General features: G+C 35.7%; 14 protein-coding genes, 1 long non-coding RNA gene and 1 other non-coding gene across 23 annotated transcripts in view; 8 read left to right on the forward strand and 8 right to left on the reverse strand.

Moving 5' to 3' along the window:
- LOC147539979 (Galactosyltransferase family protein) overlaps nt 1-1,382 on the forward strand; it is a 5,127-nt gene extending 3,745 nt beyond the window's left edge. For all 3 annotated transcript variants that reach the window (XM_086639484.1, XM_086639485.1, XM_086639483.1), the window contains 5 exons: nt 1-136; nt 283-370; nt 481-606; nt 821-930; nt 1,021-1,382. The exon at nt 1-136 is cut by the window's left edge and continues 122 nt beyond it. In XM_086639484.1, the coding sequence (XP_086495610.1) occupies nt 1-136; nt 283-370; nt 481-606; nt 821-930; nt 1,021-1,172 (612 nt within the window). In that variant the 3' untranslated portion in view covers nt 1,173-1,382. The remainder of the gene's footprint in view (nt 137-282; nt 371-480; nt 607-820; nt 931-1,020) is intronic.
- A 2,215-nt stretch (nt 1,383-3,597) lies between these two features.
- On the forward strand, nt 3,598-6,071 carry LOC147539980 (uncharacterized). Its single transcript, XM_086643187.1, has 4 exons — nt 3,598-4,342; nt 4,613-5,015; nt 5,236-5,582; nt 6,004-6,071. The coding sequence occupies exons 1-4, from the start codon at nt 3,598-3,600 to the stop codon at nt 6,069-6,071; spliced, it is 1,563 nt and encodes a 520-aa protein (XP_086499313.1).
- Nucleotides 6,072-15,530: 9,459 nt separating this feature from the next.
- On the reverse strand, nt 15,531-22,290 carry LOC147539981 (uncharacterized). 2 transcript variants are annotated; one of them, XR_015224972.1, is made up of 4 exons: nt 21,861-22,290; nt 19,688-19,800; nt 19,426-19,487; nt 15,531-16,693 (listed from the first exon to the last, which is right to left on the reverse strand). It is a non-coding gene; the product is annotated as an uncharacterized LOC147539981 (long non-coding RNA). The 2 variants fall into 2 exon arrangements; XR_015224971.1 differs by lacking the exon at nt 15,531-16,693 and adding an exon at nt 17,529-19,108.
- On the forward strand, nt 15,716-19,398 carry LOC147539982 (RING/FYVE/PHD zinc finger superfamily protein). The gene is made up of 5 exons (XM_086639480.1): nt 15,716-16,507; nt 17,052-17,181; nt 17,298-17,513; nt 17,677-18,285; nt 18,369-19,398. Exons 1-5 carry the CDS (start codon nt 16,177-16,179, stop codon nt 19,240-19,242), a joined length of 2,160 nt encoding a protein of 719 aa, XP_086495606.1. The 5' UTR covers nt 15,716-16,176; the 3' UTR covers nt 19,243-19,398.
- Nucleotides 22,291-24,500: 2,210 nt separating the features above from the next.
- Nucleotides 24,501-27,950, forward strand: LOC147539983 (Tetratricopeptide repeat (TPR)-like superfamily protein). The gene is made up of 2 exons (XM_086639482.1): nt 24,501-27,214; nt 27,252-27,950. The coding sequence occupies exon 1, from the start codon at nt 24,643-24,645 to the stop codon at nt 26,836-26,838; it is 2,196 nt and encodes a 731-aa protein (XP_086495608.1). The 5' UTR covers nt 24,501-24,642; the 3' UTR covers nt 26,839-27,214; nt 27,252-27,950.
- Nucleotides 27,951-28,277: 327 nt separating this feature from the next.
- Nucleotides 28,278-34,671, reverse strand: LOC147539984 (ATP-dependent Clp protease). The gene is made up of 15 exons (XM_086639481.1): nt 33,472-34,671; nt 33,224-33,285; nt 32,904-33,004; nt 32,654-32,733; nt 32,057-32,107; nt 31,560-31,634; nt 31,403-31,480; nt 31,162-31,218; nt 30,353-30,423; nt 30,137-30,236; nt 29,934-30,038; nt 29,569-29,631; nt 29,348-29,470; nt 29,031-29,186; nt 28,278-28,605 (listed from the first exon to the last, which is right to left on the reverse strand). The coding sequence occupies exons 1-15, from the start codon at nt 34,282-34,284 to the stop codon at nt 28,525-28,527; spliced, it is 2,016 nt and encodes a 671-aa protein (XP_086495607.1). The 5' UTR covers nt 34,285-34,671; the 3' UTR covers nt 28,278-28,524.
- Nucleotides 34,672-37,647: 2,976 nt separating this feature from the next.
- EMB140 (EMBRYO DEFECTIVE 140) lies at nt 37,648-49,252 on the reverse strand. The gene is made up of 16 exons (XM_086639479.1): nt 48,589-49,252; nt 48,362-48,495; nt 47,988-48,045; nt 47,435-47,650; nt 46,255-46,530; nt 45,400-45,534; nt 45,190-45,315; nt 43,971-44,015; nt 42,696-42,803; nt 41,712-41,854; nt 41,467-41,590; nt 40,986-41,060; nt 39,721-40,083; nt 39,548-39,640; nt 38,824-38,980; nt 37,648-38,112 (listed from the first exon to the last, which is right to left on the reverse strand). Exons 1-16 carry the CDS (start codon nt 48,784-48,786, stop codon nt 37,859-37,861), a joined length of 2,505 nt encoding a protein of 834 aa, XP_086495605.1. The 5' UTR covers nt 48,787-49,252; the 3' UTR covers nt 37,648-37,858.
- A 1,861-nt stretch (nt 49,253-51,113) lies between these two features.
- LOC147539986 (18.1 kDa class I heat shock protein-like) lies at nt 51,114-52,133 on the reverse strand. The gene is made up of 2 exons (XM_086641456.1): nt 51,672-52,133; nt 51,114-51,573 (listed from the first exon to the last, which is right to left on the reverse strand). Exons 1-2 carry the CDS (start codon nt 51,943-51,945, stop codon nt 51,227-51,229), a joined length of 621 nt encoding a protein of 206 aa, XP_086497582.1. The 5' UTR covers nt 51,946-52,133; the 3' UTR covers nt 51,114-51,226.
- An 896-nt stretch (nt 52,134-53,029) lies between these two features.
- On the reverse strand, nt 53,030-60,051 carry LOC147539987 (protein STICHEL-like). 2 transcript variants are annotated; one of them, XM_086639478.1, is made up of 7 exons: nt 59,693-60,051; nt 56,041-58,245; nt 55,638-55,857; nt 54,962-55,507; nt 53,996-54,698; nt 53,418-53,502; nt 53,030-53,309 (listed from the first exon to the last, which is right to left on the reverse strand). In XM_086639478.1, exons 2-7 carry the CDS (start codon nt 58,042-58,044, stop codon nt 53,241-53,243), a joined length of 3,627 nt encoding a protein of 1,208 aa, XP_086495604.1. In that variant the 5' UTR covers nt 58,045-58,245; nt 59,693-60,051; the 3' UTR covers nt 53,030-53,240. The 2 variants fall into 2 exon arrangements, with proteins under 2 accessions (XP_086495604.1, XP_086495603.1); XM_086639477.1 differs by having other exon boundaries at nt 53,030-53,312; nt 59,693-60,018.
- An 8,692-nt stretch (nt 60,052-68,743) lies between these two features.
- On the forward strand, nt 68,744-70,451 carry LOC147539988 (ENTH/ANTH/VHS superfamily protein). The gene has a single exon (XM_086643413.1). It carries the CDS (start codon nt 68,780-68,782, stop codon nt 70,061-70,063), a length of 1,284 nt encoding a protein of 427 aa, XP_086499539.1. The 5' UTR covers nt 68,744-68,779; the 3' UTR covers nt 70,064-70,451.
- An 890-nt stretch (nt 70,452-71,341) lies between these two features.
- LOC147539989 (Class I peptide chain release factor) lies at nt 71,342-75,415 on the reverse strand. Of its 2 annotated transcripts, none has more exons than XM_086643698.1 (7): nt 75,280-75,415; nt 74,725-75,204; nt 74,086-74,161; nt 73,457-73,587; nt 73,263-73,333; nt 73,046-73,127; nt 71,342-71,612 (listed from the first exon to the last, which is right to left on the reverse strand). In XM_086643698.1, exons 2-7 carry the CDS (start codon nt 75,142-75,144, stop codon nt 71,592-71,594), a joined length of 801 nt encoding a protein of 266 aa, XP_086499824.1. In that variant the 5' UTR covers nt 75,145-75,204; nt 75,280-75,415; the 3' UTR covers nt 71,342-71,591. The 2 variants fall into 2 exon arrangements, with proteins under 2 accessions (XP_086499824.1, XP_086499823.1); XM_086643697.1 differs by having other exon boundaries at nt 75,296-75,362.
- A 580-nt stretch (nt 75,416-75,995) lies between these two features.
- LOC147539990 (PHD finger protein ALFIN-LIKE 3-like) lies at nt 75,996-81,178 on the reverse strand. Of its 2 annotated transcripts, none has more exons than XM_086639886.1 (6): nt 80,969-81,178; nt 80,685-80,851; nt 80,542-80,574; nt 79,120-79,348; nt 76,757-76,886; nt 75,996-76,643 (listed from the first exon to the last, which is right to left on the reverse strand). In XM_086639886.1, the coding sequence occupies exons 2-6, from the start codon at nt 80,785-80,787 to the stop codon at nt 76,368-76,370; spliced, it is 771 nt and encodes a 256-aa protein (XP_086496012.1). In that variant the 5' UTR covers nt 80,788-80,851; nt 80,969-81,178; the 3' UTR covers nt 75,996-76,367. The 2 variants fall into 2 exon arrangements, with proteins under 2 accessions (XP_086496012.1, XP_086496013.1); XM_086639887.1 differs by having other exon boundaries at nt 80,685-80,872; nt 80,969-81,137.
- A 1,716-nt stretch (nt 81,179-82,894) lies between these two features.
- LOC147539991 (GTP-binding protein) lies at nt 82,895-88,214 on the forward strand. Of its 2 annotated transcripts, none has more exons than XM_086640547.1 (10): nt 82,895-83,238; nt 84,063-84,317; nt 84,417-84,768; nt 84,899-85,123; nt 85,259-85,518; nt 85,717-85,928; nt 86,322-86,447; nt 86,627-86,812; nt 87,110-87,247; nt 87,601-88,214. In XM_086640547.1, exons 2-10 carry the CDS (start codon nt 84,146-84,148, stop codon nt 87,898-87,900), a joined length of 1,971 nt encoding a protein of 656 aa, XP_086496673.1. In that variant the 5' UTR covers nt 82,895-83,238; nt 84,063-84,145; the 3' UTR covers nt 87,901-88,214. The 2 variants fall into 2 exon arrangements, with proteins under 2 accessions (XP_086496673.1, XP_086496674.1); XM_086640548.1 differs by having other exon boundaries at nt 83,082-83,238; nt 84,071-84,317.
- A 2,091-nt stretch (nt 88,215-90,305) lies between these two features.
- On the reverse strand, nt 90,306-92,396 carry LOC147539992 (uncharacterized). Its single transcript, XM_086644339.1, has 3 exons — nt 91,877-92,396; nt 91,529-91,797; nt 90,306-91,238 (listed from the first exon to the last, which is right to left on the reverse strand). Exons 1-3 carry the CDS (start codon nt 92,058-92,060, stop codon nt 90,516-90,518), a joined length of 1,176 nt encoding a protein of 391 aa, XP_086500465.1. The 5' UTR covers nt 92,061-92,396; the 3' UTR covers nt 90,306-90,515.
- Nucleotides 92,397-101,681: 9,285 nt separating this feature from the next.
- Nucleotides 101,682-101,752, forward strand: TRNAG-GCC (transfer RNA glycine (anticodon GCC)). Its single transcript has one exon. It is a non-coding gene; the product is annotated as a tRNA-Gly (tRNA).
- A 1,185-nt stretch (nt 101,753-102,937) lies between these two features.
- On the forward strand, nt 102,938-112,412 carry LOC147539994 (NAD(P)-binding Rossmann-fold superfamily protein). Its single transcript, XM_086643376.1, has 3 exons — nt 102,938-103,663; nt 110,479-110,828; nt 112,058-112,412. The coding sequence occupies exons 1-3, from the start codon at nt 103,181-103,183 to the stop codon at nt 112,209-112,211; spliced, it is 987 nt and encodes a 328-aa protein (XP_086499502.1). The 5' UTR covers nt 102,938-103,180; the 3' UTR covers nt 112,212-112,412.
- The last annotated feature ends 1,911 nt before the right edge of the window (nt 112,413-114,323 follow it).

A 114,323-nucleotide genomic window follows, 5' to 3' on the forward strand; every position in this document is an offset into this window, starting at 1 on the left:
GATTTTCTAAGACTCGACCACGTTGAGGGATATAACGAGCTTTCTACAAAGACTAGGATTTATTTTTCAACTGCATCTTCCATTTGGGATGCTGATTTCTACATGAAGGTTGATGATGATGTTCATGTCAACTTGGGTAAGCTTCTTTTCGCATTCTTTTCCATGTAAGGCAGATGTGAAATCTGTTTCGAGATCTTGATCAACTGTACAAAGTTAGATTTTGTGTTTCATAGCCCCTTACGTAACTATTTCACAATTTTATAAGCGGTTGGCTTTTTATAGGTACTTTAGTGAGTAAATTGGTGAAATATCGATCAAAACCCAGAGTATATATTGGTTGCATGAAATCCGGGCCTGTTCTCTCTCTCAAGTAAGTTTGTCATTCATCTGTCTTTCATTCTTTTCTAGGACGTCGTGTTCCATATACTGTCACTACGAGTACTTATCCTTCATTGTCATTATAAAAATTGAGAAATGCAGGGGAGTGAAATACCATGAGCCAGAGTTTTGGAAATTTGGAGAGGAAGGAAATAAGTATTTTAGACATGCTACAGGTCAAATGTATGCAATATCGAAAGATCTTGCAGCTTACATTTCTATTAACTCGTAGGTTTCTCATTCTTATCAATTTTCTTGTTGATGTTTACATTCGCAATTTTTATACAATAATAAAATTCACAAGCTTCAAAGTCAATTTTAGTAGGGTAGAATAAAAAACAGAGTAAATTATGTTCAATTCTAACTCGTACTTCAAGTTCTTAATGTCTCCTAATTTGATATTTGTTTCGGAACAACCACGTGCGATTACATTCTATGGTAGACCAATTTTGCATCGATATGCCAATGAAGACGTTTCTCTCGGGGCGTGGCTTATAGGCTTGGAAGTTGAACATGTGGATGAACGCTCTATGTGTTGTGGGACCCCACCAGGTACATTTTATATCGGAAAATGCCATATAGTTTTTGATCAAATATTTTTATAACTGTTCTCTACATTTTTTTTTATTTTCTTTTTTGAAGATTGTGAATGGAAGGCACAAGCGGGAAATGTGTGTGTTGCATCATTTGATTGGACCTGTAGTGGGATATGCAAGTCCGTGGATAGAATGACCTATGTACATAATTCATGTGGAGAAGGAGATGGAGCCGTATGGAACGTTGACATGAATTAGATGAGATTAAAGTTCGGTCGGTGGAGAAAAAGAAAATTTAGTAGATAAGCACTTTTTCTTTCAATAAACTAATTTCGGCGATAAAGGTTAATCTTCTAAGTTATTTTAAATTTTATCTCTCAATGTATCTGATCAATGTTTCATTTTGTAACCATTAGAATCCTTGAAAGTGAGCATTTCGATTAATTCCAGAATATATTTGTGCGGAAATTTGAGCATCAATGTTTGTCTAAATAATTTTTTCCACAATTTTTTCTTCTAAGAGTTACCATGTAAAATTGTAAGGGAGTAGCATGTGCCCAAAATTCATGATCGAATAAGGATTATAGGATAACAGAGCTTGGGCAAAAAGTCTATCTACGCCAAGAAAGGGGCCAAACATCATCTCATGCAAATAATACGGGAGTGCTACATGTACAAAGTCATTGACAAAATTCTTGACTTAATGACTCATTTTCACTAAAAGACAAAAGTTGATCAAAGTTTTTCAAAGTTTGATTTTGATCGGGACCGTTCACTTAGCATTTTGTTAAGAATCTTGTCAAAAATTCTTTGTACATTTAGCATTTCCCCAAATAATAAGTGGATCCGTTCGAAATTTAGTGGGTCGGTTTGAAATTTTAATTTGAGCTCCTTATATTGCAATACAAAAAGTTTATACATCCCAAGTAATTATTCAAAATATCCTCAACAAAAAAAAAATGTAATTATTCAAAATAAATTTAACTTCATAAAGATTATTTAATAAAAATTCATCATGTAAAAGACTTTTATACTTGTGGAGTACTATTTATATAACTAATTTAATTTAAAAATATTACAAATATAATTGATGTATTTAATGTAAGTAATGAATTTAAAAGAAGTGTAATTTCATTAGACCATCTAGAAAAAATACTGATCGGGACAAACATCTTTTTTTAATAAAAGATATTGTCTAAAAGTCCTTTTTAAAATTTAAAAATAACTCTTCTTAGAAATAAAACAACATATTTAAAGAAAAAATAAGTCAGAAATAAAATAATTCATTTAAGAAAAAATGAACAAAATAAATTGCAAAAATTAAAAAAAAAAAAATTTGAAATATCTTTTTCTCTCTCTCAATAAAATAACTAATTTAAGAAAAAAGAAACAAAAGAAAATAAACAATAAGTTGAATACCAAAAAATTTAAGATATCCAGAATATAGCAATAATAAACATAGAAAGTCGAACGACATGTTTGGAGAGAGTGCCTGGAAGCACTAGATTAAAATTTCGTCATATTTTATTGGTACAACTGTTCATGTCCTAGGGCAAGGAATATAATTTTTGAGTCTATAGACCAAAAATAGGGTCCTAATAGGAGATTTAATCCTCTATAATCCTAAAAAGGATTTGAAAACCTAAATAATAATCTTAATAGATATCCGGTCCTTTTAGTGTCATCTAGAGAGATTACACAAATCCATATAATACTTATTATATATGCAATACCTATATTAACCTTCGTTTAATATCTAATCGTGATTTTCCTTCTAAACCGTATTAGATTCTCTCCATATTTATCTCAACTTTCTCTCTCCAATCACGTTCTTTATGTAACTAACAACTCTCTCTCTATAATTCCGTAACCGAAATCCAGTAACTTTCCCATTATATCTCTAAAAATGAAATCATCATTAAACCTTCATTAAACTCTCGCCCAGCTGTAAAAAACTCCATTGATTAGTATTCAATCAAGAGCCATCATCACAAACTCCATTGTCATTTAGGGTTTTTACTGATTATCTCTTTATTCTAGCCACAACTATTCAGGTTTAAAATCTTATGTACATTTGCTTATAGTTTATTGAAGTCTGCATAAATATCAAATGATCGTCTTTTCCATTCATCATTTAATATGAATCTGTATTGCTGTAATTTTCCATAACTAAAGTGTTATTTCATGTATTTGATATATCTGTTTCATTTTTATTGAATCCATGTAATATAGTTCTGATGTTTTCATTCAAATATTTAGATTTTTCACATCTTTGATTATCTTCAGATCATATTGAACTGATAGTACAGATAATGTTGGGTATTAGATTTCAGTTATTTAATCTCAGATCTGTATGGAAAACACTTGGTCTGAAGTATACATTATGTATAATTTATGTTACATTATATATACTTTTTAATAATATGGTGTTGTAAATAACATGTGCATATATAAAATTCATTACAAAGTACGCATACTTTCTTACATAGTGGTCTATAAAATGTTGTAATAGGTATAAATTACAGTTTTAATGCTACAAAGTATGCGTACTTTATTTGCAACATTTTGATATTTTCATTAAAACAGAACAAAGTACGTAATTAGTTCTTTACAGTTTGAATTGTTTACGTATCTTAACAATTTGTCTGTTTTACAATATCAATAATTATGTTTTACAGAACAGATGGAGATTCAAGCAGATTCATCATTACAAAGCAAGAAGACGATATTAAAATCTGATGGTTGGGATAAAATGTTTACTGAACCTGGTCAATTATTTCCCGGGGGTGCTAAAGCCTTTCGATTTGCTCTTCGTCAATATAGTATAAATACTGGCCATGATTTTAAATTTATTAAAAATGATTCGAAGCGGGTAACTGCTGTATGTCCTGTTGAAGATTGCAAATGGAGAGTACATGGATGTGCACCATTGAAATGCGAATCCATGTTTATTTTGAAAGACATGGAAATGAAACATGACTGTGAAGATTTCATTAAGAAGACCAAGAAACCCAAACTAAACAGTTCATTTGTTGGGAAACTTATTTTAGATGATGTTACAAGAAGCCCGGATCGTTCGACAGCAAGTCTGAAAAAAGACTTCTTGAAAGATTACGCTGTCCAACTTCCATATTACTACACTTATGAGGGGAAGAAAGTAGCAATGAATGAAGCATTTGGTCAAGAAGGAGACTCATATGCAAAACTTAGATGGTATGCTGATGCCTTTTCACGTACCAACCCAAACAGCATAGTACAACTTGAAGTTGACGATGTGTCTCGGAGATTTAAAAGAATTTTCATTGCACCACATGCTTGTATAGCTGGCTTTCAATATTGTCGACCAGTTTTATATGTGGATGGTACATTTTGCAAGACTCGTTTTAACGGTTGCATACTGGCTGCTGTGGCTAAAGACGGTAACAATGGTAATTTCTGAACATTTTAGAATTCATCCAATTTAATCTAAAAAAGTATCTCCATTTTCAACATCATTTTTCAAAATTTTATGTACATTATCTTACATTTGCAATTAAGTATGCAAAAATATACATAAAGTATTTATATTTTATTTAGGTTTCAAACTTTAAAGTATGAACATTATTGTAAATTTACCATACAATAAGATAATTTTACATAAGTATGCTTGATGAATATTTAAATTTTCATACTTTCACGTCCCAATTTTCAATTTACAGGTCTATTTCCGTTAGCATATTCTGTTGTTGATGTTGAGAATGACCAAAATTGGGACTGGTTTCTAAGGCATTTGCGGAATGCTCTGAATATGGAAAAGACGTATATCTTTATTTCAGACCGTCACAATGGTATAATCAACGGTGTCAAGAACATTTTCCCGACAGCACACCATTCCTTCTGTGTATGGCATCTAAGGAACAATCTGAATTTAAGATTGGCAAATGGAGCTAGAAAATCAAAATTCTTCCAAACATTAATTTTCAAGGCTGCTAGAGCTCTCCCCGAATCTGAATATCACGCAACTATTAATCAGATGATACAAATGGGTGGTTCAAAAGTTGCAGCATTTTTTAATTCCTTAGACCCTGCCTCTTGGGCAGATGCTTTCTTTCCCGGTATAAGGTACGATCTGATAAATTTGTGTATTCATTTCATTAACTATATTGATAATTTTTGTTGACATTACGTATTGTACCGTATACAGTTTTGACTTTATGTTACAAATAACATGTATTTTACACCGCATTTCGATAGTTTACTGAAAAGTATGTATTCTTTTTGCTAAAAATTATCGTCTTCAGAAAGAAATATTTAAAATTTATATACGTTTTATTTGATACAGATACACGGCGATATCATCTCAACTCTCAGAATCCTTTAACAATCAGATTCGACATGCTCGTGCACTACCAATTACAGCAATGTTGGAGGCAATTCGTATTCATATAATGAACAAAATGAACACAGCAAGAGAATTGTCTAAAAAATGGACGACGTTCTTGTGTCCAACCATCACTGATCTGTTGAAAGCAAAATATGATAGTGCTGCAACCTGTAATATTGCCCAGGCAGCCCCATTTATATTCGAGGTTTACTCAGAACCTTCTCATTGTGTTAATCTTCTACAGATTTCTTGTACCTGTAGAAGGTGGCAAGTTGATGGTGTTCCTTGTGAACACGCAATGTTGTGTATTAAAAGCTTGTCTGAAGACCAACAAGATTGTTTTTACGATCCTATTTGGACAACGGAGTCTTATGTGAAGACTTACCAGGAACATATAATGCCTATATCCAATGTTGATGAACCAAGGATTTTTGATGAAGCTACCAAAATTCTCCCACCGTTGATTCGTCGTAGACCAGGTCGTCCAAGAACAGTGCGGATCGAGAGCTCTGGAAATATGCCAAGAAAATTAAGGATATGTGGTAGGTGTAAGCAACCTTCATACCACAATCGCAAAACATGTAGGGTAAACATCTGATGTATTTAAATATATGTTACATAACACTTTCAATCCACATAATTTTCAAATATTCAATCTTTTTTTCCTATGTTTTGTTTCACTATTCTATCTTTATTCTCTATCAAAAGTTTATTCTCTACATGAAGGTTATACTTGCCTAACATATGTGGTTAATATGTTAGAACACCAATTACACAAAATACAGTACAATTGATGTATTTGGTGCAAATTTGTTAAAGTTTTTACAGACTTTAAATTTACATATATGTTCTGGTTAAAAGTTCTTGTTTTGTTTCATAAATTTACTGTTATTTATTCCTAAATATTCATACTTTGTCTCATGTTGTCCGTAATTTATTTCATATTTTTTACGTGTTTAGTACATAACACGTTATTTATCAACACGTTACTCATGTTTGTGTAATAAATGAAAGGAAGAAACATGATAAATTTCAGACATTTTTCAACAAATATGAAATTTTAATTAAAAATTACAGTTCCCATCCAAATATTTTATACTTCAAACTGGCAATTATAATTCATTACAACTATTTTAAAATTCAAAACATAAAACCATACTTTAATCTAGACTATATTAAAGTTTTTTTCCACAAATCTCTGGTTTCATTCAATAGCTCGTACGTCACTTCCGCTCTTCTACGCTGAGCTAATTCAATCCAATCTCTTGCAAGGTATTCATCCGGTACTGCCCATTTGTAATGTTTCATAAATACTAAATCCATATGAAGCATAACAAATAGTCCACAATCCGCACTGTCAATCATTGATATAACATTTAGTATGAAACCACAAAATAATTTATAAATTATGTAACTATCTGTATGCATTACAGTAATCATAAAAATGTGAAATATATCGCATACTTACTTTTCTCCTTGTTGATGATCATACGGCGTCTTCGAAATCTTACATTTCTTCTTAAATTCAGGACTCACATATTTTGTTTTGTGAAGCACATCTAATATGTATTGTCCATATCTTGCAGCATTTTCTTCACATTGTTTACGTAGCTTTATGTCAAAGAACAACGAGTTGTAATGGGTCCAAGACTGATCAAAGTAATCAAATACTAACAAAGTCCAATGAATACCCCTACTGACATCTGTACTCATCGCATGACACATTGGAGCAACTATATAAGATATAAGCCCTCTTTCAGCCTCATTTAATAACCGACCGGATAGGTGGGGGTCTATGTTTGACTGGGCTGACTTGCAATTTATCATTGTCTGTCAAATAAAAACAACATACTGTATAAAACAAAACAATTACATTGCAGTAAAGTATTCATACTTTACAACAAACAAAACACATAAACTTAATAAAGTCTACATACTTTTCTTATCATTCTAACCTTTTTATTTGACAAAACGTGTAATTTATACACATAAAAACTTTTATATTATGAAATTATGACTTCTGTAATTAAAACTTACCCATAATTCAGAAGCGAGAACGAACACTTGTCCAGCCCCTTTTAAAACTTTGGAAGATAGATGCTTTGACCACCAATTTATAAGCTGAGCATCGGTTTCACAGTTCATCATAAGCCAATTCACCTCTCTTCCTCTAACATCACTTGTTAGATTTGATTCCCATACAATTGTTCTGCATGTTAATTGTTGTTAGTTTAAAAAATGAATTTATAGCAAAATATTTATATTATATTAGATATAACAGATTATGTTTGTTACAATCATCATAATGTAACACAAACAACAAAACATTTCATAACATAGTGAAAGACAAGTATTAAACTTCAAATTCATTACTTCATCTTCACTCCTTGGTTGAACTCCTCAAGCAGACCCTTCTCATTGTCTTTCACTTTCTTCCAAACTTTGCTCTTCTTCCAGTTGCTAAGTGGTTCATCATCATCAATCGAAACTCCCTTCCCCTTTTTATCTTGTTCTTCAACATTGACTACCTCCTTTTTCGCAATTTCCTTCTTTTTTTCTTTCTCGGCCTTTTCTTTTGGCTCGGCCTTTTCAGTTTGTTTCCTTGTTCTGGGTGCTTGTTTGATTCTCTTAATAAGAGAATTCTGTTTAGGTGTTTCACCCCCATCAACTGTTCTGTCCGATCCACCCTTAATAGCTTTTGATTTTGTTCTCTTCTTCTTTACTGATGTTGGAGTAGTCTCGACAAAGTCATCATCTATGAGTTTTTCTGTTTCAGCATTCTCTTGATAGGTTTGAGCAACTTGAACAACGTCGGTGAAGTCGGGTGCATTTGTGAAATCTATTCCCAAATCAAAATTGGGAGTTGAACTATATTGCTTCTCTTCCTCATTAGGCACCAACACAATGGCCGTGCATGGCACGTTTCCATCATCATCTGAAAACAACAATCATGTTAAAAAAATAGATTCATCACGAAATTGACAAATAAATAATATATCATTTATTCTGTGATAATAATATTCTATATAAAGTATGCATACTTTACCACAAATTATAATAGAAAACAGTAAAAGTATGAATAAATACTGACCTTCCTGTTGTTGTTCTTCAACATTTTCATCTTCTTGTACTTTATCATCATGTTCTACTCCATCAGACATCTGATCACTGACATTATCTTTCTCCCCAACATTATCTACCTCCTCATTCTGGTCCCCATTATCTTGACCCATTCCTTCATTATGATAATCATCCATCAATGATTCCTCCCTCTTTTCAGACTTTAGAAGTAACTTCAATTGTATTACTTCATTTCTCAAACTTTCAAGTTCCTCATCATTTTTCTTTAATTCTTCTCTTTGTTTACTTACTTCTCTACTTAGGGCTTCCATCATCTCCATGTTATTCAACTCTTCATCAAAAGGTATCTCCACAACTACCTTTTCTGTAAACTTCAACATTTCTTTCTCTTCTTCACTCACATCATCCACAACATCCTCATAAACCTGCATGTAAAGAGTTACTTAAATCATAGGGTGTTCTGTAGATGTATTCGAATAATTTATCATAAATTATATGTAATTTATGATAAATTACATATACTGGAAAAAGAAATACAATATATTTATAGAGAATTTAAACTTTCATTAATAAAAGTTCACATAAAAAGTTGATTTTACCTCCTCAGGTTCAAGTCCAGCTAAATCTTTTTCCATTCCATTCTTGAATCCATCAACAGACCACCTCAAGAACCTTGGGGTTCTTGTTTCATTCAGTGCATTCTTCGCATACAGATTAGTATGCATGCACACCCAGAACTAAAGAAAAAAAAAAGAAATCAAAATTACGCATACTTTATAAGTAAGAATATGCTATTTAAATAACAAATGAATTCAAAAAAGAATACTCACAGGCAACAGTAACAAGCAACCAGATGCTTTGGTGGGGTCTTCTGAATGTTTGTCGATCGTTTCCATCATATATGAATGTATGGCTCTTGGCCATGACACCCTGTTGATTGCTCTTCTAGACTGGATGTTCTTATAAATACTAGGCAATACAGTGAAACCAGCCAAAGTAGCAAATAGGAAGCTCGCCGAAAACATCATAATTAGAAGTTGAACAAATTCTATTGCTGGTTCACTGTTCCTCACGCATTTCTGAAGTGCATTCCCAACAACAGCACTTGAGAGACCCATATTTTTGTTTCTTGATGCTTCAAGTGTTTCCTTGAAGTATTTGTTGAAGAACGCACATTTCAAAGGATCTAGATCATTTTTCTTAGGGAATGCCTCATATTCAGAACCCTCCATGGGCATTCCCAACAACAAAGATACATCTTCAGGTTTGAATTCTAACTCTTTACCCCCAATAACAAATTTCTTTGTCGATTTTTTATATCGACAAAGAACATCCAAAATGGCAATTGTAGGACGACTCGTATAATTCTCCCTTAATATTGTACCTTCTGCCATAGCATCAAACAATTGACTGAAAGGAGTTTTGCTAATCTCCTCCTTCATTTCTTCAGTCATATAGGAACGTATGCTATTGATTAACTTTATTGGTTTGCTGAGTGTGTATCTGAATAGTGCCGATGTTTTTTGCACCGGTATTAATTTCTGTTCCCCTACTATATCAACCCACTTACTAGAGCTTCCTTTGTCCTTCAACTTCAAACTTTTAGAACTACCACCAGCCTGCAAATATGACAAAAAAACACAATTGTAAACTATCAGCCATTAATCATGTAAAGTACGCATACTTTACCTAACATGATGGGAAATTTTTTAGACAGAATGAATATTTTTAAGGTATATCACAAATTTGTACATACAACAAGGCATAAACTGTTAAAAGATCAATACATATATGTATGTTAATCATAATTTATCAAATTTTCTTCAAAATATCAATACATTATAACAAATTCCAAATACATTACCTCAGATACTGATGTTTCTTTTGTTTTCGATTTCTTCTTAACAACTACTTCTTCGACAGTGGCCTTTCTTTTCATAGGGCTCCTTCTTAATGTGCTTGTTTCTTCGGTAACATTCGTTTTAGATTTACCTTTTGGTGCCATGTTCAACCTTTTGCTGCAATGAAAAGGACATCTCATTAAACCCTAAACCAAGATTTCATATTTCATTAAACCATACATAAAAAATATGGTTCAATTTTCCATAAATTATATATTTTTTATAACACAAAGTTATCTTATTATGAAACAGAAATAAAAGTTTAAAACGAATATTTAGGTTTTTCAAGTAAAACTAAAGATTTTAATGTAGATCTGTAATTTGAAAACATCTAAGGATCTATTATTCATGAGACAAAAACGATTTTGTACCTCTTTTTTTTAAATAAGAACGAACGAAAAAACCCTAAAACTGTTTGAATCTCCTTTAAACCGAAAAGAAACTTCATATCTACAGAGAAATCTTTACCAAAATCAACAAATCCTCTTCAATATGAAGTTAAACTGACATGCAACAACTATTTATAACGATTTAACCTCAAAGAACCTCACGTTTCGATTTCAATCGATTTCATAAAGAAAAGGGGTTTATCAACCAGCTTACCTTTTCACCTGAAGAGATTCTTCAATGTAAAAGATGAATGGAGAAGATGAAAGGATGCAAACTTTCTGGGTTTCTTGATCTATTTAGGGTTTATCGTCGCGATCTTCAAAAGATTTTAGACGAAAATAGGAATCGGGTAGTTTAGAGAGAGAAAACGTCTTAATGAAGAGTGACAGCCACTTTCTGTTTCGCCTTCTATAGATACGCCCCAAATCACGCGAACGGGTTTTGGGAAAGTTTCCCAAAACCCTCGGAAATTCAAATATCCCGGGGTTTTTAGATTTGGGATACATTGGGTAATATCAAAAAAATTATCCATACTTTATGCCCTTCTTGTAAAAGGACTAAAATTCCATAATCTAAGAAGAAAGGTCTATAAACCTATTATCAAATTGATTTTGGTCTATATACCCATGGACTCCAAGGAATATACTCTAGTGAATTATAATAAAACAAAATAAACATAATCTTTATTAACAATATACATTTATTATTCTTACTTAGATATCGATAGAAAAACAAAAGAAAAAAGATTCTAACTTTTTTTTTTTGATGAGAAAAAAGATTCTAACTTGATAGATGAAGATTCACACTCACTACATTAAAGTACGAGTGGAACAAGGAGAAAGATGAGAGGAAAGAGAAAAAAAAATGGAACATTATATTTTGTTTTGACATCTATATCTAACAGGTAGAAAATGGCAAAGAATTTCTGACATAGCTTTTACATATTCCTTTCAGAAAACCATTAGAATCCGTTTAGAGATCACTCGTTTATAGAGAACAAAAAGACATTTTTCATAAGAAATCTTTTAATCATCAAAAAAACAAATGTAGCTTTAAAACTTTATTTTTATTAAAAATACAACTATACCAAATTCAGATAATTATTATTTGAAAATCAAAATAGAAAAAATAATGGCCGCGGCTTTGGGGAATAAAAAATAATCTCCAGGGAATAAATTCTCTAAGGAATCCATATTTTTTCGTCTATTCTCGGGGGAATATTTTATTTTAGTCCAAAAACTCACTTTATCAAATATTAACCCTTAATCTTCATCTTCTTTATCACTTTTACCACCATAACTTCCCACCACCACCATTGCCACCTCTTCTCTCTCTGGAATATCAACTTTGTGCATGAGCAACCGAACTAATTGATGTTAGAGCAATTATAGAACTAGGTTATAGTTCAAAACTTGGTCGTGGCATTGATGAAGATCGTCAAACAGTAAACATGTTAATTGTTCGCGCCAAATCCCTCCTCAACGAAGCTATATTACCTGAACCACCTGCTCATGGGTTTTTGGTCGAGAAATGTCTTCATAATGTTGCCGATGAAGAGAAGGAAATGGAAGATGATGAGGAGGAATTCAACGATACTGACTTTATAAAAATTGTTTCTTTGATAAGGACTCTTGTTGTCGTGAGTAATAGAGGTAATCTCGTAGCACTAGTGCATATAGTTTGAATAAGGAAAGAAGTTAGATAAATTAGGAAACTCCAACATTTTGATGGAACAGATATCACTTGTCTGCATTCCACTCAATTTGCTTTCTTCTTGACCTCTGAAACAATACTACTTCATCTAGGTGGTTCATCTTTCTTCATTGAAGTCAAGCAGGTTATCCGCTTCTGTTCTGGTTTGTTGACTACCTTATAAAAGAATGAGCACTCCAGTTGGTCTCTCTATCTCTCTGTTCCAAACTCTCTGGTTATGGAGTGTGATTTTTTCAAGGTTCCAAACCCTCTGCTTAGGAAGTGTGATTTTTCAAGTAACCCAATTTGAAGTTCCAAACAGAACATATCAATGGCAGATGGTTTCTCCCTATCTACAAACTCAAGAGTTTTTCATTTAAGGGGAAATACTTTTCTAGGTTTAAAACCCAATTACAAAAAGAAGAATAGAGAGAGCGGATAGAGAGAGAAGATTAAGGAGCAATTTTTAATCAAGTCAATTTTTGAACTAGAAAAAAAATATATCTTTGAATAAAATTTTTATTGAATAAATCTTTATTCCCTATAGAATTTTTTTTATTCCCCAAAGCGGCAACCAAAATAATATTCAATTTTATACAAAATAATTTTATAAAACACAATTATATAAATGGTCCAAAATTCCAACAATAAGGACAAGTCATCTAAAGTCACGGTGGAACCAACTAACTAGCCAAAAATCTTTCCACCCAAAAAAAAGAAAAAGAACTAGCAAAAAAATCTCTACTCGAATAATAATATTGACTTTATAACACTATAGCCCAAATCAAGACTTCTTTTCATAAACACAATAATAGAAAATACAAAAAAAAAACTAATTTGGTAGCGAAGAGGATTGAACATGTAACCTTCATTATGTGGCGCCAAACATAAGCCGACTAAGATGTTGTTTGACAACACTAAAATAAGTTAAAAATTTTTATTTTTTTTGTTTTGTTTCGAGAAATCGACTACGATCTACGTTAATCCTTATAAAGCATTGATAAATCGAGACGATGTGATAAATAACATAACTGTCGAAATATTATTGACCCTAAAGTCTGACGAATTAAAAAATATACCTGTTTAAGTAGAAAAGTAAAAAAAAGGTAGTTTAGTGACATACAAAATTTCAATTTCATTCAAGTTTAAATTGTACTTTAAAATTAAGTAACTTACAAACTAATGTTCAATATATGCACGAAATTTACTTTGCTAAATTTTCTGTAATTGTCGCTTCCGCTCTGCCACCACAAAATACACTTGTACCACATCCTTGTACCTCCACCACCACACCTCGACCACCATTGTACCTCCAACACTACCATCATAGCTCCACCACCACTATCCCCATATATCCACCACAACTATCTACCTTCATCACCATTGCCACCATCATGCCTCTACCACCACCCTGACACTCTTCACATCAGCAAAAGTCGTCGACAAACAATCATTGTCGACGAGACGACCTCTCAAAAAAAGTTCAAAATCTTTTTCATCTCCTCCCACCTCCACCATCTCTAGACGACCTCTCAAAAAAAGTTCAAGATCTTTTTCATCTCCTCCCACCTCCACCATCTCTCTCCCTCTCTCCCCACCAGACGACGAAATATTTCATCTGGAAACCAAGGAGAGCTAATCCCCTCTCTCTCTAGGGTTTCCAGACGAACGAAACCCCTTAGCCTATATGCTTAAAAACCCTAAACCAATGGATTATTGCTTCTTGGTTTCCGTAATGAAAGAGATCTCTCGTATGATCGGGGGAGAGATGAGGAAGATAAAAGAGAGAAGCGGTATTGGTGGTCTCCTGGTCGGCCAACGGTGGCGGGAGGAGAGGACGAAGAAATTAAATTCCCCCAAAACATCAGTCATAAAAGAAGACTCATCTCTTCAGGAATCACTTCTGTACTACCCCTAACGCCCATGTCTTTCTTTTTTTTTTAAGCGGGAGACACGGTAACACCCGCGCCCTAATTTCGAGAAAACCTCCCGCTACGCTTCAAATCAAATTTCAAATTTTGACCACTTCAAATTTCATCTTTTGTAATATAGTATTCTCTTACTAAATTCAAATCTCTCCGACCAATTCAAGCGCGCTAAATAAGATCAGAATAAACGGTGATATATTCTGTAATTTAAGGATATAATAGAGGAGTTTTCCGTAAATTAAGCAATTTTAACGTTTTATATTGATAAAGTTCTTCAAGAAATCCCCGCACGTTAAAATCAATAGAACGGGTTTTTAGCTACAAGATCCGTCTTTTCTACGGTTTTACCGGTTTCTTCCACTCTTCAAACTTTTCTGCACTCATATTGATTTGAGGGTACTTTTGTCAATTCCATGAACTAATAGTGATAACAACTTTTGAAAATTAAATAAGAGCATCTCCAATGCAAAACTCAAAAAAATCTCTATTCGTCCTATTTGTCGAGTTCCAATTGAGATTCTCACTCATAGGTGTCGAAAATAGAGATCCTCAATTCTTGTATGTCTCCAATGCAACACTCTAAACTCTTTTATTTTACTTACGTGTCATGGTTATTTTTGTAAAAAAGTAATTAGTTATTTTGGAAATATACGAAGACTTGATTTCTATTGGTTGAAAGTTAAATATTGATGAGTTGGACAATTAGAGATATCTCAAGAGGACACTCTGAAAATAGAGTGTCCTCTTGAGATATCTCTATTCCACTCTCGACACATCATCTTTGAGATCTTAGTTGAGTTTTGCATTGGAGATGATTTTTTAAGAAAAACTCAGAAAATCCTATGTGGCACTCCGAGTTTCTAAGATTGAGTTTTGCATTGGAGATGCTCTAACCTCTTTATTATAATCTATATAATTTTTCAAAATTTGACTTCTTATTAAATCAAAATAATTTTTGATTTTTTTTCTACCAAAGAGGTCAATTTACAACCTTGCCCGTCACCCGTGGAAACTAATTATACCAATAATACCTAAGGGTATAAATGTTTTTACCACAGTTCAGCACGGAGGTGTTCGTTTCCTCGTTCGACACTGACTCGAACTAAAATAGATATTTATATATTTTTTTGAATATAGAAATTTATATTGTAATAGTATGAAATTTGAAATTCTTTTAGAAAAGAGATCAGTTGACAACCCTGTCCTTCATGGTAGTATGTAAATATAACAAAGCCCAAGGGTATAAAAGTCTTTTAAGAAATTTAATTCCATATAGAAACCCTTTAGTTTAATATTACTAAAATTGAAATAGAAGTGTATACTATAATATAAATTTGACTTTTTATTAATACAAAATTTTACTTTTTTTTTTTAGAAACAGAGAGCAATTGACAACCTTGCCCTTCATGGAGGAATGTAAATATAGCAATACCCAAGGCTATAAGTGTCTTTTGGTAGAGTATAGAGAGGAGCTGTTGGTTTCCTAGTCCGACACCGACTCGAATTATATCTTGAAAGTTGTGACCCATTAGGAAAAAAGAGACACAATCAATAAAGGTTAAAAAAGGGAACTCCAATTAGGGCATCAATAGACCCACTCCTCTCTCTCTCTCTCTAGAAATCTGAAACCCTAGCAACTCCCTTATTTTCTCTCTCCTCATCGTTTTCTTTTTTCCACCGCCTCCATCTTCAAAGAACAAATCAAACCACAGAAAAAATCTCCGAGATCTAAGTTTTTTTAACGGAGTATTTATCCTTTATATTATATTCAGATCTGAACTTTAAGAAAATACCTTTAATCCTTCCGGTCAAGATCACCGGTGAAGATCAAGATCTGACCTTCGATCTCTAAATCTAAGAAATCATCATCTTCTTCGTTTTCTTCCTCGTCGTCTTCAAACGTCGTCATGGTTGTAAACGGGAGGCCCTTGAAAAGGATGAAGAGAAGAATCACAGCAGATCTAAAAGATTTTTTGAGTTTTCCGGTACCGGAAGATGAGGCTTCCGGTCAATTAGATGGTCCATTCAGATCTAACGTAAAATCGTTCTTGACGAAACATGCTCAACTTTTACCATCAGCTTCTCTATTTCCTCATCTTCAAATATGGCAGATAGTTTTCCGGGTCGGAGATTTAATCGACGGACCGGAATCATCGCCGGTAGTTGTTACCCTTGATATTGTTGAGGAAGATGTTTCTAGATCTAGCTCTGTTTACTGCGATCAATGCCGAGTTGTTGGTGAGTCTACTCACCGATTTACCGGGTCGTTTTCCGTTCAATAAATCATGAAATCTCAACCGTTAAATTTTCCCATTTGATATGACGTGGCAACTGGTTTTATCGTAAACTATTTGACGTTGAAATCCTTTTTCTTGATGGAGCGGCCTAAGCGGGCCCCACTTACTAGCAATATTATCATGCCAGCTGTAATTAAAACTCCAAGTCATTTTCTCACGATATAATGGACTTATCGTATCGTCTTATAATAATTAAATGCCACGTGTCCAGCAAGCAGGATCTAAGCAATTATTTAAGTTTGAGGACCTTGACCGGTCCGAAGATGTTGACTTGACATTTTATGGGACAATAATTGAGCTCCTAGTGACAGCTCCATTTATGAGCCCCACCCTAGACAGAGAAAGCTACACGATTAGGTTTTATTAACCTAGGGTTTTCTTATAATCTTACTTGCAACTTAAGATGTTGATAATGGGTCCAAGAATTTTGACTAAATATATATTTGAATTGTTTCACTAAGTTTGTTTCTGTAATTTGTGAATAGGTTGGAGTGGGCATCCAGTATGTGCCAAACGTTACCATTTCATAATAAGGACAACAAAGAACAGTTCCATTGATGGGTACTTGAAACCTTGTAACAACTGTGGTGATTTACTCCATTTGCCTGATTCTAGGTAATAAAACAAGAAGAATTCAAAATACTTGGTTACCCATTTTCAGTTTCTCTATGATTTTTATGAATTGAGAAATTGTTTTTTGATTTGTTGTGCTTGGAATGTGTAATTTGCAGATGCAAGTCTTGTGATTATGTGATGACTGCAACTGACCTAGAAGAATGGGTGACTCTGCAGCTACAAGATACTAGCCATTTGCTACATGGTGTTGTACACTCAAACGGATACGGTCATCTTCTTCGAGTTAATGGAAAGGAAGGTGGATCGAAGTTTGTTTCGGGTTGTGATATTATGAACTTCTGGGACAGGATTTGTAGAACAAACAGAGTCAGGTTAGGGGTTTACACTTTTGTTTGTAGTTTATCCAATTCATCTTCAATTATGAACTATTTCAGAAACTCAAGTTCTGTTTATGTTAGTGCTCCTAATATTAGTAGCGGAAATAATAAACTGTCGGGTGGTTTCAAATCTTTACTCATTTTCCTATTGATACAGGAAGATTAGTGTAATGGATGTGTCGAAGAAGTATGGATTGGAATATCGATTGCTTCATGCCATCACAAAGGGGCACCCATGGTATGGTGACTGGGGCTATGAGTTTGGTGCTGGAAGCTTTGCTCTTACTCTTGAAGCATACTTGGAAGCAGTTGAAAACCTACGCGAAATTCCCCTTTCTATTTTCTTCTCGGATTCCCGAAAGCCCCGAACCAAACTTCAGAATGTAATCTCATTCTATCAATCTTTATCGGAGTTGGAACTCTTAACCATGAGAGACTTGTTCTGCTTCGTTGTCAAGCTGATCCGCGAAACTCATGAGGCTCAGTCTCCTGCTTCGAACAATACAAAGAAGCCCATTGCTAGCTCATGGGCTTTGTGTTCATGGTCGAAGGATGATATTGATCATGTAGAACAAGCAATGGTCAAGGTACTCCGTGCAGTCGGTGGAGAACGGTGGGTTTCTTGGCGATCCCTCAAAGGCGCATTGTATAAAATTGGTTCACCACAGCTCCTCGATTACTGCTTGAAGGACTTGGGGGGGAAACTAGCAGCTGATGGCATCGTTTACACTAGGTGTAATCCCGACACTGATGCTCTTGAATACAGGTAAACAACTTAACATATTCTTTTTTGAAAATTCTCCGAACTTGTCCCCAATGATGACATTTATTTTTGTTCCAATTTCGCAGGATAAATTGTGAACATGGTAGTGGTGATGACATTATCGGTTGCTCTTCAGGGAAAGTTTATCCGAACAAGGACCATCTTCTGAGAGACCTAAAGTTCCTTCATGACTCACTTCTCAATCCCCAAACAATGGTCAAATACAGGCCTACATTGATATGGGAAAAAGCTGTCAGCTCAGCAGCAAAGCTCCTTGACTGCAAGCAGTTTGTAAAAAATTATAGTCCTGAAAGGATCAACATGTCAAATCCTTTCGCAGTTCGCCTTTTGTGTGAGGTTGAACTAATTGATCACCCCAAAGACTATACAGCTCCACCACCAGAACTAATAATCGTGCCTACTAATGCTTCATTAGCTGATATTAAAAATGAAGCAACAAAAGCTTTTCAAGAAGTATACGTCTTGTTCAGGAAGTTTGAAGTGGAGGACGTACTTGACCTATACTTTCTTGGTGGAATACCAACTGCAAGTTCTAGCGACAACCTGACTATCCGAGTTAGAGGAAGGTGCCTTGGGAAAAATGTCCTTCATCGGTTTAGAATGGAGAGGGGGCTCGAGAACTGGACTGTTAACTGTGCTTGTGGAGCAACAGATGATGATGGTGAAAGAATGTTGGCATGTGATAGTTGTGGAGTATGGCAGCATACTAGGTGTGCTGGGATCCATGATTTTGATTCAGTCCCTGAAAAGTTCATGTGCGGAAGATGTGGTGGCAGTGGCTCTCGTCGAAGGGCAAATGTGAATTCTGAAAGAAAAAAATCGGCAGCTAAAGGTGGAAATCCTAAAAGTGATGGCAGATGCAAAGACGAAAGTGTAAATGTTGAAGAATCGTCGCGCAGAATTCGAAATAGCCTTAAGGTTGTTCCTGGTGTAAAATAAGTTGTATATATATAGTTGAAAAGGAGATACATTCTAACCTTCGATGTACAGTTCAACCTTTAGGGAGTGAAATCCCGGGTTTTTTTCTAAGGGTTTTGGATGTTTTGTCTCCTTAAACAGTGTTATCTTTTGTCTTAAAAGAACCAAGTTAACAAATTGTCATGAAAGCGTAACATTACTCACTCTTTTTACTTCTTTCTGAAGTCTAGTAAGGGACGAATATCTCCATTGTCGTTGTTCAGAACCTGAGGTACACAAATAAACGCATTGAAGCCATGATAACGGATGAAGCCGTGATAACAGATGTAACTTACGACTATATAGCAGATAAAGAGTCTTGAGTTATTTTATAAAGCAGATTAAAATTGAAAACAAATGCACCTCCAAATAGGTTAAAAACAAAGACTGTATCTCCGAGGCGGAGCAATGGTTAAGTAGTGCTTACCACAAATTAATGGAATATCCACTGTTGTGATATTATTTCATGTTCCTCTTCCTCTGTTGGTCTGTGCACTTGCTTCCAATTCCATGGGTACGTCTTGGTACGCCCATCCCAACCTAGAACGAACGCAACCGAAAAACAGTTTAGAATCTAAATCCTAATCAGTGAAGGCTATATAAACTATAAAGAACATGCAAGCTAAGAAAGAATCAGTCATAATCCAAAGAAAACTCAACCCGCCAAAAGTGCAAAACCTTAACAAAGAAGTTTCAGAATTGAAGCATAAAAACATGAATCCTTGAAATGTATCAAAACAAAAACGAAATCAAACAGACTACTGACTAGAAACAAGAACTCATATTCCTGTTATGTGTTAGGATCCAAAAATAGTTTTGTTAAGAGGAGATATTTACAGTATGATAACCCCGCCAAACGTCAATACTCCATTTCTAGAATATCAAACTAACTCTCATATGAACATGCGCATTTTAGATTTCATGGAAAGACAGACGCTGATTCAAATATGCTCCACATTTTAACTGATTATAAAACAAACCACAGAGAAAGTAATCATAGGACTTGAAATATTAAACAGGCTTTCGTGAGTTCAAAGATAGAAAGAGTCCTATAGTATAATCCAAGGATTTTTCTGGTGTACACTTCAGATTCATTTACTTAATAAATTCAAAGACGTCATAGTATTTATGAATGAAAAACCTCACTTCATCTTGTAAATAAAACAATTGAAAACCAACAAGTCCTGACATTCGAGTTATTGTAATAACCCGAGAGCCATGCTTTAACAAATGGGCAATTGCATTGGCTATAATGTATAAAGCGAGTTCTAGAAAACATGATTGGTTGAAGACAACACATTTAGAATTACTTTATTGGCCTAATGTATAAAGCGAGATCTAGAAAGCAACCATTATATTCATGCTCAACTATACAAAATCAGTTAAAAAGTATAATGAAATGCACATAACAGAGGATCAATTTGAAGGGCTGGGAGTCAAAATGGGAACATATAAATACTAATCATGTAAGGTCCTCTACAACTGCAAAAGCATGATCATCTCTAAGGATACAATCTCGCTCAAGGATGATACAAGAGATTCAAAGAGAAATCTGTCAAAACTGCATTACTGGAATAAATTGAACTGCATTATTCAAAGTGATTAATGCCAAACTAACATACTAGTAATACATGGTGATAATATTACGAGCAAAGTTAGAAATATTTTATGCTTATGAAGTTCGACAAAAAAACAAAGAGCATCGAAGTAGCGGTCGAGAGATTTCAAAGATGCACAACAAAATGCGTTAACATTACTAAATATGAGTATATGACACAAGAAACTAAGAAATGATGAGATCTTCAATCGGAATTTACCGGTATCATAACTGATATGGCTTCATACTCAAGTCAACAAAGCTACATAATCACTAATTCCGAAAATAATAACACAACGGAAAATTCAACGAGTTAATAATAGGATCGAAAGACATAGACAGCAAAGATGAATTGAACTTCAACTTTGAAAGAAGATCTCACAAGCTACAACTCTTCGAACATGCATAAACAACAATTACTATAGCATGATATACGACATGAGATTAACGAGAGGATTCTATAATATGTATAAACTCTAGGAAAGACGAATTATAGAAGCCTTAAAAGGCCAGGGCTCTGACCTCAAATTCCCTCTTCACATGGACCTCAAAATTTAACCTTTAGGGTTTCAGGGTAGATAAATCAAAGTTCTTCCATCTATCCATTGTTCTCTTCTACATTAGGGTTCTTAAGAACTCAACTGAACCCCAAGTCAATCACACCAACGAAACTCAAAAGAATTATTCATGGTATGTTAGTTATAACCATAGATGATTCTATCTTCTCTCACTCAAAATACCACATTAACATTCCAGAAAGGCAGAAATCGCCATAACCCACTATAATTTACCTGAATTCTAACAAACCCAAAGATTCAAAGAAGATGCTCAAAATTTACAATTATGTTACTTGAAATTCTGAATAACCAAAACCAAGCAATACCGATCCCACAAACAATAGAGGAAATCAAATATGAACCCTAATAAGATTAAACAACAGTTTGATGATTACATATTCTCCAAATTTAAGAACCAAAATTAGTGATAAGAAAAGTTCTTTTACCTCAAAGAATAATACCAAATCCGAATTGCTTGAAAGACTTCAACTTGAAGGTTGAAATTACAAACGAAAAACAGATGAGGTTTGATTGTGACTTTCAAACAAGGAAACCCTTAATAGAATCTTATCATAAAGATGATAACTTTATCAAAATTGGGGAAAATTAAGAGAAATTTGATAGAGAATTGTTGAAGAAACAGTTACAGGAAAGCTTGAAAACACTTTCAGTTAGAGAGAGAAACAATTAAAATGAGGGCTTCGATTTGTTGCCCTAGAAACTGAAGTTGTTCTACATTTATTATTTTGCCCTAAAATTCAACCACCAACTCTGAATTTTTCTCTCTCTAGAGTTTATTATATAAATGGAGAGAGGGCAGAGGGCTGATGACTTGATTCTCTTCTTTTTCTTTCCTTCCTTGCCCGTCAAAACTGTGAGCCTTGTTTGGCTGGCCAGGCAGGGGTCAATGACCATTGACCCGTATTCTCTGTAAGCACCAGGTCAACTATTCTGGGTGAAGTTCATTTTTATTTTTTTGTTTTATCTTTTCTTCCAAACCAAAATTCACTATTCTTCCAAAATAAAACTTCAGATAAGAGTCTACTCTACTACTACCGACATTCTCCGGCAACGATAACGACACCGACACCTACCAACGACCACTCAAATAAACGAACCATCAATCCGAGTGACATATTCATCATTCAACTATGTTATATCATCTTTTAAAACAAAAGAAAAAGTCCACTACCACCGATATTCTCCGACACCAATCTATTATTTGATGTTTGTAATGATCTATACAAATATTTTCTAACCCATTATTTGATATTTGAATACGTAATATATAGTTTCATGCACAAAAACTATGTATCTGGGCTACGTTCTCGGACTAGTCTGGACTGGGACCTAACACAGCATAACGGATCAATTGATCTGTTTCGACCTCTTAGGTCCCGGATCAACTGATCTGTTTCGACCTCTTAGGTCCCATATCAACTGATCCGTTGGGCCCTCTTAGGTACTGGATCAACTGATCCTTTTGAACCTATTAGCTCTCGGACTGGTCCAGCCCATCCGATACATTTTTAGGGCAAATAGAAATTAAATAAACAAACATGCTCATCAATATAATATGTTATTCACTTTTTAGATCATTCAAACACTAATGAAAGGAAAAAAAAAATCTATAGTTAGGGCTTTTTAAACCTAATCTTACACCATAAAATGTAAGTTGTATTCATGTCTTTTTTAGTCATAAATACAACCATGAACTCTATGAGAGAATTGAGAGGGAATATGAGTTAGAGATAATGAAACGCCATGAACTCTTAGAGGAAAAATCGAAAGAGAGGGCAGTCTCTGGTCCATTAGGGCGTTAGGCGTTAAGAGGATGTGAGGTCGGGTGCTTACATATTGGTCAGTGCCTATAGAGAAAGTAGTTATAGGGTCCAATGCTTATAGAGCTCCCTGCTAACAGCATTTTGGCCCAATGCCTTTAGTCGCGCCCTTAGTAAATTTTTTCAATGTTAGTATAGTTTGGTGAGAAATGTAATTAGTAGAGATGAAATATTATAATGGAATGACTATTTTTTAGAGTGAAGGAGTAACACAATGCACAATTCTCCAACTCTAACAAAAATGATTTATCATGAAACTCTTGATTCCTTAACAAAAAAAAACTTTGAAATTTTACTCTTTAAAGTTTATTTATATAAATAAGAGGGTTAATGACTTAGTTATATTATTTTTTTTCGTCTATTGTGAAAAGTGCAAGTCATGTCTGGTGTGTCGAAAAAAAGAAGTGTTTTTTTTTTGTTGAAAGGAAGTGGTTATCAAGGATAACGATTTCGTAATGTGTTTTTTTTTTGTAACTGCACAATACCTTACTGTATTGTTTGGTTTAGTTATGAATAAACAATAAGATAGTGTTTATAGTGTTTCATTCGTGATTATATAGTCATAAACCCACCACACTCAGGCTCCTAGGCCATGTTTGGCGCGTGGGAATGGAATGTGATTCCCTGGAATTACATTCCAGATCATTGTTTGGCTTGCGGGAATAGTGTGGGTCCGGGAATGTGATTCCCTCAAAAATGAGTAATAGCAAACCCGGGGGAGGTGGGTTTGTGATTCCCATTCTCCCTAAATCACATACATTAATATTTATTGACAAATATATCCTTAACAAAATATTGATTTACCAATTTTATTTTTTTGTAGGATTTGGTATTAATAAGTACTATTTATGTTTATGAACAAAATTTAATTTTAGATAAATTTCTATTTAGATTTACGAACAAAATTTTGTTTTAGATAAATTTTTATTAAAATATTTATTTATTCTCTTTAATTTCTAACCCTTTGATGTATCGTGTTATTATTCCACGGCACGCCTCGTTGGCCACCACTACTAGGGACACCCCGACTTGGCTCCGCCTTTGATTAGGACTACACCCCTAAAATCATTTTTGTTCAGGCGTTAACTCTCAAAAGCTATTTTCCATCAAATAACCGTCATATGAGGGGGCGTGCGAGCCACATGCTCAATCTCGGACGAAAATACCCCCATCCTAATCCGACGGTCAGCAGCGGACTAATATACTACACTATTTATAAGTGATTTTCACAATACTAGAATTCTTGGGTCAACCCGTCAGTCAAGTGTCAACCCGTCAGTCAATTGTCAACCCCTCAGTCAAGTGTCAACCAGTTTAATTTGCTCTTTGGGTTTCTTCTTCCCTTTTCATTTTGGCGCTATCTCAGTGCCTACCGTTTTCCTCAACTATGCTTCTCCGCCACCACCGTCACCACCTCTCACCGTTCACCATTATCAGGTGCGCCTCCTGTCACTCTACACCTACCACCGCCCCCACCACCACCACTACCACCGCCCCCACCACCACCACCACCACCACCAAAAAAGATCAAACAATCAGATCATCAAAAACCAAAACAGCTAGAACCCTAGCTAGACTCATAAATAAACAACCTTGGTCACCTGAACTTGAATCCTCTCTCTCTAAAATCTCCTCCTCTTCTTCTACTTCTTCTCTCTCTAAAACAACTGTCCTTCAATCTCTCTCTCTAATTAGAACTCCAGCTAAAGCTCTTAAATTCTTCAAATGGTCTGAAACTAATGGTTTCACACACAATGATCAAACTTACTATGAATTAATTGAAACCCTAGGTCGAAATCAGAATCTAAATGCAGCTCGAAACATTCTCTTCTCAATTGAGAAAAAAACTGGTGGAAAAATCAAACTTCAAGATAAATTTTTTAATAGTTTGATTAGAAGTTATGGTCAAGCTGGGTTATTTCAAGAATCAATTAAACTATTTAATTCAATGAAAACTTTTAGGGTTTCTCCTTCTGTTATTACTTTCAATAGTCTCTTATCAATTTTACTTAAGCGTGGAAGAACTACTATGGCTAAGAAATTGTATGATGAAATGTTAACAATTAGGGTTTTGCCTGATTTATATACTTTTAATATTTTGATTAGAGGGTTATGTTTGAATGCAATGGTGGATGAAGGGTTTAGGTTTTTTAAAGAAATGTCAAAATTTGGAATTAACCCAGATTTGATTACTTATAATACTCTTATTGATGGATTGATTAGGGCTGGAAAAGTTAAAATTGCTCATAATCTTTTAAAGGGTATGAAGAAAAAGGGTTCTGATTTGAACCCCAATATTATTAGTTATACTACTTTGATCAGAGGGTATTGTGAAAAACATGAAATTTCTGAAGCTTTAGAGGTTTTTGATGAGATGATTAAGTTTGGGATGAAACCTAATAGAATTACTTATAATACCCTAATTCAAGGACTTTGTGAAGCTAAGAAACTTGATAAGATTAAGGAAATTTTGGAAGGAATGGTTGGTGATGGTGGGTTTTTTCCAGATACCTGTACTTTCAACACATTGATAAATGCTCATTGTGTTTCGGGTAAGATCGACGAAGCATTAGAAGTGTTTGATAAAATGACTGATTTAAAAGTGCAGCCTGATTCGGCTTCGTTTTCTATTTTAATTAGATATTTATGTCAGATAGGGAAGTTTGAGAAAGCGGAAGAATTCTTCGATGATCTTTTCGAGAAGGAGATATTACTTAGAGATGATGGTTGTGTACCAATTGTTGCTGCTTATAATCCGATATTCGAGTATTTATGTCGAAAGGGGAAGACTTCGAAAGCTGAGAGGGTTTTTAAGCAACTGTTAAGGAGAGGTACACAAGATCCTGTATCTTTCAAGACTTTGATCATGGGTCACTGCAAAGAAGGTACATTTGAGTCTGGATTTAATCTTTTGGTTTTGATGTTAAGGAGAGACTATAAACCCGATATCGAAACTTATGAAACCCTGATTGATGGGTTCTTAAAGAAAGGAGAATCATCATTTGCTCATAAAACTATAGAAAAGATGATGAAAAGCTCCCATCCTCCAAGAACATCAACCCTCCATTCAATTCTTATGGCATTGGTAAAAGATGATTTGGCTGAAGAAGCTTCTTCTCTATTAATGGTGATGTTAGAAAAGAAGATTCGACAAAACATAAACGTTTCGACGAGTGTTCTAAGTGCTCTGTTTAAAAATGGGATAAAAGATACTGCATTCGAGATGATTGGGTTACTCTATGAGAACGGGTATTCGATAAAAATGGAAGAGTTGATCAAATTTCTCTGTGAGAAAAGAAAATTCTTGGAGGCTCAAGAACTATTACTATTTAGTTTGGAAAAGGATCAAAGTGTAGATAACGAGGTATTTTGTGAAGTGATTACCAGTCTTTGTAAAGTTAAACAATCTGAAAAAGCATTTGGATTATATTATGAACTAACAGAGAGAGGAAAGGGGGCTAGTTTGAGTTGTTTAACTGATTTGAAGATTTCATTAGAGGCTCAAGGAAAAGTAAATGAAGCCGAGTTTGTATCCAAAAGGCTAGACAGAAGGGGTAACAAGGAAAGGGAAAAAGAGAATTGAAGATCAAACAAGTTATTCAGAATCTAGTTATGGTATTAGCTAGATAAGGAATTGGTCTTTTTCTTACCAGTTGATGTATTTATCTTCTTTGCACGGCAGGATGAGAGATTGGGAGAGATAGGGGGAAGAAGTCATGCTGGCTAGGATCGAAGAGTAAGGGATTTTTCAACCAGCTTATGCATTCTTATCACCCACCTGGCGAGCAGTATGCGAGACTCGATCTTTCCGATAGCCTGGAGCGAGTAGGTATGACAGCGATGGATAGACCGTTTGGGTAATCAGACCAATACACAGCTAGGCGCGAGGTTCACTAGCTTTTCCATTCCTTTTCGAAACTGGTCCAGATCTCGAAGAGGCCTCTGGAAAGAAAAATTGCCTATGAGAGCCTCTCCCAGTCATAGAAGAAAAATTGCCTATGAGAGCCTCTCCCAGTCATAGAGTTTAAATCTCTAATGATACATCAGATTTCGTAGACACCACACTTTACTCTATAATCCTTTGGCATTTTTCTGAAGCAAGATGTAAGACTCTCTTTGATAACAAGCAGAACTCTCCCTATCAAATCATTCATCAAATTACATATACCTATTATCTATTTAGGTCTTTTGTTACTCAGCAAACTACTAGGTTTAATGGTCACTCAAATCCTTCTCACAATACAATTCCGGAGCCTCATGGTTATAATGTTATCATAATTAGTGTAGATGTCTCATTTGTGTTGAAGGACAAACATGCAAATATTAGTTTTATTGCTCATGATCACAGGGCCGGCTAACTTTGTTCTAGCCAAAGCAGATATTATCAGACGCTGAAGCAGTGGAGAAGGAGAGTGTAGAGCTCACTTGCTAACCCACAAATGGGCATTACATCTTCGTTCTTTTCAAGTACTTTTTGAATCAGACTCTTCCAATGTAGCCAATACAGTATCTTATGGGAAGAGCACATGTAGATGTAGTTGGATATCCGAAACGACCCTAAGAGGAGATGGTGCTCATGTTGCTAAAAAAGGTATTATGTTATGTTATCGCTCGAACAACCTGAACTTCGTCATTGTATTGTACGTGGGAGTCTGATTCTACCTTTTTTGTTGAAATATTACAACAACAATGTCTGTGTAGCTAGTGGTTTTACTATTTAATGACTTTTGCACCATTTCTTTTCACGTCTGATGTAGCACTCACATAATTGATCGTGCAATTACATAGTTAACAAAATAAAGGGCAGGCAGGCTTGTGTATCAGTTTCATAATGTTTGTTTTTATCTGACTCAGTGCGCTTGACTTGTCCCAATGACCCAAGGTTTAGACAATAGAAAAAACACCACAAGGTCTGATTCATCTATCCAAACTATTTCTTTATCAAATCTAAAATAATACAAAAAGATATAACTTCAACAATAGAAATGAAATAAAATTAATAGAAATATAAAAGACAGAATGTGCAATGAGAATTGGCCCTCCTTTTCAAATTGAGAAAAATGTTTTATACATCAGTTTGTGTGAATCAGCATGTTAAATTATTTTTAAGTACTATTTTTCAATTTCTTTTTTTTTCCTTTCTATTGAAACAAGAAGGCATGAAGTTTTTACAAGGGAGGAGGAATAGTTACAGCCATTTTACTGAGACCTACAACACAAATGAAAAGATTTTACACATGCTAAAACAACATCAGCAGAGGCAGCTATTTTACAAGCTCATGGCTCTTGATGATTCCTCCCCTTCGCCTTCCATCAAATCCCCGTCTGTCGTTAACTCAGTCCCATTCCCCTGCAAACATTCCAAACTTGTCATCAGTATCACCATTTTCATATAAATTATGTTGCCTGGGAGCAAAAGGCAAGACGGGACAAAAGGTGGGCCTAGTCAAAAAGCAGGATGACCCGGAAGGCAGGATGAATGGAAATGTAAGCGAGGCCAAAAGGCAGGACGGTCCGAGAGACAGGCAGGACGGGATGGACGAGTCTGATCTAGGAGGAAAGGCAGGGCAGGCATGGACTTATGGCCCATCTCTTTTATATATGCATATCCTTTAGTCCAATGTATCGCACGCCTTGTCTAGAGTTGAAAAGGGTCATTATATTATCTGTATCCAGATGCCGCGCGAGTAGGAGGTTTAAAATTTTTACAGTGGCTACCATGAATGAGCAAGAAAAAGGCCAGACTGATAAAGATGGGACCAGAGAGAAGCATACCAGATCTTTTAACTTGGTTTCAGAAAGGTAAAGCTGCAACGCCCCATCTCCTCGAAGAATTTTTGCTCCGAGGCCCACCATGTTGTCCGAGCCCAATGCCTCTTCATCAAGGACAACTGCATCTACTCTTTCCTTTCCTGTCTTGGCATCTGGAATCTGCGAATGTATTCCGATAAGCAATTCAATCAACAGAAAAAACTTAATCATATACCATCATACAGCAATCTTACATTCTTACTATTGAGTCAATATGGCAAGTATTTGAAATGCAGTTTAAGATTACTGCTAGAAATATATAGCAAAGAAGCCCATGATACCTCATACATAGCTTCGGTTAGAGTGCTCTCTAATATGGCTCTTAAACCTCGTGCACCCGTGTTCTTGACCATTGCTTTTTTTGCAATCAATCTCAATGCAGTATCCGTAAAATGTAGCTTTACCTGACAAAAGAAAACCCATTAACAACTATGTTTTTACTTAATGGCCGGCTAAAAAAAACGTGCATTCTTGATGAGATTTTAGGGTTCAAACAACTTACATTATTCATGCTGAACATTTTCTTGTATTGTTTTCCAAGCGCGTTTTTGGGTTCTGTCAGGACCTATTTTAAGTAATAGAAAGTATGTCATGTAGTGCAGAAAACATGAGAAGAAATTCGAAGGTCCATAACATTCGGTAATTAACATTACGAACTTGATCTATTGAAAGATATTGAATGCCCAGCAGAATGAAATAGCTTAGCCATGTTTAGAGCAAGATAAAGAAAAGAAAACAATGAATCAACATGATTGATGGTAAATGGAGCAAAATCTAGACTGCAAAAGCAAGTAGTAACATTGAAAGTAATTATAAGGCAAAAAAGGAAACAGTGAAAGTAATTGAGATGGAAAAGAAAGACATTACCTGTACAAGTTGATCCTCATTTAGAGCTGTTAAACTAACTAAGATTGGAAACCGTCCAATAAATTCTGGAATAAGGCCGTAAGAAATAAGATCCCCACTTTCAACCTACCAATAACAAAAACAATTTCCTGTCATATTCAATAAAGTCCAATTTAAGAAGATTGAATTTGTACAGATACTATATCTTCTCTTTCAAAACCCACCGATTCCATTAAAGAAGATGTGACAACAGAATTAGTTGGTCCTCCAGTTCTCATGTTTGCACGTACTGGAGCTCCAAAGCCAATAGACGAATCTTGCCGTCTATAAAAAGCAGTAGTGGAAAGTCTTAACTTCTTCTGAATTTTACTCCATTAGAAACAAATAAGTACTTGGCCGGCAAGTCACCGAAGACTAATAGAATCATAAAATGGAGTCACCTTTCTGAAATGGTCTTTTCCAGATCAATGAAAGCTCCACCACATATAAAAAGGATATCTTTTGTATCTATCTGCAGAAAATACGAAACTTTTTAAGAGATGTCACAAGGAATTATGAGGTCCAGATGTTGACATCACCAGAGAGAGAAACCACTGGTGGTTCAAACCCAAAACTATGAGGTCCAGCGATTATTAAATCATGTAAGCTGTTTTAGTTATTGTCCACCCAGGACCATGGAGGAACCAAAGTATTGTGAAAAGGAAACTGGTTTAGATAGGGACTAGAAACTTATTTTTTCCCAGGAAGCTTTTAGATTTTCATGGTTGGATATAAGCCAAAGCGGACCAGCTTGTACACTAAGACGGATAATAGGATACTGGTGCAGCACATCCGTGGGCCATGAGACGCTTAACTTGCCGAGATGCCTTCTTTAGACAGGGATCATGTAACGCTAGCAACCAAGCTAGGGATAACTATTCTCGGTTATATATCTTATGCGTCTCTAAAATGTTCTAGAAGTATATAATACATTAAGGAGTCTCCTACAGTATAATTCCTAAGTCATAAAGGATAAATGGCCCGGCATCCACTTTCGAGCATTCTAAGCTCTCAATCAAAAGTCAAAGTGCATAAGGCCTCTCTTAGTAGTAATTAACCCCATCAATTAGATGCATTACTACTACTGAATCATAACTTTAGGTGAAAAAATTCTTCCCCTTAGCTTCGCAAGAGAACAGTATGGTCAAAGGCGTTTTATATTCAAAGGACTTCACAGAAATCCTGATAACCAAAAATTATTAATGCCTACCTGAATATTATCACCACGAGGATGCTTGCGAGCCCCCTTCTCAGGAACATTTACAATCTGCATTAGAAGAAGATATACGAGATCCATTTAAAAAAAAACTCACAACTGCTATGGTTCTCAAACTGATTTCTAAAAAATTTTATTTGAATATCCATTATAAACTATAAGAGTCGCGCAACCACCCTAAAACCTTATGCCACCATCCACCATAAAGCAAATAAAGTGAACAAAGTAGACTCACAGTTCCTTCGAGCATTTTTAACAGTGCTTGCTGAACACCCTCTCCAGATACATCTCGACTAATGTTTAAGCTCTCAGCCTGCACAAATGTTATAATAAATTATACGTGGAATAGCAAAACAATGTTGCTCAACAAGAAAGTGAAGAATTACAAGTACCTTCTTAGTTATCTTGTCAACTTCATCAATGTAGACAATCCCTTGTTGAGCCGCTTGGACATTAAACTCAGCCACCTAAAAAGAAATATTAGAATAGACGAGTCTAATTCGTCTTAGAGAAATGGCATATCAACCGGAAACACTACTCAAATTTTATAATATACTGCCATGTAAATATCAACTAAAACATGATTCCAGGGTATAGCAAGTTCTACCAAAACCATGAATAACTGTATTCTTTACTCTTCCGTCTATCTAATGTGAAGCATACAATGATACAATAAATAATTCAACATATTCAATCTTATCATGCTCTTCAAAAATAAATTAGATGTCTAACGGAAACTATCCATTCGAGAGTAGAAAATCAGCACCATGGTAGCGCTAAGCAGATTAAAGTATTAAACTACTGCAGGCCGTAAGGCAACATAGGATAATTTACAACATAGGAAATAGTTGAGAAATAAATATAATTCGTAACTAGCTATGAAACATACCATAAGTAGCTTATACAGTATCGATTCCACGTCTTCTCCTACATAACCAGCCTGCAAAAGTACATTTGTATAACTTAGTGTTGTCACAACACCGAGATACCTATTAGAAAGAGTCACGCAGCATCTTCACATTTCTAAGAAGATCAGGGGCCATGTAAACACTTCAGCACTGGTAAGTTACCTTTACTATCACTGCTGATTTCATAAATTAAATTCCCTATACCTGGAGCTTCTATAATATTTTGTGATTGTATAATGTTTCATAAATAAAAAATTGGAGTACTGGACTATGTTCAGAAATCACATATACAGAAAGAACTGGTCTAATAATAACGATATAGCACAATAATCTGTTCTGCAAATTCGATTAACTAAGAAAGAAAAGAAATTACTCACGTTTCTAAGGAAATAAGAGACACAAAATATGTGATATTAGAGAGCCACTTCATCACATGAGTTTCAATAACCTCAGAAACACGTATGAATCTCATATTATGTTTCAACTTATGTGCCAACACCATAAGTTCCCCACGGATCAGTGGAACAGAATGATTCTTCATCAAACAAGAGGAAAAAGAGATTTGAAAACCAACTTGCCTGGGTCAATGTTGTTGCATCTGCAATGACAAATGGGACATTGACAAAACGAGCTAATGTTTTTGCAAGTAACGTCTTCCCTGTCCTCAGAATAAATATTACAAATATGTAAGCCAGACTAATTATCTTAAACTTCGCATCGGCATTATACTCCAAGAACTACACCAACTTACATGAGAGATATCATAGAGCAAATTCCTCTGTCCTACTACAGTAAGAAATCAAGGATTATAAGGCAGAGATGCAATACCCGAGCCAGTTGGACCCATAAGTAGTACATTGCTTTTATCTAGCTCCACAAAATCTTCTTCTGGAGTTTCAGTCCCAGAGTTCCCGGATTCTGTAGCAGCCCTATGATAATTTTAAACATAAAATTGTAATTCAATAAATTATTAAGAAGGATCAAAAGAAAAAGTTCCTTAACTTCTATACCCAAAATGAGATCATCTCCTTGCATAAGTATTAGTCTATTATCACCCGAAGTAAGATATCAACACAAAATAAGCATGAAATACAAACATAAAGAGATTCTATAGGAGCCCAGAAGTTAGTAAATGCTCGAAAAGTTACCGTTTCTGCATAGAGGAATGATATATTCTTTTGTAGTGGTTATAAACAGCAACTGAAAGCACCTGGAACATGAAGGTTACAACATTCAATATCTTCTCTGATTGTTCTAAATCGTTCTGCCTAATATAACACCTGCAGATGCATACAAGCGCGGGCGCGCGCGCACACACACACACATATATATATATATTGAAAATCATTTTTTCTGATCAGAGAAATGGATAGGCAGATTCATGTAAATTACAAACCTTTTTTGCTCTTTCTTGCCCAATAACAAATTTATCAAGTCCTTTACAGATCTCTTTAGGTGTTGGTAAATCCTTCCCCAAATTCGATCCACCCCAACCATTCTTCTCACCAGAAGATCCGCCACCATCACCACCACCACCAGAACCAGAACCACCGGAACCGGATGGGCGTATGACATTGACACCAGGGGCGAATGGAGTACCTGGTGGACCTGGGGGAGAATGCACTGCTAATCCCTTTGGAGCAGGTGGACCTGGTGGTGGCCAATTCTCAGGCGGATCACCACTATATGACCTCAAAGTATCCCAAATTGAAACCCTAAGCCGATCACCACCAAACTCCATTTCATCTCCATTTTTCCCTTCCCCATCACTAAAACCAGTTGATTTCCTATCCAATTGCCCTTTTTTCTTAACCCTACCAATCTCAACAAAACTACCTTGTAAAGGTACAAACTTATGAGGACGAAAGTAATAAGCAGTTTTACAATTAGGGCATAAATTAACAGCTTGATAACTAGATTTATCACCACGATCAGAGAAAATTAAGTCCATTTGTTTAGAACAACGAGGACAATTGGCTTCAGCCCTAATCTTACGAGTTGAAAATTCACCTGAACCATTACTACCTCCTTCCCATTTATGACGCTCTTGTAAACCTATGAAAGATTCACGATGACGATAATTCCCAACATGTTGAGTGCAAATTAACCTCCGCGAAAACTTTGATGATCTGGGTTGTGATAAAGTTGCAAACTTTGATGTTAGAATCACTGTTTCTTTTAATTTTCTCAATCTGAAAATTCCAGACATGGCAATTTTTCTTCTTCTTCTTCAAATTCCAGATCAACTAATTGACATATATATTTGAGAGAAATATACAGAAAAAAAATTCACAGAAAAAGAAGGATAAATAGATCAGATTGAGTGCTTGAGATCCAGATATATATATATATATAGAGAGAGAGAGAGAGGGGTAAATTGATAAATATAGATTGGGATCTGATGAGATAAGATTCAGACTCTGTTTTTCTTCTAATGAATTTGTTCCATTTGTTTATATAAGTTTTTAGAGAGAGAAAGTGAGCGAAAATGTCGTCTCATAGTCTTTCTCTTTCTCTCTCTCTCTCTATTAAAATTTGGTCGTGTTTTGAAACGAACAACACTGAGTATTATCTTCTTTTTCATCACTGATGAGTAGTATTTTGTTAGGGAGATTTTATAGGGCCCCCTCATTTTTGTTAAAAGGCCCCCCTCAGTGATTATAAAGCAAGTAAAATAGTTCATGGGGAGGCCTTTTAACAAAATTGGGGAGGCCTTATAAAACTTCCCATTTTGTTAAACCATTAATGGAGTAGGTAGCACGTGAGTTGCATGTGACTTACAATTATTATCACACAATTAACCAGTTTGGCCTAATTCATACTATATGTAACCACTGGCGGACCCAGAAATTTTATGTTGTGGGGGCACTTTTATTTATTAAAAAAAATTTAAATTGTGCAAAAATCTCGATATGGCGTTTGACCGATAGATTTTGTCTCTTATACCTACACTCTCAACTTATTCGACTAGTGCTAACATGTGAGTTGTATTGACTATTGTCTTCATAAAAATAAATATTATTATATACATTTGAATTACTCAAAAAATAATGTGTAAATTTTATGTTAAAAGAATGAGAGTCCTTAATGTGCTGAAAAATGATTACCACATTTTACGTTCTTAAAGAAATTAAGAAGAGAGAGAGAACTGACTAAGTTAAAAGAAAATAGTCCGAAATATAATATTATATATATATATATATGTAGGAAAAATGAAAAAAAAAAAAGAAAAACGTAATAATAATATGAGAAAAATAGGCCTGACAAAGTTTGTGGGAAACAACATCGAATTCACAAAGGAAAAAGACTCATATATGAACTTATTTGTAAGTATGGAGTTATAAGGGAGAAATACAAGGATCAAATTATAATAAATCAAAAACTAGGGGCCACAAACAAATTAGCCATAAAAAACACACAAAGAAAAGGATTGTGGGACTCGAACTCATACATCTAACGCGTTCAACTTTCCCTCACTCCACCCGGCCAAGCACTACTCCCTCCGCATGTGTGTTACTTTATCTCTTTATACTCGTATAAATTCATTTAACTGAGAACCCTCTCCGGACCCGTGGGGGCACGTGCCCCCACGGGTCCCTACGTGGGTCCGCCCCTGTATGTAATTAAAATTTAATTGGATCAGGGTCATTATCTAATCATACGTTACAAAGTTCTACTTCCTAGAGAGAGAGAGAGAGAATCAAAGAAAATAGAGTTCTGGATGACAGTTTTTTCGCTAGTATCATGTTGTTTTTTTTTCGTCAAAAAAGCACATTGTGCAAAGGCAGTTGTTGTGGGGTAAAACAAGAAAAACTTTGTTAAAGAGTTTTAGAACATTCCCAATGCAACACTCAACAAGAACTCAACTAACCCAATGTGTCAAGTATGGATTGAATTTCTCTTTTCTAAGTGACACTATTGAGATCTTCTATTCAAAATACTTCTCCAACGTCCAACCAATCTAAATTCATAACTATTGATTAAACATCCACAAATGAGCGATAGAGAGATCCACTTTAGTGGAGCCCATGGAATCTAAGTGGTATTCTGGTCATATTATATTTAGTGTAACCGTGGCGAAGAAGCTAGAAATTGGAGTTGAGGTGGGTTGTTGATGATGTAAAATAGTGAAGATATTTGCAAACATACTTCGACACTCAAATAAGTTCAGTGTGCACGTTGAGATATCAATTGAATGCACAAGACAGGATTGGATTCCTCTTAGACCAAACATATTACGTTTATATAGATTTGGATGGCGGTGGACCGAGATTGTGTGATGGTAATAATCTGGCTTGATGATAGATACGTGGCATAGTCGTTACATAATAATCCTTGATCATGACAATATCTTCTTATATGATTGCCTACCGAGATTTGTATTTGAAAAACAAACCTTTAGCACCATCTGATCTTTCGCGTAGCTATCTTTATCTCGGGTAGAGCAGAATTCAAAGCGAACTTACTCCTGCCGACTTTTTTACTTTGATCAAAACAGAGCCCTCATTTGCTTCGAGGCTCAAGCTAGGATTCTATCATACTAGAAGGCTCGTGCTAACCTCTCAACAATACTAGTTGAAGTTGGATCCTGGTAGTTGAGTCCTTTCGGATCTAACCTCCTGAAGACCATTGAGGACTCGCTCGTGTGTATGCGAGACTTTCACACGTAACACTCGCGTCAATCTATTAGACTTTTTGGCCAGCCAAACCATTTAAGTTCTCTTTTTTGCCTTTTAACTATTCCCTTTTTATTTTTCCTTTTTGTGATGGTCTCTTGTTTTCTAAGGTGTTAAATTAAACTGTTCAACAAAAAAAACAAAAAAAAAAAGTAACGTGTTAAAATTTTAATGACGTAACGGATACGTAAAAGCTGCCCAATAACATTTTGACGTTATTCACAAATCACTTGACCACTCACTACCCAATCAAGATTCAGTTGCGTTATCACGTGACCCCACGACATTTCTTGTTGACCCCAAACACTATCATCCCACCCTATCACTTGCCCCAGGAAAAAAAGAAAAGAAAAAAAAAAAACAATACTTCAATTCAAAATTGAAGGTACATGATCCAGTTATTTTTTGGGGGTGGGGATGATGGTTTTTATCGGAGATGGTGATGGTCGCAGTGGAGGAAGAATATCAGGAGGATCGCCGGGCGCTTGCATACTGCCGACAAAAAAAAGAGCTGCTGGAAGATTTTTTTCACCCAAACCGCAGACATATTAAACATTATGAAAGTGAATTCGATCTAATCCAGACCTGGAATCGAAATCTGACTTAAACAAAACAAAGAAACATTATCTTAGTCAGATGAACTTTTTTTTTTTTGTTGAAGTTAGTCAGATGAACTTGGAAGAGGTTAAAATTATACACTGGCATATTATTGAGGGAAATATGTAAAGATACAAGTCATTTAGTTGAAATTCTGGTGCAACAGATGAGTGATATAAGCTTAGAGTAATGAATACTTCGATCAAATGAGGAATAGAAACTTCCGACCTAGTTATTCGATTAGACGATTAGTGGTCCTAATATAAACCTAATCAAACTAAGCATACCCATATCACATCTTCAATAATAATATCAAGATTAGCTTATAGAATATAAATTTTAGAAATTTATTTCAACACTTTACTGAAACAATTTACTCTGAAACTTTTTGGGCTTAACAGATTACTAAGTGGTCTATTCTGATCTTGTTTAGTGACGTAAATACTTAACTTACATGAGGGGAACCTGTCATGACCACCGAGTAAATCTGATTTTGCAGCCACAAGAGTTTCATTTCTTTTTCAGTAACATTTTCCTGAATTCGTCGTTAGATTTTGGGGTTTCGTCGGTGTCTTCTTTCTTGGGTTCATTCTTGCCCCAACCAAGGGGTTTGGCCAGATTTCTTGGAACTGCGAACGTGTTCTTGCCCTTTAGTTGGACATGGTTCCCCCGACTTGATTCTTCAGAACCTTCAGTAGACTTTTTCGCTTCGGATCCCTCCACTTCATTACCAGTATCAGTAGATGTTCCTTCTCTTTTATCTCCTGCAGAAATGAGGAACAAATGATAAGAAGAAAGAAGTAGACAATTTGTATTTGATTCACTAATTCAGTGAAGTGATTGCTGGCAGGCTTTCAACTCAAGTAGAAATTTGAGATGGTTATTTTCTTTTATTGATATAACTTTTTGAAGACACAGGCAAACACTAGATCGGATATAAGCTAGAATACTATCGAATCCCAAAAAATATATTAGCTTAGAAGTTTGAACCAAATCATTAACAAATACTAACTCGAAGATTGACCAATGTTACCTGGTAAGCCGAACACTCCGGTACGTGGTATGGGTACCGATAAGCTATGCGCTACCTTGCATGTATCTGGTAAGCTAGGGTATACCTCTTCGGTACGCTATTTTAGGGTCGGTACATTTTGAACTATTTTTACTAGACAATAAATACTCTCTGTGATGCATGGAATAGATACACCTCTCAATCATTTTATCTCTATAAAACGTAAAATTCATAACTTGTTAGACAAAAAAACTATTAGTTAACTTGCAGATTTTCACAAAAAAAATTGGGTTAGTTAAGGCTGGACTCTGGAGATTATGGCGGGGCCGGTGGGCTAAAGTTGGGGTACCGGAGAGCGAACCCACCCAGAAAGGGTATGGGGAAGTAGATGATTATCTGGCAACTCTGAGATTGACTAGTTTTCAGATTCCAAGGAAAAGACTTAGGTGTTGTTTATACATACCTTGCTCCTTTGTGTTTCTTCCAGAGGATTCTTTATTTTTATTACGTTCTGGATTGGATCGTACAATGCTCACTTTCTTTCCTAGCAGGATCTTCTTGTTTTTTGCTACAGCTGCTGTGAGTTTCTCAGCATCGGTGAAATCTACATAAGCCAATCCCTATCGAAATGTAGAATTGTCAATTAGTCGACAGAATCAGGGTTTAAAGATGAACACTTAATATTTTAACTAAAAGAGTATCGTTCATACACAATAAATATTAACAAAATGAAGTCCAAAGAGAAACCAGGTGAATAGCCATCTAGGTAAGTGCTGCAATGATCTTACAAGCTCACCATTTTGTACTCCATCAAAATATTCGATAAGAATTCCCAAGGTCCACATAGTAGTCTACTAGACATGCGAAAAGGGATCTTCCTTGTTCTCGTCAAGTTTACTAGATTATCTCTAAGACTCTAACAAGGATATAATAGAAGTCCGTTATGCGAAATATGTAGAAAATGTCTGATACTACACAATAATTTTCCATTTAGCACCTGCTAAATTTTAAAGGTGGTTATAAATAACTTAGCCGGAAATGGTGAAAAATGACGAAGTCCGTCTAAGGGCATTACTCCATTTAACTTGAAAAGGTGGTATATATTTGCTAAAATAGTACAGGACCTATTACTGTAAAGTAATGGGAGGGCAATAATATACATCGTAGTTTAGAGAGAGATGGGATACCCTTGATTTCCCGGTGAATCTATCCTTAAGTACACGTATAGCGGTTAATCCACCAACATCATTGAAGAACTTGCGCAAGTGGTCATCAGTTACCTGAGCAAGATGTTATTTATCATTAAAATATGATCATCAACTGAATAGCAGGCATGTTTATGAAGTGATGAGCAACTTGCCTGAAAACTAAGGTTTGAAATAAAGGCTGTGCATTGGTCTTTGTACATTTCCTTGTTTTTAGAGTGTTTGATTTTTTGCTCATTTGAAGTTTCCTCTTTGTCAGTCTTGGAATGGGTCGAACCTACATTATTGTCTTCTACTAACTTCTGAGTTATTTCTGTTCCAGAAGCTTGTGTTGGCTTGTCAGCTACACCTTTATGCCGCTTTGGTGTGGGATGTTCTTCAGTTGAGGCTGTACCAGATTTCCTCTTTTGAGAAGTTTTCTTAGTAGGATTTTCGTCTTTCTTTGGTACCGACTCAGAGACTCCTTTCGACTCCTGCTGCAAGTTAAATAGATGGAGCTCTTCCAGACGTGGTGTCACCTAAAAAAAGACAAAGAGAGACAAAATTCAAAGGGGGTATCAAAGAAAGTTTGCCAAGAGAGTTTGCCTGTTATTTGGATTTTTCCGACAACTTGTAAGCTTTACATTCATTTTGACATGCCCCTAAGACCACGTGTATAATTGAGATAATCCCCACGGAGCGCTCAACCTTTACTGACTCGCATAATATGAGATCTACTACAAGAAATGATTAGACAATGCTCAGTTTTCCATGTGACAGGTTAGGGTGCATGCAGAACATTTTGAGGTTCCCCACTTCTTTATTTTCCTCAATCTTGGATATTCTAACGTTGTGAGGATGAATCATTGTCATAACTTGGTCAAATATACTTAAATATAAACAAGATTACAACCGTCTAATTCATCAAATCAGTAGATATCGCATACAAAATTGTAGCCCCACTTGATCGATACTACAGAATAGATCATTCAATTACTAGATAAGGAAAAAAGGGATTTCTTTTACCATATAATGATTTTGCAACCTAATATGTACGGTACCCATTAGATGTCCTCGTAATGCCCCTTTCGAAAAGAAAAATGCATGATGTCTCCAAAAGTCGTAATTCTGTCAACACAGGCTTCTCAAGCAAGCGAGCCCGATGTGTCATACAGAACGCCATGAACTTCTACATATACTCAAAGCCCACCTGTGCTGATGTTTATTTAGTACTATCATCCACATATTTGACCAAATAAGGTTTGAATATCAGTAGTTTTGACTTTTGAACATGGTTACATCAATATACAGTTGGGTTATATGATTGCAGTACCACAAATGCTTGTACATGATGGTGAATAGTCGGTAAACTCAACGCTAGCTAAATTGGAAAAGCAAAACAATAAACTATGAATTCCAACTCCACAGTCAGAAAATATACCTTCTTTACAGCATGGTCGTAATCTTCCAAAGTCCCAAATTCCCTCTCAAAGCGTAACCAAGAACGGCAGATGACCTGAATGATTCTGTGCTTTAGAGTAGGAAGGTATCATCAAATACATGGTATGGTAAATTCAGCCCTAGAAGCACTAATTTGGTATCTTTGACTGCTTTTTAAATGTCTAAAGCATAGTTTGGAACTTGTTACTTCTAAAATTACTTTTATGATTTTTTCAGTTGGGTTAGACCCAAACAAATAGCAGATTGCGTTCCCGTATAGTTTAGTCGACAAAGCATAGTTTTAAATATTCATATAATCGGAAGTTATCTATCAAAGATTGTACGATATACTTCTACATAATCAAATTCTTGTATGTGATTATCCAAACATGTAGAAGAGTCTCATGTAACAAAAGGGTATAAGAGCAAGAGCTACGAAATAAAGAATAGAAAAGAAATATTCTAAGTGATTAAGAACGTACTTCCGAGCCTGTTCCGACGAACCTTTTGCTGTAGCATCGCTTATAAATAGATCGAGCTGCATCAAGATGTCCTGCTTGAATTTCCATTTTTATGTAGTGCTCCCAGGCTTCTAACATTGAACCGCTGCACAAGCAAACATCAAAATGACCAAGGAAACAAATGAAAAAAAATCAGTTGCTACTTCTCTTTCTCCTGATCAACATCAGGAAACTGAGAGAATGAAAATAACATCATGTTGTAAAACCTAATCTTGAGCAAGCTTTCCCAAACTCCACGAGCTGCAACCAAATCTTTCCCAAGCTCCAACTCTAAACGAGCCCAGTAAGCATACAAAAACAATAAAGCCTCTGTATTCTTTAGGTTTGGAGACAGGTACTCTGCAGCATACTGAGGGAGACACGAGCCGTTAGAAACATAGAGGAGCAAACAACAATTAAAAAACGCAATACAGAGAAGCAAATTAAACTGGCAGCATCTCATTGTGCCTCCCCCTAGGGCAAAAATTGCATAGAAAAGAGATACCATAGATTGCAGGACTATGAAAGAACATATAGACAAAAAAACACATTGATAATAGATTTGGCAGGAGCCTCTCCCAAACTATATCTTTCTTTTGACCATTACATCTAAAATTGACAATAAGTGAAGTCTTCTTTGGTTACGAGGATGCGTTCCACTTTTACCTTAAATAGGTAAAGGATGTTATGATGGATATCAAGTAATTACGTTCACCATTACACTTATCCGAATAAGGGGATATGTAACCTTGTTAAGGAAGAAAAAAAGTACTTTCCTAACAAGGCTATGAAACAATCTCAAGGCAGTTACAGCTTCCTCGCATTTCTGTGCTCATGGAATCTATGAAAGATCTACATTTGATTGATAACGGGCACAGTTTAGGCACCAACAGACCTTTTTCACATCGTCTTGTCAAATATAATAATATAAATGAGAAATAACCAGCAAAAAAAAGGAGCACTATAACAACTTACAAGAATACTCCAACCACATGTAGCAAAAATAAGGAATATATTGGTATTTTCAGTGAAAAATAGGACAGCAATGGTAAATACATCGACCATATTTGTGGCACATGTTAAAATGGTGGAAAAGAGTGATCTTTGGAAAATGATCACAAGCTTGAAGTAAATAAATTTTGAGCAGGTCACTAAACAATACAGGAAAAGCAGGTTAGAGGAGTGCATTGTAAAATAAACGGAAAACGAACCTTAAATGTATCTCTTATAACATCGTAGTTCAAGCTACCCTCTGTCGAACCAGCTAGAGAAAACCTCCGTCTTAATCCATCAAGCCGAGTAAGGAACAAATCTAGATGCTGAAGGAAAGTGCCCCATGTTAGTACTATATTTTTTCAGACGCAACACTAGGATCAAGTGATACTTGGAAACTTCAGATAAGCTAAGACAACAAACACATAGCACCTAAACAACCTCACATACTCACCCACGGATGACCAGATCCCAAATTCCTCCGACCTCCCAAACATTCATACCAACAATAAATGAAGGTGACAAATAAAATAATTGAATTTAACCAATATAATGTGGATACATCTTTTTTAGAAATTTTTCCATGTTAGATACTATCTACTAACACTGCAGTCACTTAATGGGCATTATATGAGATTTTGTATGTACATCTTGTTTCAACTTGCATGCAGTCGTGTTAGACCATCATATACTACTCTAAGTTAATGTTTTTCTAGTATAATCCTATAATGTAGCAACGTTTACTAAAAGTAATAAATCAGAAGTAAATGACTAAAAATGAAGGACATCCTACCTAAGACAAGAAAATGTACATGTGTAGCCATAATCTTGTACTGGCATTTTTCCTTCCGCATAATGTGACACCTTGTACTGATTTCATATACCGACACCGTGCTTCTGTTCATATTACATAGGATATCACCATCTTGAAGGGAAAGCTAATTAAACTTTTTAACACCCCAATAAACCCATGGTATAACTTAAAACCAAGTAAGCACTTTTTAACGTCCCAATAAACCCATAGCTCATGGTATAAATTAAAACCAAGTACGTTAACTTACTTGGCTTAGTATATTATGTCCTCTGATCTCCTTTTAATACTAACGAATGAGTTAGCTGAACACGTACGAGCAAACATATTTGAGGAAGTCTATTCAACCTAATTGACTCATTCAATTTGCAATGATGATGGAACCCCAATGCCATTCTCTTTTATTTTTCTTAGTTTTTCCCATTACATTTACCGTGTATAATCTCAATTTTCTACCATTATTTCGGAAAAATGGAAGTGGTCAAATTTTATAAATTATTACACAAAATGTCCATATTGAGCACGCTATAATGATAATGATATTCCTATCATCAATTGATAAAGTAGTCAGAAGTCTATTATCTACTCTATCGAAACAGACTCTAGGGGCACATCAAAAAGGAGCACTGAAGTTAATGGGCCATAAATGTGAAAAGCATAATTTTTACAAAATTAACGTTACCTCCTCATAACTTGAAAATGGATATTGCAGCGACCGCTCAAATACCTGAAATTAAGAAGTATCATGGAACAATTAAAACACCGCTGCCTGAAACTAATAGAGAATGTAAATCTGCATCTCCTAAGCAAACTGCTATCTAGGAAAAGAAAGCATGACAGAGAAGAAAATACGTATAAGCAACCAAAAGATATCCAGGAGCTATTGATTGAACAGACAAAGTATAGACTACTGGTTTTCTAAAACTGGGCTGGAGCAGTTCTTCTCCATCTAAAACTCTGTTGAACCAAACCATATCTTATCCTTATCGTGGTTGGTGAAACCAGATAATAACCAAGTTAAGATAACTATGCCTTTGTTACTACTTCAATAACTAGGGGCCCCACTAGTCTGGCCAGTACGGTCCACTTGGCACGTAATGACAAAAAGAACAAATACCTTCAAGAAGACAGGAAGTACACAATACAGAGTTCTACAAGTTCAAATACAGATTTAGGAATGAACCTTTTACGAGAGTAATCTCAAAGGATATTTAGGAAAAGCAAATTTGAATGTTATTTCAAGACTACTAATGAACCTAGATGCTTGTCTGCTTCCCTGGTACCATCATTCAGACCTGTACAATTACAGGTCTTGGCAGAAAGTTTCCACCATGTCATTTAAAAGCTAGCTGATTTTCATTTGCTGGGTAGGTCTGTAACGTGTTAGCTTTCTAAATGTTTTTATTTGGACCGCAAATTATGTTTAACTTGCAACTGACTACATGGAAGTCAACCTCTCAACATACGTTATCTACAGTCTGACAAACTGCTGAACCCTCTTCTAAGGTGCAACACACAATCCTGACATCCTAGATCCTCTTTGACACCCATTAGTCTTACAAATGAAAGAAATAGTGTGGACATGATTCAAACATTCTGAATACAGACGAATGCCAAAAGGACTTGGATGGAGGTAATAAGGAACAAACTGAATGTTGAGGAGCAGAAATAGATGTCTCGTCGGGTAAAGGTAAGACCTTAAAGCATAGCTGAATAGTGAAACCCCGTAATCAAAAGGGGCTTGAGAATAAATAGAAGTTACAGCAAAACGTGCCATCAAGTGCTTCCATATGTAAAAAAAAAGTTGAGGCACTTCATAAGCTAACGTCTTGAAAATTAATTGCCAACTAAATGAAAATAAAACTTCTACAAGAGAATGAGAGACGATAACGAAAACATACAGCAGACAATTCTTTCTCCAAAGCATGATTACGTTCCAAAGCAAGCAAGTACCGCACCCAGAGCTCTCCAGTCCAGGGACAGTTTCTAGTTGCCCTCGAATGAACACTGACAACTATTTTGGGGATCTGAAATGAAATAGTAGGTAATGATTCTCATTAGCCGAAATTTACTCTATTGAAACTAATCTGAGATAAGATAAGGGGGTAAACCTTCAAAGTTTGCTCCAAGTAGCGAGTATAATCGAGCCATAGGTCACTTGATATAGGAAACTCAGTGACAGCACGTTCATACAGTACTTGAACACGCGACGGGTCCCCAGAAGATTGTTCAAATTTTAAGTAGGTCTGCAACACCATAACAAATCTCATTTGAAAAGGCACAAAACAGTGCATCCAATATGCAGGAAAGATAGAAATACTATTCCTCTTTGGTATAACTGAAGACGGAATAGGACTAAAACTGACCTAATTCTAGTACCAAACATAATAAATATTGAGCAAGAAGAAATGATACAAAACTGAATAGATAACAGATGTATGAGAATGCTAGTTGAGAGTATTTAAAGCCGCCTAGATAGTACATACAATTTTCCAATTTTGTAAGGTGTAGGCAACAGAAACATTCAGTGTTTCACGTTGACATCCCATCATTATATGCTAGTACAATTATAACCTTAATCATCCCTCAAACTATAAATAAATTTTGAAGTTCTCAATTTTCTAAATATTCTTGAGAACTTAAAAGGCTAAGATATTTTTTTTTATTAAAAAGCTTAGAGAAGAAAGAGGGAGGCAACAGTTAATTGATTCATATACGGAAAAAATGTCAGAGACTTAACTGGCCTAAATCAAGTGACGTGTCAAGGTAATGTAAAGAGCCTTTTTAACTAAAATGAAGAATAGAAACTAAGATTGTTTTAAATCGGCATTGATGGCAAATATTCTCATAACAATTACCTAACGGCCTAGGGCACTTTCTTTTAACAACATCGAATTTTTCATCCCTAGTACTACAAAATAGTAACTAAGGCATTTATCAGATAATGAGAAGTCAAAGAACCATACCATAAAACATTGAAGCTTCTCTACTTCAGATGCATCCAGCCTAGAGATAAGTTCCTCATGAACGGACCGTGCATTATACATCTCCATGGCTTTTTGGTACGCTGAAACAACATGAGAAGGAATTCCATCGAAATCGCTCGCATTAGTTTCTAGAGTATTTCCTTGTTCAGCCTCCCAAGCTTTGTAGGCAAGAAGAGTTGACCTTGAATCCGCAAGGGGGACAGACAATTGACGATGGAATATACTTCGAATACGTTGTACCTGCTTATCTTTTCCCTGTAACACATTCAGAAATTACTTCATATCAACACCAAAAGTCACAGATTTGTCCATTTCACTACTTTGTGGACCTAAGAGATCATTACAAAGTCATATCTTGTTCCTTTTTACAATACAAAGTAATAGTGTGTGACAACAGCCTTTGGAAAACGAAACTCAAAAACAAATCCTTCTAGGTTTAAGTCTTTATATGCAATGTTCTTTCAAGTCTATATATGTTCAAATTAAAAACCTTAGAACACAACAATCTTAGGAAGGAGAGGAGGAATATAAGAAAAAATGAAATGCTGATTTAGATTTTTCCCTAATGATTTATTGTCGCCAAACAACAAGACTCTTTTTACCCTGTTGTCTTCCTTTCCATCATATCATCATACGGAAGCCATCACCATTAAGCTAAAAAAGATATAGGGTTCCTCCCAGTTGATCTAGATTCAATAGTCAACGTCGCTAAAGATAAAGTTGTCTCTACATATAAAACAAGCGAAAAAAAACCCTGTTAAAGGTTCATTAATCTCCTAAGTCATAGATGTAATTAGATAGTTCACAATAACAAACATGTAGCAAGTGTTTAAGGATGCATGCCCAAATTATCCACCTTTATATACACACATATTCATAGGTGACATTAGAATTTGATTTCGCATTGGAATACAAACGTCAGGAACAAGTTCAACAATTCTAGTATATTGTTTACCACATTGGCATTCATGCTACTGTATTTCCAAAAGCAAAGAAAGTAACAACATTTTTCACAAGAATGCTAAAATGAGAGAAAGAGACTTAAGTATTAGATAACTGGCGCAAATCAACTAGATGAAGAAGTAACTTTACTGATTGAAGACTCCTCATGCCGTAGTAAACTATGAGTACGACCCTGAACCTTAAAAGCAAGTCTAACCTCATTATCACTCTGATGAATGGTACGTAACATGGACTGCTCGAATTCTATATATGCTTCCCAGATCCTGTTTCCTTCCGCAACATGTAAACCAGCAGCAGTAAGAGCACGCTCAAATAAGTCCCTCATCTTTGATATACCATCCGGTGAATAGTTAAGGACTGATGGATCGTGCTCTTTAACAAAGTTTAGATAGTCACGCCAAAGAGACACGGACTGCAGAAGAAAGAATCAAAAGCATGTTAAATGTTATTTGTTTTTTTTTCAAGAGTGAATTAATGACTAATTTGCAGTTTTTTGTAGAAGTCACCCCAATAGCAACTAAAAATCTTCAAATCTAATTGAAATTACTTTTCTCGAGGTCGAAACTCGTACAACTAAACTTTTGCATAAACAGCTATTACTCAAATCAAGCTCGTATTGGGTGGTTTTCTTTTAAACAGATAAAGATGTATTGCAGAAGACTACAGCAAGAAAATGTAAGATGCGTGGGCGAGATGAAATGAAGAACGCAGCAAGGTGGTCCACTTTAATTTTGACAAGCAAAACTTACCAAGTATTCCTGCACCCCTCGCTCGTAAAGCTTCTCGATTTCTACTAAAGCCTCGCTTCTGCAAAATTGATAAAACAACAAATTGAACTACAATTCTCAAAATATTAATCAGTGACATGACTATATCATACCCATTCGTGCTATTCTCGTAACCTGGTAGATATCTAACATTTTAAATGCAAACCAAAACAACAACCGCAAATCAATATTAGATATAAGCTTACAGGAACATGGGTATATATCGCTTGAATTAGAGAATAATACTCGGACAATGAAATCGATGGATTCGAAACAAATTTAAGCATAGCTAGCTCATAAAGTATAAAGATATTCAATGTGAAATCACAACTAACACAAACTCAAAATAAATTTACCCAGTTGCTAGTGAAGCTTCATCTTTCGCCCATTCACTCCACATAGTAGGAGTTAAAGGGAAAATTGCATTCATTGATTCTCTAGCTTGACGAAGCTTTTCAATGTCCCCTAATTTTCTCAGAGATTTTATATACTGAAATCAAAACCAAAATGAGTTAAATAAAAGCAAAAGAATTACAAAACTTTCTTCTGTGTTTCAAATTCGGAGATTGTTAAAAAGTATTACTTGAATGTGAGAGTCATAACTTGAAGGATTTTCAGCAACTTCTTTTTCTAGGGCTTCAAGACGGAGGTCTTCCTCAGCGTCCTCATCGGAGTCAGAATCAGAAGAACTACTAGGGTTTTGATTGTTTAGATTAGTTGATTCTCCTCCATTTTTCATTTCTTCTAGGGTTTCTAATTCGTTACCGGAATTTTCCGCCATGAAAAGTTCAGTTGTAGTTAGAGCAGAAGATAGTTCACTTGAGAAAGTTGACGCTAGTCCGCGAACGCCATTAACGCTTTGCTTCTCCGGGTAGGGAAAAGGCCCCCGAGCCCAGATCCGCCCACAAACCGCCCGAGTCCGATGTGACCGTGGCCCGAGACGGGCACTACCCGTCGAGACTGTCAAATTTAGTCCGGTGGGCACGGACAGAGGCTCTAACCCGCATCCCGCCCAAATGGTTGTTTCGGAAAAAACTGAAATTTTGTCCTTGAGAGTTAAATCAATCTGTCAGACACTTACAGACTAAAACGGTGAGTTAAGCACAAATTGGAACCAAAACAGAATTAACCTAAAAAATTAAACACTGGATTTTTTCTAACAAGCACTCATTGACCTTTGTATTCAAAAATCAACTGGTGGAGTAGAAATTTTTATGAAAATCAATTGGGAAGAACTGTTGTTGAATATTTTCTACGTGAAAGAAAAAAGATAGAAGATAACATTCACAATTTGGGTGCTTATAAAGAACTCGAGTCAATATTCATTGACCATAGTCAAACTAATAAATTGTTTGCTTATAGCACAAAGATTCGTGTTTTTAGCAACACCCACTCATTTTTATGAGATAAAGGTTTTGGTTGATTAGATGTGACTTAGCGGGCAATCTCCTTTTGAGTCTAAAATCAACTTATTTCTTTTTTCATCTTTCCCCTCCGACCACCACCGTCACGATTTCTCTCTCCGTTGTCTCTTTCTCTATCTTTTTGAGACCAGATTATCAATCTAGTTTGGAAGATTTTTCCTGAACTGCAGAAAATGGTCATCGGCTGAAAAGATTTTAATCTAAAAATTAGAATTTGATATTCTTGTCATCTATGCCGGTTTCGTTCGAAATCTAAAAATTCCGTTTTAGTCAAACTAATGCCACAACCATTTAATACGACATAGGCTTAAAGACGTACACGACAGAAGCTCAAAGATGTAGCAAATATGTCATGCAGGAACTCATGGCTGAAAACAATCTTTAAAATTTGTCTACAACTTCGAGACATCCGAAATGAATTTTAAAACATACAGACTTAGTCAATCTGTGTGATTCTTGTTTTTAGTCTAAATATTTAATTGAATTTTAGCTCCTATTTTTCCTCGACCACTGTACCATTACCACTTTTGACACCCACATACCACCCATTGTCAGGGGCATAGCTATAGGTGGGCTAAACCGGGCTAAGCCGGGACAGCCCGAGTCTTCTCACCTGTAACTTCTATCTTGTATTGACTTTTTTACAATGTAACCCGAGTCTTCCCACCTAACTTCTACTTTGCGTTGAGGAGATGTCTTATATTAACATCCATAACTATTAACATCAACAACTATAACACAAATAAAATTCTTCACTATTTTAAAGTTTAATTCTTGTGTATATTTTTTTTATACCTAGTTCTAGGGGTGGGAATCGGTCCGGACCGGTCGGTACCGGACTCTAACTTCATCGAACCGGTCGACTCGGACATAAACTGTTGGTGACCACCTATTTACTCGGGCGGACTCGGACGGTCACTCTCAAGAATTCTTTGTCCATTGACCGTCCAAGACCGTTTATTTTACCGGTCCAGTCGGACATCGGACGGTCTCGGTCCGGACTTTCCAATAAATGTACTTGATTCAGAACTTTATTTGTATTACTACAAACAAAATTTCTTACAAATGAAGATGTTTAGCCAAGAAATCAAAAGTAAATATAAAAAAGAAAAAAAATAGTCGATCATCATTTGACAAGATATAATTAAGCCATGCACTAATGTTTGGTTTTCCAGAGGACTATATGACTATAGCCAACGATCACCATATATTCGTATGTCTATAAAATTCAACGGTCAACTTCTAAAAATGAGGACAGTTTAGTCGGTCAACCTATTCGGTCACTCGTACCGGTCGATTAGCGGTCGGTCCTTCGACATAAAATTTTGACCGTGACCGTCCGCCAATTCTTTCGGGCCGGTCGGACACTGACCGTTATGACCATCGGGTGTCCATGAACACTTTTTATCTCGGTCGAACGGATCGGATAGCGGTCTTCCTGATCTTTTTCCCACCCCTACCTAGTTCCCTTACTAGGGATAAAGTTCTTTACTATTTTCTCAATCATTATTTCAAAATATAAATGTTAAAATGTGAACTAGCACTACCTCTGCCAATTGTTTCAATCTTCTTCTCTCTCTCTCCCTCTCAACTCTCTCTCACTGATCTCTAACTCTCTCCTTTAGTTTCTAAAACATAAATTCTCTAAAAAAATGTACAGGGAAAATATACACATCAAATACACCAAATTTCTTAATATTAATTAAGCCATTAAAATACAATGATCAAATTAAAGAAGAAAATTAGTAACATTCATTAGACCTAATAAACCTTCCCAACTTAACTATAAGCTCATATTTACTTCTTCATCTCAGCCTTAGAAGCCTTAATTTCTTCACCACCACCATTACTACTACCAGAAGAAGAAGAATCCTCCACAATATTCACCAATCTGGGTTGTTTCTTCTCTTCTGCTACTTTCTCAATCATTATTTTCAATACCCCATTCTCTAAATTAGCTTTAATTGAATCCAAATTAGCATTTGAAGGAAGTCTAAATTGTCTCCAGAACTTTCCAGAAGTTCTTTCCACTCTATGCCATTTCTCTCCTTCAATAGTACTAGCTTCTTCACTCTTTCTCTCTCCACTTATTCTTAATACCCTCTTTTCTTCTATCTCTATCTTTATATCTTCCTTTTTCATCCCTGCAAAAACAGAATAAACAGCTAAGTTTTAGGGTTTCAAGAATTAGACAAATTAATTAATGGCTAGTTCTTTAAGGCTAGGTTTTAAGGATACGAACCAGGAATGTCGAGCGTAATAATGTGAGAACGAGGGGTTTCTTTCCAATCAGCACGAGCTAAAGCCAATGGCTCTAATACTAGGTCTCTGTTAGGAACAGAGAGAGGGGTTTGTTCAAGAATTCGAAATGGATCAAGATCTGTGGTAAAAGGCATTTGCATCATATCCCATAAACTTCTGCTATATGGGATTAACCCTTTAGCTGATGGAAGTATTGCTGACATGAAAATCAAACCAAATAAACCAGAGATCAAAACTGATGATGATATTTTCATTGTGTGAGAAGGATTGAAGATTTTCTTTGGTATAAGAAGATAGTAGGAAAATATTGATAATGAGTGAGAGAGTGATTTGTTAGATGAAAGTCTGAATGCGTTGATTTTAGTGAGAGAAAGAGGGGAAGAGGATGGTTAATTTATAGGTTGATGGTGGTGGTTTCTAGAGAGAGAGAGAGAGTGTGTGTGATTGTTTGTAGAAGAGTCTCGATTGTAGTAGATGGCGCGAGAGAGAGAGAGGAGATAGTGACGTGTCTCTTTCATCTGGATCGTTAGATGGAACTGTTTCGTGTGCTTTTGACGTAACTTTTCATCATTTTTACGTGTTTCAATTGATCTTGACCGTCCGCTACATTTTCTGTAGTAAAAAATCTCTGAAAATTTAAAGAATATTATTAAATATCTAATGTTGTATAATAAAGCGTTATTTTTCAAATAGTCCCCAATTTTGTGATCAGTTTCCTCTTTAGACCCCTACTTTGTCGAAATTATCTAGATGACCCCCTTTTTCACTTACCATTATAACATCGTTAATCAGTTAACATTTCTCTCTCTTCCATCTCATCACCGCTCTCTGCTTAGCCCAAAATGGCTTAAGGAGAGAAAGGTTCTTTTAGGTACTCCCCGAAATAGATCCAGGGGAGATGGGTGAGGCATGTAGCTTAGAGGATGTACATGGCTATGAACCACAATGTGAACCCCTCCTCACACACAACCAGCCCAAAAGAGGAAAACATTTTCTGTACCTCTGGGGTAGAAAAATAATGATCGGGATTTCTAAAAAGATTCAAGATCTCTTTGAATATTTTCTGTCTCCCTTCTTAACACTCTTCATGCGAAGAAAGATCCAAGGGGTGCTAACAAAGTCCGTACTTTACAACCATCCTATTCATGACTAAACGAAATGATGAAGTACATATTACGAATACCTTGACTCATGTTATAAGATTATTATTTCTGGTAATCACATTTTTCTTCCGTGTATGAAACATGCCTTTGAGGCATTAACATCAATCTTGACTTTGAAAACCGTGGTATCGAAGAAACTGTTAAATAACTAAAAGCAACTTAACAAATTAGCAAGTTAAATGAGCCTCCCATTCATTTCATCCACAAAAATTATGAAGCAATAGTACTAATCACAACTGTTTCAAGATTCTTTCCTCTCGAATCTTCAAAAAATGGGTTTGATCATAAAAGAATATACAGAATAAGGATATTTGTATGAACACCAATAGAGACTTCTTGACAACATCTCTCAGTAATTCTCTTCCTTTTCATCTCTTCCATCTGTTTTATGTTTTCCTTGCCTTCGTCGGAAATTCTTCGTTTATATGTGATCGAATTGTGTTCCCTTGTTTGATCTGCTTAGGAACAAGAAAAAACATAGCAGTGATTTGCTTATTATCAGTTTTACGAACCAAATTATCTAGGAAATGTGAAAGTAAGATAAAAACCGATACAATAGTTACCTGAACTCTGTTATTTCGAGGCCTTCTAGTTTTCCAGCAAAAAATTCCATTACACCGACCTGTACTGCTCCCTGATTCATAACCCCTGTGAAACACCACAAAGATACATCATCTCGTCGATCTATATACATATGTACGAGTCTATGTGTGTGTGTGTGTGTGTGTGTGTGTGTGTGTGAAGCACAAGCAAACATGATTCTACAGATAACAAAGTAGTTGTCTCCTAAGTCCTATGCAAGGAAAACAGATGCACTTAACACGTTTGGATCACGAAAGAACAATTTCCACTTGTGAATCAAGTAAACTGGGCATCTTCATAACTTCCCTAAAAATTTAAGCTAACCCAATCAACTCGAATAACAGAAAAAGATAAGATCAGTTAAGACAATCGAGTTCTGTTTCATCGTCATTTAATGCATGAGATCAAAAGATTAGAATTTTAGGTACTTATAGAGAAAAGGTGCATCCTTTTGTGCAATTTTATCAAGGTTTTGTGCAAAGTAAGGCAAATGTATGATGCTTTTATTAGGGATATAAATCAAGAGAAAGAGAGACAGAGGAGACGAATAAACACTCACCGATTATCTTTTTTGAGACTGACATCGATGCTGCTGTTGTGCAATAAGCTTGGGGACATAGGGTAACGACCAAATCTAAGATCAGATTGTTCCTTCTGGAAACGCTTTCCAGCATGAAGTTCATGATTCAGCTCTTCATCCCAGTTCTGAGAGGCTACCTTCTTACCAGTTGTTCTTGGTGTGTTGCTTCGAACATAGAGACTGTCTTGTGGGAGCACTTGATTTCCTTCTGGTTTCGGGCGGCTCAGAGATTCTGTATTTCCCTTATCTGCAGCCAACGACCAAGCACTTTCCATCCTCTGTTCTTCAATAATGGTATGTGTGTTCTGTGGAGCTGCTTCTTGTTTCCCTTCTTTTCTGATTTCCTCTTCCTTAATTGCAACTGAGAAACTAGACTGTTTAAGAACTCTTATAAGCTTACTTTCCAAACCATTGATACTATCTTCTGGTAATTCGTGCGTTCTCTGGAGTGGGTCTAGAGGTGAATAACTGTTTATCAAGTCACGTAAATCATGTTCTCGTTCACTCATCATGTTCTCAGGAGCTGGTTCTATACATGCCTCCCTATATGGTGCTAACTCTAGTTTGACCTCCACGTTGTATTTTAAAACAATTTCAAATGAATTAGTAATACTACTTAGAAATCTCTCGGCTCGTGATTTGACATCTCCATCATTGAATAAAATCGAAGCAATCAGAACACCTACAAAACGGAGCAAAACTAGTTAGTAAGATGGCAGCGAGCAGAGAATTCTAAACATGTCTTGTGAGCTAAACAATGATAAGTTAAGGGAAACAAAATAAAAGAAATGCAAGTTCAATCCAGAACTAAGAAAAGCATTTCACATTGTAAAGAAGTAGAACTTAAGCGATTCTTCAAAATCCCATAAATCTTTATTATTCGCTTATTCCTAGAAGTCACAGCAGTAGGCCATAGAATCACGAAAAGAACTAGGATTTATTTACCTTTAGTTTTTAAGATCGATACAAGAGTCCCATGGTCATGAAGCAACTGCCTCAATGTCTTTGAATGACATTTATCGATACATCTTTCCCATATCTCATCCAACCTCTCTTGGCTTATTTGTTTAACGACACTACTCTCAGCTATAACATTGTCATCTCCTTCAAAGAATTGGCTGCACGAGGAATTCGCATCAAAATTACGATTTTCAACTTTTGACAGTTGATCAGGGAACGGGATTGAAGGCTCAGATTCTGCTTTATGCGTCGAAGATGAAGAAGTTGATTTCTGTGGAATATGCACAGAATCTTGTGTCCTTTTGTAAGAAGAAAATTCCCTTGAAGTACTTGATTCATTTTCCTCTGTTGACTTAGAGCTCTGCTTCCTACTGCTGCTAGAATTGGTAGAATCTTGAGAGGTGACCGAACCGAGTTGCAGTAAGGCTGCTGTGAACCATGTTTGGCGTTCGCTCGACACCCTAAGCTGTTTTTCAGCTTCTGAAAGAAGCTTCAGAGCTTGTTTCAGTCTTTCGGTTTCTGCTTCAGTTACTGCAGTTACAAGTCATAAAATAGATAAACAAATAAGAATCGAAACAGGAAGAGAACGAAACAAAGAAGCGAAGAGAGAGAAACACCAAAAATAAGTAGAATTAGCATAAACGAGTTTTTTAGTACTTACAACTTTGCCCGCCAAAGAATGAACTTTTGCAATTTGAGTCAAGTAAGCGGTAGGTTCCAGCAATTATATCCATCACGAGGCCCGCTAATTGAGACATCAATGCTATTGGATCAACACCTGAATCCATCAACTCCCTGGCTTTCTTGACAGTTTCTGCAGTTTCTGATGACATGGCTAATTCCAAAAGATCGAGTAACTTCTCATCTGATACAACACCCACCTACGAAAAAAGGAAGTTCATAAATTATCTGAATAAGTTGCAACGCTTTAGTATTTTAATCCAAAAATATGGGTTGGTCAACAATAAGTTGCTAAGTGCCGACCAAGCGATTTTTTACGCTCATGGTAGTCAGAAACCAATATCCTAGATGTAGAGAAGATGAAGCATATCGTACAAACTTACAAGTTCATTTACAAGAGACGGAGTGATTCTTTTCCCTAGCAAGCTCAACTGTTCTAACATAGTTTCTGCTTCCCAAAGTGAACCATCAGCATTCAAAGCAATAAGATTCAAAGCATGTGCATCAACCTCCAGGCCCTCATCAGCAGAAAGCTTTGTTAACCTAGTTACAATATCAGCATCTTTGATCTTGTTGAAAAGGTACTTCTTACAACGGGATAATACAGCATGGGGAATATTGTCGAGATTAGTTGTTATGAATATGAAAACAACATTTAATGGTGGTTCTTCGAGAAACTTTAGAAACGAAGACCATGTTTTGGAAGGTAGCAAGTGGCACTCATCAATAACAAAGACCGTGTAATGTGAGATGAATGATTCGGCTGCTGTTGACAGTGTTTTAATCTGGTACCTCACTCTATCAGTAGCTTTTTTATTGGTAGAGGGAACTTCTATATGATGTCCACCCACCCCGGAGATGAAATCACTGCACTCCCTGCAGGAACCACATGGGATAGTTTCCTCAGTGTCTAAGCAATTTAGAGCACAAGCAAATATCCTAGCAATAGATGTTTTCCCCGTTCCTCTTGGGCCATGGAAAAGATATGCAGGAGCAATTCTTCCTCTTAAAATGGAATTACTTAGCGTTTGAACCACAATATTTTGCCCAATTATGTCATGAAAATAAATCGGTCTATATTTTTGGCTCAAACTTCTAATATGGTCTGGCATTCTTTCTTTGGCATCTTCGACATTGACTATCTCTAAGCCTTCTTGGCTTCTGCAACTCAATGACCATCTTCGTCCATCTAACCGGCTCAAGGCCTCTAATTCAAGCTCTCCAAAGTTAGTTGAGAGGCCATCATCACTTTGTTCAGTATCAATAGATGGTGATCGTCTGCCGTCAACACTGTACGTCAACAATTGTGAACCTTGGACAGATCTGGTGACATGTTTCTGCCTGTTTGATCTTGACGAATGGTGCTTATGTGAGGATTTGCGGCTTCCACAAAGCATGCTACTTCCTTTTCTCCTTATAGTATCAGAAAGTGAAGGAGAACGGGAACCCCCCCAACCTCTGTATTTAAGAGACCTCTTTGACCCAGAGGAAGGAATTCTGCCTCCTTGGTACCTTGATAAATCTATGTGCTTTGAATTACCACTAAGAGAAGGTGTTGTTCCATCCCAAGAACCAACATTGTTGGGAAATGGATATCCATATCTATTGTACGAACTGGTAGATGTGGGAGTACGAGAAACGGAAGATTCATCTTTTTGTTTGGTTTTTAAGTGTTTGGGAGGCTTGGGCCACTTTCCATATTTAGATAGCAACGGTGATGCAGATCTAGAACTAGAACTAGAACTATAGACAACTTCTTCATCTGAACCCTGATCTAAAATCTGTCGACCCTCGGAGTTGCAGTAACCCATGTCGTAAGATTGCTCACTAGGTGTAAGTTGTTCTTTCGAGGAGATGGTTGGAAGATTCAATCGTTTTGAGTTTCTCACACTACGTTGTCTTGACATTGCAGCCCTTTTCTTTAGCTTCTTTACTGTTTTTTTCACAGGTTTATCCACGTTCTCCTCTTTAAAGACCATTAGAGGATTCTCGAGGTATGGGTCGTTCCTCGAATATGCTTTATTGGATTTGCTCAAGCTATCATTTGGACTTTCAGGCACTGATGATACTTCTTGCCCGTCTAACTTCACCCTGCTCTCACTCAAGTTGCTAGCTTGATCCCTCCAGTTATGTAGAGAAACTTCTTTAAATTTTGGTCCACTTTTCAATGGATAACGAAAATCGCCTGCATGACTTGATCGGCTGGAGTTCCCTCTAGTACTTTTTACCCATTTCAATCGCGAACTTGCAACTGCAGATCTAGTACTCAATGGTGACCTCAATGAAGAACTAGTTTCAGGGTCACGCAAAAGTCGTGCAGCCTTTTGAAGAGCAGCAAGTTCTTTCTTCCAATGAAGCTCACTTGGCTCAACACGAACAACTGACATTTTCTTCTCACAGTTTAGAGGACTCGAACACAAAATTGAATTCAAATCTCCATATATTCAAACATGAGAAAGTGCAACAAGTAGAAGTCGTGCTAGTAATATAGTTCTCCTTGGGAATTCAAGATAGCACTTTGAATTTCACAACCCATAAGGAATCCGGTTCATGAGAATAATGAAATGCAGAATCTACAATATCACCACCTGCCAGAAACCAAAAAATCATCTCATCACATTGTGAAAGTACTAATACAAGTTTTTTATGAAATCAAAGTGAACAAGGCCACCCGAAATTTCACCCTTTTCAGGAAGGAAATAGATAATTTGCAGAGTGTTTTTGGAGGGAAGTGGAGTGTTTGACGTTTGTTATAAGAGAATTCTCCATTCTTACACAAATTTATAATAATTAAATTACACTTATGGTCTTTAACAAGTTTCCAATGAATGCAGGCTTTAAACAGTAATGTAGGAAGTAAGGAAGGTCCATGAGTTCGAAAATTTCAAATGGTTAGGGATACACACAGTATTTTCATAGCAAGAGGCATTCTAAAGAGAGGAACTTCAGAGGAGTTCATCAAAATGTGTACGGAACAAATCACAAATTATGTGCCGCCTCATTAGCATAAAATCGCTTTCCAGTGTTGCAGATGTTCATTTCTATCGATACAATGCAGTATATGACAATGATAAGGACGTCAAGATTCAAGACTTTTTTGAGCAATGTAGTTAGCAACAACTGATATTGTAGAGTGGCATTGAATCCAAGGGAAAGTTTGGGTTGTTCAAATTAACGATTAATTTCTACTTTCTAGCATGTAGACAGTTAACGTTAAGAAAGAAAATGCAAACCCGTTTCAATAGTTCTAGGCATCATGAGGATGGTCACCAAACACAAATTTTATAGCTATGGCTCGAATTCGTAATATCACTATCTTAAGGATGTCAGACCTAAAGTGATGTCGATTTACAAATGTAAAATTAGGTTAAAATCTGCCAAAAAGACCTAACAAACAACTGGTGTGGATAAATAGCAGAACTCACTGGTTTGTGATTAGAGATCTAGGGAAGAAACAAGATGTGGGATCAGCAATTCAGTGCTCAAAGATTAAACAGAAAATCTCTACTTGATAATCATAACAACCAGACAATCAAAGAACTAAATCATGAGAAACTAAGATACAAATTAAGATTGAAACACTCCTCTAAAGTGACAAATTTATTTCAAAATGAAGGTTGATCTTGTAGAACATAATCTAACCCACTACCAAAAAATTCAAAATTTAAGGGTTTCAACAATGAGGCATCAAACAAATACACAAAATTTCTTGAAGTTTACCAAGAAGCAATAAGACATCTGAGTTCTCCTAGATCGTTAACCCCAAAACCTATGTAGACAAAATCATGATCTGGGTTTTTCTACTTAAGCATTCAGTGTTATATAGAACTGAACAAAATCCAAAAAAATACAGTGATAAGTCCAAATGAAGAAGACCCAAACTAAGAAAAGCTTCAAAAATGATAATGGAAGTTCCTTCATCATAAGTTACCAATTTCATGATTTGGGTACTATTAAATTAACCACTAAAACATAAAAAATGTAACAACTTAATGAAATACAAACTATAAACAGTAAATTAAAGAGATGGGGTACCTTTAAATCTGACTGAAACAGCAAATGGGGTGAGTGAGAGAGACAGAAAGGGAGAGAGTCAGAGAGAGAAAGGGGAGGATTTAAGTAGAGAGATAAAGAGATAGGAATAGGATTGGTGGGTGAATTTGAGAGCATTTAAGTAGTAAAGAGAATGTGAAAAATTCTAGAGAGAGATTGGAATGATGATACAAAAAACATTTCTAGGGTTCTTGTTGTTGTGTAAAGAAGGGGGGTTGTGGAGTTGAGACCTGAATTGAAATTTTTAATCAAAACTCCCTCCAAAGACGCCGAGATTCCATTTCTTTACCATCTTTAAACCAGCACATGATATTTTGTGAGTACAATTCCTATTTGTCACCAAATCAAATGTGGGTGTACTTTACTTTCATTTACCCATTTGACTTTTGAGTCAATCATGGTCAATGTCTTAAAAGATGAATAGGAATTGGCTAATCGATATTTGGATCTATCGTCAATCACTCAACATCAAACATTCCGTTCTCAAAGATCAACGATGACTAGCTCAACTCCGGTTGAATAACTTTCAGATAATACTATTAGACTTATTAATTTGTGTAGTTGTATTAGTTTACAATTTCTTTTACATATACTAGTAGCTTCTTGTATGAATTTTAATTTTGTTTATATAGGGAACTTAAAAGTATAAGGGATTTAAGTTAGTATGTGATTGATTTGAATTGACTAATCTTGTAACAGTTAGTTTAGATCGGCTTAATCTTTACGTACTAGCCATAATATGTGGTGATAAGGAGTCAGTCGAATCATCTAATTCCACCAAAACATTATCGACAATATCGAATATATATGGACCCCGAGTCCCAATATATGAGTAAGAAGACCTTGACCATGGTTGACTCCCCATGCTATATTATTTAAGGTATGGAAGGGGATAGTTACCCACCTTTATGAAATGTAGGTGAACAAAATGACCTAACGCAGATGATTTGCACAACTGCACATGATTTGAAAAAGAAAATGTATTTTATTGGATGGGGTCATGATGTTTAGGACCCAGGATCCCTAGCTAAGGTGGTATTATGTTGACCATTAATTGCCCATTATCAATATCTTCAAATATCTTACTTATCAATTATGATCCTGATCTCTTTAGTCTTTCTCATCCACACTAAATTGAGCAATTACAAGGATGGTGTAATTCAAGTGTAGGTGAAATTAATTTTGTAAAGGAATCATGAGTAAAATTTCTGAAGGAGGGTCACTACTTTTTATTAGTTAGAGTTTAGACCCTACTTGAACTATCTAAATTGTAACAGTTAAATTCAACCGACCAACTATGATTTCAAGATCTTTCAATGGCAAGCAAATTTGAGGCGATATGAATCGTTCCAAGTACAATAGAAGCATGTTTAATGTGCAAATTAGTAGTTCGTGTTGTAGTTTCATTCATCCAAACTACACCTAAAAAAATGTACGAGAAAGAGATGGATAAGACAGGGCAATGGAAAGAGATTGTGAAGGAGACAGAGAGAAACAGAAAAGATAATTTTTGCTAGCCAATGACACTTACTCCAAATAATAGAAAATAGTGATCTTTTCACAAACGGGATAATTCTTTATCTTTGATGATCATTTTGCAAAATAACTTTTTTTTTTCAAAACATGACTTCCCTGCGCCAATATTGGATGAGAGAGGTAAGAATGGGCTCCTAAATTGAAAATTTGGGAGCCCAACTCCCAACCAGGGTGCTCCAAGAGGGCAGCCTATGGGCTAGGTTCCTCCAGGGGTCGGGAGCCCCTCCTCCGGACTCCAATCCGGCTAACCGCTGGGCCTTCTCAACAACTAGTTTGCACCCACTTTATTTTATTTTGTTTTTTAATTTCTTTCATTTTCGCTTTTTTATCTTTGTCTTTTCTACATCGTAGCCTGCAATTAGACCTAAAATCTCACACACTTACATCACACACACTTACATCACACACACTAATTTGGATATAGAGTTCCCCTCTTGGGAACCTCTATTGGGTTTACTCTAATATTGGGTTCAAAGTTTGAAAACTTATTATTCATTTAAATTTGTTATTGATGTCTAACTACTTAAAAGTCTTGTAGCACAAGTACCTTAGTACAAATTATTAGAGTTCTCATGAAGAAGACAGCTGCACCAAGTTTCATTCAACATCATCACACTGGATCAGACACAAGTATAGGTGGTTTAGTTAGTTGAGGTCGGACCAAACTTGTTTGTTCTTGATGTATTAGATAACAATCACTATTGGGTTGTTATTGGTAGTTACTTTCTGTTAGAAAGTTTGTTATGAGTTTGTTACTCATCTTTTCCCTCTATTTAAACTCATGTAATTCTTTCATTTAGTTTTAATGAGAATGAGTTCAACTATGGTATCAGAGCTATGATCCATCATCTCTCTCTCTAAAATTTCTTCTATCCTCTTTCTATCTTCTTATTCTTCTTCTTCCTCTGATCTTATTCTCTTTCTCTCTCTAAGCGAATCTTCATACTTCAATCTTCATACTTCAATCTTCATACTTCAATCTTCATACTTCAATCTTCATACTTCAATCTCCAATTATGGATCATCCTCGAATCACGTCTTTAGCAATTACTTCAATGAGTAATATCATACCAATCAAGCTTCAAAGTGACAATTATCTCACCTGGAGATCTTTATTTCTTCCAATTCTCAAGAAATATAAAGTTTTGGATTTGATCGATGGCTCTCGACCTCAACCTGATCAATATCTTGATAGTGAAAGAAGGCAATTAAATCCAGCCTATACTGAATGGCTTGAAGAAGATCAAACTTTATTGATTTGGATTAATTCAACCTTATCTGAATCTGTGATTCCATATGTTGTTGGAAATACTTCATCTCTAGAATTATGGCGAAACTTGGAGGATTCTTTTGCATCTGCATCTACTGCTCATATATTTCAACTTCAAGAAAATTTAAGAGATCTGAAGAAAGAAAATGATAAGATGCCTGATTTTCTCACTAAAGTGAAAAGAATCTCTGATTCTTTAGCTGTTGCTGGAAGTCCAGCCTCAAGTGCTGAATTAGTGGTAAGTATTCTAAGAGCCTTACCATCTGATTATGATTCGTTTTCAGCCGTTATTAGATTGAGAAAACCACCAGTTACAATCACAGAATTACAAAATTTGTTGATTAGTGAAGAAATTACTATCTCTGAAAAACAAAAGAGATCACTCAACAATATTAATCAAGTCCTGTTCACAAATCCTCCTCCTTATAATCGATATGCTCAAGGAAGATCAACTAATGCTAATTCTTCGAGTTCTAATGGGAATAGATATAAAGGTGTGAGAAATTTCAATAATAACTCTTCAAATGGAAGAAATTTCTCATCTTCCTCAAATCAATATCAGAATAAGCCTAATCAAGGTCCAAGAAACAATAATGGAGATCGTCCTACATGTCAAATTTGTCATAAGATTGGACACACAGCAGCTGAATGTTATCATCGAATCAATTTTGCCTATCAAGGTCGTAATCCACCAAATAATATTGCTGCCATGCTTGCATCAGCTAACATATTTGGGGAAAATCCATGGTTTGCTGATACTGGAGCCTCACATCATATTACTCCTGATGTCTCCAATATAGCTTCCTCTTCTTCTTCTTCCTATAAAGGCAAAGAAACTGTTTCAGCAGCTAATGGCCAAGGTATGATTATCACAAATACTGGTAATTCATCTTTTATGACTAAACATAATACTTTCTCTCTCAAGAATGTTTTAGTTGTACCACAAGCATCTCATAATCTCCTTTCAGTAAACAAGTTTACAAAAGATAATCACTGCTCTTTAACTTTTGATCCCTTTCATTACTATGTGAAGGATCTGTATTCGAACCAGACTCTTTTCCAAGGGCCAGCTAAAGGAGGTTTGTATCCAATTTCTCTCCAAGTTGTGCCTTCTCTCCCAATAAAGTCTCAAGTCCAAGCTTTGAGTGCTCAAGCTTCCTCAACTGCTCAAGCTACCTCAGTCTTTCTTTGGCATAAGAGACTAGGCCATCCCTCTTTTCAGTCTTTACAAAAGTTGAAGCATTTACTTCCTGATAATTCACTTAGGCCAATCTTCTGCTCAGATTGTCAACTTGGCAGAAGTAAGAAATTACCATTTCAAAATTCGAGTACAGTAGCTAGTTCTCCTTTAGAACTACTTCATATTGACCTATGGGGACCAGCTCCTGTTTCTTCTAGTAGTGGGTTTCATTATTATGCCAATGTAATAGATGAATTTACCAAGTACTGCTGGATTCTTCCATTGAATAATAAATCAAATTTTACTTCTTCTTTTATCTCTTTCCTTACTGGTATTGAGAATCAATTAGGGAATAAAGTTAAAGTTATTAGGACAGATGGTGGTGGAGAGTTTCTATCCAATTCTTTTAAGTTGTTTCTACAGGAAAAGGGGATTTCTCATCAGATGACTTGTGCTCACACACCTGAACAGAATGGTGTTGCTGAGTCCAAACATAGACACCTTTTGGACCTTACTAGAACACTTTTAGTTCAATCAGGTCTCTCTCAGTCCTTCTGGCTAGAAGCTTTGCATACTGCCAATTACCTTGTTAATAGGCTACCATTACAAGTATTACATTCTGTATCACCATTAGAGAAATTCTTCTATTCACCACCTGATTATGCCTTCTTGAAAGTCTTTGGATGTGCTTGCTACCCTTGGTTGCGACCTTATGTCAAGAACAAGCTTGACCCTAGGAGCAAAGAATGCATCTTCATTGGGTATGCTCAGAATCAAAAGGGCTATAGGTGTCTTGATGTTCTCACAGGCAGAGTCTATGTCTCTAGGCATGTGATCTTCAATGAATCTCATTTTCCTTTGCTAACCCATCAACCCACATCATCTTCCTCAGTTCCTAAAACTATAACTTCTCCTCATTCTGTCATCTCTAACATTCCAATTATTACCTCTCCTCCCATCCCATATATTAGTACAACTCCAATGATCTCTCCACTTGATCAATCACTCTCAAATTCACCTGCACCTTTAGTTCCTTCTTTACCTACAATACTACCTAACTCACCTATCATTTCTAACCTACCTGAGTCCTCAACATCCTCCTTACCCGAGCCAGCTGCACCTATTTCACATGCTCAGACTGCACCCTCTTCTATAGTTTCTACTCATCCAATGCAGACAAGAGCAAAGTCTGGTATTCATAAGCCAAAAACTTTCTTAGCTGCAACTAAACATCCCATCTCACCTAATGTAGCTTCTATTCCCTTGCCCAATACTCCTACTTGTTTTACACAAGCTAACAAAGACCCAAATTGGAGAGATGCTATGTTAACTGAGTTTAAAGCTTTAGAGGACCTACAAACCTGGTCTTTAGTTCCTCCACATCCTTCTCAAAACCTAGTAGGGTGCAAGTGGGTATTTAAGCTTAAACAAAAGTCAGATGGTAGCATTGAAAGGTACAAAGCTCGACTAGTTGCTAAAGGTTTTCATCAAAGAGAAGGTCTTGATTATTCTGAAACTTTTAGTCCAGTAGCAAAACCTGCTACAATAAGAGTACTTCTCACTCTTGCAGTTCAAAATGATTGGTTAATTAAGCAACTTGATGTGAGTAATGCTTTCCTTCATGGTAAGCTAAAGGAAGAGGTTTATATGATGCAACCTCCTGGATTTCAAGACAAATCTAAACCTAATTTTGTGTGCAAGCTTCACAAATCTTTATATGGGTTGAAACAAGCTCCCAGAGCTTGGTATGAAGAATTAGTGGATGCTCTCTTGGCTTTTGGTTTTCGAAAATCTCTCTCAGACACTTCATTATTTGTTTACTCAGAAGGTAGTATTTTGCTCTATGTTTTGGTATATGTGGATGATATTTTGGTAACTGGGAATTCTCAATCAGCTTGTGTTTCACTTATTTCTGAGCTCAGCTCTCAATTTGCAATGAAAGACTTAGGTTCCCTTCATTATTTCTTAGGTATGGAGACTGTTCGAGATAGCACTGGTTTGTTTCTCTCCCAAACCAAATATGCTTTAGATCTCCTAACTAAAGCTCAAATGATTGATGCTAAGCCTTGTGCTACTCCATTACCTCATGGTATCAAACTAACTCCAAATGATGGTGACTTACTTGAAGACCCTACTTATTATAGAAGTTTGGTGGGAGCTCTACAATATTTAACATGGACCAGGCCGGATTTGAGCTACTCAGTCAATTTAGTTTGTCAATTCATGAGTAAACCTACTCATACTCATCTCCAAGCTGTTAAGAGAATACTAAGGTACCTCAAGGGCACAATTACTCATGGAATTAAGTTCTCTAAGTCATCTTCTTTACAGATTCAGGGATTTGCTGATGCAGATTGGGCTGGAAGTTCCTCTGACAGCAGGTCTACTTCTGGTTTTGTGATATATCTAGGCAATAATCTTATTTCATGGTCAGCTAAGAAGCAACCAACTATATCAAGATCATCTACTGAGGCTGAATATAGGTCTCTTGCTCATTCTGCTGCTGAGACTCTCTGGCTTTGCTCCTTACTACAAGACCTTCATGTTTTTCTTCCTTCTCCACCCTCACTATGGTGTGATAATGTATCAGCTTTGGCATTAGCATCAAATCCTGTCTTTCACTCAAAAATTAAGCATTTAGCCTTGGATTTTCATTTTATCCGAGAACTCATTGGTAATAAGAGAATCAAAGTGTCCTATATCTCAACCAAGGATCAACCAGCTGACATTTTTACTAAAGCATTACCTGGACCACAATTTAACCTTCACAGATCCAAGCTTGGCCTTCGATCCAATGGAGTCTTGGCTTAGCTTGAGGGAGGGTATTAGAGTTCTCATGAAGAAGACAGTTGCACCAAGTTTCATTCAACATCATCACACTGGATCAGACACAAGTATAGGTGGTTTAGTTAGTTGAGGTCGGACCAAACTTGTTTGTTCTTGATGTATTAGATAACAATCACTATTGGGTTGTTATTGGTAGTTACTTTCTGTTAGAAAGTTTGTTATGAGTTTGTTACTCATCTTTTCCCTCTATTTAAACTCATGTAATTCTTTCATTTAGTTTTAATGAGAATGAGTTCAACTACAAATAAGCCTCCTCATGATTTTCTTGGAGAGAACAAATATGCCCAAATGATTTTGAGTATATACTAATTAATCTGGATAAATTCACATCCATTGCAGTAGTCGATATAAACCAACCTCCACTAGGCCTCTATATAAATTCTTCGCTATTTTTGTAATTAATGAGCGTTGAAAATGAAAAGTTCATTTCAATATCATTAACTTTAGAAGTAGGAATAGTCAAATTTACAATTTAGGATAAGATAGAACAAAGATATATAATAAGAATATTTGATTAGTAAGATATTAAATGACATGTTATATACATAACCCATATGTTGTGGTAATTCTTCACTAGAGAATATATGTTTAACTAAGTTAATTATACTACTTTATATCCATATATATGGTTCCTTCCCTATTGTCTATATATGCGTGGTAGGTAAGACTTCACACAATATATACAACACACCATTGTGATACCCCTAAGATAGATTTAAAAGATCTTTTAGTTTGTTTCTCACTTTCTTGACTTCAAGTTCTTACTTTCTTTTGTATTTTCTTTGTTCAAGTGGGTTAGTGAATTGGGGCCAATATGACAACAAATAACTCTATTTGCAACACACTTAAAAAGAGAATATATGAGTATGTATAGTATATGATTGATTTGTGGTTGTTGATCATTGGAGAAGAATCATATTGATGATCAAGAGAGAGAGAGAAGAGCTCTAGCTAGCTTCTAATTAGTCAACAACATACATATGTATATAAATGGGGTAGTGTTGTGAGGACCTTCATGGTTTGAAAGGGAGTTTATATATAGAGAGAGAGAACAAAGAGAGACTAAAAGCACCACATTCTTAAAGAATGAGATTCTTTCTCCACAAACAATAAACACAATTTGCAACCATATATAAACTATGTATATGGTTGACTATTGGAATATTATTAATATATCCGGATCAGGATGTAGAAAAAAGTGTTGAAAAGTACTTTTTTGAACTCTTCATCTTTCACTCATATTTATCTTATTGTACAACCACCATTAATCATATTTTAGTCACTATATAATTAATGTGGAATAAGAATTAATAATAAAATAATTAATTATGTAGAATTACTTCATTAATAAAGGGAGAATCAAAAGCTTTATTAGTGTATGTCTACGTGTCTATATGTTGCAAAGCATTGACCCTATTATACTTACCCTATAATATGGTTTCACTTTTTTCAAAGAATTTTATAGAAGTTCCATTCCTTTTTTCTATTTTCAATTGATGAACTTGGAGTGAACTTACACCTTTAGCCTAGGTTCTAAAGGCTCTCTAAAGCTATGTGAAACTATCACATCCCTGCACCTTCAAAGACGAGTTGGTCTTGCCTCCGATATCACTTGTAAAGACTTCAGTCCTACAAGTTATCAATATTATTTCTACTTTTATCACTTAAACTCTAGGTTAACATGTGCACGATTATATTTCTGATAGAAATTTTGCGAGTCTATCCACCCAAAAGAACTAAGTCACGCTATTTGCTCTACCTGTTAGAATACAGAACGACACAGTAGACCTCCCCTCCCACACAGGCTCGCTCGATATTGTCCTTACTTAAACAATACTCCACGTGATGTGAGTCTTTGTTATACCGTTTGAGATCTCACGTATAGTCTAGGCTTTGGACGCTCTCCCCCTCAATGGTACTATAACAACTTTTATCTCATCTAAAATACCTTTTTTTTCAACTATGACCTTTTTTTCATGCCTAGAAAGCAATTACCTTATTTTAATCCAAAGATTTGATGCTTCAAACTTTCTTTCAAAATTCTCTCTCTCTCTCTCTCTCTCTCTCTCTCTCTCTCTCTCTCTCTCTCTCTCTCTCTCTCTCTCTCTCTCTCTCTATAGCTTTATCACTCTACATACATACACATTCTTTTCTCACTACAATATATAACTTCTCCATTACTTTGCAGACAATAATGTTTAATCAAAGCAACAACAAGATCAAATATCAAACCAAAATGGCTGTGGATCAAGTACAAAACAAGCTCAAGTTAGCTCTTGGATCATTTAAAGATCAAGCTTCTATTGGCATAGCTATGATTAACAGAAAAGATGGTAATTTATCAAGCATAGATATTGCAGTTTTACGTGCAACTAGTCATGATCAAACTCCCATTGATGATAAACATCTTCATGAAATTCTCTTCCTTGTTTCAAACTCACCATCTTCTATCTCCATACCTTACCTTTCTCAAAAAATCTCTAATCGTCTTCATAAAACCAAGAATCATTTTGTATCTCTTAAAACCCTTTTGTTAATTCATCGTTTACTTCGTGGTGGCGATCGTAAATTCGAACAAGATTTTCGTAAAGCTCATATCTCTGGTTATCTTCATATTCTAAACCCTAACTCTAATTACTTCAAACATAATAGTAGTACTTCTTCTTCAGACCAATTCTCTCTTTCTTTTCTACATAATTATGCAGCTTTTCTTGAAGAAAGAATGGGTTGGTTTATCAACCAAGCTGGCAAACTGGAACCCAACATTAATATATCTCAACCAAGTCTAGAGTTCTTTTCTTTATCGAAATCGTCTCGGATTTATGTTCCACCTCAGAAGAGAACTAATCTATACGATGAAAATTCGATCGAAATGGTGTTTCAAAAGTTACCCAAGTTTCAATTTTTTCTTGATAAAGTATTGAATTTTTCATTAGTTCTTGATAGAGTCCCTCCTTCTGATATTCTTACTCTTTGTGCTATATACAATATACTAAGAGAGAGCTTTCAAGTTTATGTTGATTTTCGGAAAGGAGTTGGAGTTCTACTTGATTTGTTTTTCGATTTTAAGGATTATGAAGTTAGAGTTTTAGCTCTTGATTTACTCAAGAAAGCGTCTCGACAAAGCTATGAGCTCTTTGATTTCTTTGAAAAGTGCAAGAGAATTATAGAGAATACTAGTTTTAAGAAGTCTATACTAGATTACCCGAATGTGGAAATTATCACAATTGATCATGTTTTGGTAATGGAACAATTTATGAAAGAGAGCTTGAGAAGAACATCTAAGTTTTGTAAGGAAGAGATGAAGTCGTCTTCGTCGTGTTCTCTTATCGACGAGAAGCTTAGACACCCGACAACTACAACGCTACAAACGATGAATCTAGAAGGGAAAATAGGTCATGAAGACGATGGTAATGTGACCAAGAACAAGGTAACAACAATAGATACATTTTCTACTAGTCCGTTCTCATGTAAAATGGTGACAAAAATAAGCACAGAGTGGGTGGTGTTTGACGACTAGAGAAGTGGTTGTTCGATATTCAACATCGAGTGTTCTTGTTCTTCTTCTTCGGATGGATGTTTTGAGCTTGTGTGGATCTTTCATGTGTCATTGTAATTACGTGAAAAGTCTAACCGAAACTGAAACGATGATCGAATCAATCTTCAGTTTTCGGTCACTAGGAGTAGAAAAAAAATTGAAGAAAGAGTTTTGAGTAGGATTGAGTGTGTTCCATTTGTATATTACATATTTGTGTGTGTGAAAGAACAAAAGAATAAGGTATTGAGAGAAAATCAAAGTCTTAAATGTAATATTCTATATCAATTGTCACATCACTTGAGTGTTTTTTTATTTAGAGCCCGAAAATACTGTAAAATAAACATTTTTTCGAATAAAATATAATTGTAGCCAGCTTCGTGCATTTTCGTAACTATCAATCCCAAAGACAACTCCAAGCTAAATGATCAAGAACTTTTCACAATGATATTTTGGTTACATTCTTTTATTTTAAGTAGGAATTTAGAATCCTGAATCTGCCCTTTTATAATGGCAACATTCCCGGGGAAAGAGAGAAAAGTTAATAGGTTATATTCCTTCCAATAACAAAAGTCTCAACCTAAATGGGAGATGAAGAAATTGCACACAACTATCAAGTACAAAAGGGAATTTAAATTGGTAGTGTAGAAATGGGAAAAGACAGGGAGACCGACGTTTTGGGTGTGAAGTTGGCGTGAATCCACATCCAACCGTTGGATTCATGCCACCTATCTTGATCAAATCGGGTGATCTCCAACCATTTGATGGAGATTCACGCCAACTTCACGCCAAAAACATCAGTCCGTTGGTAGAATTGTGAAGGTTGAGTTTGAGGATAGATAGTCTCCACGAAGTTTTACAAATTCTTGTTCAAAAAGAGAGTGGTGGTTAGTGGTATGTGGGTTGATATTGCGCAATACTATGGTAGAGCTATGCTTCTGTATCTTTTATTCTAAGTTTTATCGTCCCATATCGCTTAAGAGTGTTTAAAGCGTAAGTTATGGGTGCAAGGTCAAACTTAGTAAGTGTTGGAATCCTTTTCGGTGGGCTCTGGAGCCTTTACAAGTACAACATTATGTGCCTGTCTGGATTGAGCCCAGGCAGCAAAAAAGCAAAAGAAGAGACAATATCAATAACTGTTATAGCTTGGGTGGAGACGTCTTGGGTTAAAGACTCTCAACCCTAACACCCAAAGGCATACTTCATCCTGCACATCTTCCTTGTCCCAGTGCTTACATAATAATGATTGTTGTAACAAACAAGTGGTTAATGCCTTTTCATCTTTAGTGCCATAAACTGAATTCAGAATAGTACATGGGTTAAAAATAGAGATAAAAGAGTCAGAATACCAGCTTCAATAGCGAGTCATTACAAACGCTGGTAGTTTCAGACAATTCAATGGCAAGGAAAACTCGATCGAGCTCTAATTAGAAAGAAGATAGACAGAATCAGCTGATGCTATGAGAATACTGGAGTATCATTTCGCAGACTTAGCACTTCCTGATATAGCTGCTTATTTGAGAGGCTTCATACCCTGCAAGAAATTCATGGAACTTTATTTTGCAGATTTCAAATCGAGTTGCTAAGAAAATACTAACTGAAAAACCAGCCACCATGATGTAGTTCAAATAGAAATTGGCCAATATGGAAATGTCGATGATTAACAATCTAGAGACAAGATTGTGAATGACTCAATACTAATACATGAGAAAAAAGAGTTCACTCAAGGGAAGTTTAACCGTTGGATATGTAAGCTTCCGACCAATAAAACGTAAGTGGGTTCCACAAGGTCGCAGATTTTGGGCCGAACCGCTCGAACCAAACTGATTGGTTTTGTAGCTGAACCAAATCAAACCGATAAATGCACAACTGACAACCCTAGTTGGTTGGTATGGTCTGGGTTAAGCTCAAATTGGTCGGGTACAGTCCCAATGCCAGCCCTAGTTGTCATCCTTGTCATAAAAAAAAGGTGAGCACATTGTATACACACAAGCTACCTATGGACGTGGAAAAAAGAAGTGTGTTTGCCTGGGGGTGGAACACGAAAGATGACTCCATGATTCCCCAGTATCAATACAAGTGGACTTGGTGGATGAATATAGAGAATATTAATAAATTCGTCAAGAGGGAATCCTGTTGAAATATGGGCCATACGGGAATAATAAAAAAATAGAAGAACCTTTAGAGTGACATTATATAGCTAAAAATGCTAATTGTAATCTACATTCTTTTGGTTTTACTTTGTATTCCTTTAATCTTAATTTTCATCTTTGAAACATGACAACTCAACTATAAGAGTTGATTGATGCATAAAACAATCCAAGAAAGAGATAGGAGCATTAGTCCAGGGAATCTTATAAGAACTCTGATGATCTGTTAATACCTAGAGAGGTTTATCCTTTATGTTAATGGGAGTTTCTTATTATCTCAGTTTATGATTATTTGAATATCATTAATTAGTTTATTTTCTGTAGAGGAGGATGAAGTCACCAAGGTTTCCATATGATTAAGTTCCTCTCCATTTTTCTACTTTATCCTAAGAGATTTCTATGAATCTAGTCTCCGATTCTCTGATGTAGTGTTAATGGTTAATATAACTAAGGTTCAGTTTTGGGTTTCTGTCCGTTGAGTTATTATGGAGAATCCGGTGAGAGAATCTCCAATGACGTTCCAAATGAAATCAAGGTAATACTTGTTTCTTGCCTTAGTTTGTTTCTATCCCTACTTACATCATTCATAACAACTAGTGAAATTTTGTAGAATTTCTCAGAATGCAGGTTCAAATAACATATCTTCAAGATGACTAAACTATTTTCAGTAATCTCAAATTAGAATATCAGATACCAAATTAGTGGCGATAATTTTCATTAGGATTCCTAAACTATTTTCATTAATTCTTTAGTAATTTATAGATGCAAAAACACAATGGTGACTTGAAATATCGAACGATCTTTTGAGACAGGTTACCTTAGATGCCCTGAGCTCATTCACAGCCATCCTAAGAGAATCATCAGATAATATCAACCGAGATAAACCACCTGTGCTTAACCTGCATTGATCAATAAACAACAAAAAACTCTTTCTGATTTTATGTTCAAATGAAGACCAGCAATCGAATAATTCTTTGATCTAAGTGATATCCATTTGTCTAAACTCTTAAACTCAGGGTATATATATTCTTTACCCTAATAACTTGGCAGCATCTGCCACAGAACCATCAACAGCGTGAATGACATCCAACAGAGCTCGCATTCCCTATAATATATACAAGGAGTTTGTAAGTATTCTGAACCAAATTGTATCTACAATCAGAGAAAGCCTATCCATTCTCTAGTATAACGTCAAAAGATCATTACAAGACATTGTGAAGGTATGTACCAAAGCAAACTTCGAATTATTTGGTCCAATTTGTGAACCGGTATCTGATCCTCTGATTGTTGATTTCATTGGTAGAATCTGAAGAAGCTCTGGAGGAGGCTTATACCCATCAAGGTCTATTGTGTTCCTGACTAGTTCAGAAAGAAGAAAATGAAGATGTAATCTATCAGCAAGGACTTGTATATTTAAGGCTCAAAGTCCTCGAAGGAAAAAAAAAGGGGGTCAAGACAAGAAAATTCAATGATTTGTTGACATAACTCGATTTTCTTGAGGGAAAAGGAAAACTATAATCATGATAAGGTACTCTAACAAATAATTGTGAATCTATAAGAGAGAGTTCTTTCATTGTTCTTGATCATGCTTCTTCTGAAAAGCAATGCAAATGCAAAGACGAACCGCATAAATGTAATATCTCAGTACAAAATGAACTTCGTGATACATATAAACAAGTTATCTAATCTTTCATCTCTATATATACAATAAAGTTATCGGAGAAACTAGATTACGAAGAAGATTTTTTTTTCTAAAAATCTAAGAACTACATAATTTGTTTAATTGAGTGAACACAAATTTGCCCATAGTTAATGTAAATCTCAAAAAGAAAACAAATTCACAAGATAAAGATTAACCTTTCAGAGCTAATAGAGTTCTCAATCGCGTTAATGCAGATGCTCGATTCTTATGTTGTGATCGATCCTCGACTGCCTACACAATCAAGCTAAGTAAGAAACCAAAAAAAAACCCCATAAACAAAATCAAAGCAAATAAAAGGAAAATTCAAATTATAAGTGAAACATTGAAACTAATCATAAAAAGGGTAGAAGGATTTTAGTTGTAACACTAAACAAGCATTCATTTGGCCTCACCTACCCCAAAAATCAATCTGTGAGCAGCTAGGATAACTCCTTTTCTTTAAATTGTAGAAAAGGGGTTATATATTTAGGTCATGTTTGGGGTGCGAGAAAGGCGTGGGCTTACCAGGAATAGAAAAGGGGAACCTCGTACCATATGATTCCTAATAATCGCAATGCCTTACTGGAATTGTATTGTTTGGTAAAGAATAAGATAAAAGGTTGATTTTGGCTGTAGATTATTTAATTGACAAAGAAATGGAATTACAAACCCACACTGACATGGATTTAGGATTCCCCATTCTTATACATGTCATGAAACACCATTATGGAATGGGGATTACTTCTAGCATCCCCAAACATGGCCTTAGGGTAGTGGGAGATTTGTAGAGAGAGAAGAGGGATTAGGGCTTAAACCTGAGAAGTGATACCAGTAGGAAGATGTTTGAGCCTAACAGCAGATTCACGTTTGTTTCGGTGTTGTCCACCAGGACCTGAAGCTTTGAAAGTGGTCATCTCACACTGACCCATCAGTTGTTCATCTGATAATCCAAGAAAATCTGTATCTACATTATTTCCATTGTTCAAACTGTTGTTGTTGTTATTACTTGTGGAGAAGGTTTTGATGTTTGTTTGTTGTTGAAGATGAAGATGTTGGTGTTGATGAAGAAAGGGGATACTTGTTGTTTGATTGTGAGAATGAAGATTATGATGAAAGTTGAAGTGGGTATGTGAAGAATTAATTAAGAAATGGAATAACTTTTTTGAAGTTGAAGAATGGAAGGAGGAAATATGATGATGATGAAGATGTGCCAATTTTAAAAGGGATTGAGCCATTACTTATTCTACTCGCTTGCTTACATCAAAATCACCTACACACAATAGAGAGAAAGAGAACTTCCAAAAAAAAATAGAGAGAAAGAGAGAGAGAGAGAGAGAGAGAGAGAGAGAGAGAGAGAGAGAGAGAGAGACAGAGAGAGAGAGAGACAGAGAGAGAGGTAATCAAATTACGAAATTGTTGTCTCTAGACTTGGGTTCCTTTCTTGCACACCCAAATAAGGAGATTTTACCCCCCTCACGTAAATTAGTAATTGAGTTTACCCTATTCACTAATTGTTTATAGAATGTATTCCTTTCAATTCAGAAATTTTGTTATAATTAGTGTTCTCTTATATATGTGTTCCAATATCAAACAAAAGTTCAGAATTTTAATAAAATAATGAGAGAAACAATTATTTATACTACTCATTTTTGTTTATTTTGGGCGTCGTGATGATTGATAACAAAATAGACGGAGTCTATGTCCTATGGGAGTGAAACAAAAGTTTCAGGTGAAACTTTAGCTTGTATTTCACATCGAACACAAAGTTTCTACATTTGGGCACTGCATACAATCAAGGAAAATGTATGTTATCATCATGGATGGTTGAGCTAATATGGATGGAAACAACAAACAGAAGTTTAGGGCATTGCATCTGAAGGCCAACTTTCTCCATAGAAAAAGAGTAGAAAAGGGGTTAAGTAAGTTAAAAGTGTCCAACTTTCCCCATAGAAAAATGTGTATGCACATCAAATATTCACACGTATCAAACGGACCTAAAGATTCTTCTAAGCAAGAATGGCTTTAGAAATATTGATCTGAAAAACAAAAACAGACAATGATAAGATGGGATTTGAATCCACAGACATTGTTAATAGAGCATGAAATATATGAAACTAGGTCAACTTTTGTTCACCGCTAAGACAAAAGTAGAGAATATCCCAGACAATTCCTGAAACATGTAAACAATTTAACAACTAAATAACTAAATCCAGCATCTTCCAAGGGGTTCAAATATTCATCCTGTTAAGAACAAGATCATTCAACCTAATTCCTGTTGTTCAAAACCTAATGACTGATTTAGTTATCAAAAATCCTGGACCAAAAACCGGAACACACATTGCCGGAAAAAGGGTCCAATTCCAAACAAGTTATGCACAAAACAGAACCTGAAACCAATTCGAGATGTTTGTCTTCTATGACCATTTGACTCTTACTGTTTCCCCAAAACCTGTTCGTTTCAGACTCGTGCTCTCTTATTGCTACAAGCCGGACATTTGTAATGCTTGATGTGCTCTGCTTTTGCAGGTGTGATTTTTACGCAGGCACCGTGAAACCAAACCTCGCAAACATCACAGCAGATCCAGAAATCATCGTTGGAAGTACTATCTCCACAGGCTCCACAAGTGGCTCCTTGTTCATCATCTTCACCTTCGCCGCTCTCATTGTCCTCTTCTTCTTGCTCTTGGGGTGGCATTCTCGGGCCACGAATCGGAGGTTCAGGTTGTCTCTGTTGCTGAAAAACAGCAATGGGCAGAGAATTATGCCAAGAATCAAATGCTTAGAACATATAAAACAGATTCTAAGAGATGATAAAGAGAAGAAGAAAAATTATAAAATTTTAGTTACCATCTTCACATTTGATTTGTTTCTGTTTGAGCTGTTGGGTGTGACTGTTGATTTCTCGCTTGCTTGCTTCTTTCCAGACACAATCTCAAATAAGGTTGGAAGATCGTTTATCATATTGAAGAGTTTCCTTCTGTAATGGATAATTCAAAACAAAAAGAATCAAATTCTATTTGCTATTATAACTTTGATCTGGACTGAATTTATTGGACCCTTCAATGATTTATGAACTACGCGAATTATATTAATTATGATAAAGAGGTTTTTAAGAAAATAGATTATCCTGCATTTAAAGGATTACATGAGATATAAAACTAATACATATACTTATTCAGTGTACTTTACTACATGCATACGATTTGAGAATAATCATCAACAGATCAAGAAAGCAGAGTTTGATGACCAACGTGGACACATGATATGAATCCCAATTTCTCACATAACTAGTACAGTAACACAGGCAACTACCAGAACTCTTGATAAAAAAAATAGCAATACAAAAAGACATGAAATCTTAGCAATGCAAAGCTATTTGGTACTAATTGCAAGTTTCCATGGACCAACTAGCAGTTTAACAACATAACTTCATCTTATTACTGTTGTATGTCTTCTGGTAGCTTGAAGGCCACGGTTACACTTCATTTTGTTGTAAATACACGGTAGATCCGAAAGGGATATTTAACATACTTGTAAGGCTACATGCAGGTATTCTAGCTGTATGTAACATGAACAATGATCTAGAATTCATGTTCGAAATAAATTTGGGAATTAGGCCCTAGCTGATTTGGGACTGGGTCTCGAGCCCAACTGCATAGGGTAGACGTCACCCCGTTGGCGAATATGCTGGAATTACATGTCAAGCTTCTACTTCATTAGTTAAAATGATGCCAAATTTGTTTTATTAGTTTAAGCAAGTATCTCTTTGAAATGTAGAGACTGGACGTAATTCTATTTTTGCTTATGATTACTCAATGAGTTGTTCATTTTACGTTCTCCAGTGATCCAAAACTGGTCAAATAGGTAAAGCTGTTTACCAACTCGGTAAGCTCCTTGGTACCATGGGGTGAGGGGCTCAAAGCTCAATACCCTATCTCTCACATTCACATATTTAATCCATACTCTATCTTATCAAATTCATGTACTGTCAACATGAAAATTATCATGTAATTATATATTTATATATATGTATATATATATATATATATATATATATATATATATATATATATATATATATATAGAGAGAGAGAGAGAGAGAGAGAGAGGGAGAGAGAGAGAGAGAGAATAAGATACAGGCCAGTTATTGTTGTCGTTCTCTCCTTCTTCCCCTTCCTTTCAGTTATAGTTACTCGGCAACTTGGCCCACTACATATTATATATGCATACTTATATACGCAATACAAACACACACAGACAAACAACAGAGAATGGAGGGAAATATAAAAACATCCCTTTCCATGACTTCGGATACAACCCATAAGGGATTGCCCGTTCTTTGTACATAAACCCTTGTGAGGGTTTCGCAGAGTTTCAGCAGTTCTTCCGCTTCCAGGACAAATTCTCCTGTTTGTGCCTCATAAAAAGAACTAGCAGGTTGGTGGATCATTACCCTGATGATATAACATAATGAGTGCTTCCCCTATCTCGCCCGATCGTGCGAAGGAAAGAGATAAAGAACAAGAAAAAAAAGAGGGGGGTCGAGGGGAAATCGAGTGAGTTACCCAGATTGGGCTCGAGCCGCAGTTACTCCGGAGTCCAGCTACATAGGTGGAAAAATGGGACATGTGGAGTGGAGGGGAAGGTGAAGGTTGTTATATAATTTAGGATTTTTTCAAAACAAGGAAAATAACCTAAGGTTCTAAATATAGGTTTTATAAGTGAAGATTAGGGTCGTTCTAGAATTTAGGGCTTAAGTGAACGTAAAGGCAGACAGGCGGATATTTGAGATTTAAGATTCACAAACATTAGGGTTAGAAAACATAGCAAACTAGCAAGTACAAAAGTATATATAAGCTGTCAAGGAAACCCAAACTGGTAGTTGACAAAAGGCTCAGATAACTAAACAAGCTTATTCAGGTCTGGTACTCGAGCAGGCTCCAAAACCCTGAGATTGATCCATTAAATCATGAAGGTCCGGTAGGTAGTATAAGTCCATCAGTCAATGGGTAAGACCACCCATGGGCTAGTTTGGACATTGTTCCAGCCCTAACTTGACTGTAAATATGACTATATGAAAGCAAAGTTCAACTTCACCTAAGACAGTATTGCTGATGGGAAAAAATATGACAAATTTCATGTTCAACAAACATAAGATACAACAAAGCATAGTCATTATTCATTAAGCTATTTTTAAACTAGATTCTTACCTATCTTTGTTCTCAAACCCAAAGCGTGCGCCAAAGTAGAATGCAACAGCCATTAACCATGCATCACTATGAACTGCAACCAATGATAACCAGTCCTTCATTTCCATCCCGTCCCTAGCAAAATTTATTCCCAGTGCTGGCTCGGGAATCTCAGGAGGCACTTCCTCAACTGGAATGTTAACTTGCCAAGTTTCATTCCGGTAGCCAAACAGACACAAGTTCTCCTTCTCTGAAAGCAAATGATCAGTGTTTCAGACAATATTCAAGATACTCTACATCAATCGACTACACATAACAGATATGATTATTCAAATAGAACAAAATAAGTTTTTAAGAAGTCAAACAAAACTAAAACATATAAAATTAACACTGAAAGTGACCTCTTGAAAACTGAAAATCCCACAACCTATCTAAACATCAATGCAACATTTTTATAAAAGAAAAAAAAATCAACCAAGTTCCCCTTAGGTTCTGGCAGACAGTTGAAATGGAATGGATTTTTCCCTTATTCAAATATATTTCTAATTCCTATTTAATTTTGCAAACGATTTGATTAAATTAACAGAAAAAGAGCTTAACAAGGGGGAACGGGTCTAATAAAAACTGGACCTTAATTATCAACATAAATCCCCAAAGAATTAGCAAAAAGAATGATATCTAAGATAATAAACAAAAATTAAAAAGTTTCAAAAACAGAATTACAACATCTTTCTTTCTCCTTATCTATTCTAAATGGCCTTTAAGCTAGTGTCGGTATGATGTCAGTTCGAGCAATCTTCACTCTTGATTAGAAAACATCGACTCTTAGTGCGTACTAATTTCTGTTGTTGTTTTCATTTTTTCTTTTTCTGGGGTTTCCTTGTACAGTTGTACCTTTGTGGCAGTATTCCGGCCGTACATACTTATACTTCCACGTTATTTTAGTTCGAACTCATTCACTGTTCAAATATATAACCTTGTGCCACTGCTCAATGCGTAATTTTTCCATTTACAAAAGAAAAAGATGATAAATTGACCGCCTGCCCAAATTGATGCTACCCCATCTGAGCTTGACCAAATCATTCTGAGAGTCAATGGTAAGAAACTAAACTTCCCTCGAGTCTGATCAAAGATTTGTTTTTTTTCTGAAAGACTACAAACCCTTAAAAGTCAAGGTCAACTCACCAAGAGTAGTTTTACAAGCTTAGCCAATATCCAATCACTTTCAGAACTTATAACAAACAGAATTGGGGAAACCGGAAAAATCAAACTTAACCCATAAAATTTGATGAAAAGAAAACAACCAAAAAGTATCAATTAGCTCACAATTTAAACAGAATTTGTCTAAACCTAAACCTAATTTTGTATAGTTGAAACAATCAGGAACAACAAGAAGCACAACTCAAAAGCCCTAAAAACATGAATTGCTGAAGAATAACTCACCAGGATCGCATTGTGCATAAAAATTCTCAACATCTACAAAACAAAAATTATCAAAGCGTAATTGTCAAGCAAAAGTGATGAATTACAAAAAAAAAGATGAATTTAGTAGCAGAAAGAAAGAGAGAGAGAGAGAGTAAACGAACCAGTGGTGAGAGCGATGAGTAATCCGGCACGTCTACCTTTAAAATCCTTGAAAACCTCTTCAACTGTTCGAGGAAAAGGAAACCCTGATGCTCCTCCTTCCATTCCAAGACTGAAGGAAATAGAGAGATAGAGAGAGAAAACTAGAGAGAGAGAAGAGAGAGAGAATCTGAAAAAAACAGAGAAAAACCTAAAAAACAGAAGCTTTAACGAATATTTGGAGGATAATATTTTGACCTAAAACCTAAAATAGAAAAAGGAGATAAATTAGGGTTTAAGAGATTGCCTTAATCTTTAAAGAAACGAAAAATTCGGTTGAAATCTGTACTTCTCATCTTTAGAGATTATTTAGAGAGAGAGAGAGGATTCATTTTGCAAGGACAATCTTTCTTGCTAGAAATTCTCACTCTCTGTCTAAACCCGTGAATCGTAATAATATACTACTAGCGTTTATCGTTTTTTAGAGAGAAAAACCGGATCATTTTTAGTGCTCAATCATGGACCCACTTGTGGGGTCCATTTGCTTTTATCAACAAATCATATTTCGACAGCTGGAATTTATAGGTTTGTGAGTTCTAATTAGGGAGCGGCTAAAGACACCCGAAATTTTTTTTTTTTTTGAATTGTTCCATCGAACCCTTGATTTTTAAGCTGGAAGATTATACCTCTTGCCACTCCAACCAAGGGTGGCGCACCCAAAAATTATTGTTAGCACCCGGTGGAAGAGATTGAGTAAGGTCAAATCTTCGTTGACTGAAAAAATATGTTGGCACTCAGGTATAAAAGTCTCTGAAGCCCAAAGCAGACATGCAGACTAAAATCAGTCCCAAAAGTTTTGGACTATCCAGTCCGACCCATTGCTTTGGCTTTCGGGCTAGTCAGTTCGAAAGCTTAAGTTACGTCTTGGACTGACCAAGCCGAAAGCAGTGGTGCGAGAGAACTTTTAAAGGTGGCTTTGGATCAAAGGTTTGGAACCAATGTTTTTCTCTATCTAACTCATTTCACATATCAAAGTTGGATTGGGATCAAAGTTCTTTATGTGGTAGTTTTACTTTATCTCTCTCTAAAACAAGATTTTTTTTTCTCTCCGACTCTTCTTTATAGGTTGATGATGATGGGTTTGGAAACAAAGTTGTTTCCATGATGATGATTCGAATGAGAAGAGGTTAAGAAGATGGTGAAGAAAAAGGGAAGAAGAAGTAAAAAAGAAGTTGGGTACGGACTGAGTGCCTCCCAGCAGGCACCACGCCCGTACTGGGTGGTAATAGGCACCCGAAGCAAACAAGAATTTTGTCGGGTGCATGTAGTTGCTCCCTTCTAATTAGGGTCCATGGGCCCCGGTGCCCCGCTCAAATGATATTACTCCTACCTTCTTTTTTTGATGAAACGAATCATAGTATTTTCACTCGACAATTGAGGTAATTTGATGTGTCATTTACCGATTTGTATCACAAAGAAGACTATGGTATAGCCTGTGTCTCCGACACGAGTAATATTATTGTTAGTAGGTTGATATCTTATTTTACCGGGGGAAAAGAAGAAATTATATGAATAATATAATAGGTAGCTTTAAAAGTTTTTCTTTAACTTAATAAGAATCATTCATCTATGGCTCTGAAAACATCTCAGATTCTTCAACTACAAAATATATATATAGATAACCCATAACACTTTGTTCAAAAATAGAAATATAAAGATTCATAATCTACGTTAATTGCATTGATTATATTAGACGAAGGACCATATTATAAATTACGAAGGACTCATAGACAATACCTATAATTAAAAAAAGGGATTTGTCTCAGTCAGCACAATTTCCTTCTGTATTATTATATAGATTTCAAATAAATATGAGCCCGTTCATAAAAATAAATAAACATGGTCTCAATCTTAAGTGTGGCGGCTCAATTGGGTAAACACATAAAGATTTTTCATTTAATGTACAAAAAATCTATAAGTTTGAAAAATCCACCATTTCACCTTACATATATTTTGTATGTGTTTCGTTCTGAAATAATGAATCTCCGTAAACACGTATTAAGTGTTATAAATTTGTATGAAAATGATATGGTTAAATACAGAGAATAAAGATGTTATGACTCACCTCCATTAAATTTAATGTGTTTGTCAACCATAGTTTTGAATTATGTGAACGCTCATTGCCTCATTGATGAAGTCCTCAATGATTGACAATAAAGAGAAGAAGAAAAAAAGGGTTGGTTGCGGGAGGCAAAGGTTACTGACCCGATGCGGCCGAGGTAACCGCGAGCGAGAGAAATGATAGGGAAAGGGAGAAATGAAAGGGGTAATTCTGAAAAATAAAAACTAAAGTTAACCTTTTTACGTGACATGTTTGGTTAGTAGGGGCCAAAACGACCAGCCAGACAAATTTATAGCCCAAATAGCCAGTAGGTCAAATCTAAGGGGCCAAATGGAGTTTCCATAGCAAACACATGAAGTCTTGGAAATTTTCAGTAACAGTCTCAATAACTTCTAGGTTATCTTCTTCATCAGACAAATTCATTTTCACCTTCTTCATAATCATCTCTAACACAGGTATTACTTTCTCTCTCTACTCTTCTCCCTCTCTTTACTCTGTTTTGGGTTGCCAAAGAACTCAGTTTACTTATACTTCACTTAAGGGTCTTAACCCACGAAAGACAACCCATGAATTTTCTTCTGTCATTTTGATGAGGAAAGGTGTATGGACAGTATAATTTGCCCATTCAATGAGACCCAGAGCTTAAAAATATGTTATTTGGGGTTGGAACTTGTAAATCATTAATTGCTATTAAGATGTTTGATGAAATGCCTCAACCAGAAGGTGTGGAAGGAGAAGATAGTTTGAGCCGGAAATAGGTTGCTAACTTATTAGCTAGTCTATGAAAAAGTGAACCCATGGTTGAAAATAAAAAAAAACAACCCCTCAAAGAAACCCAGGGAATTCTGTTAATGGTAGTGGAGTCTGTGCTGTGATTGATCAAGTGGCTGATTTTTGAAAGTTAGTTGTATATTAATGGTATACACATTATTATTTGTTGGTTCAAAATGAATTGATAATAAAGCAATTTATAAAGTTTGTTGTTGGCTTGGGTTGGTAGCAAATTAATACAGACCAACTCTATCTTAAGTTGATTTTTCAATTACAAGTTCCCCATTGTTAATCACGACGTGAAAATCTGTTCTTTTTCACTTATACTTATTTCGCCTAATTATTATTATGAACGAAAAAGAATAATAAATGAGAGTTGAAGCTCAAATATGCAAAATTTATGTTCTAGGATTATTATATGCTTATTTCTTTCATGTGTGCTTCTATATTTTAACCTGTGTATAGATCTAGTCATATATGTTAGTCCTTTATTTAACTATGTTTGCAGATTGACAGGTATTAGCCAATATGTGAGTGAAAGAACTTGGACATTTTCTTATTTTTGGGTTGCCGTGATATTTCTAATCTGGGATGGCTCGTTCCTGGGTTCGAGTTATTCTAGCTCGAACTTATGGTTCTTCTGGTTTCCTAAGCAACAATAGGACTAACAACACAAGAATTGCTGGAAAGTTTTGGACACGATCAGATCTAATAACAAAGTCCTCTCCTTCTATTAGTAATATTCGGAAACCTCTTGCATATGGTAACGGATATAACTCATATCTATTCATGCCTTTCTTTGAAATATTATCTATCATGGTAATTCGATTCCGTCGGTCATCTGATTGCATGTGCATTTCAGGATTGTCATCGGATTCAGCCCTTGGGTTGAACACATTATGTTCGTGGAGATATCCAGGAACTGTTGGATTTTGTGGACTAGCCAAAGCAGAGCCAACGATGTCTGAATCAATTACCGATGATGTTGTTATAGAAGATGTTGTTATTGATTCTCTCCCGCATAATGATATAAAAAGTAATTCCAAAAAACCTGTGTTATCTTCTAATGATCGTAAGCATGCTGACGAAAGAAAAGTTAAAGGTGCTGCTCGTAAAAAATCAGTAGTGGAGTTCAGTAAGATTGACGCTGAGCTGCTTCCAACGGTTATTATTGTTGGACGTCCAAATGTTGGAAAATCTGCATTGTTTAACCGGTAAGATAACATGACGAATTGTTCTTATGCCTTCATGAGATGTTGACTATAGACACTTACCTCAACTTTTTTGAGCACTTCTGTGAATGTGGATTTTCTTTTTATCCAATGTATCTTGCCGTGCTTGTAGTTTTATACGAAGGAGAGAAGCTCTTGTTTACAACACCCCAGATGACCATGTCACTCGAGACATACGAGAAGGAATTGCCAAGTTGGGTGATTTGCGGTTTAGGGTATTAGATTCAGCGGGTTTGGAAACAGCAGCTACTACAGGTAGTATTCTCGATAGGACTGCAGGAATGACTGGAAATGTGCTTGCAAGATCTCAATTTGCATTGTTCTTAATAGATGTGAGGTTAGTTTCTGTCAAGATTTTCTTCATTTTTTTAAATTTGTTTGCTATTTATTTCGTTAAGTGAAATACAGATTTTATCTTTGTCGATATGTTCTTGGGTTTCTCTAATATTTCTGGTGTCTATTCTTCCACCAGAGATGGATTACAACCCCTGGATATGGAGGTTGGGAAGTGGATGCGCAAGCACGCTTCTGGAATCAGTACTATTCTTGTAATGAATAAATCTGAATCACTTGATGATCACCGAGGTTTCCTTAGCTCGGCTGCTGGGGAAGCCTATAGACTGGGATATGGAGATCCTATTGCAATATCTGCTGAAACTGGTCAGGGAATGATAGATCTATATGAAGCTCTTCGCCCTTTGCTTGAGGACTATATGCTTCGTGTCTTAAATGGTAGGCGTTTATTTTAGTTTCTGTTCTCTCTGATTGAGATAAACCCTTTTTGTTGTCGACTTGTTGGGCAGATTTGTAATTAAAGTAGAATATTTGGTGCATCTTTATGTTAAATTTGGACTAGCATTCTTTCATGGATCTGGAGGTTTCTGTTGGCATCCTCTAATTTTTTCTGTTCTTGTTTCTTCCTTATCTTAGAGAAGGCTAATCAGGAGGAAAATAGCTCTGCCGAGGTTGAGGAGTCTAAGTTACCTTTGCAGTTGGCTATTGTAGGACGACCCAATGTTGGGAAGTCTACACTTCTGAATGCCTTGTTACAGCAAGACCGTGTTCTGGTGGGACCTGAAGCCGGCTTAACGAGAGATTCAGTTAGAGCTGAGTTCCAATTCCAAGGGAGAACCATATATTTGGTACAATTGCAAGCTTCTTCTGTTTTCTGCTTGTAATATAATATTCTGTCAAATTTAAAATTACTACTGTATTAGATATGTCGGAGTACGTCAATATCGTCTCTATGGATATCTTTTCTTAAGCATGCTTAAACAAGTCATTTCTACAAGGACTTCTATTTTCTATAAAAAAAGAATCAGTATCTGATACTTAAAATTGCATTTTAGACCATTCTAATTGTCTCATTGGTAAAAGGTACAATTTTGTCGCCTTGGTGTCCTTTTCTCCGTATGCAATTTAATTTATTTATTGAATGGACAATTTGTAATTTCCGTAATTAAGACCTTTTGGGAAGCATCATATGTTTTATCTGAGGCTTAGTTTATGTGATTAGATTGGTGTTTATTGCTCAGGTTGACACAGCAGGTTGGTTGCAAAGATCAGATCAGGAGAAAGGACCAGCTTCCCTGAGCGTCATGCAGTCCAGAAAAAGTATCATGAGGGCCCATGTCATCGCTTTGGTTCTTGATGCTGATGAGGTTAGCATAATTCTACTTTTATACATACATAAGCAATATGTCTCTCTATCCAATTACTAGCGCATCCTCAAGGATTGTATAAATGTCGAAGTAAAATAGAAAATTCAAATTCTTTTTACTCTAGAAGTAATGGATTAAATTTCCAATATAAAAATCAAAATTTGCCTGTTTTGAAATAGATAGCCAAAGCCAGGAGTAGCATGAAGCATGCTGAAGTCGTTATCGCCAGGCGAGCAGTGGAAGAAGGTCGTGGTTTGGTTGTGATTGTGAACAAGATGGATCTTTTAAGAGGGAAACAAAATGCAAAGTTATATGAGAAGGTCATCAAAGCTGTGCCAGAAGAAATTCAAACCGTTATACCACAGGTTAGTCAATTTTAACTACATAGAGCTTTACTCACTCGTAAAAAGCTTTGGATCGACATAAGTTATGGAAAACCCTGATGATCATCTTATAATCCCATAAAATAGGAGAGAATGGGTGACAACCCTTTCTCGTCTCAATCCATACGGAAACCTATAAGATTTGGTATGTTTATGTATATCAACTATTCCCCTTTAGATGCTGCACTTTTTTGTGATTTTCTCTATTCCTTTTACACTGTAATGTTAGATTGATTAGAAACAAGACCTGAGTTGTTGTTCAAACCCGTATTTTGCCAGGTAACAGGAATACCTGTTGTTTTTGTATCGGCATTAGAAGGAAAGGGACGAATGGCGATCATGCGTCAAGTCATGGAAACATATGAAAAATGGTGTTTAAGGTTGTCAACAGCCCGTCTAAACCGCTGGCTTCGCAAGGTTTGTTCATAATGTCAATACAAATGTTTGATTTGGATAATTTGTAATAAGATTAGGGTGCGAAAGTTTAATTAATGGATTTTTAATTAAAGTCTGAATTTTCTTTATGGGTACGCGTATAATATGAATTTTTGTATACATTTTTCTCTTTAGTAAAATCAGGTCTTAAACCAAGTCGTCTTGCCAGATTGCCTTTTCTTAAGATCTAACTGAATGAGACTGATCAGACCGCACATAACAACTGATTATACTCGGATCATATTCCGTATCAGATTTCAGATTGTTAAAAAATCAAACACAACTTTATGCTATTTAACTTGCATATAAATCTGATTTTGTTGATTCTTCTTCAGGTTATGAGCAGGCATTCTTGGAAAGACCAAGGATCACAACCGAAAATCAAGTACTTCACACAAGTCAAGGCCCGACCTCCAACTTTCGTGGCTTTTATAAGTGGAAAGACTCAACTACCGGAGACTGAGATAAGATTTCTAATCAAATCATTGAAAGAAGACTTCGATTTAGGTGGGATTCCAATCCGAATAATGCAGCGATTTATTCAGAAGAAGGCAAGTGGTGGTGCTAAGAGTAGTCAATCAACTGGAAGGACGCATGAGAGAACTTCCTCTGACAAGAGAACCGTCCCTGAATGATCAGTCAACTATTTATCTATGTCTCTCGAGAGCCCAAAATTTGGTACGTCTTCTTAGTCGTTAAAGCTTATTATTTATCATCAACCAGTGAGTTTTCTTTCGATAGATTGCTTAGCAAATGAAGTTAGTGTTGCAACTTCATCATGGTTAAAAGAACACAAACAAACATGTATCGTCTAACTCGCTAGTAAGAATGTATTGTTTATTTTATCATCTGTATATACGATCCTCAAATTTTGTTGCTCTCATAGGTCGAAACTTTGTTGAAGTCAAAAGTGTTTGCTTATCAATATAACAACTTTTCTTTTCCTTCATTAGTCTTGTTCAAGATTGCTATTTCCATGTTGTATAATGTGATCTTTGGGAGTTTGGAACAATATTTTATAAGTTATAAAAGACTTAATCCAAACACAATGAGACGGATTTAGGGTTTCTTATTGATTCTATATCGGCTTTGGCATAAACCTTATCGTGTTGTATAACTATTTTTTGTTTTTTTCCTTTCATACCATAAAGTTGAAGGAGTTCTTTCCTTTCATACCATAAAGTTGAAGGAGCTTCTAAGGTTCTGATTTTTTTTTTTTGTTAAGATTCTAAGGTTCTAATCGTGCAAGTACTTTCTTTTAGTTTTAACCAAAATAGGACTAAACCATTTTGATGTTGAGAGATAAGAAAGAGTAATGTTTGATTTAACCAAAATAGGACTAAACCATTTTGATGTTGAGAGATAAGAAAGAGTAATGTTTGAGAACAAGAAAAGCTAGTCAGGCTCCTTACAGAACTGTTATGTAATTTGTCGTATATCGCTTTTTCGTGGATCGGAATCATCGAAAGCACGAATCACGACAACCCAAGTAAGATTTTTTGTCTAGAAGTTGTCTGATTTTTCTTGTTCCCAGGGGAACATTTTTGGATAAGAAAGGGGTTCATGGACCTTGTAAATATTATTCATGGAAAGGGTAAAGAAGATGAGCAAACTGCCAAACACAAGCAAAAAGGTTTTTTTTTTGTTAAAGGTCAAGCAAAAAGGTTTGGTTTTTTAAAGGGTTGCATGCTCTGCTCAATTATTTGACTTTCTCTATCTAGTTTGGACCTTCCTACCGACTACAACCTACGACTTGTCATAATGCCCACACAGGGTATTATTCTGTGGCTCAAGAAATATTTTCTTCTCTCTCTAAATTCTAGGATGTAGATTATAGAATGGCTGTAGCTCCACGGCTCTCCCTCTTGCATTTCAAAATGTGGATTTTAGGGTTCAAAAAATAGATCAGATCTTTGCAGTTGTGAGGTTGTATCACAATATTATTGATGTTATAAATACGGAAACGCTATAATCACAAAGGATTTTGACAAAAGAAGTTGTCAACTGATGTGGCGGCCCAATCTAGTCAAACTTTCAAATCACAACCGCCACATCAGTTGGACAACTTCTTTTATCAAAATATTTTGTGATTCTAGCATTTCCTTTATAAATATGAGACTTATATAGTCCTTCCTCAAATGGATAATGGATATATTAAAGTCGCTCGGGAAAAGTCATTAACATTTTGAGTTCAAGGGGCCGATCCACCTCTCGCCTATCCCTGATTTTCCCTGATACATGTCTCACGAACCTTAGATTATGTTGCAATACAAAACGAAAAGTTTACATTTCTACTTTGGAGTTATCCAAGCATTTGTTAGAACTCCTAACACCAAAGACAATAAGACTTGCTCCTTTATTGGTTTTTTACCCTTACAACCATTTGAGAGAAGTCAAACACAAAGAAGAATTTTATAATTACTGCAAAAAGTACATGATGAACAAAAATGGTAATTTCCATATCAAATATCAATCACCCACATCAAAATTCTCATTGATGTATGAAACAAAATTTATTCCAGTTTTAGCTTGATCAGAATGTCACAACTTCATGATTGCTAGACCAATTCTTACTTTGTCAGTCCCAACCAAATCACATTTTCTAAACCCTAGAAAATCATTCAATTTCCTCTTTCTTCCACAGTAATTATCTTTTAGGATATACATAAAAGCTAAGATGACTATCAATATAATTTCCCAAAAAAGGTGTTTATGTATATATAAAAGTTCATTTGAATAAATTTTTAGTAACACAAACAATCAAAGGGGAGGTAGTAATTAGGTTTTTGGAGATAAGATCATTAGGAAAAATTAGCCCTAGTTTTGTTTTTGAAGATCTTTAACAGTAGATGCATAGTGGAAACAATCAACCGTTTTGTATACATATGAATTGAATGCCAACAAGAAACTCTTGCAAGACTTGCAGTACTCAAATCAAGAAGAAGACAAGAAATAAATGTCAATTAATAGATATCACGGATTTTGCATGAACTATGTTTTAGGATCATGTGTCAGTATACAACATTGCAGTAGTACTTCATTGAATTAGGTCTAATCAACTTAGGTTATCATCAATTACCATAGCAACCATTAAGGAATATGATGAAATAAAATTCATTCTAATTTTATAATCTAGCTTTAAGTAGTAGTCTAAAAAGAAGATGCAATTCACTTAAAAAGAAGTAGTATCCCAAATGTCATGGATTAATATAGAACTAGTTTTAACTAACTATATTGTACCCCAATTTGATCACTTAAAGTGATCATCATTGTTGTTATAGTCTTTATTTGCTTCTGGGATGAGATTCCATTCCCATAATTTGTCCTGAAATGTCTGCCTTGGGGACGAATTCCGTACCGTATTTAGTGCTAGTAATTGTTGTTGTTGATCAGGAGGTAACTGCAAGAAATGGGTAGGATTTTGATGAGCAAAATTTTGTGAATCTTCTTGTGGTTGTTGTTGTTGTTGTTGTTGAGTTTGTTGTAATTGTTGATGGGTATAAGCTTGTTGATAGTGTATTATTCTATGGAGATCATCGACGGAAGGAATTGGCAAAGAAGGTGAGCAAGTGAAGAGGGTGGTAAAATTTGGTGAGACAAGAGAGGATTCGACTTGTTTCGGATGACTAAGAAGTGTTTCGTGTTCTTCGGTTAAAACCGGTGGTGGTGGTGGTGGAGGTAGAGAGGTGGTTGGATGAGTTATAGGACTGTAAGATTGATCATTTGATAGTCGAATAGGCACCCATTTATCGGTACTAGTACTACTACTCCCACCCTCAGTTTCATGTTCCTTTTCTAACTCCAATGGTGATGGTGAGTATTGGATGTTCGTCGGTGAATTATGAGCTAGGGTTCCTTGTTTCTTATGATCTGCCTGAGGGAGTTTTCCTCTAGATGAAGATGGACCAGAAGAAATGGAACTGTCTTCTAGTACTCCTGGTCTTTTGTATACACGGCATAGCGAAATTTCCGCCTAAAAGTATATCGATTAGTAAGCATCCTCGGTCGAAAAACGAGGTAAAATTGAACAAAAGATAATAACTTCTCTATGAATCGAAACCATAAATCATGAACTTATGTAGAAGTTTATGTGATTTTTTTAGGACAAATTTGAACAAACAATTTGATGTAATAAGAAACCCTAATTTTTCTTGAACTAGACCTACATATGCAATGATAAATTATGCAAAAACCAAACCATCTTCTCTCTCTCTCACACACACAAATATGAAAACTCTTATAAACTTATATGAAATGAAGTACCTTTTGGTATCGATCGGTCTCGTGCTGTGGTAATCGGTATTCATTCATTATCCAACTTGTTCTAATGCCTTTAGGAGCCTTACCAGAGTAGAAAACCAAGGTCTTCTTCAGCCCAATTGACTTACCACTCTCAGTTCTAATCATCCTATCAGCACCAGTAGCCTTCCAGTACCCAGAAGTTGTTACACGGTTAGGTCGGTCGCCATTTCTATACTTTCGATCTCTAGGTACATAGAAAAACCATTCTTTCTCTCCAATTGCTGCCAAAGCTGAAAAGAAAACACAATTCAAATGAGATATTAGAGTGACAAAGTTTAGAGAAAGCTCAAGGATGATATATGTATATACCAGGAAGCTCCCACGGGTCATATCGATAGAGATCGAGGAAGGTAATAAGCTCAACATTGAAGCGTTTTCCTTCGACTTTTCGACGGAGGTAGAATTCGATGAGTTCTTCTTCGGTTGGGTGAAATCTAAATCCGGGCATGACCATATCGTTAGCGTGATCGTCTTTTTCTTCATTGTGGCTCATGGTTGTTGCATAAACAGTAGAACACTCTAACTGTTACTACAAGAACTTTAGTGAAATGAAAACCCTAATTAGGTTAATAGTTCTCTCTTTTCTATATATACAGAAAGAACTTTCAACTTTATGTGGGGTGCTGGAAAAAAAATGAGTAGTTAGACTTTTTGTATGTTAATTTGGCAATATATACGTACAGAGTTAAATTACAAGGAAGACATGAGAAGACAGTAGAGAGAGATAGAGAGAGAGAGAGAGAGAGAGAGAGAGAGAGAGAGAGAGAGAGAGAGACCAGTGTTGGAGAAAGATCAACATAGCTTTCAGGCCTTATGGGAAGAAAGTGACATTTAGAGAGTCTCTCTCTCTCTCATCATCTCTTAATTTACCCCACACTCACTTCAAAACCTAAGTCACCATGGAGAAACTACCCATTTGACATGCATGTACTAAGAGCATCTTCAACAAGGTTGTCTTAGGTAAAACAGTAAAACCTAACTACTACAACCACTTTTTCCCAACTTGGCGCAGTGATTGGACACCCACCCCGTTCCCGGATATATGAGTTCTCAAGTTCTATTTTAATGAAAGTGAAAATTCATGATTTTTATAGTTTATAGATTTCTACTTTCACTGAGAATGTGCCATAACCTCTTTCATTTTTACATCCTTAATAACTCAAGTTCAATAGATCATAGATTTCTACTTTTATTGAGGAGGTGAATAACTTTGAGTTGCAAATTAGTTATTTTACAAAAATCGGGATGTTACTTGTATCAAATCTATATAATAAGGGAGTAGTGTATTTTTTTTGTAAAATATACTCTCATCTTCAATGACTAAAACTACACCTCCCAAACATATCTCCAGTGGTTGAAACTACACCTCCCAAACTTATCTCCGTGCCCATCAAAGTACCGAACACGGGTTATGCCCTCGTATTATACAATCATTTTAAGAAGAAATACTTAGATGAGATTGAACGTGAACAATTCTTCTTTCGCTCACTAAGCACTGAATTAGTAAAGTGATTGTACAATATATTTCGCAATTCAGTATAGAAAATTGAACATTTCACCTAAATTTAAAAAGTGCAACATTATATATTCTGTCATAAAAATGAAAATTTAGTACGCGTACATCACTTAAACCATACGACGGTGCTTGCTTTTTTTTTCCTCATACTGGTTTACGCTGCATTTCTTTGAATGTTATTTTTATTTTTGTTGCAAATAGTTTGCATGTTATTTGCTCATACATGACCTTTTTTTCCTTCTATTAAGGCGTTTCTCAAGTAACCACTATGCTTCATAGGGTTACCACCATTAATTCTCTAATGCTATCTTTTACCATTATTTTGAACTTGTTCCTCACTTTCCAACAATAAGTCTGAACTAGAGAGATCTAGAGAGGGAGAGAGATTGAAAGAAGATATTGGGTATAGGCATAGTAAGTTGATAATGAGAGGTTTACAATTAAACAAAAACAAGGCGGCCAAGTTATCTTTTCATGGTCATTATCATTTATCTTTTCTCCTCATTAAGTTTTATTGTAGCTAAGTGGTCTAACTTCCAAATTGTCAACAAAAAAAAAGTGGTCTAACTTCCAAATTGAAATTAGGGTTAATTCTATGTTGCTACCTAATTAGTGAGTAATTAGCTAAATTGACCTTCAATTTTTACCAATAGATAAATTTGGCTTCCGGCCAATTTTTAGTCAAGTAACTTTGACTGATTATAGGTGTCCGCCGCGTCCTACGAACACTATAAATTCTTTTTGGCTAATGCCGATAAATCACACTTTTTTAAACTTGCATTAAAAAAAAAAAAAACTGAATTTGGTTTGTTATTTTCTTTCCTGTGAAGAAGAATGATAAATCATCCTATATAATAAAACATGTCAGTCGGTTACATCAGAGATAAGTGTGAGCGTCTATTTTTATTGGAAGTTTGACAGAGATCACATCCGACGACTGGTATTTATCTTCTTCTTGTAAATTAAATCGAAATAGAAGTGTATTAATGTAAATCAACCAAAATTACAACTTATCTATGAGTTGGTCAATATTCCTTCCCTATTTATACTCCCTTATCTTCTTTATTTTCTTTTCCAAATGGATATCATCTTTATTACTAATTGTTCTTCCATTTCCCAACCTTCTTAGGAATTTTGATTTCAATGTCATCTCCGACGTTAGCCTAGAGGGATCCGTCGCGTCCGTTGGATGCGGCGGAAACCTAGTATAGAAAAAGAGAAAAAGTGTAATCGATTTTGAGAGATCGCGAGAGAGAAAAATAGAGAGAGAAATTACCAGGAAGATGATTTTATATCGGTTGTCGCATGTGATCTCTATCAAACTCCTAACAAAAATGAAAAGTCGGACTTACACCTCCCATAACAGACTTACCTGTTTTAATATATAGGAGAATAAAAAAGCGAGGGTTAAATTTGTAAATTAGGTAAACATAGAGACAAACTTATTACATTATTATACCATTAATAACCTAATTCAATAACCATGGATTTCACTTCTTCTGGGAATCGAACCGGTGACCTCTAGGATTTTGGAGTTTAGGTCAACAATTTCAACCATTTGGGCCACCAAGTGTTGACAACTACCAGTCTTATTAACATGTGCTTTTAGGATATCTGTTGTGTGGCCCACAAAATACGTGGGGCGTAAAGAGAGGAGGTCCAAGAGTAAAAAATAGATTCGTCCTATTTCTCTTTTCGAAAGTTAAATATGTTTGAAGTGATCGTATTTTTCTTTCTAGAAATTGACTACGAAAGTCGTTACAAGGCATTGATACATCAAAGACGCGAACATGATAGTTGCCAATTTATACCATTACAGGACCAGATCTAAAGACCAACTAAACTATGCCCTAAAACCAACTATACTTCTCTATCTATACATTTAATAACCGAAGTTCAATAGATCAGGATCTAGTTCCTCTGAGAATCAAACTCGAGATTTCCAAAATTCTAGAGTTCCTGTCAACACTATTAACCACTTCAAGAACTAAATGTTAACCTTTTGGATGATCGTATTTTTTTTAGTGCAAACCATACTTTCATTCATAAGTGATAATAATCAGGAAAATATACGGTAGAATTCTTATTTCTCTCCTCAACTTCATGAGAGTTACAGAAGACAAGTTCATAGAACCTTCGACTGTAAAGTGCCTCATGAAGGGATAGAAATTGACGTGACACAGACGCAAAAAAAAAAGACCCTAAAGGTCGACAAAAAAATCCTGAAGATCGAGAACGAAATGACCCTGAAGATCGAAAATGAGATGACCCTTAAGGTCGACAATAAAAAAATTATTTAACTAGAATTACAAATAATGAAATTTATTATACTAATAATAACTAAACTAAATAGCCCCAACCGAAAGATCCATAGCCGTCATTGAAGGAAAATCACCTTCGCTTCCGTTCAAACTCTTCACCACCACCATATACTATAGTCTAACCACCATAATACACCACGACCACCTTCTCATCAAGACCGCAACAGCAACCACTACGATCTGGGACCCTAGAAATTATTAAAGGAGGAAAACAAACAAACAAGAAAGGGTTCCAGCGAAGGGAGGACCTTTCGCCGGTGTTCTATCACTAAATTGGGTAGGAAGTAATCAAGGTCATGTATACCATCAAAATTAGTCCTAAAGACCATTCAAATTCAGATTCATGGATGAACCACCGTGAAAAACCGCTCAATCTGCCAATAAAACTGCTTCCACCACCGTGAGAAGTAAATTGATAATGAAGAAAGAAATCAAACACAGGGAGATTAGAGATTAAATCTCGTTTTTTGGATGATTGTATTGACTTGGTGGACAAGTAAAAGTTCTCGAAAAAGTCTTAAAATATAAATGGAAAGGAGGTAACTAAAAGTGAAGCCATTGACTCAAAGAAATAACTTGAGATTTGGTGAATGACTTTTTGCATTTATTACAAATACAAGTTGGAAATCTAGATAACTGATAATTACTTCAGTTCACTTGCACTCCTTTTGGAGGGGTCCAATGACTCCAAACCGCCCACAAGACCTATATCTCTCAATCAACTTTTATTAACTAATTTTCATCTCTCTTTTCATTTCATTATATCAACAAAAAAATCATTTATTTTCACAATAACTGGTCTTTTCTACAATCAATAATCAAACCAAGATACTTATTATTAATTTTTTGTGAGACTGAGTTAAATATTAAAATATATTATTTAAGAGAGGTGTTTAAAGACATATTCTTTTTATAAAATTTGTAAGCCACGTTGTTGCACATATGTTTGATGTATTTCTTTATGAGAAGTTTACAGACGCCTCTCTAGAAGTGTTAAAGGAGCTTGATTTCTTCACAAACTCCCGTTTCGACTTGCTTTGAGGGAGACACCTTTACCCACCTTAAAACCTTTCCTTGTTTCACATGAAAATAGATAACATATTAACTGAGGTATGTTTTGTGAATTTGTGGTTCACTAGGTCGTTTGCCCGCTAAAAATATCTAACAAGTTGAAGGAAAAGTTGTTCATTCTTGAAAAGATTAGAAAAAGTAATGTTTTGGCTAATTATACCACCAAATCAACAACAATACAAGTCTTGGATGTTAACGTGCCAACATCCTAAAAGGGACACTTCCCATATTTGTTCGTAACGTAAATGTAGAAGGGATCGTAACATCCTAAAAGGGACACTTTTGATATTTGTTTGTAACGTAAATGCAGCAATGATCGCTTTTGTTATCGATAACTTTTCATAAAAATTGGCCTTTTCTCATACACATAATAACTTTATATTTTTTTAGGTTGAATTTATCTATGGGTTCTTCTACCACACGTCTAAAGACATTTATAAACTCATTTTATTTTTAATAAATTAACCTTCAATATTCTAATTTATAAAGGAAAAGATTTGTGTATCATCTTGTGTCTTTAGGGGATACAATAGAGTTTCAAATTCTAATTCGGAATGTTTAGATGTTTGAACTTATGTTAAGACGCGGGTTTGTAAAATCCATGTTAAGACGAGGGTTTGTAAAATCAATTTTTGTTAATTAAAATTGACTTCTTCTAATGTGCTAGATCTATTTCCTCATGCACACTTCACTTAACGCACATGATAGAACTGTCCGTGCCCCGCGGGACATTTTCAAATAGATTTAGATTAAACTAAAATAAAATATATTGAAAAAAATGTTTCCATGTATTAAGAATTTTATTTCATACTTATAAATGTTGTAGTTCACCGACAATTATTTTATAATTACTTGTATTTAAGTATGAATTTTTTTTTTTGTTTAGGGTGATAAAAAAATTTACAAGGCTTGGATATCATTTTAAGAAAATACAAGTTAATATTTTACTAGAAGGAACAATATATCAATCTCTCCTAGAATTTGGTATATGATTCTTATGAAATTTTGTTTGTGAGCTCATTTAAAATTGAGATTGACCTCATTAAAACTCATTTTTCTTTTTTTTGTTGAAATCATTAAAATTCATTTATCAAGTATAATAGGTAAAATGTAATTGTGGGCCCTCTCTCTATCACTCGAGTCTCGTGTGGTTTGGACCATTTTGGCGGCCGCCACGCCACAAGTAGTGGTCCACCACCGGCCACCGCCACTTTCTTGTTTGTCATCACTAAATGCTTCAAAAAGAGAAACTACTGGTCTATTCTCTAGCCATGGATGGATATTTTATTTCAGATCACATTAATAGGTCAAAGTTTGGCTCAGTATTAGCAGATAAGCATGGATAGAAGAAAGTCTAAATTGTAATTTTGATGCAAATGATGTTGTTTAGAGAATATTTATTTCTAGTTTATGGCTATCTAAAAGTCTAATCTGAGTTTATCTTAAGTGGTTTAAATCTCTATAAATGGGAGTCCAATCTGTCTTGTTTTTCACCTTCAAACATTATCTTGTATGTAACTATTTTATCAATTATTTAGTTGTTATTTGGATTAGTTTATCGTTAGTAAACTTGTTTTAATTCCGTTGCGTCTACATCAAACCATAAGAAACTCGAAGTATAAGTGAGGAGATTATGTAGAAATCATTTCAAAATTGTTTCACGTCTAGGATAGAGATTGTCCTACTTTCAAGTTCGATTACTTTTTGATAAAAGTATTGTCGTTGTGTCCTGTAAAATAGCCATCCATCATAACTGTGTTGTACTATACAAGACGTCCGATTATCTTAAGAAAAGAGAGATTTTCGCTTATAATAAACAATTCTTCTTCTAATCCTTCAAAATCTATTTTATTATACATTTTAGTATATGATTCTTGAAATATAGGTTATATGATTTTAAAGTAATAAATCAAGTACAAAAAGAATATACCTCTTATGTCAAACCTTAATTCAATAAAGCAATTGGGCTACGAGTTATATTAGGGATAATTGACGTTATTAACTAGAAATACGAAACACAATGAGGTGTCCCAAGCTAAGAAAAGATTGATCATTGGATTCATTTTCGAGTCAGAACAGAAAGAGAGTTGTCGTCTGGGGACATATAGGCTTGTTGGACTTGCTTCTGATGAAAGTCTTTTTATATCTATTACCGATTGAGATCAAAATCAGAACTAGTTAGTCTTGTCACAAAATTTAGTAACCAAGAAATAATTTTAGGGTTATTTCCCTAATGGCCCCCTACTTTGTGACCAGCTTCCTGCCTAGCCCCCTACTTTACGAGAAATGCCCATATGGCCCCCTTCCGTTATAACACCGTTACTCTCTCTCTTCCATTTCTTTTCTCTCTCCTCCAACATGTTTTCTCTCTCTGCCACCTCGTTAAAACCTGCCAACTCATCATCTTCTCCGGGAAGGTCGCTGGCCGACCAATTTCCGGCCGGCGACCTTTAAACCTAAAAAAAAAAAAAAAAAATTTTTTTTCATCTCTCCTCTCTCTCTCTAAAAAAAAAAAAACTTTTTTTTTTATTTAATATACCACATTTTAAATTTTACTATATATTTACTTCAAATTAGTGTTCTACTTTGCTTTCATGAGAAAAACAAACAAACAAATGTAGAATATAATACAACTACATGTCAAGTTAAATTGGTTTGATTTCAACAAAAATAAAAACAAAAAAAATAAGTAAATTAGGGTTGACACAAGAAAGACTAGTCCAAAAACAACAGGGACCAACCATTCACTAGTAGGATCACCGACCATTTCAAGGACTAATAATCTTAGGACTTGTCAGTCGAGACTTGAGACCATTTCTCTTTCTTTGTCTAGATATCTCTCTTAAATTGCATTTATAATTGTGTGTGATTTGTATGTTGCACCATAATTTATGTGGGGAGCTCCATAGATATGACTCCACAGGAAATGATCTAAAACAAAACAGTCCCATTGAATGCATAAGTTCTCTTTTATCTTAGCACATAACTATGTCTACTATAGTACTATACCATATCTCTACATAAATCCGTAACGCACCAGAAAGTCGTACGCATGTAAATCCCCTCCCCTATCTGTTGTGGGTTGAGCGCTTTTTCCCTTTCTTCAAATTTTAATACATATTCGAATTGCACACAAATTTGTGTCTGATGCCATCACATCATTATAAATTCGACGCAAATTTCATATTTCGAACTATAAAAACACAATCAACGCCTTTCCTTAAGATTTCAATATTATATGGTAAAAATAAATTTGATTCAAATTATGATCCAAAAGGTATATGTGAAGTGCATGACTCAAAAACTTACCATAAGTTGTAGTTAGATAGATGTTGTGGGGGTGACATAAACTCATTTGAAATAGTGGGTTACCATCACAAATACAAAGTTTAGACAATAAAGATAGATTGTAGATGGAAATATGAATGAGTCAGATAAAGGACAAGGCTGGGTCCAGTGGAACCGTTGGATCCATTCAATTTTTTCGGTGTAATTGTATAATACAAATGTTTGACTATCTGACAATACCTTATGGTAGGACTCACAATTATATATACAGTATATGTATAGATAGAGAGAGAGAGAGAGAGAGGAAATAGCTAAGAAATGAACTATTGTGTGAAGTAGTGAGATAATTTAAGTGGGACTCCTATCTCATAAAATGGTGAATTTTCGAACAATTTGTATTTGTTCGTGCTCTAAATAAAATCAACTATAAGATCAAGAGCCAAGTCATTTGGTGAAACGGAAAGCCAGTAACACATTCAATTGTAGTCAATTGTCGTGTACTCAGTGTATTTTTTTTTGTTGAAAGATGTACTCACTACTCAGTGTATTTGTTCTTCTATGAAATACTAAAGGGGTGTGGGTTCCGGTTCCAAAAAATATAGTAATTTATTTTCACAATTTGTTTCACGTCTTCTATGGGTCAAATAATGTAAAAAGCAATTGATTTATGGCTAGTTTGAAGTTTTCTCTAATGATCTAAAAAGAAATCTTATGACGTGTTTGGATAGCGGAATCATGAATCCGCGAATTCATGAGTCATTGGAATTCATGATTCCGCGGATTCATGAATCCAATATTTTTTTGTTTGTTTGACAACTAATAAGAATCCTATGATTTATTATTATTTGAGTATTTCTAAACGTTTCTGTAGAAGAAAATATTGAATATACCTTGTTCTCGAAACTCGTTTTTTCAAATATCGTTTTATTCGAGGAAATATCAGATTTTGGGGGAAAAAAACGGGTTTTGGAGGAAAAACAATTTTTTGAAGAAAAAATGATTTTTCGGGAAAAAAATATAATTTTTAAAAAATAATATTTTGAAGTAAAAACGATTTTCGGGGAAAAAATTGATTTTTGGGAAAAAAATAATTTCTGAGAAAAAAATGATTATCGGAGAAAAAACTATTTTTCTGGAAAATAATGATTTTTGAAAATTTTTGAAAAAAATAATATTATTAAAATGATTCTTTTGTTGAAAAAATATATTTTTTTTAATTTTAAGTTTGAAATGTAGATAAATTAATGCAAAATCCTAACATTTCCCAGGAGGTAGGGTGAGATTTTGTTCCAATACAAATTTTAGAATTAGGAATCTTTAGGATTCAAAAGTTTTAGGATTCTTGGTAGCCAAATACACCAAAGATTCATGATTCCTAGCAAATCCCACTTTTGATAGAAATCCTACTTAATAATCCTGCAACCAAACACACCATTAGTTTTTTCTTCTAACTGGTTTCAGTTGTTACACCATTGTCTTACTACTTCTAGTTCTTATATATGATACTGTGTTAGAGTTTCTATATGGACGACACCATTCGTCAAGGAGAGGGATTATTGCATTTTTTCTTTATTTTGGCCACGATAGCTTTCAGTCAGCTTCTCACTTCTTCCACAACGATTGGTGTTATTTTGGGTTTTCCAACTCCTAACCCAAACTTTATCTCAATGTATTATTCACAGATGATTGTCCCATTTCCAGTCGACATAATCATGATTAATCTAAAAGGTTTTGTGCTATGTCCTGGATTACGGAACTAAAATTTGTGTAATCTAGAAAGAGAAACATCCCATGACATTGGTAGACATTTTAATCAAAAACACTGACTACTGTAATTAATAGTGATAATAATTTAACAACATTGATATAATTTCTTCAAAATGGTCTTAAGAGTCTTTCATTACCTTGTTAACAAAGGGCACCAGTGGTCTAGTGGTAGAATAGTACCCTGCCACGGTACAGACCCGGGTTCGATTCCCGGCTGGTGCAAATTCATTCTTTTTGGTGACCAATTTCAATTTCGGAAGTTCATGGGACCAAGTTTGTTTTGATCTTCCTTTTAGATTAGATAACATATTAGACTATTTTGCTGAGGGAAAAAAAAATCATTTTGCTTGTCCTAGATACAAAAAAATTTTATTTTTGTTTGCCGATAATCCTTAGCTAGAGTGGTCAGAAACATGGTTTCCGCTCTATAAGTCCCAGGGTGCTTTATGAATTTGCACTCTCTTAAGTATATGACCAATAAAACCTTTCTTGATAAAGTTTTATTTTTGTTCTTATTATGTGCCGCTAGGGGAAAGATGTTTTGACTTGATTCCTGGTTCGATCATGAAAGCTAACAAACACATTTTAATAAAACCTTCCTTCAACTATCTTTCTGGGTTGGAGTGCAAAAAGTATGATGAACATATGAATTTGAACCAAAATTTATTTCATACTCTTTTCTCAAGAAATATCGCTGCAAAATACTATAATTGTAACAACTTAATTAAATTTATCACTATAAAATACCATCATTGTAAAATTATTAACTTAAGTTTGTGATGTAATTTTAAATTGTTTAAAAGCTATTAAAAGATTTTTTTTATAGGAAAATATGACAAACATCCAGTCTGCCGGTTTGAACAGTTCTTGAATGCTCTAGTTGAAGTCAAACCAAATCGATGGGGCTTGATTTGATTGTAAATGATAAAACATTTAATTATAATTGGTCAAGTTTGTTTTGACTGGTTCAACCGATATTTGCTCACCCCTACATGTATAGACGAGTTGCTTTCTACCTACAAATGTCCAAGAATTCACAGCTTCGCATCACTAATATGGGTCTCTGGCTTTTCTCAAAGAGAAACTAACTGTACATATATGATCTCCTTTGGGTTATCTAGTGGGAGGTTTTGGGTTCCCCCACAACTTTGAGGGAAGCGTTAAAGGGAGATGCTAGAGTGCCCAGTTTTTAGCCCATTAAATTGCCCAGCTGATGTGGAATCACAAAAAGACAAGGGTTTTTCAAAGTTTGACTACGGTGGGGACCGCTTTTATTTCTAAATAAGGAAAGTTGGGCAATTTAATGGGCAAAATTGCTGGGCACTCTATCATTTCCCAGCGTTAAAACGCCTCCAGAAGTGTTAAAGACGTCTCATTCAATTAAATTTCGCATCGGTGGAAATTTTGGCCATTTTTACCTAAAAATTTCGACATTTTTTTTTAGAAGGTATTGTTAAAAAAAAAACCTAGTCAAATTTCATTTTGGATTGAAATTTTCATAGCCATTTGGTTCTATAAATTTTTTTCACAAATTTGCATTAAGGGAGGCGCTTTGAACAGTGATAGAGGGCGCCTGTAAACCTGCTTCTTCCTCTGATCATCAATCAAATTGGTTCACTTCCATCACCAATTTATACAGAGATCAAACCAATGGCAACAACTCTAGAGAAGAAGGTGGTTTGTGTGACCGGAGCCAATGGGTTCATCGGATCATGGCTAGTTCAAACATTACTTAACAAGGGTTACACCGTTCACGCCACCATTTTCCCCGGCTCCTCCGCCACCCACCTAACTAATTCCTCCCCACTACCACTACCTGATCAATTGGTGGTTTTTGAGGCAGACATCCTCGATGAAGATGCAATTTCTAGGGCAATTAAGGGATGTCAAGGAGTGTTTCATGTGGCATCACCATGCACTTTAGAAGATCCCAAAAACCCAGAATTGGAATTGGTGATTCCAGCTGTACAAGGTACTCTTAATGTTCTAGAAGCTTCTAGAAAGTTTAATGTGAGAAGGGTTGTTCTTACTTCTTCTATATCTGCAATTGTTCCTAACCCATCTTGGTCTAGTAGCACTATTCCTTTTGATGAAACTTCTTGGACTGATCTTGATTACTGTAAATCTCACCAGGTACACTACCAAACCTCTATCTCTAGGGTTAACTAAAATGATCTACTTGTTGTTGTTCTCTGGTTATTAATCGATAAGTCGATTTCTCTCTGTCTTGGCTTGATTCGGACAGAGTTTCCTTTCTCTAACTTTATAGAGAGATAAACTATTAAAGAATAAAGATAAGTCAATATTCCTTCTTTCGGGCTAACCGAGATAGGTGTTTAATGTAGTCGAGGCAAGAATAAATTCTCTTTCCTTAAGACATTTTACACCCCCGTAACAGTACCAAACGTTAGGGTGAATGCCTTCGGGATACAACGACTAACCTTTCAGAATTTTAAGATGGTACTTCTATATTCTGAAAGCGGGCGAACCTTTGTCAGTATTATGAGCTCTTTGACTGATGCGGATGATCTTCTAGATGCTTTGGAAATTCAGATTTCACTCGAGACTTCTTTCTTCCTTTTCCAGATATTCTAGTCTATCCAGAACCTCTAGAAAATACTTCTTTAATTAGATATTCTAGGCTAACCAGAACCTCTAATTGTTAGAAGGGAAGAGAAGAAGAGAATGAATTGAATTGATGTTCTAGACGACCTATGAAGAACTTCTTTCTTCCTTTTCTAGATATTCTAGTCTATCCAGAACCTCTAGAAAATACTTCTTTAATTAGATATTCTAGGCTAACCAGAACCTCTAATTGTTAGAAGGGAAGAGAAGAAGAGAAGAGAATGAATTGATTGAAAATTGGAGTGGATTTGGTTGGTTTATATAGGAGTTGAATGGATGCATAGTGTCTGTTGGGTTAAAAGACATATCTGTTCGGAATTAGGGACCAAACAGGAAGTATAACTGATTGTTGAAGTCGGTTATAATCTGGGACGTCGGATCTGGGTGAAAATCTCGGGTGGAACGCCCACCGTCAGATCAATACCGAAATGTGCCCACAGATTTGGATGCGCGTGGTATTCGCTCAAACGACCCCTGATCTAACTTGTCCCGTTTGACGTTTCAGACCCTGACTTAACCGTTTTTTCACCCAAACTTCAAACTCGAATTTCTCATTCATCCGGAATCGGATTCGAGTAATTCTTTGCTCTAAATTTAAGAGCTCGACGAGACGAACGCAATGGCGCATTCGGTTTCTGAATTTGACAAGTCGGGTCGAGCCAAAATTGGCTCCGATTCCAACAATCCCCCACATGAATGAAAATTCGAGGTTTACTATATACAAACATACTATACTGACATACTGACACTAAAAGAGCTCATATGCGGAACTTCGCTGCATCGGAAGAAGGTAGTCTTTCGACTTTGAACCTTTCCTAGTGAATAACTACAAGGTCTACAAGGACGGCAGTGAACTTATCGTCTTGAACTGAGTCCTGGAAATTGTAAACCTGAATAGCTATCACACAGCTAATCCCTTACCGACTTAGGTTCTCGGTTGTGTTCATTTCGGCCCTGAACATTCCCGAATTCATGTGTGCTTTAGAGAAGTCGGCCTAGACGACCTTCCCACGGAACCGGCATCAATTCACACACATATAGGTTATCCGTAATAAGGTATCCTGCTATACCTCACGTTAGAATCAAGTTCTAAGTTTTCGGATTCATTAAAAGCTTAATGCTTAGCCTCTCACTGCAGGCAACACTGTTATCATCCTAGGAATGGGTAAGAGATAGAAATCTCTTACAGTGTTACTGTCGAGTCAGGATATAGCTTCAGTTGCCCTTTGAACCTAGATCGTGGGATCTCCAGTCATCTAGGTAGGGTTTCACCATGCCTTTACTCATTTACTTTAGGCGTTTTTGCCACATTCCCCTTGATGATGCAATTTCAACTCTCTTGTTCACCCTTGTTCTTTACGGATCCGCCAGGTAACGTAGGATTGAGCATAATTAATTTATGCATTCCTTGAGAGCAATTGCTTTACGGTGCTAGTCTATTTATTTTGAATTCTCTAGACTTACCGTATTAGTGCCTACGCAACAACTACTTAGGTTTATTGCGTGCACTGGCTTCAATCACAAACAAATATCCTCCAGGAAGTTCACCTACTTCCTTTGCTTTCTCCAAAACAATGTATCCATCAAGGCCTTTAGGATTACATTATTGATCCAGCTATGCACGTCTGCCTCTGAGGATTTTGTGATATCGTAGCCCTTAGTGGTTTGTCATAACCACTGTTTTGTATCTGAGATTCGAGTGTTGTCCACATATCTTCGTTTTCTTTTATGATATGTACAACCAATTAATACGAGTCTGCTCAGATAGCTAAGAACTATTTGTTACTATGATAACTCTTTCTTGAATTTGTTCAAATTCAAGTATTTATGCTTATCGTGGTTTTTGAGTGGTTATTCTACCATTCTCTGTCTAACCTTGCACTTTAGATTATCAATCATGAGTAATGATTCAATCTGGAAAAACATCGAATCATATCTTCTTAAACACTTTCTTATTCCTAACTAGTATTGTCTGTTCTTTTGAACAGATGATTCACGGTTGAATCTCGTTACTTAGTTTAGGATTAGGAAGAGAAGTTCTTTCCATTTGTGTTTTTCCCAGATTTGTTGAGTGAATTTGGACATTCACGTCATCACTTATATTCACACACTTGATTTCCGACTCTTGTCACAACTTAGTGAATATAACTATAGTTCTTAACTTAATTAAACCTTATTGACCAACATTCTTATTGGTTAAATCTGGTTTCCGAGGTACTCTATAATTTCCCTCTTTTCACGTCCGTATGATGTTGTATCGTCAGGAGAATATAGAGACTTTTATGCCATTTATAATTGGCATTTTGGTTCCTTTTGGTTCCCCCCACATTTCAAGAGTATTTTCTCTTATTCGTCAATTTGGGTGGAATTTTATAGTATTCCATATAGGGTACTGTTCAGATATGTAACAATATCTGCCCCCACAGTTCTAGGGTAACCATTGGATTCTCCTCAAAACTATTTTCGTACACAATTTCTTTAGTGTAGTGTCTTTAGTTTTGTTCTATAACATGATGATTTATGATCATTAAAACCTTGAGATATAATACAAGGCGAGTTTCTCGTTTAACTCTTTCTTAAGTTATATGTCTTAATCATATATACTCGTTTGATAGACTATGATCATCAAAGTTATCATTCATTATTGTCCTTTATCGTCTCTAGATTTCGTTCATACTCTTGAATTGAAAATCTTACCAAGACCCTTGAATTTACTATTCGAGTCACGTCTAGACCGAATGATGTAATATTCAACTTTACGTCTTATCAACCTTAATTCTCTTGTCTATCCAAGAAGATTAGGTTGCCATGAGGATTTATAAGGACTATTCTGTAATGATACAAAACTAGGGACCTCCTTACAAAGACTTTAAGGATTTATTTATAATAACTCCTGATCTTGAGATCTTTCAGCCAAGGTCCTTCCATTTAACATATCTGAGGATTCCTTGTAATTCTTAGACAGGCCTAAGGACCTTCTAGAGAATTATTTACCGCCTGAATATGTTATACGAAATAACTTACTTTCTCGAAGACAAGTTTAATTTCAGAATTTTGCATTCTTCGTCAACTTTGTATTCGAGAGTGTTTCACGGAATTTTTCATTATCTCAGACCGATGATTTCTTTCGAACAGTTTATCGTCTCGTAGCTTTTGTATAACGAGAACATTCTGTCATCGACCTTGTCTAACCGTTTAGGTTTTGACATTTGTCTTGACATACTTTTCCGCTAACTTATGCGGTTGTCATCTTCGATTTGTCATCGAATTGAATCTTTAGGATCATGTATTCATCATTGATCGCTCTATGTATTCTCGATATACGGTTTCACACCCAGTATTTATGTCGATACTTGGTGGTCAAGGTGTCGCTTAGTTTTTCGATGTCTCTGTTATCGAGAAGATATTTTAAGAGTCATCAACTAAGTCAACATTTGTGGTCACCATGGGTTGAACCTTATTTCTGTTCTTGGCTAGTAGTAGAATTTTAGTGAAATACTTCACAAAATTCATCGAGATTAGATTGATCATCGATTTTTAATCTCCACTGATCGAGTTTTATCCCTTCTAATGTTCTGTGCTTCCATTATACCAAAAGAGTTGCCGTTTGATGAACTATGCCATTCTTGGCGTATATCTCGGCGAAGGGAGATTCATACTCTCCATCTCAGTCGTTTCTCAAAGCCTCAATCTTTTTACAAAGTTGAGTTTCTACTTTGATTTTATAAAGCTCGATCTTTTCGATTGCTTTATCCTTACGTGTTAGTAAGTAACAGAACCAAGTGGAGTCATCGATAAAGGTAATGAATTGCCTTTTCCACCTTATGTTTGAACCGTTCTTAGGTTATAGGGTTCATTGTGAATTAAGTCTAAAGACTTTGAACAACGTTTTAGTCATTTTTGACTATACACATGTTTGACATGTACGTCTTGAGTAAATTTCGAGTTTCGGAATTTAACTCCAAGCTCATTAATGTCTTTAATGACTTATTATTCACATGTCCTAATCTTTCGTGACAAATATTGGAGGACTCAATAATATACGCATAATTATTAATTTTATTAATAATAGGTGCCTTCGGCATTACATGGGTAACATTTAATTGAAATAACCCCCCACATAAGTGGCCCTTTCCAATATACATCATTTTCTTAAATATGATAACGATATCTGACAGAAAGATTAGTCTGAACCCGTTCTCACTTAAAAGAGAACCAGAAATCAAGTTCTTTTGATTGTCTGGAGCATGGAGTACATCGGTCAAAGTCACCTCTATTTCGGAAGTGAATTTTAACACGATCTTTCCCCTTCCTTTGACTTGGGTGGTCGAGCCGTTTACCTTGAATAAGGTTTCTCCTTCGGCTACCTCTGTATAGGAAGAGAATAGGCTTTTGTCACTACAAACGTGATGATTTGTCTTAGAATCGACCCACCATCTCTGGTTGTTAACCAGGTTATCTTCATGTGCCTCTGCACAGAGGTTCATTTTATGAAGTAGATCAAACGCCTTTTCGAACTCAGTAATCATTAGACGGTGATTCCGATTTTCGGTGTCTTTTGCTAATAAAGCTTGGTTATCAGCTTTTTCCCTTTGACTGTCATATGTGGAGTGACAATCTTTGGCTAGGTGGCCTCGCTTTCTACATTTGTAGCATTCGACAGGCCTTTGCCTTTTCCTCGACTTGCCTCGCTTCTGCTTCAGAGCGAAGTCAGTTCCCTTGAACATCTCTGGGTTTTCCACGTATGTGGTGTTAGGCTGAAGAACCCGTAGGGTGGTTCTTGTTCGTGCCATTTCCTTTTCTAAAACACACAGAAAGTAAGCCAAATTAATATCTTATAACCAGAGAAATAATCGCTATATAAAATGTCTTAAGATTGTTGTTCTCTGGTTATTAATCGATAAGTCGATTTCTCTCTGTCTTGGCTTGATTCGGACAGAGTTTCCTTTCTCTAACTTTATAGAGAGATAAACTATTAAAGAATAAAGATAAGTCAATATTCCTTCTTTCGGGCTAACCGAGATAGGTGTTTAATGTAGTCGAGGCAAGAATAAATTCTCTTTCCTTAAGACATTTTACACCCCCGTAACAGTACCAAACGTTAGGGTGAATGCCTTCGGGATACAACGACTAACCTTTCAGAATTTTAAGATGGTACTTCTATATTCTGAAAGCGGGCGAACCTTTGTCAGTATTATGAGCTCTTTGACTGATGCGGATGATCTTCTAGATGCTTTGGAAATTCAGATTTCACTCGAGACTTCTTTCTTCCTTTTCCAGATATTCTAGTCTATCCAGAACCTCTAGAAAATACTTCTTTAATTAGATATTCTAGGCTAACCAGAACCTCTAATTGTTAGAAGGGAAGAGAAGAAGAGAATGAATTGAATTGATGTTCTAGACGACCTATGAAGAACTTCTTTCTTCCTTTTCTAGATATTCTAGTCTATCCAGAACCTCTAGAAAATACTTCTTTAATTAGATATTCTAGGCTAACCAGAACCTCTAATTGTTAGAAGGGAAGAGAAGAAGAGAAGAGAATGAATTGATTGAAAATTGGAGTGGATTTGGTTGGTTTATATAGGAGTTGAATGGATGCATAGTGTCTGTTGGGTTAAAAGACATATCTGTTCGGAATTAGGGACCAAACAGGAAGTATAACTGATTGTTGAAGTCGGTTATAATCTGGGACGTCGGATCTGGGTGAAAATCTCGGGTGGAACGCCCACCGTCAGATCAATACCGAAATGTGCCCACAGATTTGGATGCGCGTGGTATTCGCTCAAACGACCCCTGATCTAACTTGTCCCGTTTGACGTTTCAGACCCTGACTTAACCGTTTTTTCACCCAAACTTCAAACTCGAATTTCTCATTCATCCGGAATCGGATTCGAGTAATTCTTTGCTCTAAATTTAAGAGCTCGACGAGACGAACGCAATGGCGCATTCGGTTTCTGAATTTGACAAGTCGGGTCGAGCCAAAATTGGCTCCGATTCCAACACTTGTATATGTTTGAGTTTTAGTATGATTTGTGATAGTCCCACATCGCTTAGGAGAGCATCCTAAGCCTACGCTATAGGTGTGTGTTCAAAGCTCAAGAAATGTTGAGGCTTTTTGAGTGGGCTTGTGGAGCCTTCATCATGAACCAAACCCCGTAGCGTCTTGGCCCAAAATCGAAGTATGAAACTTCGAAAGAATAATGTACTAATTTATTTGTTAGAATTACTCCATCTTTACTGAAGTAACCAACATTGAAAAGATTAGCTACATCGAACAAACTTTGATCTTTATTGCAAGCTAACTTTACGAGATTAAAACGCAGAAATGGTATCCAGTGTCGAAAACGTTAGCAGAGAAAGCAGCATGGGAGTTTTCTAAAAAGCATGGGCTGGACTTGGTGGCTATTCATCCATCGACCTGCTTGGGTGAACTCCTTCAGCCATCCTTGAATGCTAGCTGTGCAGTATTACAACAGCTGCTTCAGGGATCTAATGACACACAGGAATGTCATTGGCTTGGAGCAGTGCACGTGAAGGATGTTGCAACCGCGCAGGTTTTGCTCTATGAGACGCTGTCCGCCTCCGGGAGGTATCTTTGTACTAATGGCATCTACCAATTTAAGGATTTTGCTGAGGTTGTTTCCAAACTGTGCCCTGAATTCCCTGTTCATAGGTAACTACCAATCTCTTGCTGTGAATATTAGTCTATTACCATTGAGGACTTCGCAGACCTAGTTTAATCTTTTTATCTGTCTTTTTGTGGATATCGAAGTTATAATCAGAAGATAAAATCACTCTGTCGCTTGGTAGCTAGTGTTGCTTTCCGTAGAGGAGAGCAGTGATCGAACCACGGTTGTTAGGTTTGTTGGAGTTAGTCCTACATTGTTTTTGGGAGGGGTTGTAGTCACCTTATAAGCGTGTAAGGAAAGCCTGACCTCTAGAGCTAGCTTTCGGGGTAAAAGATGTCCAAGACCACTTGGGGGATGAGAATGCCCCAACTACAACCACAACTGGTATCTTAATATCTTACAATCTTTTGAGCTCAGATCATTGTCAGAAAGTTCTTATGGATTCTTAATATCTTACAATCTTTTGAGCCCAAGACATTCTAGGGTAGTCGAAAGTAGCTATCCTTAACGTGTCACTACAAGGGCATGACCAATTGGAGAAAAAAAGTTAAAAATTTCATAAAGATCTGTTTATGAATTAAACGCATAAAGGAAAGCAGAATTTAATGATCCCTATAATTCTTAGCAAAGACAGGAATCATATCAGTACGACTAGAGAATATTAGTGGTTTGGATTGCTTCTCTCACTTTATCAGTACGACATACTCGTTCCATAGCTTCTCAGTTAATTGTTTAGAACTTTTAGATCATTGTGGAGATTACAATGATACAGATTTATAATTAGCTGTAGCTACTTCAGGGCTCTATTCGACCAAATAGTCCGAATAAAACCATTTACAACTAGTGAGTTTCGTGAACTCTTTAAATACCAAAAATGGAGTTCGGTGCAAAGCAATTAAGCACTAGATAATGCCTTTAGATCTCAGTTTGTCAACCCAACTAGAGATAGTTCATCACTTGGATATTCCGAAACACACCTATTTAAGGTTGTTGCTTTTAGAAAGGTATATGATTTTTGTATAAATTAGTTGGTTTGCATGCTCTTATCTCTGTAATTGAGTTAGATCTTAAAACAAGTCTTCTTTTCCTGTGCAATTTGTTGTCAGCTTGTTAAGGGAATCGAAATTGGCTATAATCAATCTTCCAGTAGATTTATGTTTCATAAAAAGCATTGATACATTTCTAACTTATCTTTGCTTCAAACATCAAAGAGTTTCATATATCATCTCAGATTAATTGGACTTCTGATACAACAGTCGGGATGAATGAACAGGTTTCCTCAGGATACCCAGCCAGGTCTTGTGACCTGCAAAGATGCGGCAAAGAGGCTGCTCGAACTCGGGCTCTATTTTACACCTATCGAAGATGCCATACAAGACACAGTCAAGAGCCTTAAAGCTAAAGGCTTCCTGCAGCAGCTTGTATAAGGAGAGTTATCGATTCATGTATCACGTATGTATCTCCTATCTATGTTGTTATTCTTATTGTAGTCTATGATTAGTCGGTCTGAATTCACTTAACTCAAGTGTGGGTATCAGAAAGTAGGTCCGAGTACTAACGATCAATTGAAATAACTTGTGTCCCTTTATAAATATATTACGTGTAATCAATAAAGAATTTTATGCAAAGATATGTCCTTTCGAGTACGGACTTCAAATATGGAATGGGAAAACAATCACGGTGCCCGTCTGTAATAACTTAAGTGCAACATAGTGTTAATAACTTTTTTTTGCAACACGATATCTGCATGTCACTAATGACATGACGATAGTTATATTAGAGATCCTGAAGAGGCTTTCCGTGTAAGTTTCTTAGTCATCAAAATTCAAAATTAAAGCAATGAGACATATCTACTAAAATAAGGGATGAGACATAAGCAATCAAGCAACCCTAAAGATAAATAAAGGAGATCTATCTTGCTAGGTAAGATAAAATCGGTGCCAATCTTTGGTTAGAAGGCAAGCTACTGTCATGTCGTACCTTCCCGACCTATGTTGTCGGACTATCTCGATACCAACTAAATTTGTGTTAATCCTACATCACTCGAAGGAGTATCCGAAGCGTCCACTACACGTATAGGTTAATGTGTTAGGTCTTTTGGGCGGTCACGTGGAGCCTGTACGAGTAACAAAACCATTTTCTACCGTTATGGATGTGTTTTGTTTTATATTGATATTTGAAAACTTCAAATACAAAATAGTTAGGAAGATTATCTGTTTTTCCCCTCTTATAATGAAACTGGCCCATGACTACTGTCATACCATCATGACCTCCATTGGGAACATAAGAGTAACTAATATTCAAAAAATCAAATTCGAAGTATTAGTAAAAACTTTAAGTTATCTGGATTCCATTTCTATGACAAAAATGTGTTAACTTTTAGTGATTTAGGAAATTAGGAGTATTATCTTTGCGGGAAATTGCTTTCTCGGTGTGGGACTATCACAATCCTCCGTTCCTAGAAATGGGTTGTACTCGGTTTTGATACCATCTGTGACGCCCTAAGCCTTAAAGACTATCGATATTGTCTTCACTTTAGACACTCAGGGCCAAGCTCAATTGGTACAAGATTATGTTCTTGGAGAAAGCTTACGAGCCCACTTAATTACTAAGCTTGAGCATGCACTTTTAGTTCTGGCCCCGGACGCTCTCCTAATCGATGTAGGATTGTCACAATTTTTTAAATGCGCTAAAAGGGAACCGAGCGTGCGATCTCTAGTTCTCTACTGACGTCCTCAACCAACAGAGCTTACATTCCTTTAAGTGTTGTTTTTAATTCGAAGACTCATAAGTGTCAAAACTGACAGTATTACTAGCCTTTGCGAGGCTAGTCCGCACAATCATATTAATTAACTCCATTGCCTTGGTGGAGTCGTTATCGTTATTCTTTTTGCCTTTTTTTTTTCAAGAATCCTTGATCAAGAGCTATCTAATACATATGGAGTTGGGTGGTGGTAATGAATAAAGATGTGGTCGAGTTGCATCTTTCTTTTCTTTTAGCCTTTTAGATAGGAAAAGAAGTGATTTTAGCTTTATTCCCAAGCTAACTTCTCACAAGTTGTTTTTAAGTTTTTCTTATAATAACTAGAATTTGTATTCGACAGTTTAAATTTCGAATATGCGAATATCGTACTAGCATAGTGATAAGTTAGAATGTTGAAAATTTAGGGTTGGAAGTTTGAAACTGTAAAATTCTCTTAGGAAATAACCACTCATGTCCCCATCAATTTTTCATTATTTTATCAAATTTGCAGTCATTCATGAGGTGGTGCACCAATTCAAATGCAGCAATCAACTCATCCACAACTTCCATGACCCATAGAATTATTGATATTTGGAGTGTCTTTTGTGAAACTGATAACCTTGTGACTTTCTCTTTCCCCTATCCTTTTCTCATGTCACCTGCCATTTTTTTTTCTTGATATAGCTTCCCTACCCATAAATTTATGGCTTTATTCATTTGATTTTAAGGTTTACTTATAAGGAAAATGTGTAAGGCAAATTTGCAGGTTATTGGGAATCCAATGAAGGGTTAAATT

This window comes from Eschscholzia californica, unplaced genomic scaffold, assembly GCF_041429995.1.
Source record: "Eschscholzia californica isolate CP2 unplaced genomic scaffold, dmEscCali1.0.p SCAF_5, whole genome shotgun sequence".
NCBI classification, from domain to species: domain Eukaryota; kingdom Viridiplantae; phylum Streptophyta; class Magnoliopsida; order Ranunculales; family Papaveraceae; genus Eschscholzia; species Eschscholzia californica.

Coding starts and splice junctions, on each gene's coding strand:
- LOC147539980 (XM_086643187.1), top strand. CDS start 3,598: ATGGAGATTCAAGCAGATTCATCATTACAAAGCAAGAAGACGATATTA. Junction 4,343..4,612: donor GGCTAAAGACGGTAACAATG/GTAATTTCTGAA, acceptor TTCAATTTACAG/GTCTATTTCCGTTAGCATAT. Junction 5,016..5,235: donor GCTTTCTTTCCCGGTATAAG/GTACGATCTGAT, acceptor TATTTGATACAG/ATACACGGCGATATCATCTC.
- LOC147539982 (XM_086639480.1), top strand. CDS start 16,177: ATGGTTGTAAACGGGAGGCCCTTGAAAAGGATGAAGAGAAGAATCACA. Junction 17,514..17,676: donor TGTAGAACAAACAGAGTCAG/GTTAGGGGTTTA, acceptor CTATTGATACAG/GAAGATTAGTGTAATGGATG. Junction 18,286..18,368: donor ACTGATGCTCTTGAATACAG/GTAAACAACTTA, acceptor CCAATTTCGCAG/GATAAATTGTGAACATGGTA.
- LOC147539983 (XM_086639482.1), top strand. CDS start 24,643: ATGCTTCTCCGCCACCACCGTCACCACCTCTCACCGTTCACCATTATC.
- LOC147539984 (XM_086639481.1), bottom strand. CDS start 34,284: ATGTCTGGAATTTTCAGATTGAGAAAATTAAAAGAAACAGTGATTCTA. Junction 31,219..31,402: donor TAAAAATGCTCGAAGGAACT/GTGAGTCTACTT, acceptor CTTCTAATGCAG/ATTGTAAATGTTCCTGAGAA. Junction 30,039..30,136: donor CATCTTCTTTAATGGAATCG/GTGGGTTTTGAA, acceptor TGTTATTGGTAG/GTTGAAAGTGGGGATCTTAT.
- EMB140 (XM_086639479.1), bottom strand. CDS start 48,786: ATGGCGGAAAATTCCGGTAACGAATTAGAAACCCTAGAAGAAATGAAA. Junction 42,804..43,970: donor CATTTTCAAGTTATGAGGAG/GTAACGTTAATT, acceptor ACTTTCCTTCAG/CATCTAGATTTGTTCCTTAC. Junction 41,061..41,466: donor TCGTCGGAACAGGCTCGGAA/GTACGTTCTTAA, acceptor AGAATCATTCAG/GTCATCTGCCGTTCTTGGTT.
- LOC147539986 (XM_086641456.1), bottom strand. CDS start 51,945: ATGAAAATATCATCATCAGTTTTGATCTCTGGTTTATTTGGTTTGATT. Junction 51,574..51,671: donor TATTACGCTCGACATTCCTG/GTTCGTATCCTT, acceptor CTGTTTTTGCAG/GGATGAAAAAGGAAGATATA.
- LOC147539987 (XM_086639477.1), bottom strand. CDS start 58,044: ATGTCAGTTGTTCGTGTTGAGCCAAGTGAGCTTCATTGGAAGAAAGAA. Junction 55,508..55,637: donor ATTCTTTGGCGGGCAAAGTT/GTAAGTACTAAA, acceptor TTGTAACTGCAG/TAACTGAAGCAGAAACCGAA. Junction 53,503..53,995: donor AGTCTCAAAAAAGATAATCG/GTGAGTGTTTAT, acceptor GGTGTTTCACAG/GGGTTATGAATCAGGGAGCA.
- LOC147539988 (XM_086643413.1), top strand. CDS start 68,780: ATGGCTGTGGATCAAGTACAAAACAAGCTCAAGTTAGCTCTTGGATCA.
- LOC147539989 (XM_086643698.1), bottom strand. CDS start 75,144: ATGGCTCAATCCCTTTTAAAATTGGCACATCTTCATCATCATCATATT. Junction 73,334..73,456: donor ATAATTCGAAGTTTGCTTTG/GTACATACCTTC, acceptor TATATATTATAG/GGAATGCGAGCTCTGTTGGA. Junction 73,128..73,262: donor GATGCTGCCAAGTTATTAGG/GTAAAGAATATA, acceptor TGATCAATGCAG/GTTAAGCACAGGTGGTTTAT.
- LOC147539990 (XM_086639886.1), bottom strand. CDS start 80,787: ATGGAAGGAGGAGCATCAGGGTTTCCTTTTCCTCGAACAGTTGAAGAG. Junction 76,887..79,119: donor GGGTTTGAGAACAAAGATAG/GTAAGAATCTAG, acceptor TATCCATTACAG/AAGGAAACTCTTCAATATGA. Junction 76,644..76,756: donor ACAAATCAAATGTGAAGATG/GTAACTAAAATT, acceptor GCTGTTTTTCAG/CAACAGAGACAACCTGAACC.
- LOC147539991 (XM_086640547.1), top strand. CDS start 84,146: ATGGCTCGTTCCTGGGTTCGAGTTATTCTAGCTCGAACTTATGGTTCT. Junction 84,769..84,898: donor AAATCTGCATTGTTTAACCG/GTAAGATAACAT, acceptor CCGTGCTTGTAG/TTTTATACGAAGGAGAGAAG. Junction 87,248..87,600: donor TAAACCGCTGGCTTCGCAAG/GTTTGTTCATAA, acceptor ATTCTTCTTCAG/GTTATGAGCAGGCATTCTTG.
- LOC147539992 (XM_086644339.1), bottom strand. CDS start 92,060: ATGAGCCACAATGAAGAAAAAGACGATCACGCTAACGATATGGTCATG. Junction 91,798..91,876: donor TGACCCGTGGGAGCTTCCTG/GTATATACATAT, acceptor TTTTCTTTTCAG/CTTTGGCAGCAATTGGAGAG. Junction 91,239..91,528: donor AGACCGATCGATACCAAAAG/GTACTTCATTTC, acceptor ATATACTTTTAG/GCGGAAATTTCGCTATGCCG.
- LOC147539994 (XM_086643376.1), top strand. CDS start 103,181: ATGGCAACAACTCTAGAGAAGAAGGTGGTTTGTGTGACCGGAGCCAAT. Junction 103,664..110,478: donor ATTACTGTAAATCTCACCAG/GTACACTACCAA, acceptor ATTAAAACGCAG/AAATGGTATCCAGTGTCGAA. Junction 110,829..112,057: donor CCTGAATTCCCTGTTCATAG/GTAACTACCAAT, acceptor ATGAATGAACAG/GTTTCCTCAGGATACCCAGC.